Source organism: Acomys minous, assembly GCF_964271855.1.
Source record: "Acomys minous genome assembly, chromosome: 16".
Lineage (NCBI taxonomy): Eukaryota > Metazoa > Chordata > Mammalia > Rodentia > Muridae > Acomys > Acomys minous.
This window is the reverse complement of record NC_140498.1, coordinates 21790250-21934428: the sequence shown is the minus strand read 5'-3', so window position 1 is coordinate 21934428 and position 144179 is coordinate 21790250. Positions and strand designations below refer to the sequence as shown.

Below are 144179 nucleotides of genomic sequence, written 5' to 3'. Positions count from 1 at the left end.
ATTGTCTTTTGCCTTTTATTTTTAAAGGGAAAACCGCTATATTGGCATGATTAATTATTATGTGAAACATACTTTATATTCACTGAACAAAATAATTATCTTACACTATTATAAAAAAGCCCACAGCAAGAGAAACGTCTAAAGGCAATCAAAAGGTTGAGGAAGCTGACTAGCAACTGCCTAGTTTTAAGATGTTTTAACATATTTTGATCATAGAAATATTTTACTTTTCAAATTACAGTATATGTCATAGAAATCTGCACCAAGAAGCTGTTTCTAATGGGGGTAAATTAAGTTTTACTTTGTAAAGAAAAAAACAAGTATATTGGCAACAACAGCTACAAACTCATTTCAAGCTTTTTCTTACCTAGTTTAAAATTTAAAAGGAAAGGAGCTAAGTTCTCAGAGTGTACTATGGCTGGCATGTCACAATCACTGAACTCAGGGATGTATGATGCTCTGCAGAAAAGCTGCTTGACTCGAGTAGAGCGTCCTTCACATCTGTAGAGGACCATCTGTGATCACCAGTCTCTACCAACTAACGTTAGGCCGCCTATAGGCAAAGAGATCACAAATGCTGGGAGGCTATACCAGTCTAGGAGGTTATCTTCTTTTAGCTAGGCTTTCTTTCAAAATAGTCACCTTCTCTAGAACTGAACCTGAGGTTTCTTTTCTTCTTTTCCTGGTAATCCCCAGATGAATAGTATTAAAAGGGACACTGGGAAGTGGCCATAGGGCTTTTAAGCTTTCCTTTGACAGCTTTATTCCAATAGCAGGCATTTCTTTGGGGCTTCTTTCTTTGCACGAGGACCTAGTAAGCCACCCTGAAAAGGAACTGATGAAGGACCAGCAATTCTGACAGGAGCAATTGCAGTTGGTACCTTAGCTTGTGCGTCTTGGTTATGGTTAGGAAGCTTTCTTTATACCCAGGTCAGGTTATAGAGACATTAACTCATGTTTTCTTCTAGTATTTGTTCTTCTAGTATCTGTTGTATTATTTCTAGCTTCTTTATATTTAGAGCTCTGTTTCATTTGGAGTTTGTCCCTTTGTGTAGTATAAAAGATCTAATTTTATCTTTTTTTATTCTCCAGATGGCTTTATATTTGTTACAGTACTATTTTTAAATCTGTCTTTTCCCCAGTAATACCATCCTCATCGTTAATTTCTATGTATAGTTAGAATAATTCGTGGATATGTCTATTTATATGCCAGTAACACATTTAAATTAGAGAAACACATTTTTAATTATAGCATATGTTAATAGCCAGCATGGCTAGTAGTCACTCACAGCTCTTTTTCTTCCCTAGCAACTTATTATTTTAGGAAATTGTTTTTTATGCCTGTAAGAACTTTAACATTTTTCTCTCCTGAGGAAGTTAAGATAGAGGGCCTAAAATTGAAAAGGAAATGGGTGGACAATCTCTGTTGTATGTGGAAATATCTGAGTATAGGTAAGGTATGCTGCTGCTGAAGCTTCTGGAACTACACTATCCCACTTACTATCTCCACATTTTGTGCTGTGGGCTGTTCTACCAAAACTAATACAGGGACCAGGGAACTAGTCTGGGAGACCATTCTTCAGTGACCTTATACTTGGGACTCAGTTTTATATAATATTTTCTCAGCTGAATCAACTTTTGCTTTCCCTATCTACTGGGTGATTCTTCACCTTCTAAATGGTCTCCTAAATTTCTAGCTTTTTCTATTCCTATAGGAAGTCATTATTCCTATGAAAATTATGCTGGGTAGTAAGATTCTTTACATCTGTTTACTCCAAAGCATGCGTCTTACTTTTATTGCCCATTTTTCCCCTCACATAGTAAGATTCACAGAATTTCACAATAATGTCCTGAAATGTTACTCAAGGCAGGAGAGAAAGATCACATTTTTTTTTATCATAAATGGTTCATTTTCTTGAAATAAGTTAGAACAGTTTCTTTTAAGAAGTCATTATGCAGAAAGTGAGTCTATCTGATGGAGCACACCAGTCATGCAAAGTACCTTCATGGGAAAAAGAGCCCTGCCTAGGTGTAAAAGTGCTTTGGGATGTTTATCTTTTTTGAACCGTGTGCTTTTCCCCCTACATTTTAACTCTGATCCAATAGCTTAATTTTAATACAATAATAAATAAAATAAATACTATTAACATTTGCCCTGGCCAAGAGACAAGTACACATCTTACTGCTTTTGTGTGGCTCTCATCCAGTATTCACAATGACACTATTACTTTCATTTTACAGGTGAAGAAACTACTGTACAAAGAAGTTAAATAGCTTTCTCAAAGGTCATATAACTAGGTATTTGAACTTAGTCTGTATTCTAGTCATTTTCTGGTCTATGTGAGAGACTGGTTTCAAGATCTCATAATACCAAAGTCCACCATAGATGCTCAAGTACCTTATTTAAATTGACAGTATTTACATAAGACCTTTATATATCATCCTGTGTACTTAAACCATTTTTCAAATTACTACTAGTGCCTAAAAGCAGTGTGAGTCTTTGTTATATTGTAGTATTTAGAGAATGATGATAAAAATTAAAAAGCCTGTATATGTTCAGCACAAATGTAACTGTTTTTCTGAATCTTTTTGCTCCACAGCTGGCAGAATCTGCAGATGCAGAACCTACAGACATGGAGTGCCAACCACTTTACTCAGTGGCTTGAGGTGTTGTCATTGTTGTTTGACCATCCTTGAGCAAAGGTCTTAGACTGTAGTTCAAGCTGGCTTGGAACATACAGTCACTCTCCTGCCTCAGCCTAGAAAGTGCCACAATAACAAAATTGAGCCAGTGCACGTTGCTGTTTTAGATGTGCTATATGACCAATGTATTCATAAATAAGAGTGAAAGCTTTATTCCTTGGTAGACTGGAACATATTCTAACATATTCTAGCCAAGGACAATGGACACTTTCCAAGGACAATGCTTTCCTTACACAGAGAAGTCCAGAAGGCCAGATAAATTGGCAGTAGCTGCACATTTCTTTCTCATTTCATGGTCATAGTCCTTGTCATCTTATAACTACAGCTACCTGCCTGATCTCTTTCCTAGGGTACTGATTTATCCTCTTTAGTGCTGCCTGCTCTCTCATGATTTATATGTATTTTTTAAAAGAAAAATTAACCTTGCCTTTGTTATTCCAATTTTTTCTGTCACTTGTTTTTCAGAGACTTCATTGTTTTTTTATGAGGTGACATTGAAATGGATTGGTATTGGCTGTGGTTCTTCTGTGCACTAGTCCAACCCATTTTTATCATTCCTTCACGCTAGGTTGTAAATACAGGAATGAAAAAGCTCATTGGATCATTATCAATCTGGGCTGTAGTTTTAACAATAGTTCTGAAGGTGCTGAAATCTTATTCATGTCCTCCATTATAGGCCCAGTACTTAAAATGGTGTTTATGGGGGCAGGAAGGATGACTTAGCAGTCAAAAAGAGCTTGATGCTCTTGCAGAGGACCTGGGTTCAATTTCCAGTGCCCTACAGTGGCTCCCAACTGTGACTAACTCTAGGTAGAGGTGATCTGTCTTCAGAGCTCATTGGGCACCAAGCATGTAGTGGTGCACAGTCCTACATGCAAGCAAAACATTCAGATATTAAAGATTATTATTAAAATGGTACCTGCCACACAACAAGCAAATACCTGTCAACTAGATAAGTTAATAATTATTGTTATTCTCTCAGTTTTTTGTTTTGTTTTTATCTAAACATATCATTTTTGTTTTCTTGGTCTAGTGTCACATTTAAAGACAAGCATGGAGGATGAAGAATCAGCTAAGAAGAATGAAAATCATTCAAATGCAGACTCTCAGTGCCCAGATGTGGAAACTTTTCAAAAAGATCATATGAAGAAGTCTAAGATTGGTGACACTTGTGGTTGGGTAGAGAAGCAATTGAAAAGGCCCGAATGGAAAATAATTAAGGAAGACAAAACTTGCAACAGAGAAAAGATTGACAAATCTAAGGACACAGCAAATATAAAAATAGAACCGGATGAGGAAGCATTTGAGAAAAGTTTCTACCCAAGTGCAAATTCCATGTACCAGACTAGCCCTACAGAAGCAGAAAGTACTGAACAAGGTGAACACATGGAGAACAGTCATGGAAACTTGCACCCTATTCCACAGCAGAGAGCTACTGCTGTTAAGAAATCACATAAGTGTGATGAGTGTGGAAAATCCTTCAGATACAATTCTCGCCTTGTTCAACATAAACTTATGCACACTGGCGAGAAGCGCTATGAGTGTGACGACTGCAGGGGAACGTTCCGTAGCAGCTCCAGCCTTCGCGTCCATAAGCGCATCCACACTGGTGAGAAGCCCTACAAGTGTGACGAGTGTGGGAAAGCCTACATGTCCTACTCCAGCCTCATCAACCACAAAAGCACTCATTCTGGGGAGAAGAACTGCAAATGTGATGAATGTGGAAAATCCTTCAATTACAGTTCTGTTCTGGACCAGCATAAAAGGATCCACACCGGAGAGAAGCCCTATGAATGTGGTGAGTGTGGAAAGGCCTTCAGGAACAGTTCTGGTCTGAGAGTCCACAAAAGGATCCACACAGGGGAGAAGCCCTACGAATGTGACATCTGTGGGAAAACCTTCAGTAATAGCTCTGGCCTGAGGGTCCACAAGCGGATCCATACAGGTGAGAAACCCTATGAGTGTGATGAGTGTGGTAAGGCATTCATTACTTGCAGGACGCTTCTAAATCATAAAAGCATCCACTTTGGCGATAAACCTTATAAATGTGACGAGTGTGAGAAATCTTTTAATTATAGCTCTCTCCTTATTCAACATAAAGTCATCCACACTGGTGAGAAGCCTTATGAATGTGATGAATGTGGGAAGGCCTTTAGGAATAGCTCGGGTCTCATAGTGCATAAAAGGATCCATACGGGAGAGAAACCTTACAAGTGTGATATCTGTGGCAAAGCGTTCAGCTACAGTTCAGGCCTTGCAGTCCATAAAAGCATTCATCCTGGAAAGAAAGCCCATGAATGTAAGGAGTGTGGCAAGTCCTTTAGTTATAACTCACTACTTCTTCAGCATAAGACCATTCACACTGGAGAGAGACCTTATGTATGCGATGTTTGTGGCAAAACGTTCAGAAACAATTCAGGCCTCAAAGTCCATCGGAGGCTCCATACTGGCGAAAAACCATATGAGTGTGATGTATGCGGGAAGGCCTATATCTCACGCTCAAGCCTTAAAAATCACAAAGGAATCCACATGGGGGAGAAGCCCTATAAATGCAGCTATTGTGAGAAATCCTTCAACTACAGCTCTGCCCTTGAGCAGCATAAAAGGATTCATACAAGGGAAAAACCCTTTGGGTGTGATGAGTGTGGAAAAGCCTTCAGAAACAATTCAGGCCTTAAAGTACATAAACGAATTCACACAGGGGAGAGACCTTACAAATGTGAAGAATGTGGAAAAGCCTACATCTCACTCTCAAGCCTTATAAATCATAAAAGTGTACACCCTGGGGAAAAGCCCTTTAAATGTGACGAGTGTGAGAAAGCCTTCATCACATACCGAACCCTTTTAAACCACAAAAAAATTCATCTTGGAGAAAAACCCTTCAAATGCGATGTGTGTGAGAAATCTTTTAACTACACCTCACTTCTTTCTCAACACAAAAGAGTTCATACTAGAGAGAAACCCTTTGAATGTGACAGGTGTGAGAAGGTCTTCAGAAACAACTCAAGCCTTAAAGTTCATAAAAGAATACACACTGGGGAGAAACCTTATGAGTGTGACGTGTGTGGAAAAGCCTACATCTCACACTCAAGCCTTATTAACCATAAAAGTACACATCCTGGCAAGACACCCTATACATGTGATGAATGCGGAAAAGCATTTTTCTCAAGCAGAACTCTTATAAGCCATAAAAGAGTCCATCTTGGGGAAAAACCCTTCAAGTGTGTTGAGTGTGGGAAATCATTTAGCTACAGCTCACTTCTTTCCCAACACAAGAGGATCCACACAGGGGAGAAACCGTATGTATGTGATTGGTGTGGGAAGGCGTTCAGGAACAGCTCAGGCCTCACGGTGCACAAAAGGATCCATACAGGCGAAAAACCCTATGGATGTGATGAATGTGGAAAGGCGTACATTTCACACTCAAGTCTTATCAATCATAAAAGTGTCCATCGTGGGAAGCAGCCCTATAATTGTGAGTGTGGGAAGTCTTTCAATTACAGATCTGTCCTTGACCAACACAAAAGGATCCATACCGGAAAGAAGCCATATCGATGTAATGATTGTGGAAAGATGTTCAATATCAGATCAAATCTTACCAAGCATAAAAGAATCCATACTGGGGAGGAATCTTTAACTATGGCAAATATGGAAAGCCATAGTGGCACATTCCAGAAGATTATCTACTATGAGGGAGGAAATGCTCTGGATGGAACCAGGATGCAGATGCCTATGTGGGAGGCAGATCCTACCAAGTCGCAAAGATATCAAATAGAAGAAAAACTTTATGAATATAAGAATTTTTGAAGTCCTTCATCATGGCTTATAATTTTAATAGTGTAAATGGAAGAATTCTAAGTGATAATGAACAGTTCTTTCTACATGATTCAGTCATAGCAAGGACAGTCCTAGTATCATATTAGTTGAGCCCTTTAGGAATACAAAATACCACTAAATATAAAACTTTCTGATGGAACATTTAAAAAATGTAGACACATTTCTGGATATAAAACATGAAGGTAAAGGACTTCTTTTAGAGATCATATTCACCACTACAAGGATCTTATTTGGATAAATAAGTGAACAAGCATGTAGAAAGTCTGGTATAATTTTGAACTCTATACTTTGGTCAGTGGGAAAAAAGATCCAAGAAAGGCCTCCAACAGGCAGATTCAGGGAGAGAATTGCTTCAGGGAATATCAGTTTATTAGTGGACATGGATTATAGACTTAACAATAATGGTTTGTAGTAGGGAGATGACAACTTCTGAAACAATTCAGATGTTCTAGGAAAAGAAAAGGCATAGTCAAGTCTGTGACATACTTTAAAATGAAGATTAGTTAGAATATACTATTACACTAATTGAAGATAAGACTTTTAGAGTTTCAGATAAACTCCCTTAATAATTGAAATATATGATAAATGAAAACCTGGAAGGTGGCATTCATACAAACTAAATTAGTGGAAAGGATTTCAGTAATGAAACACCTGTAATTTGCACCTTACAGAAAAATTCAGGGAATCCTGTGAATAAAAGTTTCTTCCAAGGAAGGCATTTTATTGTGAGTTAAGTAAGTACCAGGAATTAAGAGGAAACTCATGTTCTAAAACAATGTTTAAGTGTTTGTTTCAGAAAGTGTTGTAAAGATTTCATGTACTACATGTGTATATTGTCTGTTGTAAAATACGACTGTGTTCAGAACTCACTTTGCTATAAAAGCCAGATAGTTATGGTAAGGTAAGGCAAAACTCCAATAAAGAAATGCCTCAAGTGTAAATAGGCTGTGACTTTCTTAAGATGGACTAATGTAGAGAGCCGTTTGTGTGCCCTGTCTTTCGTTTTAAGTTGTACTGGACCTAAGCCAGAAAAGCGTCTGCCTTATCTGTGAAGACTCATCCACCAAGCTATATCTGAGGCTTTACCAAAAGTTAGATGATGCTTAGCTCAGGGGAAAACAGTTGAATTGGATTATATGTCGTTAGAGTGGGTAATGTTGGCATTCCTGCTGGGATGGAAAGATATCCTGGGACTTGGGAGCCCAGGAACCACACAGCGCTGAGGTGGAACAGTGTCCCCATAGAAGAGAGCCCACAGTCAAGGGAGCTCAGGAACCACATGGTGCTGAGAGAAAACCTCAGCTGAGGCATTGCAGCCCAAGAGGCTATCCCTTGCAGTGTAACAGCTCTGCTTTGCCTTTCCTCTTCAGTGTTGGAGCTCCAAGGGAGAGTATCCCTAGCTGAGCAGAGAAGCCTCAGGCCCTTTGCACTTTGCTTCTTGGCTTCCAATTGAGAGAATTACACCAGGCAGCAAATATGAGGGAGAAATCCAGGGATGGCTGCCTTTCCTCCCAGGAGAAAACAACAGGGAACTGAACAGTAAGCAGGCTTTATATAGGATTTTTTATTTATAATAATAATATAATAATAATAATTAATTAATTAGGAGGTAGAGCTTTCCAGGGTGAGGATTGGTGGGTTTCCTGTTCAGGGATTGGTGGAATTTTTCCTCTAGGGTGAATCTGGGCACTCTCCTGCTGGGGCTGGGAATGGCAGAGTTGTTAGGAAATGACCTTCAGGGAAGTCTGGGGGGGGGGGCGCGGGCTCAGGGCCTGGCCAGTTTTCCTGCCTTGAGGGTTTACAGAGTTTACAAAGGGAGTCCACAGCCAAGCTTGAGTAGGTGTGAATGGCCAACAGGTAGGCTGTGTAAAGTGATGGGTCAGCATGCAATTCATCAGGAACAATTTAATACAAAATATTGGTAACTAGCTATAAAGACTAGGTATCTCAACAGTAAAAGATTGTTCTAAGTTGAGCTCCACCCGTATTTGGACAGGTTACCAGTACCCCGTAAAGTCTTGGTTCTGACTTTAAGATCTACAGTGATTACATGAGACAATCTCCAGCCAGACTCATATCCCGTCTCACTTAATAATTGCCATGTCTCCGTCTGGGACTACTAGAGTACTTTGTCTTTTGTCACCAAATCCCCACTAGTAGGTTTTGGCGGATGAGGTGAAGAAAGGGAAAACATTTCTGTATAACTCAATTCTGCAATATAATGCCCATCCTTGTACTGTGTTACTGCATAAAACACTGGTGTATTTGACCTAGTCCATGGATTTAGTTTACTCAGCAAATACTTGCTGAGAATCTGCTAGGTACAATCCAATGTTGCAGGCACTAAGGAAAGGCAGCAGCAGGAATTAGTTAAGAATATGAGCAAAACCACCTTAATACAGTGTGGAGAGACAATTGACCATAGCCAACCAGGAAAACAAGTATGAATATTGGGTTTTTCTGAGGAGTGGGAAATAGAACACCCTGAATAAAAATAGCAGAACAAATATCCAAGAATCCTCCAGAATGGCTGTTTTGTGGTGGGCAGAAAGACCAGATTATCCATTCCAAGTAGCCATTGAGGAAAAGGGTGGCATTTGTTAGAGAAAAACCACTTACGCATATTAGACAATCCTGTTAGCTGAGGTTACCATGTTCCTTAATGGCCAAAGCAGCTGGTGTGTATACTTGTGGCTTGAGTCCCATTGCGCTCACACTCCTGACTTCCCATGTGACTCCAGCTGGATCTAGTTTCAGGGATGACACAGGCTAAGTGAAATGTTGAGGCTGGCCACCTTTCAGAAAAGACTGAGCTTTGTGGTGCTGTGTAGCACGCATGGTATGCAAGGTCTATCAGGGAGGCCACCTCTGTGGCCACTTTTAAAAAGTTTTAATACTTCTTTTTAATTATATGTATGCATGTGGCTGTGTGCTTGTGAGTGCTCATGTTTGAGCAAACTGGGAGCATCAGATGCCACATTACCTCATACGGATGCTGGGGACTGAATTTGGGTCCTCTTTGAAAGCACCTAACAACTGAACCATCTCTCTAGCCTCCTTTTAGATCAACACCCTGATTATCCCAATGTACTGCTACTGCAGCCCCTGTGTATTCAGAGAGAGGATATAAATAGGTTAGTGGCCTCTTGGCTTGGCCTTGAGTATCTGGGGCCAAATAAATGAGACTGAGCTGAATTCAGAGGTGAGTTTATTGTGGCTAAGCCTGCTTGGACTAGTCTATGGATATGAGATTAGTGATCATCCTTGCTTTTTCTAGTTAGTGATACACAAGAAGTGAAATTGTTAACTTATAAGCAAATCAAATACATTTTTTAAAGTTTGCAAGGTTAAGAGAACTGGCAATGTGAAAGTAAGTTGGAGAATGGAAGATCTGAGTCCTTTTATCTAGGAACAGGGTCTAGAGGTTTAACTCTGTGTGTTAATCAAATGTGCATGGAAGATGTCATAGATAAATATTAACCAGATAAAGTTTAAAGCTCAGGGATGAAAAACCTCAATGGAAAAAACTAACAGACATTCAGTTTATGGTACAGGTAGGCTAACATTTGGGTCAATTTCCCACTGAAAATGAAAAATAATTATTTTTAAGGCACACAATACCTTGTCTTTAGTACTTTTGGCTGCTATAACAAATTGTAAACTGAACAATTTAAAAAATAACTTTATCACAATTCTGGAAGCTGACAAGTGTGATAATGGGGCACCCTCAGGTTGTATGTCTGGTTAGAATCCATTTCCTGGGTCATAAAAGGGACCTTACTGCACTGTGTGTAGATCAAGGGGTCTTGAGCCTCTTTTATGGGAGCACCAATATTATACGTGAGTGCTCCACTCTCTTGATTTAATCCCAGCACCCACTTGGGAGGCTCACAACTTTTCATAACTTCAACTTCAGGAGTTTTCAATGCCTCAAGCCATCATGGGTGCATGTGCACACGTGCATACACACACATTAAGAAGTAATACAGATCTTTAAGAAATGAGGTCCTATAAGTAAGATAAAAAGGGAATCCATGCTGTGGACTGCTAATGCTCTCTAGGTAAGAAATTCAGAGCCAGTCACACCATTGTGATGAATGGGAGACCTTTGAAAGGTTGGGTTTTCGAACTGCTTATGGTGAAATAATAGAGTGGTAGGAGAAAAAATATGAAAATATTCCTGATTTTACTGAGGTCTAGGTAACAGCAGCCTGAGGCATGGTCGGCACAGACATAAGAGAACTAGTTCAATTTAATCTCAGGTAACACTTAAACCACATACCCCCCTTTTCTTTTTTCCTTTTGTGGCAAAGTTACTTTAGCCCAGGTTAACCTCAGAATCACAATCCTGCCTCTGCCTTCCAAAGTACGGAGGTTACAGGTGTGTGCCTCTGCACCTAGCTCTCATAAAGCAAAGATAATCAAATATATTGGAAACAATATAAGTGGAACCCAACAACAACAAAAAAACCCATACCTAATAGGCTTGGCATACTGAATCCAATGTGTCTGTAAAAATACTTAAAGATAATTATAATATTTAAACACCTGGCAACAGAACAGGACACATGAGAAAACATTCAACTGAAAGATTCGTGGAGAAGTTGCCTAGAATGTAGCTTCACAATGAGGAAACGTGTGGGGAAGGTCCACTGAGATGTGTTTTGGGGGAAGGTAGACTACATTTAATCATAGTTCAAAAGGAGAAAGGTGGTGTAGGAAAGAGTAAAAGAGGGAAGGGAACTGAGGTTGGAATTTTCTAGAACTGATGAGGTCTATGGCTACAAAGTCCCATGGAATGTAAATTAGGGTAATTTTATTTTCTAAAATCGCATCTAGCCACACAGGAGATGGAAGTATATGGATCTGAGTTCTGCCTCAGAAGCAAATAAAAAGAAAGAATCCTCAGGCAGGCAGATACAGCTGAATCTCATGGTTGCTTGCCTGCGACTGCACTGGGGTAGGAATTCTGGAACATGAACCCACCTTCCTGGAGGTGGTTGCTTCCCCTAGCCAGGTGCCTGCCACTGCCGCCATTGGATTAACCGTGAAGATTAGAGCATGTCTCTGCCTATTGAGGAACTTCCCATTTAGATTCAACATTTCTTTTCAAGCCATGAGTAGTGTTGGTTGTGCTTAGATAGCAGCAAAACCCATGCAAAGAAGCAACAACATGTGATGGCTGAAAGTAGGGTTTCTCCACCAGGAAAGAAGTCTTGGCTGGGTAGTGGTGGCGCACACCTTTAATCCCAGCACTGGGAGGCAGACAGAGGCAAGCATCTCTGAGTGTTTGAGTCTAGCATGGTCTACAAACCAAGTGCCAGGACATGCAGGGCTACACAAAGAAACTATGCTTCAAAAAAATCCAAAAAGTAAGTGAATAAAAATTAAAAGAGACTTTCATTCTCAGATAGTCCAGACCAGGAACTAACTTACTTAGATTGATGTCTACTACTTAGATCTGTCTTTCATCAGGACAATAGTGATTGAACTCAAAGGTTGTAAGGAGATTGGAAAAGTCAGTATAATTGCAGACCCAAGGAGAGTGCCCGAAGTGAGAATAGTGCAAATAAGGATGTATCAAGTGAGCTGGCCGAGTAGTGGTGTTATCCAAGCTATGTGGAAGGAACTCCAGGAAGCTGAGGCAATGAAAGACAAAACTGAAACTTAAGAAAATCCCCCAAGGCCCATGCCATGTATGGAGAAAAATGGAAAGAGAGGGAAGAAGACCAAGATTTTGAATGTTTCCCCAGTGTAATCTGGCTCTTAAATAAGCAATCTATTGTGCTGAGTGAGCAGGTTTTGTCTCTGCTAGAGAGGGGTTCAGCAAGAGCCCCCAGCTTGAGGCAGACTTAGCCTCATGCATGCTTCGTTACCCCTGGCTCTCTCCACCCCCCTGCCGACCTCCCCCCCCCCTTCCAGCTTTTCTTGTAGTTAACTGTGGTGATTTTTTAAAACTTGGTTATTCTCAGCTTTGCTAGAGATTATACAAAATAGAGCCTGTGAGCTCCAAGCCCCTGCCATCTTAACTATGGCTGTTTTTAGTAAGTGTCCATTGAGGTCTAAAAAGGTAGGGGGAGACCCTGGGGTTGTTATGGACTCTGAAGAGGGCAGGCAAAGTTCTTCTGGTATCAAATACAAATTTTGGGCCAATATTCTAGTCGATGCAATGATTATGGATTTGTTTCCTGTCCTGCCTGCAGTGTTCTCATCTGTAAAATGGGGATGGGGAACCCACTAACACCGTTTAGGAATAATGAAAAGGGGGCAGCAAATTTGCTCAGTGAGTGCAGGCACCTGTTGCCAAGCTGACAACTTGTGTTTGATCCATGGGTACCTACTTGGTCAAAAGAAGACTGCTGCCAATTGTCTTTTGACTTCCACATGTGCACACCCCGTCACCCTCATACGCATATGTGGATGCCCTGGAAATAAGACTCAGGTCGTCAGCCTTGGCAGGAAGCACTTTCACACACACACACACACATCTCAGTCCCTTGGTTTGTTTTTGTTGTTTTGAAACAGCTCCCACTATGTATGCTTGGCTGGTTTGGAACTGCTTTATAGATGACACTAGCCACTAACTAGCAATCCTGCCTCTGCTTCCTAAGTGCTGAGGGATTTTAGGTATGTACCACCACTCCCGATGAAGCCTACATTTTCTGTTAAAAATACCATACAGACAGCTGCATCCAGAGCTTCTGTTACACAGCACGGCCTGCTTACTCCCCTGAACTCCAAATCAAAAAGTGTAACCCCCACCCACCTCACTCTCCACTGGTCAAAAGCCTAAGTATGCTGCCCTGATACTGCCATCCTTCTTAATCTTTTTTCCACTTTTGCGCATCCGTTACTAAATTTGCCTGCTTTTTTGGATCCTAACCCGAAAGGCATGGCTAGCTCTCTTCCCCTCCGCTTATCTCCCACCCTTTGTCAGCTGCCAAGACTTTCAGCTTGTCTTTCCTGTTGTTTTTGCTTTCAATTTCTTATAATACTACCTTGGAACTTCAAAACAAATACTATATAGGCATCACTGTTCAATTGAAAGATGTTCTGTCTAATTTCCCAAAGCTGAAAGCCATGAAGAGGAGAGTGAGCATTAATGAAAAGGAAAACAACAGAATCGAGATCAACAAAGCTGGCACTTCAGTGTAGGAAAATTGATAAACTTTTGATGTCACTGAACAAGAAAAGCCAGAAAAATAAGAATAACCTATTAGAAACAAAAAGGAGGAAGTTATAGCAGATATCCCATAAGGGGTTGGGAGTTTATTTTTAGAGTTCCTAACATATGGGTGTCCTAGTTATTGTTATTTCATTGTGTTCAGAAAACAAACTCTGTATGCTGTTCTTTGAAGTGTGCTGAGACTTGCTTTAGGCCCAGCATGCAGTGGCTTTGATGAAGTTTACATCATTGGAAAAGGGCATGTGTTCTGCAGATGCTGGGTGTGGCCACCCACATGAAGTCATCAGGGGTTAACTTTGTAATGTGCCACACATAATTACTGTTAGTAATGAGTGGCAGTTTGTTGAATTACCACTTTACTGTTGATTTGGCTTTACTGAGGCCACATGGATATAGAACTGGCTAATTGAAACTTTATACAGGAAAACTTGATTCTAGTGATGCCTTTTGCCTATGTAGTCTCTTTTCTCTGACATTAATAGACCAACTTCTTTCTGATTATTGCTGTGTGGCTTATCTCTTTCCATCCTTTTACTTTCACCATTTCTGTGTTTTTACATGTTGGATGTGCCATTTGGAAATAGCATGTAGTATTGTTTAATCCAGTCTAATAATTCATTTTAACAGGAACCCTTTCAATGTATAATTGCTTATTGCTTTAGATTTAAAATATATTGACTTTTTAGTTTCATCTGATTTTACTTGTTATTTCCGGTCATCTCTTCAGATTATATCAATATTATTCTATTAAAATTTTACTATAATTCTGTTTTCCCTCTAATATGAAAATTATATCCTCTTAGACGGAATTAAAATCTACAGTTTGAGCTTGGCCCTTGCTACATAGATTAGATTAGCCTCTCTCTAACTTGCTGTTTTCCTACCTTAGCCTTCTGGCTGCTGGGATTACAAGTATTTGACACCACATCCAACTTCAAATGTTCTTGTTAGGAGCACGTTTCTTGAATGGGTCCCATAGATTCTTCTGTCACAGCAAGCCTGTTCATGTATTTGCCTTATATTTTTTTAAAGGTTTCTTTTAAGGCTTGCTCCTCTCTCTTTGGTTTACCTGAGTTTTATTACAACATATCTTCATGTGGACAATTGTTCTAATAATCCTTTCGTGCTTTCTTTGTGCTCCTGCACTTGTGGCTTTAAGTCTCAGTAAACTAGCGCTGAGATATTGGACCTACATCCTTCTCTTTCTTCCTTCCAGAGTGTAAATAAAGGTGTATTTGACCACAGCACTGCACTCTTTGCGACTCTTGGCCTTTTATTCTCATCCATCAGTCCCTCACTTTGCCCCAGGTTTCATTCTGGATCTAACTTGTTTTCCAGACCATTGGTCTCTCTTCAGCTATGTAACCTGGAGGAAGGGGGGGCATTCAGTTATGGATTTTTATGCTTCAGTTGCAGACTTTTTGTTTTTCAAAACAGGGTTTCTCTGTGTAGCCCTGCTGTCCTGGACTCACTTTGTAGACCAGGCTGGCCTCGAACTCACAGCGATGTACCTGCCTCTGCCTCCCGAGTGCTGGGATTAAAGGCGTGCGCCACCACACCAGGAAATCAGTTGCAGATATTTGCTTTCTTTTTATGGTAAACAAGTCTCAAGCTTAGCTTAATTGTCCTTGAAATTAGTATGTCTTTTCCCACTATGTATTTTCTTTTTGTTGTTATTTTAGGAAGATGGCCATCTTGGGTGTCATTCTTAGATGCTGTCCATCTTCTATTGAGACAAGGTCTCTCATGAGCTTGAAATACACCAAATAAGTTAGGCTAGTTGGTCAGCAAGTACTAGGGATCCGCCCGACTTTGCTGGCTTAAAACTGGACTACAAGTACATGCCACCATTCCTGGCTGTTTTGGTTTTGTTTGTTTGCTTATTGGTTTTTTAATGTGGGTTCTGGGAATCAAACTCAGGTTCCCATGCCTGCAAGGTAAGCAGTTTGCCAACTGGGTCATCTTCCCAGCCCCTAACACTTGTTACTTTCCTTTCTCTGATGCTTATTTCCGGGTAGTCACTGATGCAGGTCATTAGATTTTCTCTGTCCAAGTACTTAATAATGGCTCCCCCCTCCCCCTTGTTGGAATCTGGCTACACTCTGGAAGCTTGTGACCTTTATCCTTCCTACAGAGTTCCTTCACAGCTCACAGCCATTCTTGATACTTTATTGCTTTTCAGGAATAAGGAACTTGGCTCAAGACCTTTGTTTTGTTCTAAAGCCAAGATTCTAAAATGAATTCAGCTGGACAAAAATTACCCTTCTCAAAGTCTGGTGTCACTGCCATTCTCCCCATTTTGTTTGTTTGTCTCTTAAATGGCAATTTTAATTTTTACATTTTACAAGATGATATGTGAGATAAAAGAGGTTTACTATCTATTAATAGTTGTGGCATATTAAGGTCATTTAAATTCAGTATCTTAGCCAGGTATAGTGACACACGCCTTTAATCCCAGCACTCAGAAGGCCGGAGAGGGTGGGTCTCTGTGAGTTTAAGGCCAGCCTGGTCTACATTGTCAGTTCCAAGATAGCCAGGGCTACAAAGTGAGACGCTGTATCAAAAAAGAAAAAAGAAAGAAAGAGAATAAAACCAGTATCTTTAATTTCTATTTTCTGAATTATGTGAATAACTTATTGAGAAGTTTTTTCTTAGGTTGTTTTCTGATTATGCCATTAAAACAAACAACCAAACAACCAGCCGAACAGCCAAAACACCCCCAAGTCACGGCATGTCCTACATTCCTGCTTTACCAGGAGGCTGCTGCTTTTAAATAAAAAAATAAAGCTAAACCTGTTATTAAAACAGGAATACTGTAATAGCAACACTAATTTTTCCTTCCTGTAATTTTACCATTTCTCTACTAACACGAACTTTAAAAACTACTTTTACAGAACAAGTTGCATAGTTACGGAGCTCCACTCTCACCTCCTCCCACATCTAGAATCCTGAAAGCTATCTAGGTTTTTTTTGTTCGTTTGTTTGTTTTTTGTTGTTGTTGTTGTTTTTTTCCCCTGGGAACTAGCTAGTATGGCTTGGATATAACTTGAGAGCTGCCGCCGCCGCCATCAAGTTTTCACCTTCATTCCCAACGTGGTGGGTTGAAATGGTGGAAACTTGAAGAGACAGAGTCTAGTCAACAAGCAGTCAGGTTGTAACGGCCATCAGTCACCCCCTGGAAACAGCCTAACACTGCTCTCCTGAAGCTCATAAGCTCTTAAAGTATTAGGTTGTTAGAAAGCCAGTGCCAACCTCACATTCCTAAAGCACTTTATTCCTTCTAGACATGGCTGGATCCCTTTCAGGTTCTCTGCCATTTTGTGATGCCGTTGAATAATCTTCAGTAGGACTCAGGCACAGTACTGTTTAGAACCATTCAGCTGCTAAAATTATGGGCCAAATAAACTTCTGCATTATAATGTACACAGCATCAGGTAGCTTATTGTAGCAACAGAAAAAGGCTAATTCACTAGCTAACCCTGGTCAACTATTGAAAGGGCATGTCCTGAGTTTTTTACTGTCCCCACAAACCTTCCCCTTAACCCGAAGCTGACTGTCCCATCACGGCTGGTGCAGATGAAAGAAACCAGGGTGTGCCCTGGGGTTCATTACTAATTCCAGTGTCTGTTGTCTCACCAGTCAGAGGCACAAGATGCTGGACAAATCCCATGTCTGCCCTTTCCCAGAGTAAGGCCTCAGTGATCGGCAGCCTTATGCCACCCACTTACTATGGGCCTACACAGGGACCCCTAGCTCACCTCTCCCACCTTCCTGACAATACTCCTTCAGCCAGCCCCATAAACTACAATATCATAGGGACATTGGGGATGAGGGGGAAGGGACCACATACTGATTGTACGGTTAGACCCAGCTCTTTGTTGATTAGCCAGGGATTGAAATGGTTGCTCTGGCAGAGAAGAAACAAGATTCAACACACCACAGAGAAACTCTGCTCTGTTGCCTAAGATCCCTACTAGGGCAGGAGCCAATCAGGGCTGGAACATTCCTTTCTTTCTTGTTAAAATACAACCACTTTAAATCAAGTATTATGTAACTTTTGTGCTAACTTAATAATCTGCCCATTTACACTTCTAGGAACTTGTTTTAAAAAAAACACACACACACCGTCTCTTAGTTCCTGAAACAGCCAGAGCATCACTTGGGCAACATGTGGGGGAAGTCAAAGCAGCAGCTTGGCACTGCTCTTAACTGCTACTCAGCACAATGCCTGCAACGGACACTTTCCTCTCCAAACATATGGTTCTAATTTTCTAACAAAAGGATCTTAGCATACATGCCATTACCACATTTGCACTTATATAGTGACTTACTTTCCTGTGGAAAATAAGCCTATATTTTTGCATTCTGTGGACTTCCTAGTAACTAACTCATTGTTAGTTACAGTCAGTGTGGCTGATGTAAGCAGCCTTCTCATTGGGGCCTTCAGTATGCCATAGACCGCTGAGGAAAAGCCAACACTGGTGCTCAGAGAACCTCATGAGATACTTCAACTGTTGCTCTGGACCACCCACCTGTTGTTCACCTGTGAACTGTTACCTGAAGAAGAACAAGATGAAGGCCTGTCTTGTTAAGCCAATGGACTGGCCCACAAAACCATGTTTCCTTTTAGTTTTCCTTTTCAGTTTCTAATAACCCTGGAGGTTATAATCAAGATGTGTTGAATAGAAGAGAGAAGGGGGACACAAATACCATAGTATCTCTTGCAAGAACAAGAAATAAACATTTGGGTACATTTAGGTCACTGAGATTTGAGAATTGTTACTCACACTTGTATGTCCTGCCTTGGCTTATAAAACATCACTGACCTCCACACTAACCAGATTTGGGTTGTTACCCTTCCAAACTATCATCAATGACATTTTTTAGTTTTATAACTTAATTTTAGGCCATAAGTATGAAACTAAGGACTTGAATTTTTGTTTTTCAATTGAGCTTATAGAAATTCACATGCAGGTAGATATGAGACTATATCTCACATGAGATAAGAGATCCTGTGGGCATTTCACCTATTTCTCTTCAGCAACATCTTGTAAAATCAAAGTATACTGTCACATTCAGGAAGCTAAAATTGTTACGGCCCGAAGATCTTATATATTGTTTGTCTAGTTTTTCTAGCATTACTATAGATTTAGTACTATACAAGTATATAACTTACTCATGTCAAGATTTGTGTGTCATTCAAGATACAAAACATTCAAGTATGGTTTTGCCCATTATTACTTTCCAAGGCCAACCATGATCCATGGCATAAGGAAGACCCCCCCCCCCAGTTGCCGGGCATGGTGGTGCATTCCTTTAATCCCAGCACTTGGGAGGCAGAGGCAGGCAGATTGCTGTGAGTTCAAGGCCAGCCTGGTCTACAAGGTGAGTCTAGGACAGCTAAGGCTACACAGAGAAACCCTGTCTCAAAAAAACAAAAGAAGAAGAGGAGGAGGAAGAGGAGGAGAAAGGAGGAGGAAGAGGAGGAGGAGGCAGAGGAGGAGGAGGAGGAGGAGGAGGAGGAGGAAGAAGAAGAAGAAGAAGAAGAAGAAGAAGAAGAAGAAGAAGAAGAAGAAGAAGAAGAAGAAGAAGAAGACCCCCAATGACTAGTTGCTGAATGTGAACCATAGATTAATGATGGTTCTAAGGAACTGTAACTGAAACGCCGACCTCTGGGGGTATGAATAAGATACTTGTAACAGGCCAGAGGTAGGGTTGGCAGGATAGCCACACATCAGTATCTGTCATTCTACCATGTCTTCAGCTGGGATGCAGGGGAAATGCAGATCCTAGACCAGCATCTCATATTCTTTTAGTCAGAACTTAGTTGCAAGGATACGCCAAGCTCAAGGAAAACTAAGGTAGATTTGCCTGCAGTTCTTTCTGTCCTTTCCCTTCACAAGATTCACAAAGATGGAGAGTATTTCCTCACCTCGCTGATGCAGGGCTCTGGCCAACAGAACGTGAGCAGAAGTGACAGTGTGTCAATTTTGAGCTGAGACCAAGAATTTTGTTTCTGCTTGCATTGGCACTGCTGCCATCTTTCATGAGTTAGGTAGCCATTGGGGAAGAGAATGAGAGGTAAATGACACGTCTCTAAATTGGTCTATAACCTGAAGTAAGTGCTGCCTCTGCTGACATGTGGGAAAACTGTCTATTTTCTTTATAAGCCACTAAGCTTTGGGGGCTGCTTGACATGTCTCAGCCTTTGATTGCAAGATTACTTTTAGCATATATGAGAAGAACGAACATTTGTGAACTATAAACACTTTACAGACATGAGAGAAGTTCTTCCCAAAACAAAACAAAAAACAACTCTACATGGAGAAGATCCCTTAGGCGTTCAGAGCACAGGTAGCCAGACTGGTTGCATAAATGTAATATAATATAAATGTTTTCCATGGGTGACTGGGAAAGGATACAGACCGCTCAGTCAAATGTCCAGTGACAAAGCAGGAGCACATTTGCCTGGAGGAATCTTGGGGATCAAAGCCAGGTAAGTGAGGGAAATCTGGGTCAAAACAAAGCATTAGTAAACCAGGTTGGGAAAATTTCCACATTGAGTAAAAATATTACCTAATCCATGTCTGTCACTAAGAGGCCTGCCTGTATCATCAATTGAAATCTACCTATAAAAACTATTTCTTCTGAAGATCTTCGGTGCCTCCAATTTCAGCAAACTGCAGCTTTCTATGGGCAGCAACTCTCTGAATAACTTACTGAGTATTCTGACAACAAGAATTCGGATATGCAGAAATGACACTGATTTTTCTCCCTACCTGGGTAACTGCTAGAGACAGGAAAATTAAAAGACTCTTGAGAGCATAGCAATCTGGGTGTGAGTTTCCATTTTGAGATGCATGAATTAGCCTCTGATCACATATTGCCTGCTAACATGAAACTGGCTGAAGAAAAAGAGATGATTAACACATTTCTTCAAACAGGGATATATTCTAACTTTGACCCAGTTTCCCCTTGGAATTTGTCTTCTTTTGGTTATGAAAAGTTTTAAGCACTTAGGCGTCAACATACTGGAACTATAAATGCCTTCAACCTACACGAAACAAGGACAAAATTTTACAGAATTTTGAATTAGTTTTTCTTCCACAAACACATGGATGTAAAATTTTGAAAATATATAGTAGACACAGCACGATGATTGCTAAAACCCTTCAGTATGAACCACCTAATAACGACAATCTTTTTTAGAATTATATACTACTACCACATCAAAGCAACTTAGCAATTATTCTACTAGTAATCACAGATAATATACAAGTAATTAAAAACTACATTTATGTGCATATGTGCATGGCACTTGTGCCATGGTGCTCCTGCTAAAGGACAACCTAAGGAAGTCAGTTCTTTCTTCCCTCTATATAGGTTTCAAGAATCCAACTTAGGCATGGTGGCAAGCTCCCCTACCTTCTGAGACATCTTACCGGTTTCCCCAAGTCATTTTAAAAAAAAAATTCTAGTTGTCTTCTAGAGATATTAATGGAACTTTCATCTATTATGCAGCCAAGGCCTGAGGATTGAATTTGGAAGTAAATATGAAAAATCTCTCCCACATTTCCTTCTGTATGGCTTTGACTTATGGCACAGACTTGAAGAAGCTGGTTGGCTTCCTTAAACAATGCTATATATTCTTGGCTTATCTATGGCTTTCCAGTGTTATGTTTAAGTAGTATCACCCTTCAGATGAGATCTAAAGGTTTGATTAGGTTTGGGTTTAACAGTTCATAGGCACTATGCAGGGAAGCCAGTAAATTGGAATCTTCCACAAGGGATGCGTAATGATGATTTGGTTGGTAAAGTGTTTCCAAGGAAAAGTGCCTTTGCCTAGAAACAGAGACTGGAACAGATAGTTTATATGCTAATAACATTGTGAGTGGTACAGTCTTATGAAAGCAAGTGGGGAGAAGAAAGGTAGCAGGTTAAAAAAAAAGGGGGGGGGAGGAGACTACAATGAATCCCCACCAAGCTTTCCATGGCATCATAGGCAGCACGGCTTAAGAACAGAAATCTTCCGAGGTCTTATGGCGCAGTCTCATCATTGATGAGTCCATGTAACACATATTAACGCACTGGGACTTCTGAGCTGTTCTCGTTTCTGGAAAACCACTGGGAAAGCCAGGACAACTATGCCTCCTGTGATATTGATCTGCCACTGCAGAGTCCACCCTGGCAGGGCCAATGACCTTTCCACAAGGCCTTTCATGCCAAGAGGTGAGATGGAAGCTGGTAATGCCCATCACGTTTATCCAGGAATCAGGAACATTCCCTTCTCCCGGCCCTCCCTACTGGCCCTTTTCCCTGCACTTTGTAACTTAGTCCCCCTCCTGCCACTGTAATTGTTCTAGTTGGCTTTTTATTGCGGTGATAAACATCACAGTCAAAAGAAACTTGGAGAGGGTTCATTTCGGCTTACAATGGTAGTCTATCATGAAAAGGAACTCTAGTCAGGAACCGAAACAGAAGCTTTGTAGACACACTGCTTACTAACTTGCTCAGCCTGCTTTCTAATACAACGCAGAACCATCTGCTCAGAGGTGGTACCACACTAGTAGGTTCGGTCCTCCCATATCAACCACTAATCAATAAAATGCCCACAGGCTTGTTTACAGACTAACTTGATGGGGAGCATTCTCTCAATTGAGGTTTCTTCTTCCCAGATGCTCCTAGGTTGTATCACATTGACAAACAGACTAACCAACAGAGTTGGAATAATGCAAGTAATGATCAGTTTTGTTTTGGGGGTTGGTTTTTTTTGTTTGTTTGTTTTTTGTTTTTGCTTTTGTCCAGGGTAGATTGTAGTAAGAGTTTTGGTTTTCAATATCTGTAAAGCTGAATTATCAAACCAAGGATCATCCTTTAAGTCTACAGGCAATATAACATATCCAGGGTGTCACAGGAGCATTATAGTAGAATAAGACTGATTAAGAGATGAATCTATGTAGTTTGTCAGAATACATTTAGAACAATTTACACAATAAGATCAACCTATTTTAGTAACAGTTAAATCAGTAGGTTGTCCTGCAAGGACTCCATAAGGATATCCTACACAGGCTCTCAAGGGTACAGGAGTGTTTTTAATCAGTTTAGGTTTTTTTTTTTTTTTTTTAAAGAGTAACATATTAGAAGCAGCAAATAATCTAAATAGCCCAGGGTAAACAGCAGAGGTATTTCTAGTAGAATAAGTGACATTAATGGGCTCAACCCAACCTGATGAGGTCCACCTCTTTATGGGTCCTGTATCTTTAGGCTCATATCCAACATAAAATTCTTTCCTTTGTAACAAATATAATTTACAATCATAATCAGGAGTAACAATGAAGTAATAAAAAAATCACATCTTCAGAACTCATAGGCTTGTGGACAGAAACCTTAGAACCATATCCATAAGGGAGCCATAATGGACTCACGTCAGGTTTAATAAATACCAAGAATACCAAGTTTTATTTCTAGAATACTTTTATAAGCAATTTTTATGATACCATTTTTTATTGAAAAATAAAATCATTCATATTACATCTCAATTGCTATCCCATCCCATGCATCCTCCCATTCCTCCCTCCCTCCCGCTTTCACCCCATTCCCCTTCCCTATGACTGTGACTGAGGGGGACCTCCTCCCCTTGAATATGATGCTAGGGTATCAAGTTTCTTCTTGGTAGTCTGCTACCCTTCCTCCGAGTGTCAACGGGCCTCCCCATTAAGGGGACATGGCCAAACATAGGGAACCAGAGTTCGTGTGAAAGTCAGTCCCCAGTCTCCACTTAACTGTGGAGAATGTCCTGTCCCTTGGCTAGATCTGGATAGGGGTTTGATGATGACTGCACGTATTGCCCTTGGTTGGTGCCAAGGATTGAGCAGAACCCCTGGGCCCAGATTTGCCCATCATAGTGTTCTTCTGGTAGGTTTCTAGGACCCTCTGGATCCATCTATTTCCCTATCCTTATATTTCTCTCACCTTAGGATGCCCTCACCTCTATCCCACTAGGGTAAGGAGATTCCTGAGAGGCTTCATTGTAATTCTCAGGTGTTTGGGGATTGCCTGCAGAGGAAATCATTTGTCCCTATATGGGTGGTTTAGATTTCTCTGTAATTGGTAGAGATGTAGGTGAAATCTTTTGTGAGGGGGAAAGGCTAAGTTTTTTTTTTTTATCTTGTTGAGGGCTGTATTTTTTCTTTTTTCTTTTTTCCACCTTTGAGAGGGGTCTTTTGATGGAAGGGCTTGATGAGTTTGTCTGGGACCCAGATGGGGCATTTTGTATTCCATGGAAAGACACAAGCATATCCTAGTCCCGAGGTGATTAGGACATCTGGCCCTTTTCAGGTGCCAGTTAAAAGATCTTTCCACATCACTAAAGGCACAGCAGTTGGCTGTAAGGGTGCCTAGTGTTTTTATATTGGAGCTAACCCTTTCTCATCAGTACTGAGGTGACTGGTGGTGAATAAAACATGATTTAATAACCGATGAGGAGAATAGTAATGTCCACTGGACTTAAGTCTTTGTAGTTGTATTTTAAGATTTTGATGAGTTCTTTCAATAATTGTCTGTCCCTGGGGATTGTATGGAATCTCTATACTATGTTCTATGTCCCACTGACTACAAAACTTTGAGAAAGCTTGAGAGGTATAGGCAGGAGCATTATCAGTTTTTATTTTTATTTTGGAATGCCCAATGAGGAAAAGCACATCATAAATGTTGTATCACATCTTTTACAGTTTTTCTTGTTTGTGTTGTCACAAGTACAGCATGAGAGAAGATATCTACAGTAACATGCACATAGGCTAATTTTCTAAATTCTGGGATGTGAGTCACATCCATCTGTCATAGAATCTGAGCTCTGAGACCTCTTGGATTTACTCCCATTTTTAGTGGATGGTAAACATTTGGACAGTGTTTACAGTCTTTTACAATCTGCCTGGCTTGTTCTTTAGTAAGGTTAAACATTTTTTTAAGGCCAATGTATTCTGGTGATGTAGTGTATGACTTTTAAAAGCCTGTTCAAGAATATTGGCAATGATTTGTTCGTTTGTTAGTAAATCTGTTATGCCATTCCCTAATGCTAGGGGTCCTGGTAAATTGGTGTGTCCGTAATATGTGCCACATAAAACTTTTTTTTAAGGATAAATTCAACTTTATAACTTAAGTAACAATGATATGATTTTGGAATTTTTAGACACGAGAGCTGTCTCTATGTCCGGAAACAAATGACCCACATATTTTGAGTCTGTATAGAGGTTAAATTCTTCAAGCAGATTTTTAAGAGCAGTGATAAATACAATGATTTTTGTCTGTTGTGTAGAAATTTGTTTTGACCTTTTAATAACAGGAGTTCTGTCTTTTATATACATGGCTGATGCTCCATTAAAAGAACCATCTGTAAAAACTAACAATGCATTTGAAATGGGCTCTGAGGTGATCTTTGAAGGAAAAATACCTTTGTTTCTTTCACAAATTTTAATATAGGATGTTGAGGTACATGATATTTAATTTGTCCCATAAAATAGGCTAATGTAATTTTCCAATCATCTGTATTTTGTAACAAGTGATCCAGTTGTTTTTTATTGTAAGGAATAATATTTTTTTGTACTTTTTACAAATAATTTTTAGATCTTAATCTTTCCTTTATAATCAATTAACTACACATAAAAGGATAAGATGACACCATTTTCACTTGAGTGTGAGGTAGATATAGTCATTCTAATACTCCTTCTTGCCATAAACAGGCAGTGGGAGTGTAAGATGTTTCTAAAATAATAAGAGACCAGGATTTTGAATAATTTGTCTAACTTTAGCATCTTGTATTTTTTGTTCTGTAAGTTCCAATTGTTCTAAAGCCTCTTTTGTGAGTTGTCATTTAGATCTAGGATCAGGGTCTCCTTTTACTGTTTTAAACAAAAGATGTAATTGTCCTGTGGTAATTTTTAAATAAGGCCTAATCATAATTTTTACTTTTCCCTGGAAGTTAAGAGTCAATTACTCTCGGGAGGACTTTAGTTTGAACTCCTTCCTATTATAAGGCCGAAAGTACCTATTAAATCTTGACTCTGAGTGAGAAGAATAATTGAGCACATAAGAAGGAATGTCAGGAAGCAGGTTGCTATCAACACTCCAAGGGAAAGAACACCATGGCCTTTTCCAGGAGACTCTCCCTTTTGGGGTAGTCACCTCAGGTCCGCAGAACAGCATTGTCCCAAGGACTCTACTGGAGGTGGCCTGGCACCGAGCTGCCAGCGAAGCAGCCTCAGGTTACGCATTTACACCATTAGCTTTCCCAGGAGTCACCAAAAGCCTTGGATATCAAAGTGCTCACTGCTTCAATGACAGTAAATTTGGTCATTTTGAAAAGAAACTGTGATACAGCTGCTAAAAAGCCTCAGAGCTAAAAAAAAAAAAAAATTTTTTTTTTTGAGACAGGGTTCTCTTGTGAGGCCTGGCTGTCCTGGACTCACTTTGTAGACCAGGCTGGCCTCACAGAGATCCATCTGCCTTGTCCTCCAGCGTGCTGGGATTACCACTGCACCCAGCTCCAGCGTGTTGACTCTGAGACATAAGGTAGTTTCCACCAGAGAAGTGAACTAGCCATTTCTGGCAGCAGTGAGTTCTTCAAAATAATTTTTAAGCTCCCCAGCACTTGTAGATACTGTGGTAAAGCGTATAATTTGACTAATGAATGCAGGTCCAAAAGGGACATCCAAGGTAACATCTTGCTGTTAGGAAGTAGCTTTGGGGCCCTAGTTCAAGGCTTAGCAGCAAAAAGTACAAGATGTTCCAGACAAGAATAGCCAAGAGTTACCAGGTTAAAGGGAAAAAGTCTCACTAACTTTGGTTCATTGATTATCTTTTTAAAAAGCAACAAGTCTCATTCATGTTAGAGGGGAAAAAGTCATTTCTTGGACTAAAAGGGGAAATGTAGTAGGAATTTTGTGTCTTTAACCCTCTGTTATATTATGGAAACATATTTTTGTTTTAATCCCAAGTGTGAGGCTGCTTCAGATTGTCCACAGCAGCAGACTATTTGCCTCATGTGGGCTTGGAGAGGCGTGTGATCTTTGGTAGCTGCAGGTAGTTTAATTCTGAGGACTCTGGAGAGGGGAATAAATTCCAGAGCCCAGAGAAGAACAGGAGGCTTTGAGGAAAAGGGCCACTGCTCCCAGTTGCTATTGTTGTAGTTTAATGAGAAGTTGGGAGATATCCTTGAAACAGATTGGACTTGCCCCATGGAACCTGATGACCCTAGCCAGAAGAAAGTAGCCGAGGAGAACTCCACCTCCTCTCCCCACTGATCTTCTTTCTCTCCTACCTGGTGTTGGAGTGTTGAAGGGACTGGGGTGAGGGGAGGTAAAGGCATAAGAACCACAAGATCGATTTTAAAAAACACACCAACAGAAGATGTCTAACCCCACAGGCTGTGGCTAGTGGAGTCTTTCAGGGTACACCTACCAGTCTGTAGTTCTATACGTAATTGTGAGAAGCAGCATATTGGGTAACAGTCACATACAGGATTTGGAAGAATCTGACCAAGTCCAAGCTATGGAGCTCTGATGAAGCTGTAGAAATTATCTATCACTTGGTTTCCTCATCTGACAGTCACAGTTGTTTTGTGCCTGGATTTATTTTTGTATTTAATATCTTCCATTTCTCCTAACTTCTCATTTGCTTTTAGAGTTAACATTTTCTTTAACTGAGCTTCTATTTCTTCTAACTTCTTACCAAGACCTGACTTTTCTCTTTCATGTCTTTTATTGTTGAGGTTTACGTTTGACATATTGAATTTTTCATTTTCATTTTTACTTCAGTTTGGGTTTTCTTTAGAGATTTTATCTCTCTCTTACATTATATTTTCCTGACTTGATTTTTTTCACCACTTGATTCAACTCTGTTCTCACAGCTGTCATTAAAACATTTAAGCATATCCTTTTTACAGTCCTTAATATATTCATACTAACTATTTTGAAGTCCTGTGCTTCAGATAAACTGCTTTTCTCAAGGATTACTGCAATAAGGAGGCATATTGTCTTGGCTGTTCATGGCTGTTATTATTTTCGTGATGGGACACAGGCATCTGGAGTTATGTTGTTTGCAGTGTTTCTTGGCATTAATGTCTGGTCTCCTCTTTGTTGGGTCAGTCCTCTGTCCTTGTTGCTGTTGCCCAGTCTGAATCCTTGCTAAGTGTGATGCTGTGGGTCTTCTAGTATACAGTGTTTCTGTGTGTCAGCAAAAGTCATAAATGAATAGAGCTAGGCTAGAAGGAAAGGCTGAAAGGGGCCACAGAAGGCACCAAGAGTCAGAGTCCCCAGAGAAAGAAGAGGATGGGAGGGGCTCCTGCAGCAGAACTAAGTCTAGAAAGACTGAAATGGAGGCCAGGAAGGATAAAAAAGGCCACCTTCCTGGGTCCCAGTCTGTTGTGGCAACTGGTGTCCCCGGTAGAGGGTGTTTCTGCAGGTTGTCAAGTGTTACAAGGGAATGGCGATGAGTCAGAAGGGAGGTCATAAGCGTTGTAGGGATCCAGTGAATTAATGCGTGTAAAGCCAATCAGGCTTGTCTGAAACAGTGCGAATTATGTATTCCTTATATCAGACAAATCTGAGTTTGAAGGCCACTTCAAGATCTAGGAACGAGTGTAAGAAAAAAAGTAGTCCTCTAGGAAGAAATGGTAAAATTACAAATCATAAGGTAAGAGGATACTAGGGAGGCAGAAAAGCAATAGTCCCTTCACCTCTGGAGGAGGTTAGTGGCAGGGCCATTCTTTCAGACATGGTACATAGGGAGGTACACTAGAGACCTTTAAAAGTGTGGTGCACTGGCTAGAAGGCCTTCCAGGGAGTGTTTATTTCAATGACATCTTGGCTAGAGACACAGATGTGCAGTCTCAATATACATGTGTCATGTGATAGTTTAAGTCATGAACACAGAATCACTGCACAGAGCAGTCATATCCATGGACATAAAGCTGCTTGCTTGGGTCTACCAGCAAAGGGAAATGGGGAGTTATTGCTTAGTGGGACAGAATTTTAGTGTTGGAGGATGACCTGAGTTCTGGAAATTGGTTACAAAGAAATATACTACTTCATTTTACTTAAAAAGATTGTAAAACTTAGGCATACTTACCAAAAGAAAAGTGTGTTTGAAGCACTGGGGAACAACAAGAGCTATTATGTTATAAAATCAAGCTAGTAGGAGGAATTTAGAAGCCAGCTATCCTCAATGTCTAAGGTAGCAGACTTTGGAAGATGGAATGATAAGATTGGTCTCTTACTAAAATTAGATCACACCTTGAAACTGGATGATTATATTTGTTAAATAAGTTTTACAGCACAAGAACCGAGCAATATTAATGTATTCTTAATCCACTATGTTAGTCTGGCTTTCTCTTTGCTAAAATCCCTGAGACACTTGCATTTTATGGCTTCCTCTGCTCAGCTGCTCTCTTCTGATGTGTCCTGTACCTCTGACCAAGATTGAATTCCCCTCCTTCCTCTCTCTACCTCCTCCTCCCCTGGCTGGCAGGAAGTCCAGGCCTATTCTCTCCCTGCTCAGCGAGTGGCTGTAAGCTGCTTTATTCAGGCATCAGGGAACAACTGGAGAACAGTGTTTACACAACATTGAAATAGATGAAGGAATTGCAAGGCTGTGAGTTGCCATTGCTTTCTCCAAATTTCAGATGTTTTAGAGAGGCAGAGAGAAGTGATTTGGTCAGGGCATAAGATTCACTGGTCACTGAAATTAGGATCAGAACCAGCTTAGAATTTAAGAAGCACAACTATTCCCATTTGAGTTTGGTTGTGTTTGAAGTAAAGGGTGTGTACTTCTCTCAAACCTGAGGTATTTTCCCTCAAGACTTAGCTGGTGATGAATACTGTCCCAAAGGCTAGTGCTCTACACGCCTCTTCACATTAGCTTTTTTTTTTTCATTTTTAGTTTGTCGTTTTATGAGAATAAATTTCCCCTCTTCATATGACCTAAAATATGCTTAAGGCAAACAACAACGTGTCTATTTCTGATGGTGTTCCTTGATTGGCCAGTCCCCTCTCCTACTTTCTCCCCTTTGTTCTCTTCTACCACACAAGTAGAAACTCAGTATTGGAAAAGTCAGTCTCCTGACTGAAGGCTTCAATTACCCACTGTGTCACTAGAGCAACTCCTATTTGGGCCAATCTAAGGACAGAAATGAGCAAATGAACTTCATACTTTAAACAGGTACAAATATAGCCAGAACTTATACGGATAAAGAAATGTGTTTAAGAAATACTTTGCCTTCTCTATTCTATCAGTCATACTTAAAAGCTCCAAGAAAAGAGGCCAGGTCATAGATAATAGGGAGTAAAGGCTCAAGTCTCTGTTTGCAAGTGGGAAAAGCACTGCAAGTGCTTCCCCCCAAAACTCAGTATACACAGCACCTCAGCACTTCTGATTACTGTCTGTGAACTCCCAAGAACTAAAGATATTTATAAGCGCCAGTTTTAAAAGGGTATCCACACTCATGTTCTATTTGTTTCTTATGAAAACCTCTGGCAAGGGAAAGGATAGGTTTCTGTAGCCTAGCTTGGTGAAAAGGAAACTGAATCTCTTGAACCCACAGAAAAGGATGACAGCATCTGAGCCTGCCAGTAAAATATTTATCAAATTGAACAAATAAATAGATGAGGGGTTTAAGGTACATAGGATGTCAATTCTTAAGAAGTACATAATTTAGGAAGAAATGTCTAAAGTGGAATAAATTAAAATCACAATTCAAGGCTTAGGTAAGTCAGGATAAGACTCAAAAGGGTAAATATATCTTTCATAGAGAAATGAGGCAAGAAAGTACTTTGCTTTCTAAGTGCACTTACATAGCCGTAATCCTATCAAGGAGGGTGAAATTCTCACAATGCTGCCTAATATTCTGATTTTACTCAGATTTTTCATAGCATCTATAAAGTCTCTAACTTTACACCTTAGCTCTTGTGATGTCTAGTTTTATCACATCTTTTGTTTTACATCTGAAGTGTAAATGCTAGCGAAATTAATTTTGTTTTTGAACTACACAGACCATGAAAAAAAGGAAAGGAGGAAATTTAATAATTAGTACTCTGGAAAATTCTATCCTCAATACCTGGAATTGCTGAAAGGTACTGATTTTTAAAAAATGGTGCAATAACTAATGAACACAAAGAGAGAGGTTATGGAAAAGGGAGTCTCAGGAAGAAGAGATGACCAGGAAAGAGGAGGCTGTAAAAAAGTCAAACATGCTATTTGTAAGAACGTTTCTTTCTGAAACACCATACAATAATTATGCTCACTGGTTCAGTAGTGACATGAAGGTTATGGAAGTAATCAACCACTTTCTGATTGGATTTGAGAGCACTCAGCTATAGTCATCTGCTCAAGATCAAGCCAAGATCAGCAAGTATTCCAGCAGTAACTGGACTCAGTCAGGGGCAATTAAATAAACAGAAAGACCACGGAGGTGAGAGAAGGACATGTTGGATGGCACCCAGAAAGCATAAGAGTTGGGGTGGATGTATGATCAAGATACATTGTATACAGGTATGAAATTATCCAAGAATCAATAAAAAGCAGCCAAGTTAGTACATGGAGCCCAGGTGTGAAGGGACACACCTTTAATCCCAGAGGAGACAGGAGGGGCCTCTATGAGTTTGAGGATTTGGTTTTACATAGTGAGCCCCCGGGACAGCCAGAACTACACAGAGACCCTATCTCAAAAAAACAAAACAAAATTACTGCATGGAAATATTTGTGAGCAAACTGTAGGGCCACTTACAAACCCTATAAGCCCTTAGTACACAGACTGGGAAGTTCTAAACACACACCATGCTTTAGCTCTCTTTTTTAAAAAAATTTTAGTAATTTATTCAGATTACAACTCAATTGTTATCTCATCTCTTGTATCCTCTCATTCCTCCCCTCCCCTCAGTCTAAGACCTAGGGGACCTTGTCCCCCACTATATGGTCATAGGCTATCAAGTCGCATCTTGGTAGCCTGCTTATTCTTTCTCTGAGTGCCACCAGGCCTCCCCACCAAGGGGAGGTGGTCATGCTTTAGCTCTTAATGCTTACACCAAGTAAGGGGAGGGACTTTCATCACTCCAAGTATAGTTAAGAGAAAATGAGGTATAGGAAGGTCTAGCAACTTTTCTAAGTATCATTTTGTTTCTGGCAGAACTGGAATAAAATAAAAATCAGAATCCTTAGATTTAAAGAGCATTTATTATTATTATTGGTTTTTTGAGACAGGGTTTCTCTATGTAGCCTTGGCTGTTCTGGACTCCCTTTGTAGATCAGGCTGGCTTCAAACTAAAAGCAATCCATCTGCCTCTGCCTCCCCGAGTGCTGGGATTAAAGGTGTGTGCACCATGCCCAGCTCTAAAGGGTATTATGTATCCAGGAAAAATAACACTGCAATTTGGAACTTTTAAGTCCAGTGCTTCAAATTATTTCTATTTTATGTGAGTGAATGTTTTGTTTGAATGCACAGAAGTGTACTGCATGCATGCCTGGTGGCCCAAAGGCCAGAAAAGGGAACAAGATTCTCTTAGCCTGGAGTCCCAGATGATTTTAAGCCGCTATGTGGATGCAGATCACTGAATTCAGGCCCTCTGTAAGAGTAGCAAGTATTCTTAACTGCTGAGCTCTCTCTCCGGCCTCGGGTAGGTTCCACCAAAACAGGTGGTAATTGATGGAAGCAAGACCGTGCGAGCAAGTGTCATGTATCAGGTCAGTTTCCCCAACTGTTAATATTCAAGTCAGCTCTAATATCTCTGCAACCTCCGTTGCCCCGTCGCTCTAGATCTTATCTGGGTTCTGACCTGTGGATATTCAGTTACTAGCTATAACAGCACAGTGCATGTTCAGTAAACAGTAATCGGGCGCTTTCCATCCTTTTAGGAAGGTCCTACCTCAACCAGAGATGCAGTGGAAAATAGTAATGAATGAAATAAAACTTTTTCTGGCATGCTCAGGAAGCTCAGCTCACTAACAGGTTTGTCAGAACAGGTCTTGTGATTACTGGCTGTTCCGCATAAAGAGTGAGTAAAAGGCCGAGAAGGACCAGTGGCCTCAGAAGCCACTTCAACCAGGCCGTTGCTAGGCGACCTTCTGGCGAGAGGCTAGAGGCGGGGCAGCCTGCGCAGGTTCCGCCTCCACTTCCCGCCCAAATTCCTCCTCTCCCGGCAGTTTGGAGCGTCAAAGCGCGCGACCGGGCGAGAACCGGCTGCGCGTGCGCGCTACTTCACGCGCCGCTCAGAATGACGCACGCTCCCGCTCTAGGCCCCAGTCTCCGCCCCGCCCCCCGGTGTAGCGCTCCCGCCCTGAGCCCCAGGCTACATCTTCAAAGAGGGCTTCGGCAACGCCTCTTCCTCCACCTCGCGAACACTGTAGAACTGGCTCGAGCGTGCGGACCCACCTCCCGTGCTCTCGTGGCTGCGGCGAATGGGCCGGATGTGGGGAGCCAGCGGTTGCTCAGGACCTACTTCCGGAGGACGGGCGGAAGTGGCTGCGGTGCCTGGTGGGAGGGGGGGAAAAAGGAGCGCGAGGGGAGGGCCGGGCCGCAGGGGGTCGAAGGGGGTGGGGCCTGCGTGGGGCTGGGACCTGGCCCTGGCCTGGATCTGGAGCCGGGAGGGCAGAGGCTCCTAGCTAGGACCGGATGGGCGGGGTCCAGGTAAGGAGCCGGTGCACTGAGGAACTGAGTCCTAGGCGTCTCAGAAGGGAGGGTTCTGAGTACAGGGAGGGTCTGGGTGTCGCTGTGGCTTGAGAACGCTGGGCGCCGAGCGCGGGGTTCGGAAGGGAAGGGTGGGAGGAGTTAAGTTCTTGGCGTGTGGGGGTTGCCCTGTGTCCGCCACGCCCCTATAGGAAGAGGGGTCTGTGTGTGTGTGTGTGTGTGTGTGTGTGTGTGTGTGTGTGTGTGTGTGTGTGTGTGTGTGTGTGTGTGTGTGTGTGTGTGTGTGTGTGTGTGTGTGTGTGTGTGTGTGTGTGTGTGTGTGTGTGTGTGTGTGTGTGTGTGTGTGTGTGTGTGTGTGTGTGTGTGTGTGTGTGTGTGTGTGTGTGTGTGTGTGTGTGTGTGTGTGTGTGTGTGTGTGTGTGTGTGTGTACTCACAGGGGGAGGGAGCAAAGGGAGGGCTCCCAAACTGAGAAATTGGGGCTACTGCAGGCAGGACTCAGGCCTCAAATATTCCAGGAGGGGGGTTTCGGGAGTGGCCCTGCGAAGGAGTTTGAAAGAAATTGGGAATTACATCCTGGCACAGTTTTGGCAACGGTGGGGGAGGTGAGGGTTGCAGGGAATGCCTGTGGAAAGGTGCTAGCAGCTAGGTCTGGGGAGGATTTAGTCCAGTTGACAGGAGGTAGGAGATTAAAACACTGACCACCCAGAGACGCTTGAGAGGTAGGATTAGTACGCGGTGTTTTCAGAGAGCGGTGGGCCTGTTTTCTGTCTTTTTTTTTTTTTTTTTTTTTTTTTTTTTTTTAGGAGATAGTTTTTCCATACTAACTACTTGCAGGAACATGTCTGAACTGAAAATAGGTGTGACAACAACACAGCTACACATGCTCAAAATGATGGCGATACAGTATGTGCATAAAGTACCCTATGTACTTTTTATACGAATTGTGAGTAGTTAAGGAAGAGACTTTGTTGATTGAACATGGTAAAGGACTGTAGTAAATATGAAAGTGTTAGAAATCCATTCGGGCATGCATTAGATGATGAGTGTCATAATGTTTAAATGTTCCACAGGTTCACACAGAAATCAGCCTCCTGGGCCATGTCGGGGTTAAAGCCTGTTTCTTCTCCTGAGCTCCAGCAGAGCACACGTGGACTAGTGGAAGATTTCTCTTGCCTGAGCAAGAGAAGGCGCCATACCTTGAATCTGTCTACCACGAGCTTCTGAGTTTCAGAAGCCAGCTGGATGAAGGGATGTAACAGACACCTGGGAGGGACGTTGAAGTCAGCAGTGGGGGGGGAGGGGCCTGGACACACCCCTTCCCCCCCAGACTCCTCCCCATCAGGGGCCACCGGGCCATGGACTTTGGACCTGGACAAGTGGCGAGGAGAAGCTGTACTTTGGTGGATCTGGATCTCAGTTTTGGAAATCGAGGATTAGGGGTGTGGGGGAGGGAGGAGTTGATCTCCAGGGGAGCCACTGAAAGAAGAAAAGAAAGGTAAGGTTTCTATTACTTCCTCTCTTTAGCGGGCCTTGTTGTTACTGTGCAAGGGATGTGAATGGGAGCAGCCTGGGATTGGTGCCATGTCAGAAGGCCTGGCACCTCCTTATGTCCTAATGAGAAAGAGCCCTTATCCTGATGGGACACAGGAAGCTTCTTCCCCTGGGGGCCCGCACTCCTTCAAGAGGCAGGGTTGCTGCTCTCCCGTGCCTCACTGAGGCTACAGTGCATAGCTGCGAAAGGGTTGTGAGTACTTGCAGCTGTGAGATTAGGTAGGCACGGTTAGGTCAAGGAGAGCCTGCAAGGAAAGCAGGCTTCTGAAGGGCTGCTGGATTAGTTACCTTTACAGGCCTTTCCTCCTGAGATAATAGGATTTCAAATCAGCCTGGGCTAAGGCTGAAATGGATGGCTCTGTTAGGAGCAGACTGCTCCGCTTTGGGACTCTAATAACAGAGTAAGAGTTGAAGAGAAGGGAGAGGAAATGGTTAGATAACTTCCCAAATCGCCCCCCTTCTTCTCCAGGTCAGGAAGCTTAGGCCATGAAAGCATATGCAAACAACAGAAACAGAGCTTGGGTTTGGGGAACAGCAACGTTTGTTGTCTAGCTCAGACTTCTGGTCAGTGTGCAACCTGAGAGATGTAAATTCTCTTTGTCCTGTCCTGTTCACACACACTTCAGTCAGGTTGCTACCAGGAACAAATGGGATAACTTTGCATTTTGGAAGTACCCAGGGCCTTGAACATATGAGAAGGCAACACTAACTTTACTTGATTTCTTGCTTACTTGGTTTACTTGATTTCTTCTTAACACATAGAAAAGCTCTGGATGAAAGTTCTGGCTTTTGTTTGTTTGTTTGTTTTTACCGAGGGAACATGCTGGCTAGAACCTTGGCAGACATGTGAATTAAAGGCCTGCCTGGCATTTGCCTCCTCATGTTTTATAAAACTGAAGTCGAGGGATCCTGTCAGATACTGATTTGGCTCTAATGCTCTCTCCATTGAGCTTTGGGAGGAGAGGGAAGTTTTAAGTCTAAAGAGCTAGTGAAAAGACAGAAATCTATTTCTCGGAGTGAAGGCTGGGCCTTTTCTCCTCTGTCATATCCTAGTCTGTTCTTTCAGGTGACAAGTGTTTCCAAACTGACATCTCTTGGGCCTTTGCTTTCCGTTGTTTATAACCCAAGCACATTTGTACTTCCTTGTCTTTGTACCTGCCTGCTCCTTCCTCAAAGGTTTTCTTTAAAGGTCAGTTTACTTACAATACCAAGGCGCCTGCTTTTCCTGGTGATACTAAAGACTGAAAAGGGGATGTGCAGTGTATGAGTTTGAGGCAGCATGTGGTGATCAGGGCTAGCTAGAGGCATTTAGCCTGTCAGCCAATTACAGAGGGTCATCACACTCACTGAAGACAATGACTGTTCTTCTGGTCATAGGAGTTCCTGTCTTTCCTCAGTGGCCTGAAAGCTGGGCAGTCTGGCCCGAGTGTGCTTTCTGTGTCCTGGCTCTGTGTGCTTTCTCTTCTCTGAAGCTTGTCTTGGCCCCTTAGAGGCCAGTCTGCTATGTATGAGTCGCGGTGAGGCTGTCTCCCCTTCCCTTACTCCATTCAACAAACGCACACTTTTGCCATTCTTTGCTTACACATGAGGGTCATGATTCCCTATGGCAGTGCCTCCTGAGCTGCCTGTCGGTCACGCTGTGTTCTTTCCTCATTGTACGGAGGAGTCCCTGCTGGCTGGTGAATGCCTATAGCACCCAAAGTACTGAGGACTTGTGCTGCCCTAATAGGGCTCTTGTCCTTCAACATGTCCGCTCTTACCCTGATTTCCCTCACTTTTTTAAAAAATATTTTTATTGAATGTCTATGATTTACACGTCATGCACCAAAATCTCTCTTCTCCCCTCAGTAAAATAAAACAAACAAACAAATAGTCTTGTCACAGAAGCTGTAGTGTATCACGCAGTATAGCCTTCTGTCCACATATGTTTACTTTCAAATGTTTATTGCTACAAGTCATGGGTCTGGTTGGAGGCCCACGCTATCGTTACGGGATCCTCACTGGGACTGCTGTCGGATATGTCAAGGAGATTCTTAATCTTTGAATCTGCAGGTCTGCTGACCCCCCCTGTGGGCCCCCACCCCCCCACCCCACCCCGTGCTCTTGTCCTCAGGGCAGGGCCTGCTCTCCCGCTCCTGTGTCATCATGGCAGGGCCATGGCAGGGCCGGCTGTTATGGCAGGGCTGGCTCATCCGCTCCCATGTCTTCAGGTCAGGGTCCCTCACTCCTGAAGGAAGAGAGTGGAGGTTATTTTTCTAGTTTGGGGAGGATCTATGGAAGCCCTGAACAGGAAGCGCTCGCCTAAGGGATGTGGCTTATGTTGAAAGCACTTGTGCAGGTGATTGCTGAGTGGCCTTCAGCATCAGACCCAACAAGGACTGTCTGGGTTCTGCTGCAAACTGCCAGGGAGAGAAAGTCAGTGCCGGACAGCCTCCATGGTACGTCATTTCCTCTTTAATGTGGGATAGAGTCTTTCACATGCCAGAGCACTAACTCCCACATCTCCTGCTGACTCTTCTGCCACAGGTTTCTCTCATGCCTTCTCATGGGGTCAGGATTCCACACTCAAGCGTGCCAGACTGTTAGCCAGAACTAGTGATAAATTTAATGACACATTGTGTGGGCATTTTAAACTGAATTTACTTAGACCTTCCGTTAGTCTAAAAGGAGGTGCAGGTGGCTGATGAAGGATTTCAGAGGCATTGCTCAGTGGCCTGTTGCTAATGAGCTTCAGTTTATCACTAGGTGGTTTGGGACACACGTGTTAGGAGGAGTTAAAATAAAGGAAACTAAAATACTAGTTTAACACTTTGGTTTTGCTTCCTCTTACTGTTTCAAGCCAAGATCTGTCCCAAATTCAGGGCATGAATCCTTAACACACTGCAGACACTTTGAGGCATCTGGGCTGTAGTTTATGAGGGGCGATATCCTGGAAGTTTTTGCCTTCTGTTAGTTCTTTTTTGTTTGTTTGTTTTGTTTTGTTGTTAGGGTTCTTCTCCCCTCCCCCCCCCCCCCCCCCATGGTAGTAGAGTGGGCAGGCAAGTGCATTACCTCGTTTACTTCCCTTGTTATCCTGCAACTAGATCGTCCGGTTTTTCCATTTGCACATAATCTGATGCTAGGCTCATCCCCAGTCTAGGCTCCCAGCTCCGTTTCTTCCTTTCCTCCCCAACGGAACCTCTGTAGAGTCCACGGCCTCAGGACTGATATGTTCCTGCTGCTTAGACCAGATGCTGGCTATCGTTCCTGTTTACAGACTCAACCCATCCCAGTTCTGAGCTGCCCCCTTTCATGAGGGGTAGGTAGCCTTCCTGCATTGGGGGACCATCTCGTGAGCCTGGCAATTTAAAGTACTGCAGAGATGGACGCGGTGGGGAGTTACTTCTTCTCCTGACCTGCTTCCTGTCTACTTGCCTTGGAAGGGAAATCCATCTGCATGGCCTGGGCTGCTCAGGCTTCCGTAGCCCCAGAACCCATTAGTATGTGTTTTATCCAGGATAGTGATTTGAGCTCCTTATATTTTGGATATCTATGGACCAGTTTCCCAACTTTCTACACTTCTCAGGAACTTGGTCATTTTTCTTCACACTGTAGCACATTGTGTGTGTGGGCCTTTGTAAGTCCCTTAACTTCTTTTTATGGGAAATAAAAAGAGGACCAAGGTGTAGAAACAGTGGCATTCTCTCGGCACACGCATGGGCTTGGGTTTCCTGCCACAGTCCGCAGCCAGCTAAGCTGGAAATGGTGGGCATTCACATCCCACACCCCCACGCAGTCACTTCACTGCTGTGTCAGCCCTTCCCTCTACTTCAGGGCAGGATTCCAGCTGCTGCTGACAAGTTCCCTCTGTGGCCCCACTGTGTTCCTGTCACATGGGCCCACAGCCGTCTCAGCAGCAGTTCTCAAGGCCATGTGGGTGCCAGGTTTGGGAACTGGGATGCCTAAATCTAAAATCTGGCCAAGACTTAGAACTTAAAAGCTTAAATTTACCCAGAGCTTCAGAATTCTCTGTAGCATGGGGGCTGCTATGCTCTGCAGAGGTGCTGGGAGAGTGTACAGAGAGATCAAGAGAGCAGGCTTGGATGGCTAGTGACTCCTTTACAATTTTGTTTTAACTCCTCGCCAGCCCACAGGACCCTTAAGACACTCGCTACTTTCTGCATAATTGTTACTGTCACATAGGAACAAGTTAGTGGCCAGAATCCCTCAGTCAGAACACATCCCAGAGTCCTGGGTAGCTTGGGCCCTGGAATACTGAAGCTGTAGGTTAGGAGGGTCCAAGGTTAGTGTAACAAGTAATCAAATGGCAGTGTCCTTTGAAAAGTCCCGCTGAGCAGCCTGTGGCTTCAGCCTTAAGTGAAAGATCTGGGTGGTAGGAGCCAAGGCTTATGCAAAGGGTCAGGCAGGGCAGGATGTGGGAAGGAGTGAGGCTGTGATACAGAGGTGAGTGGACAGTGGGGATTCCCTGACATCTCTCTGAATCCAAAAAGGCCCAGCAGTGAGATCTGGCTTGCTCTCAGTAGCCTGTTACACAGACACAGACAGTCTGTGCTCTGGGGCCACTGCTGACGCCTAAGTCAGCACCTGAAGCCTTCTCAGACTGCTTGCGTCGCTGATTGAGCACGCCGTGTTTATTCCCTTGGGTACTGATGAGTCGTCCCTGTCCCTGTCCCTGTCCCTTCCCAGCTCCTTCCAGGTTTCTTTTTCTTAGAACAGAAAGGAATAAATACAGGCATTTCCATGGCCCTCTGCCATTCACTATTAGGGTTGCTACAAAAGCCTGTGGTTGATTCGTTGCCTTCTTAGGGCTTAGGTTCTACCCTGTGCACAGGCCTTACTCTGGTTTCCGCACCTGTAAAGGAAAAAAAGAAAGAAAGAAAGATTTGAAATAGCTGGTTCTCAGCCGCCTTGGGCAGCAGGTGTTTCCTCCTTAGCTTCCTTTCTGATACCCCCTTGTTGCTTGCCCACTCTCACCCCTCCCAATTCATACTCTGCAACCTCCCTGGTTTAGGTATAGGGAGGGAATGGTTCCCAGGTTCTGAGCGTGAAAGTTCTACCTGCCAAGGGAACGCTTCACACAACTAAGTCCCGCACCCCTCGAAGTCGCTGAAGCTCTAGACTCGCTGGGCTGCACAAGGAACGCTCTTGAGCAAAGTCTGTACTAGAGGAGGCTGAGGGTGTGAAGGGGATCGACATCTACATTGAGAATTGAGACCTGGATGAGGAAAGGGTCCCAGACAAACATCTCTCCTACCACTCCTTTCCGAAGTTGGGAGACCTAGGAAAATCCGCCGTTTAGTTCTTGACCGGTGAACGGGAAGTCAGCAAAAGAGGAAGGCCCCCCGGAAGGAGGGGCCAGCGCGGACTCGCCCGTGGCAGGGCGGAGACCAACCGAGGGGCCTGGGGGCTGGGAGAGCGCCGCCCCGCCCTCCCGGGGAAGGGCCACATTGCCGGCAGGCAGGGCCGGGCGGGCGCAGCAGGAAGGTAGACCTGACGGGACGAGACTGCGCCAGCGCTGGCACTCGCTGGTCCCAGGCGAGCCTGGTTCCAGACCGGGAGAGTTGGAAGAATCTGGTGAGCTGGGCCGGGGGACGCCGGCGTTCTGAGCCCTGGGATTTGTCCCAGGAAGGCAAGGAGCCTGGCGGAGGGAGGCCGCGCAGCCAGAGAAGTCGGGTCTGAGTCCCGAGTGTGCCCGAAAGCCGGGGCTGTTGGGGCAGCGAGAGTGGCGGGCCCACCGGGGCCGCGCAGCGCGCAGTCTCCCCCGCGCGGGCAAGTGGGAACTTAGCGCTCAGCCGCAGGATTCCCGGCCTTCAGCTGCTGGAGGGAGGGCGGCTTCTCCCGGAGGGGGCTGTTGTGAAACTCCGCTGCAGGGCACCGCGGGTGCGGGCGGGGGAGATGTGGGGTCGCCCTAGGGAGTGAGGGACTGGAATGGAAAGTGGACTTTCTCCAAGCCTCACCCCAGTGTCCAGGTTTCATAAGTTACTACAGCTTGTTTTTACTCAGCCACAAGGAAATTTTGACTCAATGTTGAAATATGTAAATTGGCAAGAAAACTTTTTTCCTAGCCTCCTTGCTAATGTGTTTGGAAGTGGAGACCTCCAAGAGGTGCAGAGCGCTCCCCCATCCCCCCCCCCCCCATTTTACAAAACGCGGTGCAGAAGGATTGTGGCCCACCCAGTCGGTGTCTGTGGACGAGTGGCCATAGGCTGAAGCTTCGTTTTTGTTAACCTGTGCTACTGTCATGGCTTTCGTGCTTGAGAGCATAGTTAACCAGCCTTATTGTGTGTTCTTTTGAATACTATTTAGACTAGGGGGTTTTTGATCCTGGGGTCTTCCCTTTTCCAGTCACTACTACTCCATCTTCTAGTGTGGAGAGTCCTAGTAACGACGCTATTGCACCCCTGCTTCAGTTTCTCAGGCTCCACGGCATGTGCAACAGGTTAAACACAGCTTCTGCTTAGGGTATTAGGGAATTGCCGTTCTCATACAGACATCCGGGACCTTGGAGATGACCAAAGTCAACTTGCCTTTTACATCAAGTAACTGCTTAAGGGGTTTACCTGGCTTACTGTTGTTGGCTGGCTGCGGGGCCTTCCTGCTTTTTTTTTATATACTAACACTGTGTTGCTCTTTCACCTTTTTCCCCAGACTGAATAACCTGTATTCCTCCTAGGTCTTACTCTCTATACCCTTGAATTATTTAGCATATCTCTTCTGGCTCCTTTCCGGCTCCTCCTTCCTGGAGCCTGGACCATCATACAGAGTGTGACAACAAGGAAGTAGCTCACGTAGTCAGCCATTACCTGTGACGTGTTGCATGTACTCTGAATTTGTTTTAAGCTGTGCTTGTTCTCACAGTGGGCAAAGAAGAACCAGGAGGGGCAGCTCATTAAGGCTCCTTCCATTTCCAAGGCTAGCGGCAACATTTGCTTTCCTGCCCGGAAGTTGGCTATTCGCTGTTTACTTGTTGCTTCAGAAATACCTTTGGCAGAGAGAGGGGCAAGCATAGAATCAAGAGTCTCCGGAGCTAGATGTGCTAGTGCAAGCTTGTCATACAGAACTCGGCAGGCTGAGGCAGGAGGATCATCAGTTGGAGGCAGGCTTTTGATACTTACTCCCTCTTTAAAAAAAAAAAGAAGTGTTAGCGGGATCTGCTCTTAGGCAGATGAAGGCTGTAGGCCCCACAGGGATTGGCAAGACTTGCCCAGAGCCACCTGGCATCTGACTGAACCTTCAGTGTGCTGAGGCTCCGTTCTCACCACCGTGCAAGTGTACGTGGTGGTGTGGGCTAACCTGCTAATTTTCCCACCGGAAAAATGAAAGCCAGGTTTGAGTGTGTGCCTTACAGGCATATCTCAAACGATGATATCAAGAACTGGGGTCAGGGTTGATGGATATTCTATTTTAAAAAGGAAAATACTGCCAACTGTTTTCTCGAATGGCTTGTTCATAAATATCCCACTTCACATGTTGTTACAGTTCAACTTTCTCCTCTTCCCATGTGTGGGGTTTTCCATTTTCATCTAAAAAAAAATATGTGTATACATGTTTTGCCTGCATGTGTGTTTATGCACCACTGTGTGTCTGGTGCTTTCAAAGGCCCGAAGAAGGTGTCAAGAGCCCCTGGAATTGGAGTTACCTGGAGTTGCGAACTGCCATCTGGGTTCTAAGAATTGAACCTGGGTCCTATAGAAGAGCAGCCAGTGCTCTTAACCACTGAGCAAGCCACATTTATTTAAAAATTTTTTTTTTTATCTCAACTATAGTAGGGACCAATAGTTTCCTTGGGAATTGAGTAAAGCAAAAGTGATCCAAGACTGCATGAAGAAAAGGTTTTAACTGTTCTCTTCTCTTTCTTGGAGCACTTCCTTCCCTTTGGAGCCCAGCCACTGTGTCCATAGGAAGCCCGGGCCACACGGAAAGAACACATGATCGTGTCCCAGCCAGCTCTCCACAAATCCAAACCCCCCTCCCCCAACCCCAGTTAACACCAACGACAGACTCAGCATTTGAGTCTTCCTGCTGAAGTCCTGACATAAAGCAGAGGCAGGCCCTTCCCTCAGTGCCCCAGTTTCTCAACTCTTCAGCTATCGATACTGGGCGAGGGAGTAAATGATTGTCACAGTTTAAAGTCAGTAGATTTTGAAGTAATTTGTTACTGCCAAAAAATACAGATAAGAAATGGGTGTGAGTAGAGCAGTCTTCAGTATTGGGCTGGGGACCAGAGTACAGCAGGTGGGAGGGGCACCGGCCCTGCTTCTCGGGTACTCCATTCCGTTTTCTCACTGTTTCAAGCACTGACTGCTGCACTGAATCACTCCTAACCCAGTGGGCTTTCTTGTTACAGTCATGCAGCTGGTTCCCTTTCATACTTAGTGGTTGATTCCGGAAGTCAGCTGGAACATTAGGTGAACACATCCGCCAGAATACCTTCAGTGGCTTGTCTAGCTATGTGGCCTGGGACTTCGTCCTGAACTTCCAACATGTCTCCTGCCTGTGCCTCCTGATCATGAGATTACAGGTGTGCTCCATCGTGCTCAACTGTCTTGTCTTTTAGGAACTGCTTACAGGCATCCACGGTCTCACCTCTTCTGGAGTCACAGGTCTCCTCAGAATCAAAGAGAGGGACTGTGGATGCCCCTCTGGAGGAGAGAATAGCCATCATTCTGAATAAAAAGCTTAGAGGAGAGGAAGGCGCAGTTCTTTGCTTTTGCTGCTGTTTTGATCTTTATTCTCCCTGGTTTAGTTAATACTGCAAATATCCTCCATGTAACCTCTCACACTTTATACCTGAACCAAGCAGGTGGAGAGGACATAGAGCCTCTTTTCCTAAGGAATGAGGTAAGAGTTGAGGAAGGCAGGCTCTCAGAGTCTGCCACACCACAGAGAGAGTGCAGTGGAGGACTCGTCATGGGGCTTGGTTGTATCTGGGATGTTACAGGCCTAAAGGATGGCAATGTTGTTAGGTGAGGTAGCGTAACAACATTTCAGGAGCAGAGACACAACAGTGCACAAAAGTAGTTACTGGGGAAATAAGTAGCTTTCTGAGGCTATTGTGTGGGATCCATGTCATTAAGAGATTACAAAAGGATGAAAATCAGTTGTTGTGAAGCCCATTTCTGTCAGACTAAGAAGTTTTAATTTCCCCCCCGTGGGCAGTAGCACCTTCTGATGGCTTTTAATATTTAACGTGTCCAAGATTACCTTGCTGCTGGAGGTTGTGCCACTGGTAGATCAGGTCAGCTGGAGGCCTACATCAGGGGTTCGAGCTTAAAACAGTATTCATAATAGAGAAAGAATTCAGGGGAAAGCGCTAAGGGTGTGAAATGAGAACTGGCAGTGAGTGGGTAACTATTTGAACCCCTGGCATAACTCTGAAGGTTGTAAGGTGGGCTGTGTTTCTGAGGTTAGACTAGCATGTAGTGGGAGGGAGCTCGCGAGCCCCCACCCCTAGCTGATGCCGCTCCTGTAGGTCGTCCATGTTCCAGTGGATGGCTCCACACCCATGCGTATATGGGCAGCACACATTGGAGTGCAGAGCAAGAGGACAGTGAAGGTGTGTGTGTGTGTGTGTGTGTGTGTGTGTGTGTGTGTGTGTGTGAGAGAGAGAGAGAGAGAGAGAGAGAGAGAGAGAAGAAGGAGGAGGAGGAGGAGAGAGAATGATCAAAATACATTGTATGAAATTCTCAAAACATTGATTGGTGCACTTACTCTGTTTAAAATCTGAACAGTGCACTGCGACCAGCATGTTTATTTCTGTAGCAAAATATAAGTAGACACCCAAGCGGGATGGAGATGATAAATAGCCTCACATTAGCACCCCTGTCCCAGAGGAAAGCGGTCAAGTTAATGAAGTCTCGTCGCTTTCTTTCTCCCATCCTTCTGTTTTAAAGACTTTTCCCTACTTAGTCGCCTGTCTAGAAAGCAGGAGATTGGGGGATACGCTGAGATCCTGGCCATTGGAATTCAGGGTAAGTTTCAGCATTGATTGACTACATTGTGAAGGGCAGTGAAGGAGAGCTAGCAACTGGTACATCTCTTAACTCTCCCAAGAAAGTCGTGTGACCAAGTAGGGTTGTAATGCTGCAGCTGAGGGGAAATGGCCCAAGATTTCTGCTGACAGGGCATTCTGGAGTTGTGGGGGTAGTGGAGGAAGACCAACGGAGGCCTGGGTGGACCGGACTCGGCTCACAGGGCTGCAGAGAGCAAGCAGATCTGGGAGTCAAGGGTTTGGCTAGGATGGGATTCAAGTGCAGAGGCAGGTCAGCGAGAGCGTGGCTTATCTTGTGTCCTGGCCCCTTCCCGGAGCCTGGGAGCAGGTGTGGGAATGAGGGTTCCAGCTGATGCAGTCCATGTTGCCTTATTTTGTTAAGAAATTTTATTTGGAAGTAGTAAAAAGACTTTCCAACATAAAAATGCCCCTTCAGAGTGACATATTATTCATGCTCAGCTGTTACTAGTGTTTTGCTCCATTCACCTTGTGTCACTGTGGTACTTTCTGTTCTGAACTACTTGAGGTCATCTTTCATCAGTGTGTGTTCACAGAGAATTGGGAGGTTCCCTCTTACACAGCTCGGTAGCTATCAGCTATTACGTAGGCTTTAGCCCACTATCTGTGTCCAGCTTTACTTTGTATATGATTAGTGTATTACTTTTTTTTTGTTTTTAGATTTATTTTTTACATTTTGTGTGTATGAGTGTTTTGCCTTCTTGTACGCATGCATTCATGGTATCTTTGAAGGTTAGAAAGTGTCAAATCCCCTGGAACTGGAGTTGGGGATGGTTGTGAGCCACCTTACGTACTGGGATCTGAGCCCTGGTCCTCGCTCGGCAAGAGCAACAGGTGCTCCTAACCACTGGCCGTCTCCCTAGCCCCTCAGTGTCTTCTATAAAAAAGGGTTTATTGTTGTTTTGTTTTGTTTTTCAAGACAGAGTTTCTCTGAGTAGCCTTGGCTGTCCTGGACTCACTTTGTAGACCAGGGATTACAGGTGTGTGCCACCACAGCACCCAGCTGTAAAAAGAATTTTATTGAAGTCTGATTGATTTGAAGCTCACTCTGTAGACAGTGCTGACCTCAAACTCAAAGAGATCTGCCTGCCTGTACAACTTTTTTTTTTACAGATTTATTTATTTATTTATTATACAGTGTTCTGCCTCCATGTACACCTGCACACTAGAAGAGGTCATCTGGGAATTGAACTCAGGACCTTTGGAAGAGCAGGCGGCACTCCTAACCTCTGAGCCATCTCTCCAGCCTGCCTCTACAACTTTTGTTGAGATTTTTTCTTTGATGGTCCAGTATGGTTTAACCAAGAAAAGGAATACTGAAGTGTTTTATGGTTTTCAGAAATTGTCATTTTGTTTCATACAGGTGTTTGAATACTTAAATTTATTTTCAAATATTTTGCTTTTGTGGATGTTGAATAGGATTTTTTATTTCCATTACTTCTAGTTAGTTATTATCTCTGGCTGTGAGTGCTGTTGCATGCTAGCTGTTTTTACTGTTGATTGCTGTTTAACTATTCTAGAAACCCTCAGTATTAGGAAACATCTATTTACTTCAGCCTGCAGTTATTTCATTTAGTTTAACATATAGGCTGATAAATAATGATGAGATTGTGGGCAGCATGTCTTTTAAAAAGTACACTCCTTTAATCCTAACACTTGGGAGGCAGAGGCAGGGGGATCTTTGTCTGTTCAAGGCCAGCCTGGTCTATGAAGCGAGTCCAGGACAGTCAGGGCTACACAGAGAAACAAAACAAAACAAGATCAACAGACTGTCCTACAGACGCATGGCTCCAGCCTTGGTTGGACACTCCTACTAACTATCCTACAGACGCGTGGCTCCAGCCTTGGTTGGATGCTCCCTCTCTAGCTCCCCGCTCATCCTTCCTGGCTCTCCAGCTTCTTCCCCTTCTCTAATAATCCAGATCTCTTCTTCTTTCTTTTCTCTCTCTCTCTTTTTTAAACCTTTTTATTGTTGTTTTGTTTTTCGAGACAGGGTTTCTCTGTGTAGCCATGGCTGTTCTGGAGCTTGCGCTGTAGACCAGGCTTGGATGGAGCTCTTTAATCCCCGAGGGCTGGAATTAAAGGTGTGCATCATCACACTGGCCCTCTCCTACTTTCAAGTTGCTGTTTTGTTGTTGTTCATGACCATAAAGAGAGAAAATGTGGTTTTTGGTTTTTTTTTTCCTCATGTCTGGCTTTTGTATAACACGGTGACCCTCAGTTCCACAGACAGGATTGTGTTCTTTCTGGCCGATAGTGCTCCATTGTATGTCTGTACCACATTTTGTGTTACCCGTTAATCTGCCACCAGTGCCGAAGCTGATCCCATGCCTTGGACATGGTGGGTAGTGCCTCCGTAACTGGGAATGTTGTGGGCAGCCCAGCTTTACTTCTGACACCATTGGATCAAACAAAATAACCCAGACACAGTAAGGCAAACATTTTCTCTTGTTGTTTTTCCTTACTAAGTCAGTTATGATACTGATTTTTAAAGACAGTTTGACTTGAGGAATGGAGGTTAAATGGTCTCACCTCTCACTCCTTCTGAAGTAGACCTGATGAAAGACAGACAATGAAATCTGTCTGGAACAAACCAGGAGGTGGGATTTTTCCTTTTATTTTCTTATTTCTCAGTTCGGTTCCAGTAACATCATTCTCTGCCTCCTTGTCGGTTACATTGCCTTTCTGAAGACTCATTAGCTCGTTCTGAAGTGGTGGAGCATGTCCACCTAATATCCTGCAGGCAACTGTCCTCCTTCCATGCCTCCTCAGTTCCTCGCCTGTGCCCATCCTCTCCCCTCTAGCACGTGGAATTATCTGTACTTGACATAACAGGTGGTTGTCTTTCTCCTTCCTTAGGTACATGGCCTCTTCCTACTCTCAACCTAGAAGAATAAACCCTTTGTGGTGGAATTGAGCCAGGCAAGCCAAAGGCAGCCTTGAGCCCGCCCCTTGCCTGCCCTCCCCTGCGGGGGCCAGAATGCTGAAGAAGCAGTCTGCAGGGCTTGTGCTTTGGGGCGCTATCATCTTTGTGGGCTGGAATGCCCTGCTGCTCCTCTTCTTCTGGACACGCCCAGCACCTGGCAGGCCACCCTCAGACAGCATTCTTGATGACGACCCTGCCAGCCTCACCCGTGAGGTGATCCGCCTGGCTGAGGACGCTGAGGTGGAGTTGGAGCGGCAGCGGGGTCTGCTGCAGCAAATCAGGGAGCATCATGCTTTGTGGAACCAGAAGTGGAGGGTGCCCACTGTGGGGCCTGTGACCCCCTCAGCAGCTGTGATCCCCATCCTGGTCATCGCCTGTGACCGCAGCACTGTCCGCCGCTGCTTGGATAAGTTGTTGCACTATCGGCCTTCAGCTGAGCGTTTCCCCATCATTGTCAGCCAGGACTGTGGACATGAAGAGACAGCTCAGGTCATTGCTTCTTACGGCAGCACAGTCACACACATCCGGCAGCCAGACCTGAGTAACATCGCCGTGCAGCCGGACCACCGCAAGTTCCAGGGTTACTACAAGATCGCCAGGCACTACCGCTGGGCACTGGGCCAGATCTTCAACAAGTTCAAGTTCCCGGCCGCTGTGGTCGTGGAGGATGATCTGGAGGTGGCACCAGACTTCTTTGAGTACTTCCAGGCCACCTATCCACTGCTGAGAACAGACCCCTCCCTGTGGTGTGTGTCTGCCTGGAATGACAACGGCAAGGAGCAGATGGTGGACTCAAGCAAGCCTGAGCTGCTCTATCGAACAGACTTTTTTCCTGGCCTTGGATGGCTGCTATTGGCCGATCTGTGGGCAGAGCTGGAGCCCAAGTGGCCCAAGGCCTTCTGGGATGACTGGATGCGCAGACCTGAGCAGCGGAAGGGACGGGCCTGTATTCGTCCAGAAATTTCGAGAACGATGACCTTTGGCCGCAAGGGCGTGAGCCATGGGCAGTTCTTTGACCAGCATCTTAAGTTCATCAAGCTGAACCAGCAGTTTGTGTCCTTCACCCAGCTGGACTTGTCGTACCTGCAGCGGGAGGCCTATGACCGCGATTTCCTCGCCCGTGTCTATGGTGCCCCCCAGCTACCGGTGGAGAAAGTGAGGACCAATGAGCGGAAGGACCTGGGGGAGGTACGGGTACAGTACACTAGCAGAGACAGCTTCAAGGCCTTTGCCAAGGCCCTGGGTGTCATGGATGACCTCAAGTCTGGTGTCCCCAGGGCTGGCTACCGTGGCATTGTCACTTTCCAGTTTCGCGGCCGACGTGTCTACCTGGCACCCCCACAGACCTGGGATGGCTATGATCCTAGCTGGAATTAGCAGCACCTGCCTTTCCCTGCTGGGTCTCCTTGCCATATGAGCTGAGACAGGCCTGCAGTCCTGGGCTGCGCCATCTGTCAGTGTTTCCCTCTGGGGTCTCTATATCTGCCCCTCACCTCCCCCCAGTGGCGCTCTAGTGCACAAATCATAAGATGAGGGTTATGCTCCTATTGTCAGGGGAGTCAGATCAGAAGTATTACGTGGTATGTTCGGGGGGTATTGAACAAGAAACCACTGTGTGGTATGGGGAGCACTGGGGCCAGGCTCGTAGTGTCCTGAGTTCTCTCCAAGGGTATCTGCAGAGAGCTTGGCAGCTCCAGCTCTCGTGACTAGGCCTGTCGACCCTAACCTGGCTCTCGTCAGGACATGAGCCCACCATCGTACCTCTCACCCAACCCCTTTTCCGCCTCCCCCCAGGGCAGGGCCGGATGATGGAAGGAGGAATGGATTTGTGGCCAAATGAGACGAACCAAAGGGATTTCACTGTCAGTGGCAGCTTGGCTCGCTGGGTTGGCCGGGGCCTCTGCCTCCTGGCTTCTCACTGCTGACCCGCCCAGTCCTCTTCTTTTTCTGCAGCATAGCAGTTTGTGGTTATGAGATGGACTGTGGAAAAGGGAAAGCAAGACAGCTTCCCTAGCTGTCAGGAAGGGGGCAGGAGGCGAGCCTGTGCTTGGCCCCCTCCCGTCTGAGAGTCAGTTCCCTCCACATTCTTTAGGAGGACCCCGTGCCAGCCTGGGGGAAGACGATGGCCTCTGTGCCTCTTTTCCTCTGGGGTTTGGTCTAGAGGCTCCTAACTGAGGGCTTGCTCCTGGTGGCTGGCTCAGAGCAGATACCAGTCACTGAGACCAGAACATAATGGTTCCGATCCAGCTCCTGTCTGCCTTCCTAAGCGTCCCCCACTTCTCCCCAGGCTCAGATGCGGGTGGCAGGTCGGAGAGAGAGAATGTGTGTTTTTGTTTGTTGCCTGACCTTAGTTTCATGGGGAAAAAAAATGGAATCTACAGAATTATTTTCAAAAATAAAGTAAAGGCTGAAAAAAAAGTGTGTGTGTTCTAGGGAAGTGGGTAAAGGTGGCAGGGGTGGGGGCGGCAAAGGGAGGGTAAAGTCTACAGGAAAGAGCTAGACAGGTGAGAGAGCAGGTGGACACCTTGAGGAAAGAAATGTCAAGAGTAAGAGAATGGGTGGGGCTGGGGAGAGGGTAAGGGAGAGTTGAGGGTGGGGCCAGCTAGGATAGCAAGGCTGGCTTGTGGGGAGGGCACCAGGTTGCATGCCTGCTGTCAGCCTCTCAAGCTGGCCACAGGCTCTTTGGCAAGTGGGTCTGAGGGGGATCTGCAAACAAAACAAAACGAGCATCTAGACCTGCTTTATGTCGTATACCCTTTGCCAGCTCAGGCAGCATCTCCTGAGTACCTCAGCAAGCTTAAGACTCCTGATTGTGACCTAAGTGAGAAGACCATTTATACTGACAACCAAAGCATGTCTGCCCCACCCTCAGTGTTCACTGAAACTCTGTGTGTGTGTGTATGTGTGTGTGTGTGTGTTGGTACACACGTGTGCCTTTTTATGCATCTAAAGGTGAACTTTGCCATTCCTGAGTCCTGCACGTGTTACTTACTGACACAGGGTCTCCCACTGGCAGAGAGCTTACCCGTCATGCTAGGCTGCTGGCTAATAAGCCATAGGGATCCCCCAGTCTGTACCTCCCTAATGCTGTCATAGCTGGCTTTAACTCAACTCCTGCTCGCATTCCAGGGGACTTTATTAGCTGAGTTACCTCCCCAGCCTAGGTTTTTTGATAAATTAATCCTTGAAAACTTGGGCTCTGAGTTAACATTAGCATCGAATTCAGATCTTGTCAATAGTGGTAGAGATCACTAGGTAAGCTCTGTCCAGAAGGGAAGAAGTGGGAGTTAGTGGCCTTTGAGGTGGGGGGAGAGGGGTGACTTAAGAATGCACACTATACAGTGGAATTTTGTCTCACTCATCTTAGCCTTTGACATTGTAGCCTTGGTTGTGTCTACCCCGTATTGCTCTTAGATGGATTATTTAATATTAATTTTGATTTTATAAAGGAGATAGTAGTCCACTGTTTGTAGCTACAGACAGAAGGTGTGGAGAGGAGATACATCCTTGACCATTGGTGGGGGTGGAGGTGGGGGTGTTAGTTTGTCAGAACTTCATGTTTTTTTTTAGCACTTAACAGATTTAGCAGTCCCTGGCCAATGCTTTGTTCTGACCACTGCTCGTCTTGCTGCCGTCTCACCAGTGGAGAAACAGGCGCAATAACGTGTACGCGATCAGGCGTGGCTCCTAGGGATGGCTGGGGCAGACCCAGGATTTGAATGGAATGCGTTCTGTAAACAGCTGGGATACTGGAATGGAACAGTCCAGTCTTTAGTGCCTTCTTTGACACCCCCCCCCCCTTTTGGCCCCATGGTGATATTAGACTTCCAGACTTGGCAGTTGGTGGTCTGCCTGGAATGGTGGGCGGGTTTAATGGAGCCCAGGAAATACAAAGCAAGAGGAGGAAGGGCGTGACCTTAGGCCCACTAAAGCTGTACAGATACCGAAAGACACCTGGCTTCTCGCTTTCTCCTTGGAAGGAGAAGTACCTTTTTGGGGTCTCTTCGTATTCTGCTTTTGAAGTATGCCCCCCAAAGAGTCTGCTTGTTCTTGTCAGGGCACCCTTGAGGTTCATGTGTGCACAGGGTGGGGTGGGGGGAGGGGGAGATGCCATGCTGTAGAGCTCTGCTACCTTTCTGCTTAGAGATCCCACGGTCAGGTCGAGGTCACCCCTGCCTCAGAGCTTTGCTGTGGTTGTGCTTTTGGCTCTGATCAGCAGCCTGTGGTCTGTCCCATGCGGTTCCTCCTCACACCCCATTCATGCCTGACTCCCAGGGCATCAGGACCTCCATCTTTGCCTTCCTCCTATGTCTTTACCCTCCTATGTAGGAGCCATTGACACCTCTGTGCAGTGAGTCACCCCAGTGTGGACAAACGGCTGCGCTCTCTGTGGCAAAGCTTCATTCAATAGATTTCTCCATGTGATCCGTGTCGGGTGGATTGCCAGGAGAACAGAAGTGTTCAGGGAAGAGGGCAAGGACTGTGCTTGGTTGAAAACTCCTAAAGAATGTTCTCTCTCCTTCGTTAACGTATTTATTTTACAAAGTCAAAACAGATTACAGTAGCATCTGTACTTCACCTCATTTATTACCGTGGTGCGGCATCCTCCCAGACTTCCTTCCCACACAGTAGGACATTTGTTTATCAACAAATCCATAAAGTCCTGCAAAAACTAAGCTTCCCTAACTTTACATAACTAATACATTTATGTAACATAATGTTACTCTTGTTTCTAAGAAATACGGGTTTTAGACTTTCAGGTGGGTGTGTTGTAGCAGCAACTGGTTCGCCACCCCAGGAGTCCTTCCCGGCGCTTGGCCAATCCTGGACAGTCGCAGGGAGTTTATGTTTGGAAGCAGAGGTTAGAGGCCCTTCCAGGTAAGGATTCAAGTGTTATGTTCTCAGAGAGCAAACCGGGTGGCACAGATTATATGGATGTGCTGGGCCTGCTCTCTGTATGGCTCACTCTGGATCACACGTTGGTCCTGCCAGAACTTTGTCTTATGAGGTCAGGACAGCCGTATCTTCTGGAAGGTTATGAAGATGAATTAATATGCGGAAGCAACATGAAGAGAGTCCTATGGAAATTTGTCTCTCTTGTTTCCCCTTTCCCAGTGTTCACCTTGGCTCCCCCATCCTGAGGCTTCCACCTTCACATCCATCTAAAGGATGCTGAGTGGCGCTCTCAGAGGCTGTGTGGATTGGACCACATGGTACTAAGGTTGCTGTGCTTTGGTCCACTGGCTCCCTTTGCTCACTTGAAGTCTGGCTCTTTCTGCTAAAACTGAGTAACTCAGAACTAGATTTCGCTGTATACAGCAGGAAATTCAGATCCACGTCACCCTCCCCCCCCCATATGTACAATACGTTACAGGTACCAGAACTCAGTGTGGATCCCGCAGTCGCAGGTGATATGGGAAATGGAGTCTCAGCTTGACTATGTGTGTTCAGCTAAGACCCTCAGCACATCCATAGGTGCGGGAGGATGCCTAAAGGGCAGGTAAGTACTCACGAGTATGGAGATACACCTCTTAGAAATGTAACCCCGGCCATGGGGTGAGTGGTGAGACCCTCCACGCCTCCCCAGAGGAAAACAACTAGCACGCACCATGGAAACAGCTGCTCCTATCCTACACAATGTGGCAACAGAGACCAGACTGCATATGTGCAAAGCTAGGTTACTGAAGGTACCTTAGTCCCTGTGTGTCACCATAATAAAAGAGGCACAGGCCAACAATGAAATAGAGGTGTGTTTGGGCTCATGATTTGGAAGGTTCAAGTCCAAGATGGGCCCCTCTTCCTGCCGGGCTGAGTGCTCACATCTCCAGCTAGGACGCAGACAGATGAGATAAGCCTGGGACCTACAACTCGCCTTTGGGGAGCACACCTCTGAGTGACTGTAGACTTTTCACAGGCTCCATCACTTCCCAGTACACCAAGCCCTTTACATATGAGCTTATGAGGGTGTTGGATGTCCAGCTACAAAACAAAAAAACAAAAAAAAAAAAAAAAAAAAAAAAGCTTGTGTGATTTTTTGCTTAGAACAGCATTTCTGAAGCTTCCTAAAGCTGTGACCCTTTAGCACAGTTCCTCACGGTGTGGTAACCCCCAAACATACGATTATTCCAATGCTGCTTCATACTGAATTTTGCTATGGTTATGAATTGTAATATCTGAGATGCAGGGTATCCGACAAAGGGGTTGTGACCCACAGGTTGAGAGCCGCTGCCTTAGAACCTTGGGGTGGAAGCTATGCTGTGAGAAATCTAACTGCCCTGAGATCGCCTCACTAGAGGGTCCAGATGAGATGGCTGGTGGGCAGCATCGTCCGCCGCTTGTTGGAGGTGAGCCATCTTCCGTATGCAGTCCTGCAGAGCCTGTAGAAGCCCCAAGCCTGGACCAACACCTAACTACAACCCGGTGTGAAGCAACGATTTACTCAGCCAAACCCTTCCTCAGTTTTAAACTCATGAGTAGCAAAATTAATGGTTATTTTCAGCTGCTAAGTTGGAAAGAATTTGATAAATTAAAATAGTAACTGGTTGGAGTTCTTGGCTTTTGTGTTCTGTCCTTGAAATGGAGACATCTTTGCAGCTGGAATGGCATGCTTAAGCAAATATTTGGAAGGTAAGAATTTCCAAATATTTACTCATATAATACCCAAGGGTGAGTATGATGTTCGTTCTTTTATTAATGTAGAAATTATCTTTGAATTAATGGATGTGAATACTATTTTATTCATCCAAACTCTTTTCAATTTTATATTTTAAGTATTTGAGATAACAACAAAATAATTTTATGGTTGGGCGTCACCACAACATGAGGATCTGTATTAAAGGGTCACAGCATTAGGAAGGGTGAGAACCACTGCTTCATTGCTTCACCCTCACTTCCCCTCCCCTCAAGGTCTCTTCCTCTTTTTCTCACATCATGATGCCCCGTCTACTTTCAACACACGCATGCGCACACTTAAATCAGCGTTCCACACGAGAGGGAATATGGTGTTTGTCTTTCTGAGTCTGGCTCATTTTGTGTAGCATAACTATCTCCAGCTGTGTTTACTTCACTCTAAGTGTCATGATTTATTTATTTTTTTCTTGCAGCTAAATGAAATCCCATTGTCTGCGCTCACCACATTTTCTTTATGCGTTCATTCCTTCGATGGGCATCTAGCCTGCTTCATCTCTCAGCTATTGTAGATATTGCAGAGACAATATGGATGTGCAAGAATCTCTGAGGTAGGTCGTAGACACGGAATCCTCCAGGCGTAGACCCAGGAGTGACCCAGCTGGGTAATATTTTGATTCTATTTCCAATATTTTGAGGACCCTCGATACTGACCTCTAGGCTGGCTTCAGCGCACACTCCCTCAAGCACTGTGTAAGGGGTCCTCTTCTCCCACTCCTCACCCTCAGCGTTAGTTTTCCTAGTGAGGGCCCTTTGACTGGGGTGAGATAGGGTATCAAGGCACTTTTACTTTGCATTTTTTTGCTGTAGGTGAGAGGACACGTGATGTTTGTCCACTAGAAGAGGGGCTGCCTCTTTTGGGGGCATGGTCCTTGCTAACTGATAAACGTCCTAGTACGGACTCTGAGGGGACACACACACCCACACCACACACGCCCAAATAAGAGGTTTTGATACCGCTTCCCATCATTTGGCTGTTCATCACTCCACTCTGAGATGCTCCTAGAAAGATACGCTTCAGAGAACACTTTGAGGTTCCAGGTCTCCGGATTCCAGCTGTAGCGGTTGGCAGTCACTTTTGCTGAGTTACTGGTTTGCTGTTTAACGGGTCTGCTGAAATCCTGACTGAGTAGAATTGCTCCAAGGACTGAGTCTAAAAAGGTCTACTCTCCCTAGGTTTAAGCATTAAAGAACCCAAATAAAGTAGCTTTGAAAAAGTTTAAAGCCTACATATTTGAACCTTCTTTGGAGTAGTATCTATTCAAATCATCACCCATGTATTGATTGGATGATGATGGGGTGCTAATTTTCATCAATTCTTTATTAATAGATATTTTTATCACGCAAATAATGTTGTTAAGCCATTGTAAAATGTAGAAAATTAGAAAGAAGTGAAACTCATTCATTTCAACTCCTAGATTAAATTTTTTCCTTTCCACAGGCATCTGCATATTTTATTTTATTTTCTGTTTCACTTATCATAATCGACAGTATAGTTAAATTTTAATCTAGGGCCTACCAAACAAACGTGTGATCGAACTTTGGTCTTCATTAGACGAGATTGCCCTCTAGTGGTATTTTGGGAAACCGCACTAGACAGGAATTCTTTGCAAGGTCTCCTATGAGGTTTGGTTGACTTGATTAGACTCATGAGTTTCTGAAATTGCTGAAGATGCTGATGACCCAAATGTCCCGGCCTATCAGCCTATCAACTTTGGCCTCATTGCAAATTAGCAGGTTAAAACATCCACACTTATATGTCCCTATAATTAATACTCTAAAATAGTTGAAAATACTTTCTTTTTCTCACAAAGTTAAGAGCAGTAAAGAAGACCCTAGTCATATCCCTTAGAAGCCATTGTTTGTGGAGACACAGGCAGGAAGCTACACGCTTTCTACAAGCAGCATTCTCAATGCCTTCCCAGGCAGTTCAAACAGCAACCAAACTTCACACACGTTGTTGAGTTGATTTGTCGTGTTCCTCCCTTTGTATACGAGAATAAAAACAATTCTTCCTCTGTGGGTAAATGAATGCAGTTGTAGTTTAGAGCTTTCAAGACTTACTGTGACAAACCTGTCAGGAAGAAGCATGAGGGAATGGTTTGTCTCTGTGCTGAGCACCTGACGAGCCAGCGCGTGGCATGTGAAATAAGACTACTTCTAACTAAAAGTAAAGGTGGCAGCCAATGGAATTTTCTGGCATATGGTGTTGACTAAAAATGCACTGATGCATTTGATGGAGTGTTTTGGGAATTTTATCTATGAGATGGAGTAGATTCTTATCTACCATGTTTATTTATAATTTTCTCACTTCTATGTCTATGGTAAGTGGGTTAATGCTTTAAAGATATGTTTTCTCCAAACACATAGCAACAATGTGTAAATAAAAATGGAGATAGACATATCTTTGGTGTAGTATTTTTTTTAAAGCATCCAGAACAACACACAAGATAATGGCATCTGGGACTTGTGCCCTGTATCCAGGAGACAGTGGACTAACATCTTCAAAAGGCTCAGAAAATTAACCAACTTTCCTCAACGTTACATTTGGTTAAAATTTTATGTATTAGTAAAGATAAATGCATAGAGCAGTTTCACATGCATAAAATCTAGGGGCTTTATCCCCATAGATTCTCAACAAAAGAAACAGGGTTAAAACTGTCAAGAATGTGTGAAGTGCATACATCTTGGCACATTCTCTCAGTGAGTGCATGTGAAACTCCTCGTTATTTGCTTAATGTGGTGAATGAAGCTAACACTTCCAACAGGAATGGGTGAGATGGGAAACAGCTATTTGAATAAATATTGTGCACTAAAGTCCTATAGAGATGATAGTAGTAATGATAATAGTTAGAAATATACATGCTGGGTATCTCTAATCTGAAAATACAAAATCCAATTACTCCAAAACCGAAACCTTTTTAGATACAGCATAGACAGATCTGGAACTCACTGCCTTGAATTCAGGGTCCTCCTGTCTCTGCCTTCCAAATGCTAGGCTTACAGACAGAGGTGTGCCACTATTTCAAAAACATTCTGATTGCCAGTGTGACACCACCAATGGAACATTCCACAACTAACCTCATAGGATGGGTCCTAGTCAAAGCATAGGTACATTAAATGCATATGTTCATAGATTCATCTATACATATATACATATGTATTATGTATATTCTTTCAGTGTTATGTACAGGAATATATGAAATATAAATGAGTTTCATGTTAGTAGGCTTGGGAAGGTCCCATCCCAAGAGAGAGGGAGAGAAGGGAAGGGGGAGAGGGACAGGGCAAAGGAGAGAGAGGAAAAATTCTGAAACATTTGGTTGAAACCTTGTGTTTCCAAGCATTGTGGATAATATTAAGCATTGCTCATGCTTTGGACTATGGTGCTCCACGTCTGGATTTCTCGTGACTTTCTCAGAGCAGTCTGTGCATGGCCACTCAGAAGTTTACTGGGCAAAGGCTCTGCAGAAAAGGAGGGCAATGTATCAGAGTGCCAGCAGGAGGCCAAGCTAGAGAATCTGCTGGGCAAGGTTGGCATCCTAGTGGTGAAGCTTAAAGGACAACTTGGGACTTTTTCTTGAAGATGACCTAACCACCATCTGCTGTCCTCCCAAGATGACCATACCCTTGACCTGGCCCCATGCTGACTGAGCCGTCGACTCCATTTCTGATTTGCTTCTCTGGCCTCTTCAGCACTACACAGCCACACACATCCTGGCAGCTTCCTTACAGCTTGGCAAACAGACAGCAACTGAGGGGTTCCAAAAACGAAGACCCCATCTGTTAAAGAGGGCCCCAGCTGTGGGTCCACCTTTGAACATATGGGTTGTCTGGCTGTCAGTGTCTCTGAAGAGATGCTTTGGTCTCCAGTGGGAATGGCTGCCATCTGGTGCTACCTTTATAGGGGGTCACCTACCTGGTTAGTCTCAGTTTGCACTGGGGAGAACTCCAACTTCAACCTGATTCCCTTCACTAGTTTATCCTATCCTTTGTATTCGTTCTTCCCCAAATCCCACTGTCAACTCAGGGACAGGCTTTCCAATGGAAGGAAGGAGGACACATCTCTGCTGTTGGAAGCACAGGCTACCCCACTGTGGGCCAGGGGGTCAATGTACCTGCTGAATTTTCCTGGAAACAATGTCTGCCTTCAGCCCGCCATCACTCCATAGTGCACAAGTTGATCAAAGTGGAGATTGAAAACCATATTGATGGCCTCCTATCATTCAGATGGCATGTGGCCTCCCCTTAGGAGGGCAAGGAGTGCAGGCAATTCAAGATGGGATAACATTAACCTTTAACCACAGACCCATGGGGTCCCTGGAAGCTTTATTTTACTAGCAGGCTTATGTTGAACTCTAGAGGTCCAGGTACCCAGCAACCCCCACCCTCATCCCCAGATATCAGGAGGTTTTAGGACCTTCAAAGTCTAAGCAGAAACACCCTGTCCCGACCTTTGAGCCACCATTTTTCCTAATAATGAAATGCATGCACATTAGAAAACAACCTGGTAGGGATTTCACCCGTACTCCTAGCACTTTATCACTGTTAATGTTTTTGTATTTCCCTACTTCTCTGCAAAAAGACAGTTATCATGGGAGCTAGAAGATGGCTCAGTGGTTATGAGTATGCACTGATCTTGAAGAAGACCTAGTTCCCAGCACCACACCAGGTAGCTCACAACTGCCTGCACTGTCAGCTCCAGGGATCCAATGTCCCCCTTCTGGTCTCCATGGGCACCTGCAGTTAGTTACAAGCACATACTCACACACAGACGTGGCAGCACATAATCAAAGGGGAAAATTTAAATGGATACAGTTATCGTTACTACATAGTTAATCATATGTGTATTTCTTCTAGTGAGAAAAATCCTTTATGGACAGCACATGCTTTATACAGCAACAAAGACACAGTCAGCAGGGAGGAAGAAGGTAGGAGCTCGGCCAGACAGCTGTCACAGGAACAAGATGAGAACGGTTCACAAGCAGCATTGAGCACTAAGCCATTTCTGCAAACGTAAGTCAGTATCTGATTCAGAGAGAGAAGCCACCGATGAAAAATTTTAAGGTATATATATTGATGGGCTGTGGCAAGCAAGGCACGCGTTTAATCCCGGTCCTCAGGAGGCAGAGGCATGTAGATCTCTTGAGTTCGAGGCCGGCGTGGTCTACAGAGTGAGTTCCAGGACAGCCAGGGCTACACAGAGAAAGACCTGTCTCAAAATACCAATAAACAGACTGGAGAGGTGGCTCAGTGGGTAAAAGCGCTGGCTGTTCTTCCAGAGATCCCGAGTTCAATTCTCAGTAACCACTTGGTGGCTCACAACCATATGTGATGGGATCTGAAGCTCTCTTCTGGTGTGCCTGAAGACAAAGTACTCATATCCATAAAATAAGTGTCTTTTTAAAAACTAATAAATAAATAATATATATTCATATATCAACACTCATATTTCTCAGTTCTTTTTCTCCCTTTTCTCCACAATGAACAAATCAGACAAAAGAAAAGTTCATTTCCTGTTCTATTTACTGTGGGTTTATGAGAGGGGCCTCACCTGGGCCTCACTTCAAGGAGGCTGACTCAGCACTGAGGAGTTAGTGTGGGAATGCTTAGGGACATAGACACGAATATTAAGGAGAGACAGGAAAACACAGCTCAGTGCTGGAACATGGAGGTGGCATACCTTCAAACCCAGCACGGCAGAGGCAGGAAGCTGTCTGTGAGTTTGAAGCCAGACTGATGTACGTAGCAAGGTCCAGGCCATCCCAGGCTACAGAACGAGATCCTGTCTAAAAAACCAAAACAAAAATCCTTTACGCATATCATTTATATATTATGTGCAAGGGCGCCAGTGTCTACAGACACATTTAGACTGTTCACTAAATCCTTAGCAAACGTCTCACTTGCAGAAGCAGATACATGTCAAGCTGTCAGACAGAAGAAAACAGTATTTTGACCCAGCACACACTGGGTCAGTGGCAGGCACCGGTTCCAAGCAAGTTGGCAGGGATGGGCAGCTGATTGCTTGGTGGATGAGCTTCCTATGTCCCAGCATTTCCCTTTGCTGGGGGTGCAGCCAGCCACTCTTCCCTGGGGACCTCAAGTTGCCAATTGACAGATACATGTTTAATTTACTGCTCTCAAAAAAAAAATAATTTACTGCTCTCATGGAGGTGACTTGTTCCCCTGCTATTAGTTTCCAGCCAGGGATTCTGGGAAAAAAGAAGTGGGACGTGCCTTTTTGCTGATCTGAGGCCTCTCCTTGAGATGTTGGGGATATTCTTGTTGGGGAATCCTGGGGAAGAGAGAGAGGAAGGATTGTAGGAGCCACAGGGGTCAAAGACACTGCAAGAAAACCTACAGAATCAACTAATCTGGGCCCATAGAGGCTCACAGAGATTTCTGAGCATGCATGGGACTCACCTAGGCTTTCTGCACATATGTAACAGTTGTGTAGCTTGGTCTTCATGTTGGACACTTAACAGTCAGCTGTCTCTGAGCTCTGTTGACTGCCTTTGGACCCTTTTCCCTGACTGGGCTTCCTTGTCTAGCCTCAATTGGAGAAGATGTCCCTAATCTTACTGTACTTTGATAAGCCAAGGCTGGTTGATATCCATGGAGGCCTCCCCTTTTCTGAAGAAAAATTAAGGAGAAGTGGACCAGAGTGGGGGCTAGGGGCCAAGGTCAGAGGGAAGGACTAGAAGGGGAAGTGGTCAAGATATAAAGTAAATTAATTAATTGAAAACAAACAACCTTACCAAAACTTCTAGTAAATAATTTTATTATAGTGTTATTTAACATGTAAGTTGTATTGCTACACATGTATATTGCTTTATTTAAAAAAATAATGTGTTCACCTCCTTAATTTCTGGTATTTCATAATAAGAAAATTTACCACACACTACTATATACTTAATTCTTACTCACTATGTTGGGAGCTGTTTGCAAAGGCTCTCTGTTCACGTGCATTGCTCTCGTGCTCTCTGCTCCAGCGTAAGAGTCACATGAGTTTCTGAGACTGTGATTAAACATGATGTCCCGCCAAGTGTACACTCAGGGTCTTCAGACTTTAAGAAAATGTACACTGAGGCCTCAAGACTGAGAGTTGATTGTTCCAGCACCCAATGAAGCAGGACATGGGTGCTTGAGATGACATTACTTTCCCCATGTGAATGTTGGCATTATCTCCTGAGAGCGACCTTCTGCTTTGTCTCCCATGCCTGAGATGTGTATAAATAAAGTCAAAGGTCTTGTGGTATTGACTGCAAGCCCTCTTGAGTCTATCCTTTGTTTCTGACTATTTCTTGCTTCGGTTTCTTATTTCTGTTCATCATTTCTTTTTTTCCTATTTACTTTTTATTCATAATCATAAACTTAACTTTGCAACCCAGCTAAATTTGGAGAGGAATGAGGACAATATTGAACCCAAAGAGATTCAGTGAGAGCAGAGATTACAGGGTTCTGCAAGCAGATGGAGTAGGGGTGTTCTCCTGAGCTCCAGAAGGAATGGTCTGGTGGGTAAGATGCCTGCAAGTCAAAAGAATTAGAGTTGTCCACAGTCAGAAATGGTGATCTTCTTGCTGGTCTTGCTGACCCTGGACCTAAAGCGCTCCTTGGCTTCCACAATGCTCATGCTTTCTTTCATCTTCCCAAAGACCACATGTTTGCCATCCAGCCAGTCATTCTTGGCAGTGCAGATAAAAAAAACTAGGGACCATTTGTGTTTGGTCCAGCATTTGCCATGGACAAGATGCCAGGACCTGTATGCTTCAGGATGAAGTTCTCATCCTCAAATTTCTCCCCATAGATGGACCAGCCCCCAGAGCCATTATGGCATGTGAAATCACCACTCTGGCATATGAATCCTGGAATAATTCTGTGAAAAGAAGAACACTTATATCCAAATCCTTTCTCTCCAGTACTCAGAGTATGACAGTTTTCTGCTGTCTTTGGAAACTTGTCTGTAAACATCTGGGAGGAGATGCAGCCCAAGGGCTCGCCATCATCCTTGGATGTCAAAGAACACAATGGGATTGACCATGGCTACAGCAAGTGGTGACAGGGGACAGAGGCATCTGCCCTTTTAGCATTTCTTAATCCTCGCTCCCTGACCTAGGATCTGTTCGATATTGTCAGGGCAGGCCCGGCATCACTAATTGTGTGTTTTTAAAAGCCTGTGGCGAATATTAGGTCCTGGAATAGGCTTTCATCATAGCCCTTGATAGTACTATACACAGGATTTATTTATTTACTGATTTATGCTTGGGCTTGACCTCTGACCTTGCGCATGCTGGCAAGTGCTCTGTATCTGACCTGCCCCTTTACCTATAGACACAAGTTATCATCAGCTTAAACAAAAATCTGAGGATGGAAAAAAACTCCATACAGAAAACATGAAAGTTTTCCAGAAGCAATTCAACTTCTCATATATTTTACAATAACCTGACTGAGGAAACCCTCTCTCTAGAAATCTATGTTGCCCTCCCATTTTCAGGAACATACTGACTGGACTCCATTGTAATAATTACAATGGCTCAAGTTCTGTCTATAAATAGTCTCAGTGAGGCCTTTCCTCCCCGCGGGCAGGCTGAACTGGGTGGTGGCCATATTGGCTGTAGGGTGGTGCATGTTGTCTGGCCTCTGTGCAAGACATTAAGTGGCAGAACTTACGAGGGTGTGAGTGAACACGGGCTGGTGTGGCATGAGCTGACTCTCTTCCACACTTGCTGAGTGACCTTAGAGGCATAAACTCTCTTTAGTGGTCACTGAAACACACTATGAAGTGGAGAGACTGTGCTCGCTTTTATTATCTAACACCCACGCAGCCCTTTTGCTGGCTCTGTGATGGCGGTGGGGTTGAGTAGGGTTACCTAGACTCACATCTAAGCACGGCAGGGATTCTCTCTCTCCCCTGCATCTGCTTGCTACCTTTCATTTCCTCCACTCTCTAGACCAGTGGCCCTCAACTCTCGGGGAAAACCTTTTTAGGGGGTCAAGTGACTCTGGTCACAGGGGTTGCCTAAGACTGTGGTGGGGGTGGGGAAACACAGAAATTCACATTACAATTTATAACAGTTAGCAACATTACCGTTATAAAGTAGCAACGAAAATGGCTTTATGGTTTGGAGGGTCACCACAGCATGAGGAAGTTTACTAAAGGGTCTCAGCATTTTTAGGAAAGGTGAGACCCACTGCAGTCTAAACTCTTTCCTGTACCTGGATGGCAGACAGCACAGATGGCCATGTGACCCTGTCAGCCCTCCCAGGCTAGGTGCTGGCAGGCTCTCTGGCTGAGCTGGATAGGGAAGTATTAGCCTTTGTGAAGGCTAGCCTGGGAGCAAGGTGGTGGAGATGGAAGACTGGACCCGGTGCCTCATTTGTTTTCTTGTCTGGGCTGGGTCTTCAAAGTGTTTTCCGAGGGCTGAGCCAGCCAACACAACACAGGGGAAGAGAAGTGTGTTGTCCAGGTTGACAGATTGGAGCTGTGAATACTTCCTTGGGCAGGTGAGCCTTTCAGAACCTCATCTTCATCACCCACAGATGAAAGACTTTCCTGCTGGGTTGTTGAGGGAGATTAAGTAATGTCTCTAGACTTGCAAGCATATTTCGTGGCAACGAATGTGTGTTCAGTAAGCACTCGGTTCGGTCTGTCTCAGCTTTGTTGCTGTGACAGTTGACCACCTTGATGCTGGGTGGGAAAAGGAAAGGAGAATAGAGTAACTAACTGACAAGAATGGCTGCCATGGGCCTTCTGGCAGAAGGCTTGTAAGGGAGATGGAGTAGTCTTTTGTCCCTTTGCTTAGGAGGATCTCCTGGTCTTGGCTCAGAACTTGTCTGATGGACTTGCAGGATCTGTGATCTTCTTTCCTCCCTCCAAGGAAGGACTGTGAGATGCCTTCTCAGACAGCTCCCAGGGGGCAGACATGGGGGCTGGGACAAGCCAGCCCTCAGAAGGGAAGACAAAGCCTGCCTGGGTGACCAAGGTGTACAAGGTCTGCACCATGGCTCTCAGAGACTCCGAGAACTAAGAGAGTTGCTCCTGGGTCAGCGGAGAGCCACAGAGCTGGGCCTGCATCTGGACTGTAGTCTCCATAAATTTCCTTAGACACGGCTCGCAGAGAGGTCTGTTACAATAAATTGTATCGGTTCGGCCTAGAAAGCCAATAACTGACCCAGAGAGGCTGAAACGTACTTTAAAGCTGCAAACACTATGGCCGGGCAGGATCTAAACTGATTCTAATATACTTGTAAATTAAAACAAACTACTGTAAACCTCATAACATACATATATCCCAAGCACTTGCCAATCTGATCCTTGGGGCGCTTCTCCAACTCATCAACTGTCAACCGTCTTCTTTTTTCTCCTCAACTGTCAATACTTGGCTCCTCCCCCTCTCCAGGAAGTCCAACCCTCCACTTCCTGTCCTTCTGCTCAGCTGATTGGCTAAACAGCACTTTATTGACATTTGTTACATCCACTCAAGACATTGCTCTCTCTATTTTTTTTTCTTGTGTGTGTATATTGTATATTGGTGTAATAATATAAATGTATAGGTAAAAGGGTTGTTTTTTGTATTATTAGACTAAAAAGGGTAATTGTAGAGGAATGTCTTATTGTATTGTATTGTATTGTATTGTAGAGGAATTAATATAATAACTGTCAATAAAGCACCATTTAGCCAATCAGCTGGGCAGAAAGACAGGAAGTGGAAGGTGTGGACTTCCTGGAGAGAGAGAGGAGCCAAGATTTGACGTTTGATGGGGAGAGAAGATGTTGACAGTTGATGGGGAAAGAGGAAGAAGACTCCGAGGACCAGATTGGCAAGTGCTTGGGATATATATATATGTTATGGGGTTTAGAGTAGTTTATTTTAATATACGAGTAGATTAGAATCCGTTTAGATTCCACCCAGCCATAGCGCTTGCAGCTTTAACGTACGTTTCAGACTCTGTGTCAGTTATTAGCCTCCTAGGCCAAAACGATACAATTTACTGTAAGAGAGGTCACCAGGTTCTTGTGTAGCAGTGGTGGCACTGTGTGCCGGGGTTCTGGGCAGCAGAACCTTGGTAGCCATTGGCTTTCGGCTCAGGCTTCTTTAACAAGGTGTTTTGTCTCTTTTTCATCTGGGAGTTGCCCTCATTTCCTGTCCTCATCTGGCTGGAGTCCTTGGAACAGTGTTTGCGCTTCCTGGGCTTTTCCATCATCTGTGCTGATTTCCTTCTGTCACAGGTGCTCTGTTGACTGGTAGGTTGATACAGTGGTTGACAGGAAAGGTCTGGGTGGGAGGTTCTTGATTCCATGCTCAGGTTGAATAGATAAGCCTTCCCTCTTCCAGACTGTGGTCCAGCGAATGGAGCAATGGCTGCTTTTGAGCAGAGGTCCAAGAATGCAAGAGTTGTTTCCCTCACAAGTTTGCATGTCTCTGGTGCTCTTTAGTCTGTGTTGGATCCATGAACAAGCAGGCTCCAATGCCAATGAAGGAAGAGACCTGCTGGCAAGGGGAGAGCAAGCAGGCAAAGACAGTTTTGATGTCTTTCATGCCCTTTATAAAGACTTCCATCGGAGGTGTGGCCCAGACTAGAGGTGTGTGTCCTCAAAGATCTAGATTAAAGGTTTGTTCTGCCCTGAGTGACCCAGAATAGAAGTGGTCCTTTCAACTTCAGATGACTCAATTAAGTAAGCTCCCCCAGAGGTATGGCCCTACACTTTTGGATTTTAGTGAAGTCCAGATGCAGTCAAGTTGGTGACAGCATGCTGCAACATCTCAGATCATGATGAGGCCTTTGTGATATCTTCATATAATGACCCAAGGGAGATTTTAAAAAGCCAGGAACAAAAGCAGAAGGGACCAGGGACTTGTCCTCCACCAGTTCCTCCTCCTCTTTCCACCAAGAGATACCTAAGGCAGAGAGACTCCTTCTAAGATACACAGTCAATCATCATCACATGGACCATCTATGTATATCCTGTCCTAGAGGGCCCTCCCCAGTAGCCATCACTTTCTCATCCCCAAATTGTAGGCAAGGTTTAAAATCTCAGACTTAGCAATGGCAAACAGAAGGTTGCAGATGGTGTTTCAAATACACTTGTATATGATGATCTAAACATGCAGAGGTGACTGTAAGTGTCAAATGTACATGCTTTTTTTTTTTTTTGCAACAGGAATGTAGCATGATGGAATTCTTTCCATTCATAAAGAAGAGTGACTTTGTAAATGTTAAGAATGGTGGAGATGGGGATAGTCATATTAAACAAATTAAGCCAATCTCAGAAAGACAAATATCAACATTTCTTAGTGTGTGAGTCCTTAGTGTCTGTTATGGTCACATTACATCATGTATAAACATGTGAAATGAATGAATTCTGTTGCTTTGCTAAGGAGTTGTGTTGTTAAACTCTTCCTAAATACTGATATTTGTCTCCATAGACTTGTGTAATTCCTACCCTTGTCAGAGAAGGTTCTTTAAAAAATTTATTATTATTATTATTATTATTATTATTATTATTATTATTATTATTATTATTATTTATTCTCATTATATCCTGAATGTGACCCCCTCACTCTTATCTCCCTTTTCCACCTCCCTTCCTTTTCTATTCTATTCCCCTCCCCTAGACCTCTGGCAGGTGGGGTCTTCCTCCCCCACCATATGACCACAGCCTATCAGGTCTCATCTGGATAGCCTGCATCCCCTTCCTCTGTGTTCCAACAGGGCTTCCCTCTAAGGGACATTGATCAAATCGAGGGCGTCAGGGTTCTTGTTAGAGGCAGTCCCTCCTCCCCTCTCCCCATGTGGAGGGGATCTAGGGCTTCTGCTTGCAGTTTTCCTTGGTTCGTGCACCGGTTTGTGCAGGCATCCTTGGGTCCACATCCGCTAATCTTACCATAGAATCCCTGTGAAGCTTCTGACAACTCTCCGCCCCCTCTGCCTTTCTATCTCCCAACTCTTCCACACAATTCACAGATCTTCACCCAGAGTCCACCTGCATGTCCCAGTATCTGTCCTGATTACCCACTGGGTGGAATCTCTCAGAGGATGTCTATGTTGGGCTAATATCCACTTATAAGGGAGTATATACAATGCATGTTTTCTGGGTCTGAGTTACTTCACTCAGGATGATCATTTCTAGTTCCATCCGTTTGTCTGTAAATTTCAAGTTTTTCTTGTTTTTGATAGCTGAGTAGTATTCCATTGTGTAAATGTGCCAGAGTTACTTTATCCATTCTTCAGCTGAGGGACATCTAGGTTGTTTGCAGATTCTGCCTATTATGAATAAGGTTGCTATCAACATAGTTGGGCAAATGTTCTTGTGATGTGGTGGAGCATCTTTTGGGTAGATGTGCAAGAGTGCTTGAGGTAGCACTATCCTAAGTGTTCTGAGAAAGTGACATATTGATCTCTAAAGTAGTTGTATTCTGTTGGTGATGTTTATGTCTGTAGGCTCTGTCTTCTTCCCTAGGTTTTCCATTCCCAGGATTGTCTCAGATTGTATTTTCTTCACTGCTTCTATCTCCATTTTAAGGTCTTGAATCCTTTTATTTATTTCTTTCTCCTGTTTGATTGTAGTGTCCTTTCTTTCACTAATTTCTTTGTGTGATTTGTTCAATTCTTCCATCTCTTTCTTTGTGTATTCCTGTTCTAGTTTGAGGAATTTATTTTCCTCCTTTAAGGCATCCATTGTTTTCATAACTTCAGATTTGAAATCTTTCTCCTGTGTGTTGGATGTGATATTATCTTCAGGGCTTGTTGTGGTGGTGGGACTGTTGGTTTCTAGTGGTATCAAATGGTCCTGGGAGTTGTTGCTTGTGTTCTTACACTGACCTCTTCCCATTGTGATGCCTCTGGTGTTAGCTGGTTTGGTAGTCTCTGGTGGTCAGACAGTTTCGGGATATGTATAGACAGTGGGGCTCTCAGCACTTGGAAGGCAGAGGCAGGCAGATCTTTGATCTTGAGGATAGCCTGCTTTATAGAGTGAGTCCCAGAACAGCCAAGGCTACAAACAAAACAAAACTTATTTATTAAATGTATTTATTTATTGAGTGAGGGCATGTGCATGCTACGGCACATCCATGGAAATTATATGATAACTTATGGAAATTGGTGTTCTCTGGTCATTAGGTTTGGGGGCAAATGCCTATACCCATTGAGCCATCTCCCCAGCTCTTGCTTGTCTTTTTAAAGTTAAGTATTCTAACATTCCATAAAAGAAATGCTCAAGCTGGGAATGTGATTTTGTGTGTGTCTGTGTCTCTTTGTATATAAGTATGTGACCCTCTCTCTCTCTCTGCACCCCTTGTGTGTGTGTGTGTGTGTGTGTGTGTGTCTATTTTTCTATCTTTTTTTTTTCTGGGGAAGATGGAATGAACAGATTCTGTTTCGTTTCTCCCATTGAAAGCAACTATAAGTTGCAGGCAGAAAACATAAACTTTTATTTGAATACCTGAAAATCAATAGATAGATTAGGGGAAAAACAAAACTTAATACTAACAAATTAGCAGTGATTTTTATAATTTCTTTCTTTTGGCATCTCTTGCCTCTGTACAATATGGCTTGAAGCCTAGAAGTAGATGTTGGATACACATGGACTGTTCCAGGAGAAACTTGTAGTTCACCCCAAGGATGAAATTCTGTACACTCTGGGAGAGTATGGGGGACCCCATTTTCTTTTTTTAAATTTTGTTTTTTTCCTTTATTAATTTATTCTTGCTACATCTCAATGGTTATCCCATCCCTTGTATCCTCCCATTCTTCCCTCCCTCCTCTTTTCCCCTTATTCCCCTCCCCTATGACTGTTCCTGAGGGGGATTACCTCCCCCTGTATATGCTCATAGGGTATCAAGTCTCTTCTTGGTAACCTGCTGTCCTTCCTCTGAGTGCCACCAGGTCTCCCCCTCCAGGGGACATGGTCAAAGGTGAGGCACCAGAGTATGTGAGAAAGTAATATCCCACTCTCCACTCTACTGTGGAGAATGTTCTGTCCATTGGCTAGATCTGGGTAGGGGTTTAAGGTTTACCGCCTGTATTGTCCTTGGCTGGTGCCTTAGTTTGAGCGGGACCCCTGGGCCCAAATCTGCCTATCATAATGTTCTACTTGTAGGTTTCTAGGACCCTCTGGATCCATCTACTTTGCCATTCTCCCATGCTTCTCTCATCTAGAGTCCCAATAGAATGTCCTCCCCTCTGTCTCAGTTTCCTGGTAAGTGAAGGCTTTCGTGGGACATGCCCCTTGGGCTAATATGCAGATATAAGTGAGTATATACCATTTGAGTCTTTCTGCTTCTGGGTTAACTCACTCATTATGATCATTTCTAGCTCAATCCATTTATCCACAAATTTCGGGAATTCCTTATTTTTAATAGCTGAATAGTATTCCATAGTGTATATGTACCACAGTTTCTTTATCCATTCTTCTACTGATGGACACTTAGGCTGTTTCCATGTGCTGGCTATTATGAATAAGGCTGCTATGAACATGGTTGAGCAAAGTTTCTTGTTGTGTGCTGGAGCATCTTCTGGGTATATTCCAAGGAGTGGAATAGCTGGGTCTTGAGGAAGCCCTATTCCCATTTTTCTGAGATAGCACCAGATAGATTTCCAAAGTGGTTGTACTAGTTTGCTTTCCCACCAGCAATGAAGGAGTGTTCCTCTCTCCCCACATCCTCGCCAGCATGTGGTGTCGCTTGAATTTTTGATCTTAGCCATTCTGATGGGTGTAAGATGGAATCTCAGAGTTGTTTTGATTTGCATTTCCCTGATGATTAAGGAGGTTGAGCATTTCTTTAAGTATTTCTCAGCCATTTGATATTCTTCTGTTGAGAATTCTCTGTTTAGTTCCAAGCCCTATTTCTCAATTGGGTTATTTGGTTTGATGGTGTTTAATTTCTTGAGTTCTTTATATATTTTAGATATTAGACCTTTGTCAGATGTAGGGTTGGTGAAGATCTTTTCCCAGTTTTCCCAGTTCCCTACTTGGTCATGATGAATGATATCTTTGATTTGTTCTTGTATTCGTTTTGCAAGTATTTTATTTAGTATTTTTGCATCGATGTTCATAAGAGAAATTGGTCTGAAATTCTCTTTCTTTGTTGAGTCTTTGTGAGGTTTAGGTATCAATGAGACTATGGCCTCATAGAATGAATTTGGTAATGTTCCATCCCTTTCTATCTTTTGGCGTAGCTTGAAGAGTATCGGTATTAGCTCGCCTTTGAATGTCTGATAGAATTCTGCACTGAAAACCATCTGGCCCTGGGCTTTTTTTGGTTGGGAGACTATCAATGATTGCTTCAATTTCTGTAGGGGAAATGGGACTATTTAGCTTGTTTATCTGTTCTTCACTCAACTTTGGCAAGTGAAATTGATCAAGAAAATCGTCCATTTCCCTTAGGTTTTCAAATGTTGTGGCATATATGCCTTCAAAGTAGGATCTTATGATTCTTTGTATTTCTTCAGTGTCTGTTGTTATGTCTCCCTTTTCATTTCTGATTTTGTTGATTTCAATACTGTCTCTCTGCCTTTTAGTTAGTTTGGCTAATGGTCTGTCTATCTTGTTGATTTTCTCAAAGAACCAGCTCTTGGTTTTGTTGATTCTTTGGACTGTTTTCTTAGTTTCTAATTTGTTAATTTCACCCCTGAGTTTGATTATTTCCAGATGTCTACTCCTTTTGGGTGTTTCTGCTTCTTTTTTTTCTAGGGCTTCCAGTTGTGTCGCTAAGGTGCTTATGTGCGATGCTTCCAATTTCTTTTTAAAGGCACTTAGTGCTATGAATTTTCTTCTTAACACTGCTTTCAATGTATCCCACAAATTTGGGTATGTTGTTTCTTCATTTTCATTGAATTTCAGAAACTCCTTGATTTCTTTCTTTATTTCTTCCCTGACCCAGGTGTCATTTAGCAGAGAGTTGTTTAGTTTCCACATACGTGTAGGCTTTTTGTTATTTCTGTTGTTGTTGAATTGCAGCCTAAGCCCATGATGATCTGATAGGATACAAGGTATTATTTCAATCCTCTTGTATCTGTTGAGGCTTTCTTTGTGAACTATAATGTGATCAATTTTGGAGAAGGTTCCATGGGGTGCAGAGAAGAAGGTATATTCTTTCTTGTTTGGGTGAAAGGTTCTATAGATATCTGTTAGATCCATGTGACCCATGGCATTGGTTAATGATGTTATTTCTCGGCTTAGTTTCTGTTTCAATGACTTGTCCTTCAGTGAGAGTGGGGTGTTGAAGTCTCCCACTATTATTGTGTGGGGATCGATGTGTGGTTTAAGCCTTTTTAGCAGATCTTTTACAAATGTGGGTGCCCTTGTATTGGGAGCATAGATGTTCAGAATTGTGATGTCATCTTGGTTGACTTTACCTTTGATGAGTATGAAGTGTACATCTTCATCCCTTTTGATTAATTTTGGTTGAAAGTCTATTTTGTTCGATATTAAAATGGCTACACCTGCTTGCTTCTTGTGACCATTTGCTTGGAATATTTTTTCCAACCTTTTATCCTGAGGTAATGCCTATCATCATGGGTGAGATGTGTTTCTTGAATGCAGAAGGATGTTGGATCCTGTTTATGCACCCATTCAGGTAGTCTGTGTCTTTTTATTGGAGAATTGAGACCATTGATGTTGAGAGATATTAATGACCAGTTACTATTAAGAGTCTTAATTTTGATGTTGGTTCCAGTTGAGCATTTGTGTAGTTGTGTTTTTGCCATGGTATAGTTATCTATTTCCTGAGTAGTTTTGGTTGTAGCTTGACCCTTTGGGATGGAGTTTTCCTTCCAGTACCTTCTGTAAAGCTGGATTTGTGGATAGGTACTGTTTGAATTTGGTTTTGTCATGGAATATTTTGTTTTCTCCATCAATGGTTATTGATAGTTTTGCTGGGTAAAGTAGTCTGGCCTGGCATCTGTGGTCTCTTAGGGTTTACAGGATCTCTGTCCAGGCCCTTCTGGCTTTGATGGTCTCTGCTGAGAAGTCGGGTGTAATTCTGATAGGTTTGCCATTAAATGTTATTTGGCCCTTTTCCCTTGCAGCTTTTAATATTTTTCTTTGTTCTGTATGTTTTGTGTTTTGATTATTATGTGACGGGCAGTTTTTCTTTTCTGGTCAATTCTATTTGGTGTTCTGTATGCCTCTTGTATGTTTATAGGCATCTCTTTCTTTAGATTGGGGAAATTTTCTTCTATGATTTTGTTGAGAATAGTTCCTGGGCCTTGGAGTCTGATATCTTCTCTTTCTTCAATGCCTATTATCCTCAGATTTCTTCTTTTCATGGTGTCCTTAATTTCTTGGATGTTTTGTGTCAGGAGTTTTCCAGATTTGGCATTTTCTTTAATGGTTGCCTCAAGATCTGTGATTGTATCTTCTAGACCTGAGATTCGTTCTTCCATCTCTTGGATTCTGTTAGAAAAGCTCAGTACTGTGTCATTCGCCTTCTTCTCTGAGGTCTCACGTTCTCGTTTTTCTTCTGTCTGTGTGTCTATCATTGAATCCATTTTCATCTTCATATCTTGAACAGATTTTTTTATTTCTTTCATCTGATTTTTTGTATATTCCTGAGCTTCTTCCATTGTCGCTTTACAGGTCTTCAGATCTTGAACCGTTTTATTTATTTCTTTCATCTGGTTGTTTACATTTTCCTGAAAATTTTCCAGTTCCACTCTGTGTGCTTCTTTTATGTCTCGCACCTGCTTGGCTGTATCTTCCTGCATCTGATTTCGAATTTTATTTGTTTCCTCCATTATCATCCTCATTACCAAGGATTTGAGGTCATTTTCTTGTGTTTTCGTTGTATTTGAGTTCTCTGGGTTGTTTTCTTTGGGATAGCTGGGAACTGGAGACGCCATGTTGTTTTGGGGTTTTTTGCGTATGCTTTTACACTGTCCTTTAGACATCTTGCCGTCTATGTTTTTGTTGGGTAACTTCCAGAGTTGGGTGGAGGGAGTCTGATGATAGATTCACTTGTTTTTTCACGATTTCCGTAGGCTGGAAGCCCTGATACTTCACTGGTGTGGATGGCAGGAGGTTAGCCCTGTCGTTTTAGGCTCTCACAGCCAGTGATCCTCAGCTCCCCTTTGCTGTGGGTTCTGCAATTCGTTCTGGGTCTCTGAATGAGCATTGGATCAGGCCAAGGTATCCACAGCCTTTTGGGTCCCCTGCCAAGTCCAGCCAGGGATACTTGGCCCGAACCACGGGTCGAGCTCAGCTAGATTCTCAGGGCCTGAACCATCTGCCACAGCAGGAGAACTGTGGCTGCGCTGAGCTGGCACCTTCGGTGGAACTGAGCACTCTGCCCAGCCTGCTTCACCACAGGAGAACTGCGGCTGCATTGAGTTAGTGCCTAGGGTGGAATTGAGCGCTCCGCCGAGCTTGCGTCACAGCAGGAAAACTGCGGCTTCGCTGAGCTCGTGCCTAGGGTGGAAGTGAGCACTTGGCTCAGCCTGTGTCGCAGCAGGGGAGCTGTGGCTGCACTGAGGTAGTGCCTCAGGCAGAATTGCTTGCTGAGCTGAGCCAGTGTCTCCACGGCATAGCTCACTGAGCAAACCTAGGGCTCTGTGGCTGAACTGTCTGCCGAGTCCAGTTTGGGTCTCCAGGCACCACACGACCCAAATCCTGTCCAGGCTTCCCTCTCCCACAGCAACTCCCACCATCCATCACACCAATCGCCTCCACTGGAAGGCTCTGAGCTGCAAACCTCAGCCACCGCCGCTGGTGCCGCTGGTGCCGCTGGTGCCGCTGGTGACACTGCTGTCTCTGCTGCTGCTGCTCTGATCCGAGAAATCTGCGCTCCTCCCATGTGCAGGGGCAAGCAGGTCCTCCGCACCCTGGTCCCTCTGAACCGTGGAGCACTTCTGCTGCCATGGTGTGGGGACCTTGGTGTTCCTGGCTCAGAAATCTGTGCAATCTCCTGAATTGTTCACTGGAGCTTCCAAACACGGTCCACACTGTTCACCGCCATCTTGGATCTCCAGGACCCCATTTTCTTACTCTTTTGTTTTCCCAGGCCTCAAAAAATGTTAAAGGAGAAATTAAGTAATTCCAAAAGAAGACTGAGAAAAAATCACTTGTCATACAACAACAAAAATTCAGAAATTAATTTAACCAAGGAAGTAAATAACCAGTATATGAAAATCTATAAAATGGTGGCCAAATAAATTAAAGCAAATGTAGGTCCCATGGCCATGGATTGGGAAGCTCAATACTGTTAAGATGGCCATGCTATTCCAAAGCACTCTATAGGGTTAATTCCATTTCCACAAAGTGGCAAAAGTTATTTTAGTTGCAAGAAACAAAGACATCTACTCTAAAATTCACATGAAATCTAAAGAACCCCTTAAAAGACAAGCTTTTGATCAAAGAAGTAAATGCTTATTCAGATCAATGATATGCATAATTGAGAACATGCACATTTGATTAGAATTCTATAGAAATAGCACACTGGGTTGGTGGCAAACATAGTAGGCTTATGTGAGACACAGAATATGATATAATTTGGGGATAACAGGACTTGGGTCCAAGTTGGGGATATGTGAGGAATCGTACAATATAAAGTTGTGTGAGTCAAGTGAAAGGGTGTGTTCTAAGGACCCTGAATGGATCAATTTAGACTTGGCAGAGTATGGAGGAATAGAGGAGCTAAGGTTGGGCAGTGTGCAGGGAATTGAAGGAGGTGAGGACAGCAAGAACCAGCCAGTCAGTTATAATTGCCACACTGGGGCCCAGAGGTCTCAAAGGCCACAGTTGATAGATAGTTCTGTTGCCATTGCTATTAAAGAGGTACTGGCAATGTCCAGAGGGGAAAGAGTGGCTTAATAATATACCAGGACCTTCCTAGTCTTTGTTAGGGTAAGGGACCAGAGTGCAGTGGAAGGCACTTCCTTCTTCTTAGCAGTGTGCCCGGGCTCACGAGACCGTTAGGGAAGAGGTTCATATGTATAAGCAAAACTAACCTAGGATTACAAGTAGGCTTCAAGCCCTCCACATCAGGACCAGATGATGTCAGGACCAAAGAGTAACAGGAATCACATGATCTTCCAGGTTGAATTGAGAGAGGTAAGCACAACTGTTTTTTTTTTCCCCTGAACTCAAGGGAATACAGGGTTGGTAAGCCACATGGGTTTTACAGTCCCTTCTAAAACTCAATTTCTGAGATGCCAAGTATTTAAAATGCAAAGCAAATTGAAGAGATCAGATCCAGGGGAGAAGAACCATGGCCAAAACTGTTGAAAGTAAATGAAGAAAAATTTATCAGAGTGGCAGAGGATGTAAGAGTATTCTTAATTTGAGGCAAGGTTCTGTGGTGTAGGAAATCAGTGTTTAAAAAGCAATGTATTCACCCAGACTTTGAATTTCAATTGAGCAGACTGTATGCATTTTATTTTCTGGTTCCCCTCGTTCTTTTTTATTTTTTTCAGGACAGGGTTTCTCTGTGTAGACCTGGTTGTCCTGGTACTCACTCTGTAGACCAGGCTGGCCTCAAACTTGGAGATCTGCCTCCTAAGTGCTGGGACTAAAGGCATGTGCCACCACCATCCAGTTTTATTTTCTGGTCTTACACTAAGAAAGTTGGTGAGTTATTATTATACACTTCATAAAGGAGTCTTGAACATCACCACAAATATTTATAGGAAAGAATAAACGTGGCGTGATCTCTCCAGAGTGGATGTTGCTGTTGGCACAAGAGTCTGACGCTGAAAGAGCACAGGGAATGATTTAGTGTCCACTCAGCTTTGCTTGAGTTCAGGTTTCCAGAGACTGATGGAAGGGTTACATATGCAAGCACAACAGGGGGAAATGGGTTAGTCTTAATATCTTGTTATGCATTTAAATTATCTTTTAATGACACAGTTTGGTTCTAACTCCCTTTATCAAGCACTGAGCATTTAGGCACTGACATATCTGGCACTGCTGATGCTCCTCATTGCAAAGACTGGTGAGTGCCTACCTTCACCTCTCTCTGTGTTTCTCAGTGCCTATGTGTATGTGTGGCCTCCATAAATAGTGAAATATGTTTGTGGGTCTAATAATAAAAGCAGGGCTTCCCAGACACCAGGCAGTTCCTGTACCACCAATCTATCTCCAAGCCAGTAATAAGGTTGTGGGATGAGAGGCCAACTGCTGCATTCTTCATGCTGGCGCAGTAAGTTAATGATGTCATCTTAAAATAAGGAAGACACATCTGAGCCTGACAACTCACTGATGTTTCTGAGCAAAGAAGAGGTTTCTGTGGATGTTGGAGGGAGTCTAAGCTCTAGTCTCATTTGCATGGTATGTGCCTTTTCCATAACCGCTTTCTCTCTATTTCTAAAGCAATTTCCACGGTGCTGGGTTACATACAAATCTCAATGTAATGAGAACAAAATCTACAAGACTGAGAGACCTGGCTAAAGTGTAGGAACAAAAAGACCACAGAGATATGGTTCAAACAAAGATGATGTCTTTCCTAATCCATAGATGTTCTGCCTAAAGTAGAGTAAGAGTAGAAGGCTGGAGGGAAGTGAACTGGATATGAGAACAGATAAGAAACTCATGGTTTAGGAGTATGCAAAGAATCCTGTAAACAGTGTATGAACCCTTACTCTTCATAGGATGCACTGAATTGCCTCCTGGTACTTGTGCAGGTCAAAGGCTATGGGAAGCGACAACACCACTTTGGCAGGAGGCTTCATTTTGGTGGGCTTCTCAGATTGGCCTCAACTAGAACTCATCTTCTTTATTTATATTTTAATTTTCTACTCCCTTACGCTCTTTGGCAACACCGCCATCATTGCTCTCTCCCGAATGGACATTCGACTACACACTCCCATGTATTTCTTCCTCTCACACCTCTCCTTCCTGGACCTCTGCATCACCACCAGCACTGTGCCCCAGCTCCTGATCAACCTTCATGGACTGTACAGGACCATCAGCTATGGTGGGTGTGTGGCTCAGCTGTTTATATCTCTTGCCCTGGGCTCCACAGAGAGTGTGCTCCTGGTGGTGATGGCCTTTGACCGCTATGCAGCTGTGTGTCGCCCACTGCACTACATGACCATCATGCACCCCATTCTCTGCCAGGCATTGACTATCATCTCCTGGATGGGAGGCCTCTTGAACTCTTTGATCCAAACAGGACTCATGATGGCGATGCCCCTCTGTGGCCATCGGCTGAATCACTTCTTCTGCGAGATGCCTGTGTTCCTCAAGTTGGCCTGTGAGGACACGGAGGGAACCGAGGCCAAGATGTTTGTGGCCAGAGCAGTGATTGTTGCTGTGCCAGCCACGCTCATTCTAGGCTCCTATGCACAGATAGCTAGGGCTGTGCAGAAGGTCAAGTCAATGGCTGCACGCAGAAAGGCCACTGGGACTTGTGGGTCCCACCTCCTGGTGGTTTCTCTCTTTTATGGCTCAGCCACTTACACATACTTACAGCCCAAGGACAGCTATTCTGAGAGCAAGGGGAAGTTTGTTGCCCTCTTTTATACTATCGTCACCCCCATGCTCAACCCTCTGATTTATACCCTGAGGAACAAGGATGTGAAGGGGGCTCTGTGGAGGGTGCTAGGGAGAGGCACAGCCACTGGGTAGGAAGGGAAAGGTGATCAATAAAGCGTTCTATATTCTGAGAGTCCAGAGGGTTTTGGTGGAAGAGGAGAAATGGATTTCAAAACACTGAAATTAGCTATGTACATGCATGAAACTGTCAAAGCACACACAAATAGAAAAACAAAAACAAAAACAAAACATGGTCCTGGAATAGCAAGATGGCTCAGCAGGTAGAGGCACTTGCTGCCAAGCCTGTGCATCTGAGTTTGGGGCCTGGATTCCACATGGTGGAAGGAGAAAGTCAAGACCTCTGATCTCCATGTACAAGTATGTGTGTGTGTTTGTGTGTGTGTGTGTGTGTGTGTGTGCAGCGTGTGCGCGCGCAAGAAATAAGTAATAAAAATTAAAACAAAACAGAACATTCCCTAGTGAGCACCCTGCATGTGCATGGGTGTGGAGTATCAGCTTGAGGGGACCTCAATATCACCACCCCACTCTCCCAATGTCTCATGCCCTGTATGACTTCAATCATAACTCAGGGCATTTAAATTTTTGTTTATGGAGATCCAAGATGGTTGCGGCGAACACGCACAGTATCTTATCTGCAGGACAGAGACTGGGGAACCTAGCTGGGAGCTACAGACCGCAAGTTCTGGAGAGCCCTAGGTGAGAGGGGTCCACACAGTGCACAGCACAGGTTGGTCTGGCCTCGAGCCATCCAACTGGCCCATGGAGAACAGGTGCCCAGTCCCCAGAGTCTAGGCCGGTACTCGCCTGCGAGCTGCAGCTGTGCTCTGTATATAACTCAGTATCTGGGACTGAACTGTCAGTGGTGAAGCACCAGAGTCTGGAGCTGCTGGCCTAGGGAAAACTCAGGAAAACATGTGGATCAGACCTCAGACCACCCGTCCAATCCACGGAGGGACCCAGGGCCCCCACAGGGACCCAGGAGGCTGTGGACGTTCTCCAGCTACAGTTCTATACCCCAACCTTGGACTACTGATCTAAGGTGAAACGGTCTAACAGATCTGGTAGAAATCTAGCCAGCCACCCCAGTGGACTGTTCCTAACACATGGGCAGAACTGAACTGGCCTGAGGGGTTCTAGTGGAAGCCTAGCCAGCTGCCACAGCCCAGCAGGGGCTCCCTCGCTCTTGGGAGAGGCTGAACCAGCCTGAGTGGATCCAGCAGAAACCTAGCTAGCTTCCCCAACCCAGGCAGCTGTTCCCACAAGCTCAGGCAGAGCCTAGCTAGCTTCCAACCCAGGAAGCTGTTCCCACAAGCTCAGACAGAGCCTAGACAGCTGCCACAACCCAGCAGGAGTTCCCACTCGCTCAGAGGGGACTGAACTGGTCTGAACAGATAGGGCCAGAAATAAATCCATACATATATGGACACTTGATTTTTGACAAAAAGCTAAATATATTCAATGGAAAAAGGATAGCATCTTCAACAAATGGTGCTGGTCTAACTGGATGTCTATGTAGAAAGATGAAAGTACATGCACAAAACTCAAGTTCAAGTGGATTAAAAATCTCAATATAAAACCAGACACACTAAATCTGTTAGAAGAAAAAATGGGGGAGAGCCTGGAACTCATTGGCGCAGGAGACAACTTCCTGAACAGAACACCAACAGCCTGGTCTCTAAGGTAAACAATTAATAAATGGGACCTCATGAGGCTGAGAAGCTTCTATAAGGCAGAAGATACTGTCAACAGAACAAAACAACAGCCTACAGACAACACCAACCCTACATCTGACAAAAGTCTAATATCCAAAATACATAAAGAGCTCAAAAATTAAACACCAACAAACCACATAACCTGATTAAGAAATGGAGCTTAGAACTAAAGAGAGAATTCTCAACAGAGGAATAGCGAATGGCTGAGAAACACTTAAAGAAATGCTCAACATCCTTAGTCATCAGAGAAATGCAAATCAAAATGGTTCTTAGATTCCATCTTAAACCCATCAGAATAGCTAAGATCAAAAACTCAAGTGACAGCACATGCTGGCAAGGATGTGGAGAAAGGGGAGCACTCCTCCATTGCTGGTGGTAGTGCAAATTTTTGCAACCACTTTGGAAACCAATCTGGTGCTTTCTCAGAAAACTGGGAACAGGGCTACCTTAAAACCCTGCTATTCTACTCCTTGGAATATACCTAAAAGATGTCCCACCACACAACAAGGATATTTGCTCAACCATGTTCATAGCAGCCTTACTCATAATAGCCAGAATGTAGAAACAGCCTAGATGCCCCTCAGTCAAAGAATGGGTAAAGAAATGGTGGTACATTTACACTGTGGAATACTACTACTCAGCTATTAAAAACAAGGAAATCCTAAAATTTGCAGGCAGATGGATGGAACTAGAAATGATCATCCTGAGTGAGTTAACCCACACCCAGAAAGATACACATGGTGTATACTCACTTATAATTGGACACAAGCCCAACAGAGATGTTCCCTGAAAGTCTTCACTTAGCAGGAGATTGGGATAGATACTGGGATTTCCTATTGGGACTCTAGGTGAAAAGGGTAAGGAATAATAGGGAAATAGAAGGATCCAGAGGGTCCTAGAAACCTACAAGAAGACCATTAAGGCTGGCAGATCTGGACCTAAGGGGGTCTGCTCAAATTATTGTACCAACCAAGGACAATGCATGCAGTAAACCTAGAACCACTATCCAGATCTAGCCAATGGACAGCACATTCTACACAGTTGTGTGGAGAGTGGGCACTAAATCTGACATGAACTCTAGTGCCCCATATTTGACCACTTCCCCTTGGTGGGGAGACCTGGTGGCACTCAGAGGAAGAGTAAGCAGGCTACCAGGATGAGACCTGATAGGCTGTGATCATATTGTGGGGGAGGAGTCCCCTTTCAGTCACAGACATAGGGGAGGGGACTAGGATGAAAGAGGGAGGGAGAGGTTAATGGGAAGATACAAGTGAGGAGATAACAATTGAGATGTAATCTGAATAAATTTCTTAAATTAAAAAATTTACTTATTTATTCATTTTACATCCCAATCCCTCCTCTCCTTCAAGTTGTACCTTCTCTCTGTCTTCCCCCTCCACCCTCTCCTATTCCTCGGGAATGGGGAGCCACTGCTTTTCACCCACCCCAGCTCATCAAGTGGCATCAGGACTGAGCCCGGCAATTGGTCAAAAGCAGGCAACAGAGTCCATATCAGAGTCTTTCCCAGTGGATCCACATTGAAGCCTGAGCTGTCCATTGGCTACATCTGTGTGGGGAGCCTAGATCCAGTCCATGCATGGTCCTCCGTTGGTGCTTCAGTCTCAGCTGGCCCCTCTGGGCTCTTGTTCATTCAATTGCTGACTTCCCTACCCTATTATCTGGTTTCAATCTGGACATTGTATTGTGATGTTTATTCTAAGTATCTCCTGTCTCAAGTTTGTGTAAACATGTCACCATTTGTTCTCTGTATTGCCAATAAAAGACAACTAGACAATACTGAGCAAGACAGAGAACCGGGTGGGACATCCTGGTTGAGTAAGGGGAGGAGAAAAAGAAGGTGGATAGATGCACATGAAAAAGACCAGGAAGTACCAGGAGGAATGAGCCAGACCTTGGACATGAGTAAAAAGCAACCATAATGTGGGAAATCTGAACTGGAGGAAACTATACTAACTTGGAGGCTTAGGATGGAGTAATTATTGTGCAGCATTGTGCTCTAGGTTAATTAAATAGATTCTAGTCTCTTTGTGTAGTTATTTTGGTATATGAGTTGGTTAAAGAGTAACTATTGATTTATTAAAATAACAACTTAACATTAAATATCAATAATCATTGAACAAATGGTGCCCAACAAATTTCATACTATCTATACCCTTACTATTCAGTTTTAAACATTAAAATGTTCCAGATGGAAACTTCAAACTAACACTCTCCAGGACCAAAGTTACTATATCCAGGGGAGGAGAGAAAGTTTCAACTACAGCTGAGGCCTAATCTAATTTTCTGAGGCATGAAAGGACAGCTGCCCTCCAGAGCCCTTAGCTATGAGAAACTTGCCACAAGCAAGTAAGACAGAACACAGCCAGAGACCCAAGAAACCAAGCCAAGGGCTAACAGGGAGCCAGGCACTTTGCTCTGGCCTGCCCAGGAAGTTTTCAGAAGAGTCAAAGACTAACTGCTAGAAAAACCTCTACTATGCAGTTTCTTAGCTCCTTAACATTCTCAGAACTCGATAGCTTGGGACTGAAAAACAAACTTTTGTCAGAAAATAACAATGCTAAAAGAAAAATTGGGAGGCCCTTTAAATTGACAAAAGCTTACCTGAAAAAAAAAAGCAAGTTTGTTATACCCAAACTATGGGCTCTTCTAAGTTAGACAGTTGCTTAATCAATTGGTAGAGGAGTTGGGATCTGGTAAAATAATTCTAAGTTCTGGTGGGAGGTGAAACCACTCTTCTCTGGGAGCAGAAAAACAAAAGTGTGGTCAGACACAGCATAGCATCAGTGGCACAGACCAGACACAGAGGGGATTACTGTTTAATAATCACACCTTTATGCTAAGCACAACTTTTAAGTAAATAAAATATGCAGGATGGGAGAGACATTAAAGCAGATTTCTTGGAGCTTGGCTGATACTCTTTTCTATGGTTTTAAGACAGAAGTAAAGGACAAATTAAAAATTATGACTGTGGTTACATCCATAATCCTTGTTTTAATTTTAATAATTAGATTAGCCTTTTGTGTCTTTTCAAAGGCAAAGGCTTTAGAAAAGATACTGGAACAACACATAGAACAACACAAAGAACAACTGGACAATATAAACAAAAAAATAAAGGTTGAAAACAGGATGTAAAACAAGAAATTCTAAAACTCATAGAACGGGATGAGCAACAAGGAGATAGGACAAAGGCTTTAGAAAAGGTACTGGAACAAAACAGAGAGCAACTAGATCAATATACTTTAGTCCTAGAACTCGGAAGGCAGAGGCAGGCAGATCACTGTGAGTTTGAGGCTAGCCTGGTCTATAAAAATGAGTCTAGGGCAGCCAAGGCTACACAGAGACACCCTGTGTAAAAAAAAAAAAAACCAAACAAGCAAGCAAAAAAAAAAAAACCCTGAAAATTATAACCACAAAAGGTATAAATCAGAAGGAACCAATTAAAGACTTTAATGGTTTTCAAAAATTGCTAGGAGATATTAACTGGCTATGGCCTACAGTTGGTTTAGCTACTCAAGAGCTAAGTAATTTATTTCAAACTTTACAAGGGGATAAGGGCTTAAATAGTTCAAGAAAGTGATCAGCTGAAGCTGAAAATGAATTGGCTCTGGTAGGCATATATAGACTGCCTTGATCCAAAAAGTGGCCTGTATTTTATTTATGTTGCCTTCTACTCATTCTCTCACAGGAATTCTTATGCAGTGGGAAGATTATATACTAGAACGGACATTTGTGGGCACACAAACAATGTGAAAAACAACAAAAACCTGTATAGAAAAGGTTTCTGAATAGATCCTAAAAGGAAAAACGAGACTTCGTCAATTAGCTGGAATAGACCCAGAGGAAATTGTGGTACCTTTTACTAATGCTGAGGTTGCCTCATTATGGGCAGACAATGAGCACTGGCAAGGAGCTTGCATGGATTTCTCAGAGAAATCAACAACAGATACCACACACACACACACACACACACACACACACACACACACACACACACACACATGACTTCAGTTTATAAAAATAACTAGTTGGATTCTTCCTCGTATAATAAAGAGAACTTCAATTTCTTGTGCTTTTACATTTTATACTGATGCCAATAAATTAAAAAAGGGCAGGTTATAAAGTAAAAAAAATATATAAGTAAGGTATGTAAGAATCTTTATGAATCAGTTCAAAAATCAGAATTATATGCAATTCTGATGGTGTAATCAGATTTTCCACAATCTCTTAATAGAATAACTGACTCTCAATATGCAGAAATAGTTGTTCTGCATATAAAAACTGCTGGTCTAACTCAGGATGATTCTGACTTAACTTCACCATTTATTCAATTACTAGCCACCAGAAACATGAATCATCCACTGTATACAACGCATATCAGATCTCATATGGGTCTACCAGGCCCTCTAGCACAAGGCAATGATGAAATTTATCAACTATCGATAAAAGTATGCTAGAGGCTTCAGAGCTTCATAAAAAAACAAACAAACACCATGTTAACAGCAAAGGTTAAAAAAAAAGGATTTTCTATCACTTAGCAACAAAGCAATGAAATTATGAGAAGATATCCGACTTCATCTTTATATAACCAAACCCCATTACCTGAAGGAAGTAACTTTAGAGGTAGCCAAAGCAATGAAATTTGGCAAATGGATATGCTTTATTTTAGAGTTAGGTAAACTGAAATATGTGCACTATACTATAGACACATATTCAGGATTTCAATGGGCAACAGCCTTAATCTAAATAAGCTGATTATTTTATTATGCACTTATTAGAAGTTATGGCAATTATGTGTATATCTATACAAATTAAGAATGATATTGACACAGCATATTTATCTAATAAAATGAAGTGTTTACTTTAATCTATTTTAATATAAAACATATCACAGGTATACCACACAATCGTACAGAACAAGGAGTCATTGAAAGATCCAATGTACTTTAACAAACAGAAAGGAGTATCAAAGACCCCCAGAGATAGATTACATAATGTTATTGACTATAAATTTCTTAAAAGCAAAGGAACAGCAAACAACAGCTGCAGAGAGACATTGCATTATAGAAAAATATACTGAGTTGGATCAGCCTGTCTATTTCAGCCTGTCCCAACCTCAGAATGGAGAACAGGAAATGCGTTATGCTGGGAGGGGGTTTTTCATATGTTCATACAGGGGAAGAGAATTTATGGGTTCCACCAAAACTGATAAAAAAAATCAGATATGACAGAGGAATGCCCCCCCCCCGAAGATCTTGGACACACAAAAGAAAAAATAAATCAAGAAGACCAAACAGAACAGGGAACATAAATTGCCTTCACATGAGAACAACTCCAAAACTGATTGAGGCATAAAAGTGTCTCCAGCCAGAACTGCAACTTACATGACCAATAAATCCTAGGTTACTATATCATCAGAAATTACCATCCTTTCCCTTAAATGCATAGTTAAATTGGTTTTCAGTTTGATTTGCAATCAATGTGACTTTTGAAAAAAAATTCTTCCGCTCATACAAAGAGCAGAAAAAAAAACCCTTAATTGGTCTGTGAATCCTGCACATATCATACCTTTACAATTTTAGGACTTTAAAATACATGGTAGAAACGATATGTCTATAAAAAATAGATCTAGACACTGATGACACTGTATCAAATTTGACAAGATTCATCCTCCAGGATGCTGAGACACTACTACTATGTACAGTAGAATCAGGGTCAGAGCTATACAAAACATCAGATTGTCAACCAAGAAAATGTTTAGTTGGACAAATAACCCGTGTGCCTGAGAACAAACTTAGGTGAGAAATCCATGGGAAGAAGACATTTGGATTATGGTGAACTTGGTTGTAAGACCTGGAATATGGTCTGGTGGAAAGACTGATTAGATTTGGGTCAAAGTCAAGAAAGCATGAGGAATATAATAATATAGATTTACATAAGCCATATAGAAAGGTGTGTTTTGAGGACCTGAATGGGTCACTTTGGATTGGGCAGTGTATGGGGGATAGAAAGAACTGAGGAGAGCAGATTGGGAACAAGTCAGCTAATTGTAACTGGCTCAGGGGACCCCAGAGGTCTCCAAGGCCACACTTGAGTAAACAATGTTTCCCCTTCTGTTAAGGAGGCCCAGGCAATGTCCCAAGGGCAGGCAAGGTACAGTCTGCCTTAAGGTCAGGCTGGATGGTATACCAGCAACTTAGTTACAGTGGTGAGCGAGAGAATAGTACTGGGTATTTCTTCCACCTTAATTGTGGGCCTCAGCAGGTTAGCCTACTGCAGGAGGTGGCCTCCAGTAGGCAGGATATCTATAGGACCATAGCTGTGACTCAGCCTCTTTACCACAGATTCAATTGGGACCAAAGAGAAACAGGCCTTCCTCAAACACTTCTAGATGACACCAGTGTGGGATGGGTTCCGCACTATCTAGAGAGCAGCTGGACTGAGGGAAGTAAACACAATTGTTTTCTTTCCTAGGATGGTGGTGAGTACAAACTGTGTGGGATACTCTGGATTCATAGTCCCTTCTAAATCCCACTTTTTTCTGATGCCTAGGATCTAAGATGCAAAGCTACATATAGATACCAGACCCAGGATACAGAAACCTGAACTATGGTCAGAGCTGATGAAAATAAACAAAAAAAACCTCTTATTAGAGTAGCCGAGGAAGGGAGAGGATTCTTATTATGAGACAGCGTTCTGTGTGGGGACACAGATTTTAAAATATAATTCATTCATTCATTCAGATTTGATTTGTAGTTAAGGTGACTAGACTTATTTTATTTTCTAGTCTTATACTACAAAATGTTGGTGTTGTGTTATTATTAAATATTTCATAAATGAGTCTTGAACATCACCCTAAATTCATATGTGATAGAGTGAAGATGGTGTGATTTCTCTAGAGTGGGAATTGGTGTTGGCACAAGAGTCTGACTGAGTGCATTCGCACAGGCTGACACAGAATGAGCACAAGGATGATTTGGTACCCACCTAGCTTTGGTTGAGTTCAGGTCTGCAGACTGATGAGAGGGTTATATTGTTATATGTAGCAGAGAAAGAGAACTGAGTTCAAATTGAAAGATGGATGCTTTAGTAATGAAGGCGGTTAGTAAGGGATCTGCTGAGCCTCCTCCTGTCCTCAGACAAAGGATTTAGTGGGGTTTGTTGGTGTTTTGGGGTGTTTGTTTGTTTGTTTGTTTCCTCAAAGGTAGCTTCACTTCAGTCAGACAATATCATTAACTCAGTGAATTGATTGAAGTGTGTGTGTCTATCATTTCTGATGTCAAGTGCTTTGGTACTGACATTGTAGATCAGTGGTAGAAAGTCTGCTGAGCATATGGGAAGCCTTTTTATTGATTGCCAGCACTGAAAACTAGTTTATTATTTGTGGAAGCCATGGCCAGACACACGTTCACACATCCAGTCACGCACACAGGGAGATGAGCACAGGCTCTCAGTGACTCAGTCAAGACCACCCGCAGTACCAAACATGCAAATGTCAAGTTTCTTTGTGGTACTTAAAGTGAAGTGCTGTAGGGCTTCTATTTTAAAAGACAATTTAAAAGTAGAAAAATGTGTACTTTAAGATAGCTATTTTTTTTTTATTTCTCAAGTTTTTCTGGAAATTTAGCCACTCTTTGATCTTTGTCATGTTTCAGGCATTGGTCCCCATTCTGTTCTGAGAAGAAGAACAAAGAAAGGTCATTATCTTTTCTATGTGATAGATAGTTAATCTTGAATATAAGCCATCAGACTTATTTTGAAGCATCCTGGTTTCATATTTAAATGTACAGTGAAAGCACCCATTTCTAATATAGGATGGCTTTAGGTGACTAGTTGTTGTCACAGTCCTTTGATTAGCACAGAAACATTGGATAGCAACCTCTTTTTTAAAAAATAGGAAAATGCAGAAGGCTTCTCTGTATACCTTTGATGGCGGCTCAGGGGTCACCAGTTTTGTCAGCCTGACATAATTATTTTCCTTCTGTTGGAATGAGAGTTGGTGTATTCTTAAGGAAACGATCAACTTCCAACTCACTGGAGGATCATGGGCCACAGTAAAGTTTACATAGCACACGTGTTCCCTTCAGTGCATGGAGGACTGTCCTTTGGAAGGAGCCTTGTGTTATGGTATGTGATCTCGTCATAAGAACCTTCTCTCCCTCTCAGTGTGTGCTAGAACTATTTATGTGACGCCTAATGCTGCCCATTTGCTCACTCGTTTTGTCTAGATTCAAGCCTACTTGTGGACTCACACTCACCTACTTGTGGGCTTCTGAGAGGTAGGATTGACTGTGTGGAATTTGCCAGAAGCCCAATGCTGAGCACCTATGAAGAGTAATGTTCAACTCTTCCAGAGAGGAGAAGGACTCAAAGGTAATTAGTTGAGCTGAGATCTTTTTTGATCAGTAGAAGTGAATGTGAGAAACTTCCATGTAGAAGGCCAGAAAAGAGTGCAGAAACACTGTGAGGCATTAGTGATATGGCACCAATGCAGTGGCTGGTTCTGAAGCTGCAGGAGTGTGTCAAGTGCAGGCAGGGTAAGTCACCTGTTAGGAAGATGATATTTAGTTCTGAAGACCATCCCATTTTCAGCTGGATCTCAGGGATTCGGAAGTAGAAGAAATACTCAAAAAACAAAGCATTTCAATTGGTTGTCCAACACCAAATGGTCATCCGTGTTAATGGATATTTATTCATACAAAAGAGGCATACAAGTAGCGTTATACAGGCCAAGCAAAGACGTGAAAGGATAGGTGGATCTGCGGTAGGGAGATTTGAAAAGGTGTTGAACAGTTGGTTAAGGAAAACCAACCATCAACTGAACAACTAGCTAGAGGAACCAGTTGTTGAGGAGAGGATGAGGAACAGAGGAAAAAGAAATACTCGGAGGCTCAGGCACATGTGGTGCAACCTAAAGGCCTTAAAGCACAGGAGAACTTTTCTATCTGTCTCTGTCTAGCTTTCTGTCTGTCTTTACTACTAATGCTTTGCTCCTTGCTCACTTACTAGCTTGCTGTCTGTCTATCTATCTATCTATCTATCTATCTATCTATCTATCTATTGATCTACCTACCTACCTACCATCTGTTTCCTTGATTGATCGTTATTGTTACTCATCTTTCTATTGTTTGCACTTGCCCATCTTTCTAATTTTCTTCTTGCTGTTACCCATCTACCTATCTCTCTTGACGTTCCCTGTCTCACTCTCGCTTACTCTTTCTTGTCTGTTACGAGCTTGCTCCCATTCTCCTAGGGCCAACCCCAGTATTTTATTAAAATGAAGCTCAATACTTTTCATTACAGATTACATCATGAATTTTTCCCATCTTTACAATCACCAGGGCAATCAAAAAATCAACAGAGTAACAAGAAAATACAAAACGTTCTGCAACTTACAACAAAGCATACAACAGAAAAATCAGTTGATTTCCAAGCAATGGGCAGCATAACCTGACCGTTACTTCTTAAACAATGCTCAGGAAATTTTAATTATAAATTTCCCCAGGCTAGAGCCAATAATTTCAAAAGATGGTCATAGCAACATAGCTTGAGCTAAATGTTATCTAAAGAAAAAATGACCTACTTCCAGTCCCAGACCAACAGGTATGCTATCCAAGCCTAGCCTAACTGCCAAGGGATTATCTACTGTAAAATATTCGTAAAGCATGACATTCCAAGCCCGCCTTCTATTGCTCTCAAAGCAGATTCTAAGGAAATGTTTCTACAGGTAACAGTATCTAGCCAGGTACTGTTCTATCCAGGTCTGAACTTTCTTTCATGCAGTTTCTGCTTGGGTGCTCACAGTCAGAGCAAAAAAAACCTCTATCATTGTCTCAAGCCTTTGGCCAGATGCCCTCTTTCAACATTCTCTGTGGGAAAAATTTTCCCTGTATGAATTTCCTTAGGGATGATAAATAAAGAGAGAAAAAACAGTTTTAGGAGAAATAGCAGATTTCTAAACATTGCACCTGGACCATACATGATACCTCGGGGCAGTGGTGATCAGTCGGAGATCTTTGGAACTTTGCCAAGCAAAGCCTCAACAGCTGTCCTAGATGTCTGGAGATCGTTTTGGACTGTTGGAGGTCTGTGGAACCTTGTCAAGCAAAGCCTCTACAACTTATCCTCACGCCTGTGACAGGAATGGGGAAAACGTCTAGAGACTATCGTAGAGGGCCTCCCTTCTCGGCCGCCGTATTCCTCTCCACATCCCTAAGAAAGAGGGCTACCTCCACATCTCACTTTCTAAATATGGCTGAGATCGATTCAGATTACGGGGCTTTTCTGTGGCGCTCTGAAAGCTGGGCCTGGCGCCTGCAGACTGGGGTGGCTCTCAGGTGCTCTCATGTGGGAGTCCTTCTTCTTCTGCACCCTAAAATTACAACTGCAGATATGTTACTCACCGTGACACCCTGGAAGCTCTAGAACGGTGGTACAGAGAAAACTTTAAGTCAGAGATTAAGTTGAATGGGACAGTCCGTGTGTGAAGGCGCAGTGCCTGGGAGGCTGTTACAGCAAGGGGTTGTCTCTGTTGAGAGTGTCAAAGCCTGTCTTTAAAGAAGTGTTTCTTAGCACAGTTGCTGTTCAAACCTACATCATTCTTGTGTGCATCGTGGTGCCGGTACGGTCTCTTGTGTGGTGCAGGCTGCTGTCTGCTGCTATCTTCTGCTGTCTGCTGCAGCCTGTTCCTGTCTCCCACAACCTGATGTTGCCTCCCACTGCTGCTCACTAATGCCAGAAGGCAATGATTCTCTAGGTATGAGGCTCTAGGGCCACTGGGGGTTAAACCCAGAGCACTAAGCTTCACATAACAGAATCCATAGCCATAGGTTGGATTCTTCCTCCCCCTTTTAATTGAAAATAGATTTCCACTCACATAATATACCCTGGTTATGATTTTCCCTCTCCCTACTCCTTCCAGCTCCTCCTCACTCCCCCCTTATATCCTGATACACCCCCATTCTGACTCTTATTAGAAAACAAACAGGCGCCTTGCATGGTGGCGCACACCTTTAATCCCAGCACTCAGGAGGCAGAGGCAGGTGGATTGCTGTGAGTTCAAGGCCATCCTGGTCCTCAAAAGGAGTGCAGGACAGCCAGGGCTACACAGAGACACCCTGTCTAGAAAAACCTAAAAGAAGAAGAAGAAGAAGAAGAAGAAGGAGGAGGAGGAGGAGGAGGAGGAGGAGGAGAAGGGGGAGGAGGAGGAGGAAGAAGAGGAGGAGGAGGAGAAAGAAAGAAAAGAAAACAAACAAGATATCAGGAATAAGAATTGGAGAAGAATAGAATACAATACGATAAAGCAAAAACTAACCCATCAAAATAGGACAAAAAATAAATAAAATGGGAGTGAGAGGATACAAAGGATGGGAAAACAATTGAGTTGTAATCTAAGTTAATTAATTAAATAATAAAATAAAAACAAAAAGGAAAACAGTCAAAGAAAAGGCACAAGGAATAAATATAGACACAGAGAGCCACCCCTTAGAGCACTCAGGAATCGCATAAAAACAATACTGTAAGCCATAATATATGTACAAATGACCTGGATGGTAAAATGATAGAAAAACATGTATTCTTAAAATAAAATAAAAATAAGATTTAAAATGCCCTGGCAAGACTTTATGAGACAAGGAACCTCCAAGGTTGCCATTGACTTTGTTTTCCATTGGCATCTACTGCTGGGCGTGCAGTAAGTTAAGAGTGGTTTGTTTCCCCTGTGAGACTCTCTTGGAGAAAACTATGTTTTCGATTATAGATTGTTATCAATTAAAGACGGCTTCTGGGTTGTCCTTATTTCTACCCTAGAAGCTGTAAAATTGGGTTCTAAAGCCTGGAGTCTCTAGTTTTTAGAGTGTGGGGCTATAAGCTTCTGGGTCTGCCAGTTTAGCCCCTGGCTCTTTGAGGGTATTGTCAGCCTTAGGTAGAGCATCAGACTGACTGGCAGCAAGTGTTGAAAATTAAGTTTTGAAGCCTTTGCTTCAAATTTATCCAAACGTTTTATTCATTAAAATGATCATCACTGATGGAAGGCTGCTATGAACACAATTGAGCAAAAGTCCATATTGTGTGAGGTAGCATCTTTCAGTTATGTTCAGGAGAGATATAGTTGGGTTTTGAGGTACCACTATTCCTAATTATTTGAGAAAACACCAAATTGATTTCCAAGGTGGCTGTACAAATTAGCACTCTCATGAGCAATGAAGGAGTGTTCCCCTTTCTCCACATCCTAGCCAGCATGTGCTGTCACTTGAGTTTTGATCTTAGCAATTCTGATGGGTGTAAGATGGGATCTCAGAGTTGTTTTGGTTTGCATTTCCCTGATGACTAGGGACATTGAGCATTGCTTTAAGTGTTTCTCAGCCATTTACTATTCCTCTAATCTCTTTTTCTAAGGACTAGGTAAAGATGGAGGGGGACAAGGAAGGGAGAGTGGGACGAAGAGGTGACAATGAAGGGGACCACAATTGGGATGTAAAGTGAACAAAGTAAAAAAAAATTTAAAAGGGAGACCTTGCTGCTATTCCAGAGGGCCTGGGTTCAATTCCTATCAGCCACCTGGTGGGTTATAATCATCTATAATTCTGGTACTAGGGGACTCAATGCTCTCTTCTGGACTCTGTGCACACCAGGCATATACAGGGTGGCATAGAAATGAATGCAGACAAAACACCCATACACACAAAATGAGAAAATAAAACTAAAATAAAATACATTGTTTATTCATATATGCCATGATAGAAAAACCACTGTTAGAAGTATATAGTAGGAGTGAATAAAAACCCTGTGCTGCTAAGGGAGGAACAGTGTCAATGTCCTGAGACATTCATGTATATCAGACATGATGCAGGCTTAAAAATGCATTCGTCCATTCATTCATTCAATCAGTCAGTCAGTCAATAATATTGTTTGATAGTTATGCAGCCTCATGTGCAACAGTTAACTGTTAGTTATGAAGGAAGAACAGAGTTATCAGTGAAAACAAACAAACTTTTGTAATATACATGATGCATTGTTTCCTGTAACCACAACCAACATTACTGGGAGCTATTTATTTATTTATTCATTCATTCATTCATTTGTTTGTTTGTTTTACAGGTGCCTATGCTGAGACTCACAGAAACATATATTTCAGAGTAGAAGCCACAGCTGGTCCATGATAGAGTTGAACTGTGGGGACATGACACAGACCTTAAGGCTTTGAGTTCAGCGTTGACCCATGGATGATAATATTCTATTTTGGTAAAGTGCAAAAATGGAGCTAGTTAAGCATGGAAAACTGTTTCATACTAGTCATAGGCTAGACATTGAAATATGTTTCTGTTCTCTCTCTCTCTCTCTCTCTCTCTCTCTCTCTCTCTCTCTCTCTCTGGTATGCTTTTGTATAATCCTATTTATACTTTTATAAGGAGAGAAACAGTTTATGCCTATCATACTTCCATTGTCTATCAGTGTGTTAAAGTTCATCTGCAGGCTTAGAGGAAATTAATTTTCATGAGCTAAAATTCGTAAAATCTCATGTTTAACTGAAGAAAGTTTATTCAATAGCCAAAGTGTATCTTGAAATAAAAAAAAAAGCATTCATCCCTCACCCTCAGTAACATAAAGGGCGGTAACAATGGTTCTTTATTATTTAATATTTCCTTCATAACCACTAATACCTATTTTTATATTTGGCCTGTCCTGTACTATAGAGGCGCTCCCAGCAGGACAGAGACATGTAGCATGAATGTCATCAAATGACCAGGAGGAGCTAGAGGGAAATAGTTTACAGAGAGTTTGGACAACAGGAGAAAAAAGCTTTTCTGTGGAGTTGAGTTATGGACAATTTTACTTGAAGAAGCAGAGTTGGAGGAATTCTTCCTACTCATCACAAGGAGCACATCTCTTGCTGCTTTTTCCCCAAGGAAATGAAACTGCTTCTCAGAGTTCTGTGCCAGATGGCAGCTACTGTGAGTGGGCCTCTAGGATGGGTGCACTGACAACGTCCATGGTGCAGAAGGAAGCAGATGAGGGACCAGAGGTGAAAATTGTGATCACCATCCATTTGAACCTGGATTCAAATATGAAATGAGCTAACAAATAGGCCAAAAAAAAAAAAAAAGGAACAAAGTCTAACAACATAGAGCACTCGCGGTGAGTACGTACCTTAGATTTTCAAAGCACTACTTTACTTTTGAACAAGAAGCATCAGACCAACAAGGCCGAAGGGCCAGTCTCTCTTAGAACAAATTGCTGAGCTATATTCAAACAAAGATAACATCATTCCTAATCCTCAGATATTCAGTCTATAGAAGACAAACATAAGAGTGAAAGACTGGATGAAGTAGAATTGAATAATAAAGTAGATGATTTAGGATTACTTGAAGAATGCTGTGAAAAATGTCTTAATCCAGTTTTGTCATAGGATGGTCTGAATTGCCTCCTGGTACTTGTGCAGGTCAAAGGCTATGGGAAGCGACAACACCAGTTTGGCAGCAGACTTCGTTTTGGTGGGCTTCTCAGACTGGCCTCAACTAGAACTCATCTTCTTTATTTATATTTTGATTTTCTACTCCCTAACTCTCTTTGGCAACACCGCCATCATTGCTCTCTCCCGAATGGACGTTCGTTTACACACTCCCATGTACTTCTTCCTCTCACACCTCTCCTTCCTGGACCTGTGCTACACCACCAGCACTGTGCCCCAGCTCCTGATCAACCTTCATGGACTTGACAGGACCATCAGCTATGGTGGGTGTGTGGCCCAGCTGTTCATATCCCTTGCTCTGGGCTCCACAGAGAGTGTGCTCCTGGTGGTCATGGCCTTTGACCGCTATGCAGCTGTGTGCCGCCCGCTGCACTACACGACCATCATGCACCCCATTCTCTGCCAGGCATTGACTATCATCTCCTGGATGGGAGGCCTCTTGAACTCTTTGATCCAAACAGGACTCATGATGGCGATGCCCCTCTGTGGCCATCGGCTGAATCACTTCTTCTGCGAGATGCCTGTGTTCCTCAAGTTGGCCTGTGAGGACACGGAGGGAACCGAGGCCAAGATGTTTGTGGCCAGAGTAGTGATTGTTGCTGTGCCAGCCACGCTCATTCTAGGCTCCTATGTACAGATTGCTAGGGCTGTGCTGAAGGTCAAGTCGGTGGCTGCACGCAGAAAGGCCACTGGGACTTGTGGGTCCCATCTCTTGGTGGTTTCTCTCTTTTATGGCTCAGCCACCTATGCATACTTACAGCCCAAGGACAGCTATTCTGAGAGCAAGGGGAAGTTTGTTGCCCTCTTTTATACTATCGTCACCCCCATGCTCAACCCTCTGATTTATACCCTGAGGAACAAGGATGTGAAGGGGGCTCTGTGGAAGGTGCTAGGGAGAGGCACAGCCACTGGGTAGGAAGGGAAAGGTGATCAATAAAGCATTCTATATTCTGAGAGTCCAGAGGTTTTCAGTCAGAGAGGGGAATTTGGCTTTAAACAACTGCAATTAACTATGTACATGCATGAAACTGTGAAAACACACACAAATAGAAAAACAAAAACAGAAACAAAACATGGTCCTGGAATGGCAAGATGGCTCAGCAGGTAAAGGCACTTGCTGCCAAGCCTGTGCATCTGAGTTTGGGGCCTGGATCCACATGGTGGAAGGAGAAAGTCAAGACCTCTGACCTCTGTGCATGTGTGTGCGTGTGTGTTTCTGTGTGTGTGTGTGTGTGTGTGTGTGTGTGTGTGTGTGTGTGTGAGAGAGAGAGAGAGAGAGAGAGAGAGAGAGAGAGAGAGAGAGAGAGAGAGAGAACAGAAATTAAAATAACATAAAACATTCCCAGCAGGCATTGGGGCTTTACACTTGTTTGGAAGTTGGAGTGGGGATCGTCTCTCCAGGCTACTATCTGTCATCACTGCTCATCAAGGATAGAAGAAGATTCAGATACACCTTTCCACAGCAGTATAGAAGTGGGGTATTGTCAGCTCTTGAGGAAATGGCTGGGTACATGGCATGGAACAGTAGGAATCGGCTTGCTTTTTTGCATGGAAGTCTGAGTGTCAAAGGATGTTGAATTCTGAATTTCAGCACTCAGAGTCAGATGCCAATGTTGAACCATACAGTGGACACGTGACCCAAGGCACAGGGCTGGAGTTCACTCTGATTTCCTTCCCCTTTTGTATATTCATGTTTTATCATCATGAGTTGGCACTACTTTTCTTATATTTTTATTTTAAGGATTTCCTTCATTAACAAAAAAATACAGTTCTCATCTCAAAAAGTGTTTTGTGACTTTTCCTGAGCAGATGTGAACAAACATCTATTGACCTAAGATAGAGCAAGTCAAAGAGTAATTCCACTCAACTGTACCTTAGTAAACCAGGGACTTACTTACAGGAGTGTGAATGACTCAAAGGCAACTGCATTACCAAGAGTCCACCCCAGTACAAGTGATGACTCAGGAAAGCTGCAGTCCTGTGTATGGGACAGGCTACCCACTGGGGCAGTCCTGAGTCTCTCTGTACAACTTGATGGCATCTCAGCCTGACAGAGTTTCTTCTCCAAAGCAGTTGTGTCTATTTGTGTAAAGAGTGGGAAGGCCCTTGTGAATCTCGTTAGTTTCAGGAACTTCTTGAGACTTATGAGTTTCGTTTACTTTCTGACCCCTAAGAAACCTCTCTCTACCTTCAAAGATGGAATGTTTCAATGCACAGAAATATCTACAAAAGCATCTATTGATGCTTGCATTCTCCCTGAATTCTTTTCTCTAGTGGTCATTGAACCTTGAAGGGGATGATGTGGCTGTGTGATAGTTTTCTCCATCTATGACTTAGTATTGGGTCACCATGCCACAGTAATTGCCACTTTGTTTCAGAAGCTTTGGCATTTGTGAATCTGCTTTTTACTTCTTGTTTCAAAAGAGAAGTCTTTATGAAATACTGAAGCTAACAGTGGCAATGGATTATATAGTTGCAAACACACATGCAAAAATGCACGCACTCAAACACAGATACATAGACACACACACACACTGGCTTTTAGAAGGTAATTTGGTAATCACTTTAAAATAATTAAATAATAGCAGTACCTTCTCCACTAGAACTTCTGGCCTCCTCTTTCTGACTTATAGTACCATTGGAGGTCGCTGATGTGGAATGGACCTCAAATTCATCTGAATTGCTGGTCACCCACGACAGTTATGCAACCATTGCACCAGGGAGCACAGCTTGCCTGACATATTGGTAATGTAGCACAAGGAGGGCGTATCTGGGTAGAGCTGTTCATAACAACAGTTATCGTTATCCTGAAGTCAAAATGGTGCCTTCTACATTGCAAAAGGCAACTCACAAGGAGAGGAAAACCAGTTTATGTCTAGCATTATTTTTTCATGTCTGACAGCTGAAGTCTTTGGTGTCTTCAGCAATAAAGACTTACCATCTAGTTCCAGAATCCATCAACAACATCAGCAATAGTATCACAGTATATGGGGCCTGAAGGTCCTTCACTGGCCAACAACTCACAGAGAAGTAGCCACTTCTTCTTATTGGAATTTTTACCCAACAACCTTAAGGCTTCTGAGAGTACCTGGATTTCTTTTTTATTTTATTTTATTTTTTTTAGACAAGGTTTCTCTGTGTAGCCCTGGATACAGGCTAACACTGTGGCTACTAAATTCCATTGACTCCTAAAAGGGCTCTAGACTTGGCAAATGATCTGTAACCACTGTTTCATTTACTCTACATGCTCTGAGGTTATCTGTCCACCTTAGGATGCTCTTAACTTTCTCCTGTGAACTATGGTCAGGGTTTAAATTCTTCCAGAACCTCACTAGCACAGCACGGCGGTGTCCATCAACTTATCACCTAAGCATTCCAGTAATTAAAAAAATGATACTTTTAACTTTGTTGTAGACAAAACCAGTGCATAAAATAAGAACTACTAATGTGTACAGTAGACTCTGTGTCACAGCAATACAAAACATCAGACTGTCAACCAAGAAAGTGTTTAGTTGGACAAAAAACCCACATGCATGAGAACAAACTTAGGTGAGAACTCCATGGAAAGAGGATATTTGAGTTATGGTAAACTTGGTTATGTGATGTAAGACCTGCAATATGGTCTGGTGGAAAGACTGATTAGATTTGGGTCAAAGTTGCAGAAGTATGAGGAATATAATAATATGCAGTCATACAAGCCATATGTAAAGGTGTGTTTTGAGGACCTGAATGGGTCACTTTGGATTGGGCAGTGTATGGGGGATAGAAAGAGCTGAGGATAGCAGATTGGGAACAAGTCAGTTAATTGTAACTGGCTCAGGGGACCCCAGAGGTCTCCAAGGCCACACTTGAGTAAACAATGTTTCCCCTTCTGTTAAGGAGGCCCAGGCAATGTCCCAAGGGCGGGCAAGGTACAGTCTGCCTTAAGGTCAGGCTGGATGGTATACCAGCCCCTGTCTAGGGCAACTTAGTCACAGTGGTGAGTGAGAGAACAGTACTGGGTATTTCTTCCACCTTAATTGTGGGCCTCAGCAGGTTAGCCTGCTGCGGGAGGTGGCCTCCAGTAAGCAGGATATCTATAGGACCATAGCTGTGACTCAGCCTCTTTACCACAGATTCAATTGGGACCAAAGAGAAACAGGCCTTCCTCAAACACTTCTAGATGACACCAGTGTGGGATGGGTTCCGCACTATCTAGAGAGCAGCTGGACTGAGGGAAGTAAACACAATTGTTTTCTTTCCTAGGATGGTGGTGAGTACAAGCTGTGTGGGATACTCTGGATTCATAGTCCCTTCTAAATCCCACTTTCTCTGATGCCCAGGATCTAAGATGCAAAGCTAAATATAGATAACAGACCCAGGATACAGAAACCGGAACTATGGTCAGAGATGATGAAAATAAATAAAGAACCTCTTATTAGAGTAGCCAAGGAAGGGAGAGGATTCTTACTTGGGGACAGTGTTCTGTGTGGGGACACAGAGTTTTAAATATAATTCATTTATTCATTAAGATTTGAATTGTAATTAAGGTGACTAGGCTAATTTTATTTTCTAGTCTTATACTGCAAAATGTTAGTGTTGAGTTGTTATTCAATATTTCATAAAGGAGTCTTGAACATGACCCGAAATCCATATGGGATAGAGCGAGTGTGGTGTGATTTCTCTAGAGTGGTCATTGGCATTGGTGTTGGCACAAGAGTCTGACTGAATGTGGATGCACAGGCTGACAATGAATAAGCTTTGATTGAGTCAGGTCTCCAGAGACTGAGGAGAGGGTGATGTACTTGGATTTAGCAGAGAAAGAGAACTGAGTTCAAATTGAAAGATGGATGCTTTAGTAATGAGGGCGGTTAGTAAGGGATCTGCTGAGCCTCCTCCTGTCCTCAGACATAGGATTTAGTGGGTGTTGCTGATGTTTTGTTTTTGTTTGTTTGTTTTTTAAAGGTAGCTCCACCACAGTCAGACAATATCATTAACTCAGTGAATTGGTTGAAGGGTGTGTGTCTCTCATTTCTGATGTCAAGTGCTTTAGTAGTGACATTGTAGATCAGTGGTAGAAAGCCTGATGAGCGTGTGGGGAGCCTTTTGATTGATTCCCAGCACTGCACACTAGTTTATTATTTGTGGAAGCCATGGCCAGACACACGTTTACACATTCAGCCACGCACACAGGGAGATGAGCACAGGCTCTTGGTGACTCAGTCAAGACCACCCGCAGCATCAAACATGCGAATGTCAAGTTTCTATGTGGTACTTAAAGTGAAGTGCTGTAGGGTTCATATTTTAAAAGAAAATTTAAAAGTAGAAAAATGCGTACTTTAAGATAGCTATTTTTTTTATTTCTCAAGTTTTTTTTTTTTTTATTTTAGCCACTGTTTGATCTTTGTCACGTTTCAGCCTTGGTTCCCATTCTGCCCTGTGCAGAAGAGAAAAGAATAGTTCCCATTTTTCCTATATGAGGGATATTTAAACTTGTATAGATGTAATCACACCTATTTTGAAGCATCCTGGTTTTAAAATCTAAAATATACGGTGAAAGCACAATTTCTCATGCAGGAGGCTTTTGATTCCTATTTGGTATCATAGTCATTTGATCATCACAGAAGTGTTGGATAATATACTTTTTTTAAAAAAATATGAAAATGCAGAGAGATACTCTGCACAGCTTAGATGGCTGCTCATGGGTCACCATGAACCAGTTTTTTTTCAGCCTGACATAATTTTTTTCCTGTAATGGAGGGAGATTTAGGAAATTCTTTTTTAAAACATATTTTATTAATTTATTCATATTACATCTCAATGGTTATCCCATCCCTTGTATCCTCCCATTCCTCCCTCCCTCCAGGAAATTCTTAAGGAAATGATCAATTTGGAACTCATACCTTCACTGGAGGATCATGGGACACAGTCAAGTTTATGTAGCACAGGTTCCCTTCAGTGCATGGAGGATTGTCCTTTGGAAGAAGCCTTGTATTGTGGTGTGTGATCCCTACCATGAGAACGTTCTCTCCCTTGGCAGTGTGTGCTAGAACTATTTATGTGATGCCTAATGCTGCCCATTTCCTCACTCGATTTGTCTAGATTCAAGCCTACTTGTGGGCTCACACTCCTGGCTTGTGAGAGGTAGGACTGACTGTGTGGAATTTACCAGAAGCCCAATGCTGAGTACCTATGAGGAGTAATGTCCAACTCTTCCAGAGAGGGGAAGGACTCAAAGAGAATTAGTTGAGCTGATATCTTCGTTTGATCAGTAGAGGTGGATGTGGGGAACTTCCATGTAGAAGGCCAGGGACAGGTGAATAAACACCGTGAGGCATTAGTGATATGGCACCAATGCAGTGGCTGGTTCTGAAACTGTAGGAGTGTGTCAAGTGCAGGCAGAGTAAGTCACCTGTGATGAAGACAGGGTGTCCTCTATATCAGTCTTATGAGAGGGTTAGGAAGATCTTGGATATTTAGGTCTGAAGATCATCCTGAGGAACTTGAAAGTAGAAGGAATCCTCAAAAAAAAAAAAAAAAAGGCATTCTAACATGTTGTCTAACACCAAAGGGTCATCCCTGCTGATGGATATTTGTTCATACAACAAGTAACATTATATCAACCTATCAGGTTATATTTAGGGTTATGTATGTACATAAATATATACATATGCATACAACATCAATGAGTGAAAAATGAGGCCCTGAGTTTGAAAGAGAGCAAGGACCGGTAGATGGAAGGCTTTGGAGGAAGAAAAGGGAAGGCAGACATGTTGTAAGTATGTTACCATCCCACAAATAAAAGAAATAATAAAAACCAAATGCTCATAAGTGGGCAGGATAGCCCTGAGATTTTGATTAGACAAAGGCAGGTTTGATTAGGCTAATACAGTAGTCATGGGAACAACGTCCTGGCAATACAGTACAGGGCCTCCCTTCTTGCCCACTGTGTTCTTCTCCACATCCCTAAGAAAGAGGGCTACCTCCACATCTCACTCCCTAAATACAGCTGAGATTGATTCAGATTACAGGGCTTTTCTAGGAAGCTCTGAAAACCGGTGTCTGCAGACAGGGGGGGGGGGGAGGGCTCTCCAGTGCTCTCACGTGGGAGTCCTTCTGTACCCTAAAATTACAACTGCAGATGTTACAACAACACTCTGGAAGCTCTAGGATGGTGGCGCAGGGAAATAATTAAGTCAGAGATTAAGTTGAACGGGACAGTCCGTGTGTGAAGGCGCAGTGCCTGGGAGGCTCTTACAGCAAGGGGTTGTCTCTGGCGAGAGCGTCAAAGCCTGTCTGCTAACGAGTGTTTCGCAGCACAGTTGCTGTTCAAACCCACATCACTCTTGTTTGCTGCGCGCGATACAGTCACACTCTTTACTCACAGAAACTAGGAGTCAGCGGCACCAACCCAAATGTTTGCAGCGACGCCGTGCTCCGCTGAGGAAAAAATCACTCCTGATGGGAAACTGCTACCTCATACAACTTGACGTGTAAACTGTCACTGTTGGAGCATAGTTAGGTCGTGTTAGGTCAGCTGTGCAGCTGATGCTCTCTGAAACAAGCACATGAGAGCAGAAGTCATTTTAGAGTAGGAATATGGTTGTGTAAGTTAACGCACAATGTTTTGCATTAATTCTCTCTGTCTCTCTGTGTTGTCTCTGCGTCTCTCTGTCTTTGTCTCTCTCTCTCTCTCTCTCTCTCTCTCTCTCTCTCTCTCTCTCTCTCTCTCTCTCTCTCTCTCCCTCCCTCCATATTTTGGTACAATTTGGGGAAACTGTACAATTTTATAACTATTTTATGCTGTTAGGCCTCTATAAAATCCTATTTATCTTGCACTTTGCATCCTGTCGCCTCCCATTGTCACCTGAAACTACATTTTCAGCAGCCATATTTCATTCTCTAACGTATTGTATGTTTTTTTTTTTTTTACCTTGTGTGTGCCAGTGAGGTTATCCAACATTTGTCTCTGGTTCTGGCTGCTTATTTCTCCTACACAGTGTCACTCAGTTTCCCTCATTATGTTGTGAGTGGTGCTTTCTGCTGTTATCATTCCTCAGCTGGGTTTTGTGAAGGGGGTTTGCTAGGTGCAGTCTTATCGTTCTTGAGGGAATATGGTTCTCCCAGCACCACTTACGTGAGAGTCTACTTTATAGTCCTGTGTTCTCCCTGTGTCCTTAGGAAATAGCAGTTGACTGTGTGTATTTAGATTCATGTCTGACCTCTCTCTTCCATTCCAGTGGTTTCTGTGTTGTTTATTTTTAAAATTATTTTTATTATGTTTCTTTTTTAACATATTACACATGACAATCATGAGTTATATGAACCTTACATTCATAATAATTTGGCTATTTGTATTTGTCAAGCTTGAAGTAGACATCTTTCCTACCTTGTTTGGTCTAAATTTCTGAATGAAAATCAATATGTATCATATCTCATCTCTAGTAACTTAAATCATCTGTCTTGATCTAAAAAGTTCTTAGCCCCTCACCAACTAAAGTTGATTGTAAGACTAAACTATCTGGTCTTCAACCCCATCAGAGACTTGAGAAGAAATAAAACTTAATTACCAGAGTGAACCGGAACTGCAGGTTAGCAGCTTCCAAAATGAGAAAAGAGTGTTGGATGACTGTTCTTTATTGTCTTAAAATGACTGTTGCTTTGTAATGTACTTGGAGTTGTGACATATCCTACTTTGTTTTTTTCCCTTAGAGTTAGTTTAGCTATTTGGGGTTGTCATCTGCATTCTTGTGAACCAGTTGAAGGTTTTGTATCTTTGGTGTCTTCCATTACACAGTTGCCCAGCTGTGACTAAGATAGATAGAGTGAGCCAGCTGACTCCATGTCTGTTTGTCCAAGAGTAGAATACTGTTCATGTTAAAATAAGCCCTTATTGTAAACATGCTTAAAACCTTTTCCTTTTTGAAATTCCTATTTTATGAGATTTTCATATATGAGTAATGTTTTTACACCATTTCTACCTCTCCTTCTCTTCCAGTTTCTTCCATTCCCCACTTCCTCTCAACTTTATGGCCTTTAATTATTATTGTTTTACACACACACACACACACACACACACACACACACACACACACATCCATCTCTCTCTCTCTCTCTCTCTCTCTCTCTCTCTCTCTCTCTCTCTCTTTCCTGGGTTTATTCAGTTTTCCTTTTATATATGGGTTAGACAGACATTTTCATGTTTTATTTTGTTTTAAATAAGCAGCTGTTGGATGCTGATGAATTTTAAATCCCTGATAGAGAGCTGTTAGGCCCTCTCCTGGTCCCTAGCTTCCGTGCGCAGAAGACTTCCAGCCAGGCTGCCTCTCAGTGGCATTCAGTCTGACTTCTCTCAGGGCCGCTCAGCTGTTTTGAACACACCACAGATGCTTTGAGGAAGCTATGCTACCAATCCCTCTGCCTAGTCCAGCTACAGTTCTCTTTAGATTTTTGTCATCACAAGCCTTGGAAAAAATCTAGCAATCACTTTCCCTCAGGGTAAAAGGAAGAACTTCTCTTTGTCGCCCAGAAGAAGGTCAGGTGCTACCTGCTGCTGATTTGTGCTCCGTACTGCAGCCTATTGTCCTCTGCTGCAGCCTGCTGCTGTCTGTGCAGCCTGCTGCTGTCTGTGCAGCCTGATTGTGTCTGCTTCCACCTCCCACTGCTGCTCACTAATGCCAGAAGCCAAGGCTTCCATAGGTATGAGTTGCTGGGGCCGCTGGTGGTTAAAGCCCAGAGCACTAAGCTTCCAATCACAGAATCAAGAGCCATAAGTTGGATTCTTTCCTCCCCTCCCCTTTTAGTTAAAAGTAGGTTTTATCTTACATAATATATCCTGGTTATGATTCCCCCCCCGCCCCCGCCAGCCACTCTTCCCACTCCTCCCATCCCGATCCACCCCCAATCTGTCTCTTATTAGAAAAAAAAAACAGGCTTCCCAGGAATAAGAATAGAATAGAATAAGATAAAGCAAAAGCTAACACATCAGAATAAGGCAAAAACAAATAAGCAGAAGGAAAAGAGACACAGAGACCCACTTGTTTGCACACTCAGGAATCCCATAAAAACACTAAGCTGGGAGCAATAGTATATGCGCAAATGGCCTGTATGGCAAAATGATTTTTTAAATTTTGTTTATAAAATATTTAAGTAAATGCCTTGGCAAGACTTTATGAGGCAAGGAACCTCTAAGGATGCTGTTGAGTTTCTTCTCCACTGGCATCTACTGCTAGACGTGCAGCCTACCCTTAAGAGCGGTTTGTTTACCCCAGAGAATCTTTGGAAGAAAACTATATTTTCCTTTGCAGGTTGTTATCAATTGAAGATGGCTTCTGGGTTGTCCTTATTTCTACCCAAGAAGCTATAAAATTGACTTCTAAAGCCTGGAGTCTCTAGTGTTTAGGGTGTGGGGCTATAAGCTTCTGGATCTGCCTGTTTAGCCCCTGGCTCCTTGTCAGCCCTGGGTACAGCATTTAGCTGTTGAAAATTAAGTATTGAAACCTTTGATTCAAATTTATCCAAACGTTTTATTTATTAAAATGATCATCACTGATGTAAGGCTCTGGGTTTTATCCTAATGAAATGTCTTGGATCATTGTTCATTTGTTAATCATATTAATATTATAGTGCAAACCTTTGCTGATTAAAAATGTATTAATTGTGGACTGAAGAGATGGCTTAACGGTTAATAGCACCTGTTTCTTTTCCAGAGGACTTGGGTTCAATTCCCAGGCCCTACCTGGTGGGTCACAGTCATCTGTAATTCTGGTCCTAGGAGATTCAATGCTCTCGTCTGGACTCTGGGTGCACCAAGCATGTACGGGGTGCACAAATGAAGATGCGAACAGAATACCCATATACACAAAATAAAAAAATATATATATTATTTGTTTATATATGCCATAATAGAAAAATCACTGTTAGAAGTATACAGTAGGAGTTAATAAAAACCCTGTGCTACAAAGTGAGGAACAGTGCAGATGCCCTGAGACATTCATGTATATCAGACATGGTCCAGGGTTAAAAATTCATTCATTCATTCATTCATTCATTTCTTCAATCAGTCAGTCAGTCAATAATATTGCTTGATGGTTATTTTCCAGCTACTTCAGTGAGAGTTGGACATACAACGCCAAGTGAATTATGCTCCCTCATTTACATGACTTACCTGGTAGTTATGAAGGCAGAACAGTGTTAACAACGAAAACAAAAAAAAAAAAAACCTTTTGTAATATACATGATGCATTATTTCCTGTAACCACAACCAACATTGTTTGGGGCAATTTATTTATTTATTTATTTATTTATTTTATAGGTCCCTATGCTGAAACTCACAGAAGGATAACTTTCAGAGTAGAAGGCACAGCTGGTCCATGATAGAGTTGATCTGTGGGGACATGATACAGACTTAAAGGCTTTGAGTTCAGCGTTGACCCGTGGATGATAATATTCCACTTTGTTAAACTTGACAAAACGGAGCTAGTTAGGCATGCAATAATGTCTTATACTCATCATAAGCTAGATTTTGGAATCCTGTTTCTGTTTTTCTCTCTCTTTGGTATGCTTTTGTATAATCCTATTTATATTTTTGTAAGAAGCATCCACCTCTCAAGGAGAGACACAGTATATGCTATCATACTTTCATTGTTTATCAGTGTGTTAGATAGTAGCTAATCTGCAGGCTTAGAGGAAAATTAATTTTCATGAGCTCTAAATAGGTAAGAGCTCATGTTGAACTGAATAAATTTATTCAATAGCCAGAGTGTACCTTGAATGAAAGTAGCATCCATTTGTCACCTTCAATATCATAAAGGCTGGTGACAAATATTTCTTCAATGTCCATTACTTCTGTGAGTAACACTAATGTTAATTTTTATATTTAGCCTGTCCTGTACTACAGAGGTGCTCCCAGCAGTTCTGTGACAGATGGCGGCTACTGTGAGTGGGCTTCTAGGATGGGTGCACTGACAACATCCATGGTGCAGAAGGAGGCAGATGAGGGACCAGAGGTCAAAATTGTGATCGCCATCTGGCTGAGCCTGGATTCAAATGTGGACCGAGCTAACATACAGGCCAAAAGACGGAACACAGTCTGACAACACAGAGCACTCGAGGTGTGTATGTAGATCACAGATTTTTCAAGGCACCGCTTTACTTTTGAACAAAAACATCGACCCACAAGGCTGAAAAGCCAAAAAAAAAAAAAATGTCTTGGAACAAACAGCTGAGCTTTATACAAACAAAGATGACATCATTCTTAATCCTGAGATGTTCGGTTTCTAGAAGAGAAAAGTAAGAATGAATGACTAGTTGTAATAGAATTAAACCATAAAATAGATGGTTTACGATTACTTGACGAAAACTGTGAACAATGTCTTAATGCGGTCTCTTCATCAGACACACTGAGTTGTCTTCTGGTACTTGTGCAAGCCAAAGGCTATGGGAAGCTTCAACACCAGTTTGGGTAAAGGCTTTATTTTGGTGGGCTTCTCAGACTGGCCTCAACTAGAACTTATCCTTTTTGTCTACATCTTGATTTTCTACTCCTTAACTCTCTTTGGCAACACCACCATCATTGTTCTGTCACGCCTGGACCTACGATTACACACTCCCATGTATTTCTTCCTCTCCCATCTCTCCTTCTTAGACCTCTGTTACACCACCAGCACTGTGCCCCAGCTTCTAATCAATATTGAAGGACATGACCATACCATCACATATGGAAGGTGTGTGGCCCAGCTCTTCAGTGTTCTTGCCCTGGGCTCCACGGAGAGTGTGCTTCTGGTGGTGATGGCCTTTGACCGCTACGCTGCTGTGTGCCGTCCACTCCTCTACACAACCATTATGCATCCTGTTCTGTGCCAGGTGTTGGCCATCTCATCGTGGGGAGCAGGCCTCGTGAACTCCCTGATTCAGACAGGCCTCATGATGGCCATGCCTCTCTGTGGCCATCGGCTGAATCACTTCTTCTGTGAGATGCCTGTGTTCCTCAAGTTGGCCTGCAGGAACGCAGCCAGAACAGAGGCCAAGATGTTTGTGGCCAGAGCCATAATCTTGGTCTTCCCTGCGACGCTGATTCTAGGATCCTATGCACACATTGTCCGGGCTGTGTTGAAAGTCAAGTCAATATCTGGCCGCAAAAAAGCTTTTGGGACTTGTGGGTCCCACCTCCTGGTGGTTTCTATGTTTTATGGCTCAACCATCTACACATACTTGCAACCAAATGACAGTTACTCTGAGAACAAGGGAAAATTCATTGCCCTTTTTTATACTATCGTCACCCCCATGCTGAACCCTCTGATCTATACCCTGAGGAACAAGGATGTCAAGGGGGCTCTGTGGAAGGTGCTAGGGAGAGGTACAGATTCAAGGTAGTAAAAACAATCTTTCTGCCATGGCTCCAGGATAATTGAGCCCTTTGGTCTCTAGAGCACAATCCTTATAGGCTTGTGGAGAAGAACAGTTTTCTTGGAAAAGAAAAGGGAATGAAAAAAAAAAGATAACATGGGGTAAAATGATCAAAATTTAGTATCCACATTTATGAAGTTGTCAAAAATAATAACTATATCTTCAGTAGGCACCAGTGAGAAGTTGTAAGTGAGGAGCTCCTATGGTGCACTTTAGGTCACTATATGGCCATTGCTCAGCAATGGGTAAGTGCTGATTGTAGCACAGTTTTCAAAAACAAACAAACAAACAACACAGATTAAGAAGTCTGCACTGCAAGTTGTGGAGAGTGGGGCTAAGAGTGAGAGAATTAATTCTGAATGACTCTCTGCAAAGTCAGATCCTAACACACATACTGCCACATGACCCAAGGCAGAGGACATAAGTTTACTGCGTTTTGTTTTGTTTTGTTTTGTTCTAATTTTTGGTGATCCTGTAAGAGTCTTGCTGTAGCAGAGTCCGCTTCAATGGCTTCTTACAGTGCTTACTTGTTCATGATACTTGGAGAAAATGATCAGACCATAAGCAGAGCTGTCTTGTAGACTATGTGACATTCAGACATGGGTTCATTTACTTAAATGCAGAAATTCCAATGCCTGCCTCTAGTGGCGCACCTCCTCCCATGAGGCCACACCTCCTAATCCTTCCCAAAAAAAGTTTCATCAGCTGGAGAGCATGTGTTCAAATACGAGTACGTACCTATGGGAGTCATTCTCACTCAGGCCACCACAGCTTCCCACTGACGTCCTGGGACGTTGCTATCACATGTACTTGATCTTACACCTTGCTGGGACCCTGAAGGCTCAAAGCATCCAGGTTACTATTTACTTTTCAGTAAAATACGCATGATACCAACTACTTTATCAGCACTTGATGTGTAGGTGTATGCAATAAATTTTAAGTCTCATTTCCTGTTCTTGTTACGTAGAAAATAAAGTAGCCTGGAATGTCTTTACACGCGCAAAAGAGGGGGAGAGCGTGATTAGACTGTGTTATATATTTGTTTGGGATTGTCAGTGGTTAAGTTTAATAAACAAGCTCCATCAATAGGATATCTATTTCGGTATTGAAGATCTCCACCTCCTCTGTCCTAGGATTTGACTCTGAAAAAAACTACTAGAGAAACTCTTTCACATAACCACTGGGGCTGTGTACCCGACACATTATCTTAAAGGGGCAATGTCATATAACCACTGGGGCTGTGTACCTGACACATTATCTTAAAGGGGCAATGTAAGAGAGGAGTCAGTGACTTCTTTCTCAAAGCATTCTGGCTAAGCTGTAGAATTCTGATGTTATGAAATTCTATCTAGCAATTAAGAAGCGAACTGTCTCAGGAGACAGCCGCTTTTTGCTTACTGCTCATTTCTTCTATTTTATCTGTATTGGTGTATATTTTTGGGAATGAGTGGGAAAGATTTTAATGCTCAGAACAGAAGGTATCTCTTTTTAATCATGGCTTGCCCTACTTACTAATTTCTTAGTCACAGACAATTTAGAGCATGGGCCTGTGCCTAAGAATATAAAATGTTGGTAGTATTTCCTGTAGAGATAGGAAATATCTTAATTTTCTTTCTATTTCTTCCTTCCTTCCTTCCTTCCTTTCTGAGACAAGGTCTCTCTATGTAGGACCTCACACTCACAGAGATCCTCCTGCCTCATCCTCCCACATGCTCAGCCTTACTCTGATTGGAATTTCTATTGTGATACTTGCTCATCTTGAGCAAGGAAACAGTTAGCAGATGTAATACAGAAAAGTATGTTTGATTTAATGTAATCATTGATGATTACACTCTGTGAGCAGTTTTTGGTTGTGAGCCTACGCTTTAATAGCTGAGCCATCTCTCCAGCCCAATCTATAAGCATTTTTTGTGTTAAAAATTTTCATACAAGTTTTGATCCTATTCTTTTCATGCATCTGGGTAGCATTGGTTGTGCTAGACCCCATTTTTTTGTACACCAGGCTGGCCTCAAACTCACAGAGATCTGTCTCCCTCTACCTCCTCAAATGCTGGAATTACAAGCATGTGCAACCACTCCCAGCTGAGTTACTTATTTATTTATATTTCATATACATTGGTGTTTTGTCTGCATGTTTGTCTTTCTGAGAGTGTTGGACCCCATGAGCTTGAGTTACAGTTGTGAGCTACCATATCAGTGCTTGGAATTGAACCCAGGTCCTCTGCAAGAGCAGTTCGTGCTCTTAGTGCCTGAGCAATCACCTCAGCTCCCTCACCACCTTATTACTCATCTAATTTTGTGTTTTTTTCTCTCTGTAAACAAAGCAAAACAAAACCCCCAAATCAGATCAACCAATTAATCAAAAAAAGACCAAAAAATGCTACAATAAGGCAAAACAAAAAGTGTGTAGACACACACACACACACACACACACACACACACACACACTAAAGCACTCCATGGAGTCTGTTTTATGTTGGCAAACTACTCCTGGGCATAGGATCAAACTGATTTTCCCTTTCTCCTGGGGCATCAATTGCAAATAGCATCTTGGTTAAGTGTGGGACTTAGGACTGATACGCATATGAACTCACATAGACTGTGACGGCATGGTCAAGACCTACATAGGCTCAAATCAATCAAGCTCCCAGCACTGAGAAGGAGGGGTAGCCACAGAATTCCACCTCCACCCAAGAAGCTATGAGCACTTTTTGATCAGCTCTTCTCACTAGCTTTCAATCCAAGTATGAAAATAACCAAAGGTAATACAGTATTTTTTTCCTTGTGGAAGGCAAAGGAAGTATACTTTACTGCTATTCAGTAGTAATTGTGCACTGGTGGGAGTGTATCTCACAGTATGACACTGTGCCCTAGGACCTCAGCCAGCTTCCCAGACAGAGGGCCTAGGTCCAATTTACCTGTGAAAGAGCATTCCTCAAAAGGCACTGAGTGAGTTTCCCTCAGGTGACCTGAGAGACTTCCAGAATACTCCTGAGAAGGGTGCAGTCAGATAGAGATTTCTCTGGTGACTTGCACAAATGAGATTCTTACCTTAGAGCCTTCCACAGACTGTTCTTGAAGGCCATCACTCAAATGGAGCTATTGTGCCCCTCAAAATACTGCCAAGCCCTCACATGTGTTGAGTGGAGAACAAACATCCCTTGGGCAAATCTGAAAGACTATCACACCTCATCAGTTTCTATTGTCTTAATGCTCTTCACTGTATTTGTCATCCAGCTCACACGTATGTCCCCCGGACGCAAAGCAGACCTGATGAAACACTGTAACCACAAAGATTTAATTGGGTTCTTTTTCTGTTGACCATCTACTTCCTGGCATACAGCCTGCCCTTAAGAGTGGTCTGTTTCCCTTAAAGAAATGCTCAACGCCATTAGTCATCAGAGAAATGCAAATCAAAATGACTCTGAGATTCCATCTTACACCCATCAGAATGGCTAACATCAAAATTCAAGTGACACTACATGCTGATGAGGATGTGGAGACAGAAGAACATGCCTCCATTGCTGGTGGGAATGCAAACTTGTACAACCACTTTGGAAATCTATCTGGTGCTTTCTCAGAAAACTGGGAATAGGGCTTCCTCAAGACCAAGCTATTCCACTCCTTGGATTATACCCAGAAAATGCTCCAGCACACAACAAAGACATATGCTCAACAATGTTCATAGCAGCCTTATTCATAATAGCCAGAACCTAGAAACAGCTGAAATGTCCCTCAGTAGAAGGATAAGGAAACTGTGGTACATTTACATTGTGGAATACTTACTACTCAGCCATTAAAAACAAGGAAATCCCAAAATTTGTGGACAAATGGGTGAAACTAGAAATGATCATACTGAGTGAGTTAACCCAGAAGCAGAAAGACTCACGTGGTATATACTCACTTATAATTGGGCACTAACCCAAAAGGCATGTCCCACCAAAGTCTTCACTTACCAGGAGATTGGGATAGATGTGAGGACATCCTACTGAGACTCTAGGTAAGAGAAATATAGGAGATGTGGAAATAGAAGGACCCAGAAGGTCCTAGAAACCTACAGGAAGAATATCATGATGGGTGGATCTAGGCCCAGGGGGCGTCTTCTCAAACTACTGCACCAACCAAGGACAATACAAGCAGTAAACATCAAAACCCTACTCTGATCTAGCCAATGGACAGGACATTCTCCACAGTTATGTAGAGAGCAGGGACTGACTCTGACATGAACTCTGGTGCCCCATATTTGACCACTTCCCCTTGGTGGGGAGGCCTGAATGCACTCAAAGAAACTGTTGGGCATGTTGGCCCTAGGCACGCTGCCACAGCCTCTGTAAGGTCATATGTGTGTGATCATGTAGCTATGGAGGACCTTGTTTCCTTAGTGCCTTCTATTCTCTCTGGCTCTTACACGATTTCTGCCTCCTCTTCAGCAGGGCTCCCTAAGTCCTTAGGGGAGGGATTTGATGGAGACATCCTGTTCAGTGCGGGGTTACACATAAGTTTAAGCAGATGTACCAGCTGTAGAAAGAATGTGACTTCACATATCTTACTTATGTTGTCAGTCTGTCTGTGGGTGCAGAGAATCATGGCTTAACAAACTTTTCTTACAGGTGCTGGAGAAGGTTTTAGAGTTGGCCTTGGAGGTACAGCTTTTTTAACCCACTTTTCTACTGGTCATCATTTTTGGTGAACAATTGTGACATACTTCATCTCATCACTGTTGGTGTGATATTTTTTCATGATGAGGACTTTGTTCTTTACTGGGTGAATCTAAGCCTAAATGTCATGAGTTTTGTCTTCAAAATATAGTGTAAAATGAACTAATAACCAACTAGGAACCAAACTATGGCTTTATCTAGTGTTTTAGGAAAATGCTTACATGAAAACAACCTCCCTTCGGTATCACTGTGTTGACTTGGCTCTCCTAAAACCTATAGTATTGCATTATCACATTAACAGTTTTCTAGATTAAAACAGTGCAGGATGTTAAGATGTTTCCAAAGTGTTCATGAGGGGAACCTATCTATGTGTTCTTGTGGGGAAAAACATCATGAAAATCTTCACTGAATCCCTGGCCTTTGCACTATGACAAGTTGTTTCCTGTACTTCTAACACTCTTAGGTTAACTTACCCTTCACCTCAGTGATCAGTTTAGGAACCATTTAGAAGGATCATTCTGTGTCAGCACATAGGCAGGATGTGCTGCCTACTCCTGTTGAAAGACACTGAGTGCTGGAGAAAGCACACCAAAATCACAGTCAGACAGTCACAGCTGCTGAATACTTTCAGTAGGCAAATGCCGTACTAGCCAACTGTGAATAATGGTCCAGTTAACTTCAATAACCATGAAGGCTAAACTAACAAGGGTAATATGAGGTATATTAGGAGTTTGGTTACTAAATTAGGAGTACAAGAGAAGGAGGTGATCAAGGTTACAAGCTAGCATTAGATTAATTTTGAAAAATACTAAAGTGTGAGGAGAAAGTTAGGACACTGCTCATATCCATAGGATTTAGAGGTTGTGAAAGCTATGGAAAGTTATGGTTGTAAATTATAAAGGGGAGGAGATAAGAAGGATACAAAAATGAAAGAGTTTATGGTGAGAGGGAATGTATAAGGATTATGCATGAGAACACAATAGTAATGAGTGCCATTGACACTGTGAAGAAACTTACAGAACAGTCCTAAGCATACACGAGAATTTCAAAAACAAAAGAAAAATGATTGTGATATATAAAAAACTATCTATATATGAGATTAAAATAGTCAATAAAAGATAAAAAAAACTAAACATGCCAAAGCTAAATACAACATGTAAACAAACAACAAAGGGCTAGGCATTAAAAGTACATTATATTACAAATATCTCATCAGCCATTATTTCATCCTGATAAATTCTAATTCTTTAAACTGCTATTAAAATTTAAACTCACAAGACTCATTAACTAAAATATGTACATGATTTTTATACATAAATTATACTACATGAAGCTGAGTTTTTAAAAACAGCACATCCTCAATATTTGAGAAGCCACTATGCTTGTGGCAGATGAGTTTCCTTGTGGTACTCAATGTAAGAGTGAAGGCAAATACACTAATGCACAAAGGACAGCTTATAATACAAGAGTTGAAAACTACCATATTTTTCAGACTACGAGATGCACCTGACCATAAGACACACCCAGTTTTTAGAGCAATAAAACAAGAAAAAACAGTAAAAACAACAATCAGACCAAAAGTGGCACCCTGATTTCTCCCCCACATTTGTGGGGGGAGTGCATCTTATGGTATGAAAAATATGGTACATAAGGCCGTGGTCTCCTTCAGTGAGACATCAAAGCACGCTGCATGGCAACATTTGTATACAGATCCAGAGAAGTTCTGTGAGTTGGACAAGGACTTCAAATTTTGCTTTAAAGTCTGATATGTTGTCCTTGATTCTCTAGTCTTTCTCTTCTGTCCTCTTCTTAAGGATTCAGGATAGGAAACAGGGGAGAAATGTGTTTGCTTGCTATCTGATGTGTGCTCAATTACCGGGACCCACATGTTAGAAGGAGAGAACCCACTCCTACGAACTGTCCTTTTTTTTTTTAATCTCAGGATTGAACATCAGAAGGCCTACAGGATGGAGGCTGAGATGGATAAAAAGAGAGGTGGTTCAGTGGACATGTAGATAGTATGCTCATTTTAGGGAAGGCAATGGCTGTTCAGCTCCCACTGATTTCAGTGAGGCAATTTGGGTCTAGGATTTCCTGATCTTTGGAGTTTGTGTATTTAGGATACTGAATAATAATGTTATTTTTGAGCAGTTATATGGGGAATAGGAAAAACCAAGACCTGTGATTCAGATCTTGGAGAGCCCTTTGGTTAATTTTAATTGCCTCATTGGGGCCTACAGGTCTCTAGGGGCTTAACTCATAAAAACAACTGTCCGTTTTGTGAATTTTAAAGGGGCAATGCCCCCAGGACAGAATCGAAGAGCTCCAGGTTAGGAGCACTAGCTGCATCAGTGGTAAATCAGCTTCGGGCTCTGACTTGTTATGCTGAATGAGGAAGTGCAGTGGAGGTGGTGGTTCCTTGCCCTGAGTTATGAATCTCAGCAACCTCCACCGAAGAAACCACGTACTATCACAACAATGACACTGTCCTCTCTTGGACAGTAATTCTCACTCAAGCTCAGATGAGGGAAGGTCCAAAGTAGCAAGTGGCTTTCCCTGGCTGTTAGATGATAGCACTGTCGTGTGGGGCTCGCCTCACCTTCGATGCCAATAGAATCAGTAAAGGTAAGTGCAGTAGTTCTCTCTTGTGGAGTTGTGGGTGAGCAATGACTCAGAGGCATCTCAGCTCCCACAGATAAAAACAGAGCACCATAGGCATTACATGGTTCTGTTGTGTCAATGGTTTAAGTGTAGAAACATGGAACTCATGCAAGAAGATATTTTAACACTAATCGAGTCTTTGTTTCTCTGTCCTCCCACTAAAGTATACACAGCAGGTTGCACAATATAATTTTCACAACTTTTCAGTTACATAAAATTAAGGAGCTCACTAAACATCTTGGTTTTCTCATTAACCGTAAAGATTGGCTTATTAGAAAATTTAGCTTCTGTGATGCCAAGGCAGTAACATGCAAAATAAGGTGCATACATCATAAATAAGAGGGAAAGAGTAACAGAAAAGACAGAGTTGTTGATGGTACATCAAGAAAAATGTCTTGGTGTAGACGAGAAGGGAGATATGAGGAGAGACAGCTCTGCATGAAGACTCAGTGTTAGCCTGATTTTAGTGATGGAGCCTATAAAAAAACTACATTCTTCCAGAACTGGGCAGATCCTACTTTGATAGGTTTCCAAATAGTAACAAGAAAATGACTGAAACACTGGGCCAAGGAATAACTGTTACATCAGTAGAAATAGTGAACTCATGGCCATAAAGGAGCAAAAGGCTAACAGGTGGTGATGAGTGGAGACAGGACGCCATCACTTCAGCACTAGCTTAAGATTTCCTGCCAGAGTCAAGGAGCTGATGACACAAGCGGCTGAAGAAATGACTTTCAGGGTTCTCTCCAAGTGTGAAAAGAGGCTCTTATTAGATTTATGTCTTACATATGGTAAGACTCAGCAGTCAGTGGGCACTGCTCGCCTGTGCTGGGACTTTAGTGGATACATCCTCAGGCCATCTAGTTTTCTCATACATGGACTTTAGGTTTTCAAGTTGAGTCTTAACTATCTCACCCTTCAAGATTTGAAGCTAAGTTCATGTTTTACTTTTTGATATTATCTTAAACCACTACTTTGTTAAGATTTCAAAGCTTTGATTCACTTATAAACATATTAATATTAATCACAGCAATATTCATGAACAGCATCATTTATAAACTATAGAAGAGGAATGGTTTAAACATCAAAATCTTTTTCCACTAAGTCGGACACAGTGGATGTCTATTCCCTTTGTGCCACACTGGAAACAAACATTTCTATGACATGTATGTGGTCTCATGGAGGAGAATGTATTCATTAATTCATTTAACAATATTGTTGAGGTCTTTTCATTCTCTAGACACTGTGCTTGGAGAACAGACTCCAGCAGTTAACGAAGCAGACCCTAATGCATGCTCAAGATTAGTGGTGGACAGGCAAAGACTACAAGACCCAGAAAGACAAGAGCTTCATGGTCTTTCTTATGTAGAAGGTAAAGATGCCAAACTGAATGTAGCACGTTGCTCACTAGAGTATGGAAAGATGGGTAGATAACATGGGTAAGAGGAGGCTGGGTTTCATGAGTGTACATTCTGTGCATGTATCGAATTATCTCACAGGCCCCAGTTATATTTATAGTTTATACATGTCAATAAAATGAAGTAATAGAAATATATAATAAAATATTTCAAAAACTTCATGTAGCATATTCTTAATAGCCTGTAGAATATATGATATCATTTAATCTGTTTAAATTCTTCTTTTATTTTATTTCATGATAGAAAAACTGAGACTCAAAGAAGAGAATGAAGTGAACTTATCTGAACACTTGCCCCAGCTGGTCAGGGGTAGAGTTGATCCCCAGGGACCTGGTAAGGATAAGCCATATCATTCTAAGGTGATGGCCATGCAAAGGCCAACTTTGACACTATACAACTGTAAGTATGTACATAAAAGCCCATAACAGTGACATTTTATATCATCACAAAGACCTAATAAATGTGTGTGTTATGGTAAGAAATAGGTCCGGTGTATTAATTTGTCTATGTATGAATTCATACTTCATTGTATCATTCACGCTTCCCTATCTTTTCCACAACAGTATCAAAGATGGTGCCTAAATGGCTTCTTGTATCACTGGCTCATTCTTTGACTCAATAGGCTTCTAGTTCTGCAGACTTAACAGGAGAAAAAGGACTTGACAGATGTTCAGAGCCACCAAGGAAATGGACCAATGGGGACAAAACTGTGACCCTAGCCTGGTTTGTCCCGGGTCCTAATCCACACAAAGCGCTCTGCCAAAGAGGAGCCAAAGAGACTGATAGGAACTAATGGTGCTACATTTGACTCTTTATACTTTTCAAACAAACTGATTTTTACCTGTTCCTGACTTAGATCTTAACATCAATGTGGGGGGGTGGGTAGGAAAGACTCTAGACAGTGAGGCATCGACGAGATTGTGGGAACTGTATGAAGTTCCAGACACATAGGGAGCAGTGTAATAAGTCAAACAAAAAACAGCACTACCAGTTCCATGCTTTCCAGTATGAAGAGGAAAAGAGTAAGAATCAAAGACTGAACAAAACTGAACCAGCAAAGTAGAGAAGAAAAGAGGTGATTGTGGAGTATTTCAGAGTTATTTGGAACAATGCTCTATTCTGTGTTCACCATAACAGACGTTCAGTTGTTTTCTGTTGTTTAAGCACGTGAAAGGCTATGGGAAGCTTCAACACCAGCTTTAGGCAGGATTTCATCTTGGTGGGTTTCTCTGATTTTCCTCAGCTGGAACTCATGCTCTCTGCCTTCATTTCTGTATTCTACTCCCTGACTCTCTTTGGCAACTCTACCATCATTATCCTTTCCCAACTGGATGCTCGACTCCAAACACCAATGTATTTCTTCCTCTGCCATCTCTCCTTCCTGGACCTCTGCTACACCACCAGCACTGTGCCACAGCTTCTTATTAACCTCCAAGGATATGACAGGACCATCAGCTATGGTGGGTGTGTGGCCCAGCTCTTCCTTTTCCTTGCTCTGGGCTCCACAGAGTGTTTGCTCTTGGTGGTGATGGCCTTTGACCGCTATGCTGCTGTGTGCCGTCCACTGCACTACACGACCATCATGCACCCGTCCTCTGCCTCTCACTGGCTATTGCTTCCTGGATAGGAGGGTTCATGAACTCTCTGATTCAAACAAGCCTCATGATGACGATGCCTCTCTGTGGACACCAAGTGAACCACTTCTTCTGTGAGATGCCTATTCTCCTGAAGTTGGCCTGTCAGGACACAGAAGGAACAGAGGCCAAAATGTTTGTGGCCCGAATTGTAATCTTGATATTTCCTGTAACACTAATTCTGGGCTCCTATGCAAATATTGCTCAGGCAGTGCTGAAGACCAAGTCAATGGCAGGGTGCAAAAAGGCTCTGAGGACTTGTGGGTCCCACCTTGTGGTGGTTTCTATGTTTTATGGCGCAGCCATCTACACATACTTACAACCCAAGGACAGTTATTCTGAGAACAAAGGGAAGTTTGTTTCCCTTTTTTATACTATCGTCACCCCTATGCTCAACCCTCTGATCTATACCCTGAGGAACAAGGACGTGAAGGGAGCTCTGTGGAAAGTGCTAGGGAGAGGCACAGACTCCAGATAGAATAGCAAAGGACCAGTATGATTTGGTATAACAGTTCCTGCACTATAGACCCATCTTGTCCTAGCAAAGCAATTGGCTAAAACAAAAATAAGCTTCAACAGACCCCATGGGGTTGGTGCTTCCTATTTTTCAGTTAGAAGTGAGGATCTTTTGAAATGCTTTGTAGTGCAGTGTCTATAACCCATACACCATAGGGAGTGAGGACAGATTTGTATCATGGTGTTTGGAAAATGGGTATTGTCTCCTCTTGTAGAAAGTGGAGACAGTTTCTAGGCAACCTTGAACACAGAGAAGCATTTTTCTGATGGTAGTGCCTTCCAGATTCCTAGCACAGTGCCATGGTGAATGCCTTTTGACACAAGGTCAAGACTTCCTTCGATGCCTATGCTCTAAGGCCTTCCACCTTGCCTATGTCCCTTCACATCTCAGGACCTCTTTTTAAAGTCTACTGAAGTGGATTCCCTTCTATGATATTTGGAGAACATAAGGAAATAATGATTAATGGTGTATCCTGGACCATGCAGAAGCCAGCTATGAATATTGATTTTCTACTTGAGGGAGCATGCAAAGAAATATTAGGGAGGCATTCTGCAGGGGCTTGTGGTTGGGGAGGGGCATCACTGTTTCCTCAGCTGCACAATACACCTCATAAATGTTGCTGAGTGTAAAAAAGATGATAATGAAAGAGAGGAGACTGGAGAAACTGGAGTGGAAATTAAACATCAGCTTAAGTAGTATACGTCACTGCTTTGTCTGGCTGATTCCTTCCAAAGTTCTAGATTCTTCTGAATTACCTATTCTTGGGTCAGAGGTCAAATAGCAGGTGCCTTTATAGAACTGTCTATTCTGTGGTAGCCATGCTCATTTCTAGAACTTTTAATATAATGCAAGCCCCATGCTAATAGAACATCCAGGGTTGTTACATTTAATTATATCTATGTGGAATACAGGCTAATTTCTCCCTCGTATTAGTTATACTGATCAAGAGACCAAAGGCCAGATAATTAATTTGTATAATTATTTTTTCAGGTTGCCCAGATACCAAACAGAAATTCATCATTTTAATATGCCTATTTTGTTCTAAATCTTATACAGCTACCTGGTACCTAAGATTCTATGTTTTATATTTACTAGCTTGGGGAGCTAGCCATTATGCACAAATAAATGTGGTTTTCTCTGTATCTTGTTCATCAAATCTAAATAATTTAAGCATCAGTACAACATAATGGAAAAAATTGTTTATTTGGACATGGAATAGAATTGGATAAAATTGTTTTGTAGTAATTATGTCTCCATAATTAGCTTAAAGAGAACATAGAAATTCAATTCTATTCATGGAAACATTTCATATTCAATAAATCTGAAAATGCCACTGGTGTATTTGGTCACACAGTCATCCCTGGTTTTCAAAACTCCTGTCTTATGAGAAGGAAATTGAATTTCCATGGTACCTTACATCCCTCAGGATCTTTTAATCCAGGACAGTAGCTAATTGGTCATCAGAGAGCATGGATCCCCAAGCTACTCCAAGATCAGTTAGTGATTCCTAGGTCTTTCTACTGTGATAGAGGTAGTTAGTGGTGACATTTTGCACACAGTAGAATATTAACATACTCTTTGCCACTTTTCCAGTTTTATCTTATACTTAGTTTGTTAGTTTTTTAAAATAAAATGAATTGCATATATTTCTATCTAGTTGATAAAAGGATGTTAGGGGTTCCATAGAGAAAGAAAGGTCACCAGCATCTAAAGCAGATTAACTCATCTGACCCCATATAAGATGCTTTTAATCTCTTTTTGTAATAGAGAAGATCTACTCACTAACAATCACATATTGAACACAAGTATCTCACACAATACGGTTTCATTAACTACATCACTATTTTGTATCAGGACATGTAGACTTGTCCCTCTTAGATATCTAAAGTTCTGTACCCTTTGGTGCACATCTCCCTGTTTCTTCTCAATTCACTGTACAATATTGGTTCTGTTGTATTCTCCCTGTACTTTATTGTTGTGTGGACTTTCCCCGGGAAGCCTATTCATCCGCATTAGGAAAGCAGTGATGAACTAAAGAAGTAATTCCATCCAAGTCCAACTTAGTGAATCAGTGATTTTGTTGGAGTGAGTTACAGAAGCTTGAGTGACTCAAAGGGAACTGCATCATGGGAGAGTTCACTCACAAATGGATGTCACCTCATGAACACTGTGCTATTGGAACCCACGTGCAATGTGTAGGTAGATATACTGTTGAAACTATCTCCTCTTCCTGAGAAATTATTGTTTCTATAATCTTGAAGGAGGTGTCCTGTGTCCTGTAAGCTTTATGGCTTCTGAATCCTGAGAGTTTCCTGTATGTTTTATAAACCTGGTGAGCTTCCCCTCTTCCTCCTGCTGAGAAAACAACTACACAGCATTAACTTAAAAATTTCTATGAATAAGCAAGGCAATATTTTTCTTTCTACTTTACTTAACTCCTCATACAGTAACATACAACAAGATCCTTTTCTAAGACTCAATCGTGTTTCCTTCCAAACACACACATCACAGACTCTTTATACATTAGACCATTGGTGGGCATTAGGGTTTTATGTTGACTATGATGAATGAAAGCACAGAATGTGTGATAGCAGACATCTTGAAAAGGTAGTGGTTTCATTTGTTTTTTTTATCAACCCAGAAGAAAGATCTCTAGATTTTCTAGTAGTTATATTGTATTTTTGTGTTTGTATATGTTTTAAATTAAAATAATTCTTTTAAAATACACTTGTTTCTTATTAATTTATTCAGATTACATCTCAATTGTTATCCCCTTGCTTGTCTCCTCCAAATCCTCCCTCCCTCCCTCTTTCACCCTATCCCCTCCCCTAGGTCTGTGAAGAAGGGGACCTCCTCCCTCACACATGGTCACAGCCTCTCAAGTCTCATTGTTGTAGCCTTCTTATTCTTTCTCTGAGTGCTATCAGGCCTCCCCATCAAGTGGAAGTGGTCAAATATGGGGCACCAGACTTTATGTCAGAGCCAATCCCTGCTCTCCACACAACTGTGGATAATGATCTGTCCCTTAACCAGATCTGAGTAGGTGTTCAATATTTACTGCATGCATTGTCCTTGGTTGGTGCAGTACTTTGAGCAGACCCCCTTGGGTTCAGATCTGCCCATCATGATGTTCTTCTTATAGGTTTCTAGGACCCTCAGGATCCTTCTATTTCCCCATTCTCCCATGCTTCTCTCACCTAGAGTCCCAATAGGAGGTCCCCACATCTATTCCAAATCTTGGTAAGTGGAGACTTTCATGGGACATCCCTGTTGGGCTAGTGTCCAATTTTAAGTGAGTATATACCATGTGAGTCTTTCTGAGTCTGGGTTAACTCACTCAGTATGATCATTTTTTATTTCCATCCACTTGCCCACAAACTGCAGGATTTCTTTGTTTTTAATAGCTGGGTAGTATTCCATAGTGTAAGTGTACCACAGATCAGTTCTCAACTTCATATGGAAAAACAAAAAACTCAGAATAGCTAAAACAATCCTGTACAATAAAAGATCCTCTGAAAGAATCTTCATACCTGATCTCAAGCTGTGCTATAGAGCAATGGTAAGTAAAACAGCATGGTACTGGCATAGCAATAGGATGATTGATCAATGGAATTGAATCAAAAACCAAGAAATAAATCCACACACATTGGACACTTGATTTTTAACAAAGAAGCCAAATCTATTCAATGGAAAAAGGATAGCATCTTCAACAAATGGTGCTGGTCTATCAGAATGTCTACATGTAGAAAAATGCAAGTAGACCCATATTTGTCACCATGCACAAAACTCAAGTCCAAATGGATTAAAGACCACACATAAAACCAGAGACACTAAATCTATTAGAAGAAAAAGTAGGGAAGAGCCTGGAACACATTGGCATAGGAGACAACTTCCTGAACAGAACTCCAACAGCCCAGGCCTTAAGGTCAACAATTAATTAATGGGACTTCATGAGGCTGAGAAGTTTCTGTAAGGCAGAAGAAATTTGTCAAGAGAACAAAGCGACAGCCTACAGACTGTTAAAACATCTTCACCAACCCTACATCTGACAAAGGTCTAGTTTCCAAAATATATAAAGAGCTCAAAAAATACCCTCTCATTCACAGTCATAGGGGAGGGGAGTAAGGGAGAAATTGGAAGGAGAGAGGAATGGGAGGATACAAGAGATAGGATAATAATTTAGATATAATATGAATAAATTAATAAAAATATTTTCAAAAAGAAATTAAACACTAACAATCTAAATAACCCAATTAAGAAATGGGGCTCAGAATTAAACAGAGAATTCTCAACAGAGGACTATCGAATGTCTGAGAAACACTTAAAGAAATGCTGGACGGGGAGACATGCTGGCACTCAGAGGAAGGACAGCAGGTTACCAAGAAGAGACTTGATACCCTATGAGCATATACAGGGGGAGGTAATCCCCCTCAGGAACAGTCATAGGGGAGGGGAATAAGGGGAAAATGGGAGGGAGGGAAGAATGGGAGGATACAAGGGATGGGATAACCATTGAGATGTAACAAGAATAAATTAATAAAGGAGAAAAAAAAGAAATGCTCAATGTTCTTAGTCATCAGAGAAATGCAAATCAAAAGGACTCCAAGATTCCATCTTACACTCATCAGAATGGTCAAGATAAAAAACTCAAGTGACAACATATGCTGCAGAGGATGTGGAGAAAAGGGAAGACTCCTTCCATTGCTGGTTGGAATGCAAGCTTGCACAACCACTTTGGAAATCAAACTGGCACTTTCTCAGAAGACTGGGAGACCCAGCATTTCCACTCCTTGGAATGTACCCAGAAGATGCTCCAGCACACAACAAGAACATTTGCTCATCCATGTTCATAGCAGTCTTATTCATAATAGCCAGAACATGGAAACAGCCTAAGTGTCCCTCAGTAGAAGAATGGATAAAGAAACTGTGGTACATTTACACTATGGAATACTACTCAGTTATTCTTTTCTCCAGAACAATCACTAGTGAGTTATTTGTCTAAGGTATAGCATTTATTGCTATAAACAGTCCTCAACAATTCAACACATTCTTAACTGTTTCCCAGAGATTCTAGTAAATTGTATTCTTGTTTTTACTTGATTCTAGGAATTTAAAAAATTTCCCCTGAATTCTTCAATGAGCCACTTTTCCTACAAATATGTATTGTTCAATCTCTAATTATTTGCATAGTCTCTATTGTTGTTTTCTAATTTTATTCTAATGTGATCCTATAAAATATAATTATTTTACTTTTTTTTGTATTTGCTCAGGCTTGCTTGTGGCCCATAATGGCATCTATCTTTATTTGTTTGTTTGTTTGTTTGTTTAATTTTATGTGTATGGGTGTTTTGCTTGTCTATATGTCTGTGTACCATGTATCTACAGGGTTAGGATTAGGGTACAGTACCTATGGAGGCCAGAAAAGGACATCAGATACCCTGGGGGGGAGACTGGAGTTACAGAAGATTGTGCTCTTCCTAATGGGTACTAGGAATTGACTTTGGGTCCTTTGGAAGAGTGGAAAGTGATCTAAACTACTGCACCATCTCTCTAGCCTCTATTTGGGAACCTATTTTACAGACAATTCTTTGACCTCTAAGAAAAATGTGACTTCTATATCTGTTGGACAGAGTGTTCTGTTAGATATAGTACATCCAACTGATCCAAGTCATAGTTTAGCTCTGAAGCTTCTTTGTTGATTTTTGGTTTAGAAGATGTATTGAAAGGAGAGAGTAGGGCTTTGGGGTCTTCCATTTTTACTTTATCTGGACCAATCTGGTCTATCAGATTAATGAGACTGGTGACTCAGACATTCAGTATATAAATATTACAACTGCTAAATCCTCCACAACAATTGTTCTCTTTATTAATACATAGTGATCACCTTGGTGCTTGTGAATAGTTTTAAGTCTATGCTATCATATATAAGCATGGCTATCTGAGCTTGTTGTTTTGTTGTACTTAATTAGTATGTTGGTTGCCATCCTTTGACTCAGCATGTTGTTGCCAGTAAGTTCTATAGAGATAACAGGGCCCTCCGACCATTGCACCCACTTTTCTATCTTCTTAATGCCTTAAGTGGCTGTTCTTACCTCATTCATAGGCTTATTTGAATGCTTGATGGAATCATTGATTCTTTTATAAAGTAAGACTCTGGAACATTTTGCTGGAATTTCAGTTACCCTGTTATCTTTAGTTTCTCCTACTGAAGATTTGTGAGCTCATCAGTATGTTGCAATGGCTTTTATCTCATATCTTTTGTGTTTCTTTGTTGTGTTTGGTTATCTGTTGGGATAAATATCTTCCTGTTTATTCTACTCCCCCCCCCTTCCCCACGGTCTGTATGTCTTTTGTTTTACATTTATACTGCTCAGTTTTCTTCACTTGGCTTTATGTTCCCCATTACTACTTAGGGGGAAGCCAACTGCTGTAGCAGATTTGACAACAATCCTATGTTGGCTTGCATTGAAAAACAGCATGTATTTCACATGTGTTTCTAAAACAATGCCACGGAGTCCTGTTTTCAGGAAATGTGCTTTTACAGTTTTTTTTTAAAAGCATCAATACTGAAATAATAAAAGGAGGAAAGAAAGAAAGAGGTAAGTGTGATTGCTCAGTTAAAGTATCGGATAGAGGCATGAGAAATAACAGAAGAAGAATTGTATAGTAGACTCAGAGGAATAAAGGGAAACCAGAACAGCTACTCAGGTGAGATGCAGAGTAAAATATAAAATAGAACGAACAATAAAAATAAGAAGTATATATAAAAATATAAGAAGTTAAAATAAAAATGTATGAGTTACTTTCCCTGGTGTTGTAATAAAACACCCTGGCAAAATGGACTTAAAGGAGGAAAGTTTTATTTTAGGTCAAGTTTGAGGGTATAATCCATCATGATGATAAGAGCATGAGGTGGTTGGTGACACTGCATCCACAGTCAAGGACCAGGAAATAATAAATACCAGCAGTCAGTTCCCTTCAATCCCACAACACTTGAGGTCAGTGCTAAGATTGAGTTGTTTTGTGACAGGGTCTGACACACCATATGAGGTTTAGGTGCTATTTTTCTTTCATAAGTAAGTAAAAATTTAAAAATAAAGTCCTTTCTCACTCTTATAAATATTCTCACAACTGTACATGGTATTTGTGCCATTTACATTTATTGTACAATAAGATTCAGTAAAGCAACAATAGTTCAGCTATTTTGAATCCATTTCTTCATAGCTTTATGCTCTCTGGATGAAAAGAAAGATCACTGAACTTATCTAATGATTCTAATGATCTCCTTAGGCCTGTCTCTGCTTAGACTGTAAGCATCCTTGGAGTCAAAGACTGAATTTTCCACTGAATAGATGGTGCTATTGAATTAATGTCAGTCTCCCATCACACACCTCAAATGTACTACCATTAATCCTCAAGCTGAGGAACATTATACATTTCACTAACATTATTTTGCTGTGGGGGAAACTGAGGCTGACACCTGCCAAGAAAACTGAGCACTGAAAAGCTTGTAGTGGGAGATGTAATTTCCTCAGTGGTTAAGTGGTTAGAGATCAATGTTAAATGTTGGTTTTATTCTCACACTGTGTAAAACAGCTTGATGATTCAATAAATATCTCTGGAATACGTTGACAAAATATAATTTTTATTTATAGAGATTAAAATGAGATTAAACATCAAGCATTGTATGTGATCTAAATATAAATCATCAACTCTGAATTTGAGACCAGCCTGGTCTACAAAGTGAGCCCAGGCCATCCAAGATGACACAGAGAAACTCTGTGAGAAATCAAGCAGATCATAGATGCAATTACAGATTTCTGTTCTGAAGATTTTGACTCTATCAGCTTGCCTTGGTTAGAGTATAAGGAACTGAGAGAACTAAGAACTGCAAGATAGAGCTTGGGGAGCCCATCAGTTGGTTATAATCACCACACTGGAAACTCAGAAGTCTCCACTGCCACACTTAAAAAAATAATTCTTACATAGGAACCCATTGATTCATTATAATTGCCATATTGGGGCTCAGAGATCTCCAAAGCCACACTTGATAAACACTTTTTTTCCTGTGGAACCTCTCAGTAGATTATAATTGCTACAACAGGGCCCAGATGTCTCCAGAGCCACTCTTTGTAAATAATAATTGTATGCTGCTATTATGGAGGCAGTGGCAACATCCCCAGGGAATGTATGATGCACTGAATCTTAGGATCACAAGGTGGCTTGACTCTGTACCAGCTCCTTCCTGTTCTTAGGTCAAGTGCAGGGTGGACAAGGAGGAGGATGCTACCCTCTAAGTCATGACTCATAGCAACCTCTCTGCGGGGATAAAAGGTATGTGACCATGATTTTGTAAGGCCCTTACCCAAGGCCTCTTCCCACAAAGACAATACAAAGAAAGATATGTCTTCCTTGAACATCTCTAGTTATAACCACACCCAGTATGGGTCTTCTATTAGCTTTAAAGCCAACAGAATCAAGGGTGATAGCACAGTAGTTGCCTTTCCCAGTGCTATGGGTAAATGCTAACTGAACAGGCTACTTAATCTTCAAAGCTAAAAACTAGAAAATCAATATTCTGTTATGAAATTGGCATTGGGTTATACTCCTGTTAGTTACTTCATTGAGGCATTGAAAAGGAAAGATTTACACAATGGTTTACTACTGACATTCTTTCTCTCACCCACACGTCTGCTCACCTACCTAACCATGCACAGCACACCTAAAACATTCTCACTTGCATCTCTTTTTCTACAACTGCACCAAGTCAGGAGAAGGACTATCCCTTAATAAAGCATGAATGTTGGTTTAGAATAATCTTAAGTCCCTTCTTAAATTCAACTCCTGAATAGCCAGGGCACTGATATGCAAAGTAAACTGTAGACATCTGTGCTAGAAGACAAAGAATAGAGGTGCGGTTGCCTCTACAATAAATCGAGGGAGACTTGTAGGAAGGGTTTGCATCAGAAGTAAACCCAGCCTAGATCATGTTAATGTTCCATGTGCAGCATCAGGGGAAAACAGGTACCTTGTTAAGTAATTCAGACTTTGGATGCCCACTGAAGTGAATCAGTCCAAACTTTGCTTATCTCGTTTTACATTAAAAATGTGAATTTGGCTGTTTACGAATCTTGGAAAAAGCACTCAAAGCTTATGGGATTGGGAGCTGGGCAGTGACTGGTACCATATTAAATGCAGAGTGAGTCTGTAGAAAAGGTAGAAATAGAAAATAATAAAAGGATGCTTTGGGGCCTGGGAGGCTTGCTGGGGAGTTAATCTCCCAAACACTGAGAGAGCTACACATGTAGGCTTAGTGAAATGAAGTGAAATTAGATTCAAATTTTAAGGCACATAGTCCACCAGTGACTGCGACTAAAAGGAACCTACAGTTATCCCTGGCTTTGCTCAAGTGAGATACAATTTTCTTTCTTGGATGTTGTTCTGCTATAGCCCGGTGATGTCAGTAAATTAATGACATGATACGGGAAATGTAATATTAAGTGTTATTGTACAAATTTGAACATGCTTTCTGATGAAGAGATTTAGTACATGGGGAGATCATGCATGGGCAGATGTGCACACAACTAAGAACCAGACGCAGAGCTGAGCACAGGTGATATCATACATATCAAACGGGCACACACCAAAATGTTTTCTGTTTTATGTTTTTTTACATCCATCATCCCTGAATTTCACCTTCCATACTCTGAAAGAGCAGAGGAATGTCGCTTACTCTCCAGACAGTCTGCCTTCGAAGGGCTTTATTTTCATTTCACTCTCACTCCAAACCAAGCCGCAACCTGTCTTCATAAATTCCATCGGTCGCTTGTGACACGTTTAGCCTTTTTGAGAACTAAGCAATTGGGATGTATTTTCCATGTGAGAGACTGTCAAGCAGGAATGCAAGGCGCTGTGCTTCTCTTGGAGCATGTTCTGTAGCCCGAAATAATCAGTTTCTCGTTCAGGATGCACCCAGGCACCGGACTTGATCAAGCCATTTTTTAAGCTTTTAAAAGCAGGTCTACAGCCATGCACATTCATAATCCTTAACACCCCATGTAGGCCATTAAGAACCAGTTGTGCCTGCCCCGCATCACTTCATTTTTTATTGTTTGTTTTATGTATTTGAGTGTTCTACCGGCATGTACGCCTGCATGCCAGAAAAAGGGCATCAGATCCCAGTGTAGATGGTTGTGAGCCACCATGTGGTTGCTGGGAACTGAACTCAGGACCTCTGGGAGAGCAGAGAGTGCTCTTAACCACTGAACCATCTCTCCAGATGAGAGTTTGGGAGCCTTATGAAAGGAAACAGAAATTACCAAACCGTCATTTTCTCTTGAGGAATATGGATCTCACTAGTGCTTACATACCCTGATCATTTTCCTAAGAAGGTTTGTGTTCACCTGTGTACACTCTTGTGAGGGCTTTCCCACACCTCACACATACATGTACCAGGTCCCCACAGGAAGCTCTGTGTTGCCTCATCCCTAATCCACTGTGACTGGAGTCAGAGCCTACCTGGGGTGTAACATGTTAAGTCTGAGAATAATGTGTGGGGCCTCTTAGAGGCTCATTCTCTGGGCTCACATGTAGAACATCAATTGTCCTTAAAGATGGAAAGAGCTCCCGGGAGAATTTCCTTTGAGAATTTCCAGATGTGGATGTGATGGGGCGAGATTCAGCAAGTGCTCTGTGAGATGAATGGAAGAAAGCTCTCTGAGAGATGAGGGAGACCCTATAGCTACACCCAACGGTGTATACATTACAGACTCCAGGACAGTGCCTGGAGGAGAAGGTAAGCTGTGCTAAACACAGAGCCACTGACATCCGTGATGGCATAGCGTTAATGCGACCCTTCAGGTGGGTATAGATGTTTGGTTATGTAGAGTGGCCTGTTGTCAGCGGAGTTTATGTAAGGGTTTATGAAGCAGCATACATCCCTTAAAAAAAAAAGATGGCTGCCTAAAAGCATTCAAGTAAGGAACCAGGCGCGTGCCAAACGAAAGTCAATGTGGTAGAATAGGAATGAAAGAAAATTTGGCTTTGGATGCTACATCGGACTGAGGCTCTGTCTTCGAACCCCAGATCACATGGGAGGAAAAGATCAGTTCCCAAGGAGGAAGGACTACTTCCACACCACGCATTCCTAACAAGACAGAAGTGGCTGCACGTTTCTATGCCTTTCTAAGGATCTGTTAATGCACTTGCGAATTAGGGCGTGCTGCCAGCCTCTGGACTGTACTCAGAACTATCATTATACCAGGCCCTAAAACTGAAAACCTGAATAACATAAATCAGTTCGCTGATGTGATTTTTAGTCAGGGAGAACACAGACATTACAGTGTTTTCCAGAATAGGGGGCATGGGACTGAGTGAAAATTAATTAAGTGCCTTAGCACGAAAATGATGTAGACGCTGGATAGCAGAGTAAAGGAAGTCCCCATCAGTAGAACTGGGAAGCAAGAGATGAGGTGATTAAAGTACAGAAATGCTGCGAATGGGGAAATGAGGCAGTGGTTTCGTTAAGTAAGTTCATGGTTTGAGGTTCTGTAGAGAGGAGCTATAAAAGTAATAGAGTTTTTGAACAGCTTCTTTCTGGCTCCTTTAACTTGAGACTCTGACTTCGACCTTGACCACTGAACCTGATAGGGTCTCAAGGTAAAGGAGCCAGGGAAGAAGCTGTGTTGGAGCTGAGCACCAGCCTGCGAAAATCAGTTGTCTGCCACAGCTGGGTTCTCTTTAGAAGCGTTCCTACTTTGTGTGCTACGGTCTGATGCTGGTCACGTTTTTATGTGGCTTGTGGACTGGACAGGTTCTCATTTGCTCCGATATCTCAGTTCGTGTCCCCAGGAAGTGGCTACTGCCAAAGTCAAGACTCCTGAGTGCATTGGAGTGTGGGAGAAACATCCACAGCACTGAGGTAAGCGCCTGAGAGAGGAGAACAGAGGAGACTGGACACTTTGCGTACCAGTCAGTGTTGCTGCTTTCATGTCCTCCTCAGCACTTAGCAAGTAGCACATAAGACACTCCCAAAGCGAGCAGGCCACTGCTAACAGACTCCACAGTCATGCCCACATGATAAGGACTGCTCCTTTCCACAGTGACGAAGCCACTGACCACTGCACCTGCCCAACCCAAACTTGCTGGTCGAATATTCTTGATGTTTTTGTGTCCGGCTCTCTTCCTCTCTCCATGACTGCCTGTTGTCACTGTCTTCCACTCGGACAATGGTGAGGCTCTCTGGCTTCCTTGCTTTTAGGTCTCAAAGCAGCTTAACCTCACATAGGCGCCTTCTCGAGACGGCGCTAGGTTAAAGCACTCTGAGATACCCATCCAATTTGCTTTCCAGTGTTAGCTTGCTACCAGAAAGTAGTTACTGTCACACCAACTCTCTCAGCGCATTTACAGCTTGCGGGGACTACAGGGTTGTCCTCTAGCTAAAGCCAAGAGTGTGTTTTCCCAGGGGCTGACTAGCTGGCTTTCCACATGTGGCTTCAGCCTTCTCTACCTCCCCCTGGCTACTAGGTAGGGCTGAGGCAATGGGATGCTCTGTACTTTTCACTGTGTGGCTTTTCTGGTTTTCGACTTATTAGTTTCCCCGTTGTTTTTACATGGTTCCTGGTGCTTTCCCACTGTCTCTTCTTGGGAATCAAGCCAGGTCTTCAATATCCTGACCCTTCAGATTCACGGTCATATAGAAAGTTTACAGATCTCTATCTTATTTCAGAAGTCATCTTTTTCTCCTTATTAAATAAGTAACTATCAATACTCCAGTGTGGTTGTGGTGCCCTCTATTCCACATTTGTCCAATGCAATGATGAAAGTAAAGTTGGTCACTGGCATTGCCATCTTCATCCGATGAGCATCCTTGTGCTGTCCAGCTTTGAGAGGGAATACAGCATAACCCTTGCATCGTAACTAACACTTAGAGTGCATTTACTTAATGCCTAGTCTCTACTGAAAACTTGGTTTAAAACTGAAAACCGACACTGTAGCAGACTATTGAAGCAATGTTCACAAAAGTTAAACAAAGTTAACTGTGTATCTGTTTAACTGTGATGATGAAGAAAATGAAGACAAGCGTATAATGAACAGTTACCATGAATCAAGTGTTTAAAAAAAAAAGTAAAGTTGGTTTTTCCTCTTCAATACCATCTTATTGACAGTAAGAGCTACTTATTGGCCTATGCATTCACTTTTCGTTTTATTCAGATCCTTTTGAGTTATGATTACAGAGTTTTCCATGTTCTTGAGTGTTCATTCTTTTTTTTTTTAAATCATCAATGTATCTGAATGTTATTATAAGCAGCAATAAAAGTACGGATCGTGTCTGGGTAAAATCCTTGTATGACTAAACTATATGTAGGACAGATGTATTACTTATTTCCCGCCTCATAGAAAACAAACATTTCTGGGCCACTTGCATATACCAGGCTTAGAGCCAAGGTATGTAATAGATGTATTAATTGATTTAACAATATTTGTTGGGAGCCTTTCCTGCCTTGGGAAAGGCACTGGGCCATGAAAATGCAGCATTGAATAAATTAAGCAGATCCAATTGTACAGTATTTGCAAAATAGTGGCATAGACAGAGGATGTTGAAAGCATATGTAATATGTTTTTGCCATTTAAGGATGTATCAGAGAAATTAATCTCTATCAAAATCTTGTGACCAACATTTTTGTTGATAAGTGATCTGAGCCTCTTGGAACAAAAAATAGGTAAGCAGGAAAAGCAACTCGCAGGTGTCCAACTGAGGAGTTTGTTATATATGTATGCCTAAGGTGGCCATTCAAATCCATCTTAGGTGTGCTGGCTAAGCTACCTAATGCTTTGTCTTTATCATTCAAGTGTGGAACCTGAATACCTTCCTGGAAACGTTGGCTCAGCACTGAAGCATTGATGACCTTCCACTACAGCAGCTTTAATACAGAGGGGAACATGCCAGCACCCCCAAACTGTTCCCAGTGAACGCAAGTGAGACTTCCATTTTCTTGTCTTGGTTTCTGATTAACTTTCTGATCTCTTATTTTGATTTTTACCACAGAACTATCAACACTGAAAGCAACTTTTATGTATTTCCCAAGGCTACAATTTACTAACAACATGCATTTATAGTTTAGTCCCCTGAGTTCTTAGAGGACATAGATTTTTAAGAGATTGATATTCAGAGTCACAATTTGCATTTTGACATCTACTGCAAGCCATGATTGAAAAGAGTATTAACTTGGCAGCTGCTTATAAACCATAAAGAGGAATATTAATATTTTAAAGCTCACTGTGTCCTCTGTCACCCAGGATCTCACAGATCAGAGAGAGAAAGGCACAGGCACACAAAGACTCTTTACGCATGACAAGCACCAGAGCAGAAACATATGGTGAGACTAGTCTATAAAAGAGACAGCAACTGCTCCTGGGAAGGCCAGACACTGATTTCCTAGTTGGAGTGGGTTTTTTTTTTAATGAAATATATTTTGGAAATAGTGATTTGCAATAAGAAATCTGTTGCAAGACAATCTCCCCAAATGGATTCTGAGTTTTTCTCCATTCTTTGCAACAGATGCTGCCGATGGCGGGAGGCTTCCAGGGCTGGCACACGGGCAGCACTGGGAATGGATGGAAGTAGAGGAGTGTCTGGAGGGTGAACTTCTGATGTGAGCCTTGTTGGTCCTCAGGCCGAATCTGCATATGTAATATTCCACCTTGCAGACAGAGAAGAGGAGCACTCCAAACAGCAAAAAAAAAAAAAAAAAAAAAAAAAAAAAGTGGAACACTAATGCTACATTTTTACAGTCTGCTTCACCTCTTTATTTGTGGGGAGGAGGTGACAGAGGTTCAATCTAGACAACTGCACATGTGCCATAAATGCTCCGTTAGTCAGCCACACCCAAAGGCCCGCATTAGACCCTAAAGGCAGCCTCCATGTTGGTGCATTTGGATGCTAACCTCGTGCTGTGAGGGAGGTGGTTGGATACAGGGGCTCTACCGTTAGACAAGGAAAGCCTAGTCGCTGCTGCCAAAAAGAATCCTCCTGAAGGCTTGAGTGATAAGAATAAAACCGAAGACCATTTATAAGAAGTAGGACCAGAGTTCAAACAAAAATCCACTCGCTCCCAGCCTAGTGATTTCCTATCTAAAGAGGAAAAGAGAAAGAATGCTGAAAAAGTGGAGATGGGTAATAAAATTGAGACTTTGATGCGTGTTCTGGAGTGTTTGGGGGAATCATGGGGATAATGTTTCAACACCCACTGTCCATGGGAGCTTCTGCAGGAAGGTCTACTTCTCTGCTCAAGTGAAAGGCGATGGGAGCCTCCAATACCAGCTTATGGGAAGGCTTCCTATTGGTAGGCTTCTCCGATTTTCCTCAGCTGGAAGTGTTCCTCTTTGTTTTTATTCTAGTCTTTTATCTGCTAACTCTCTTCGGCAACACCACCATCATCGCCCTCTCGCGGCTGGACGTCAGGCTGCACACACCCATGTACTTTTTCCTTTCCCATCTTTCTTTCCTGGACCTGTGCTACACCACAAGCACCGTACCGCAGCTTCTTATTAACCTCTGCGGATTCGACAGGACCATCAGCTATGGGGGGTGCGTGGCTCAGCTCCTCATTTTCCTCGCCTTGGTCTCCACAGAGTGTCTGCTCCTGGGGGTCATGGCGTTTGACCGCTACGCTGCCGTGTGCCGTCCCCTGCACTACACCACCATTATGCACCCTCAGCTGTGTCAGGCATTGGCCATCTCCTCCTGGGTGTCTGGCCTTGTGAACTCTGTCATTCAGACGGGACTTGTTATGGCCATGCCCCTCTGTAGCCATCGGCTGAACCACTTCTTCTGCGAGATGCCCATATTCCTGAAGTTGGCTTGTGAGGACACTAATGGAACTGAGGCCAAGATGTTTGTGGCTCGAACAATAATCTTGATCTTCCCTGCAGCACTGATTCTGGGCTCCTATGGACATATTGCCAGGGCAATTCTGAGAATCAAGTCAATGGCTGGGCGCAGAAAGGCCTTTGGGACATGCGGGTCTCACCTCATTGTAGTTTCTCTGTTTTATGGATCGGGCATATATACGTACCTCCAACCCATCCACAGATACTCAGAGAACGAGGGGAAGTTCGTTGCTGTTTTTTACACTATACTCACCCCCATTCTCAACCCCTTAATATACACTCTGAGGAACAAGGATGTAAAAGGGGCTCTGTGGAAGGTACTAGGGAAAAGTACAGACTTAGTGTAAGAGGGGGAAGCAGGACAAGTACGATTTCCTGTGATGTCACTCATAACTTTTGAGAGTCACTGGTGAGTAGCAAACAGACTTCTGGGTTCCAGAACCATTCCTCTGGCAATTTGGAAATGGATTGTCTCTTGCAGTGATTTCTAGGTTAGCATATAAGGTTCTCGTGCAAGAAAGGAAAGGCTGACCCGTACAGCTCCTTTCCACAAGAGTCTTAGGAAGGGCTTGCAATTAAACTGTAAGTGGAAAGTAGAGCTAGGTCCTAGACATTTCAGAGAGTGAAGGAAGATTTAATTAAATATGACATCATCTTATCCAAAATCATTGATTCTCAGTGTGATGTCATGGAGATGACCCTTTGCTCAAATGCATAGGACATGAATTCACCATTGGCTTCCCAAATAATTGTTATGCTAGCTATGTTCCTGTACATATTATATTTTGTATCTATATTTCTTGGTAGTAGATACCCTCTTACCTTCCAGCGGCTAATATTATTTGGAGAGATAAGGAAGCCATGGCCAGCGGTAGAGTTGTAGATATGAAAGGCAGTGCCATTAGGACAGTTATAACCAAAGAAGCATCAGAGCCTCGTCAGCTGCACCAGGAAACCAAGCCAGGAGGCTCGGTGACAAGAAAAGAGTTTCACACAAGAAGAAATAGAATAGAAAAGACATGAGTATCAATAGAACAGCCCATGGAGGAGAGGTATACAAAAGAAGAAAGAAGAAAGCAAAACCAGAAGGTTCCTGAAATAGGCAGATACGAGAAATTCAAAAAGACAATGGATTCTTGGCATTCTACCATTAACAATTTATTTCACATTTATGTGTCTGTCTGTCTGTCTGTCTGTCTGTCTGTCTGTCTGTCATCTATGCACATACGCACTTATGTGTAAGAGCACTGAAGCATGCATGTGGAGATCGGAGAAGAATTTGCAGGCGTCAGTTCTCTCCTTGCACTGTGTAGAGCCCTGGCCGTCTCACTGGCTCTTTTCCGTGTGTTTAAAGGATGATTTTCTGTCGAAGTATGTATGACCTTCTCCATAAGTATCTAAGTTCACTCTCAGTCACTATGTTGATTCAAAGAATAAATATGAAAAGGCAGATCTGAAAGCTTTAAGAAGATTATGTAGGAGAATACTTTATATGGTCTCTTGGAGATAATTTATGTTTTTCAATTTAAAAAAACCGTAAAACAAGAATCCATAAGAAGAGAAGAGTCCCTAATACTTTTGTAGTTATTTGACTGAGTATAGTACACTAATTAGTAAAAGTGAGACTAAAGAGAGAAATCCCATATACATTTGAATACATTTTATGTACATTTGGATATTCATAAAACAGTAAAATCCTAAGAAAATCACTAAATTAAATTGCCTTTATGTTTTTAAACAAAGAATAAATAATAAATAAAGGAATGATAAGACAAGTGCATCTGTCAAGTAGGTTAGGCCTATCTCTAAGAGGCATATTAGGGTTGGGTCCAAACCTTGTGTAAGATCATCTTTGCTTCAAATGCTTTGTTTATTTTGATGATTAAAGTCTTATCTCTTACTATGTTGAGTAGGGTTAGCATCCTTGTTAGGGAAGTGATGTCTACCATTCACAAAGGATCTCTTGTTTTGTTTTGTCTCAGGAAAAGGCACCCTAAATGCCCCTTTCTGAACTTTTATTTTCTCTAATGGTTTCAGATTGAAATAATCAAGATTCCTTCCTAGTCAACGTTCTTTGGCAGAGCTCGGGTTCAACTCTTTCAATATGTGTGGAGCCTATGGCAATAGTGCAATAGACAGACGTCTGTGGTAATTAGGTCTGGGCAGCTGGAATATCTATAACCTAGAGCATATCTCATTTCTTTGTATTGCCAACTTTCAAAATCTTCTCTACTTGCTATTTTGAAGGAGACAAATGTTGTAAGCCATAGCTAAGTTTCCAAGGAGGGAGAAGTCGTTATTTCCCCCACGCAGCAGAACCCTAGGCCTATAAACCATCTCTCTCCTTTCTCCCAGAGATAGAGTTTATTGTCATGGTTGTCACTCTGCAGGGTCAAAACACAAAGAATGGGTTAGGATTAGAGACATGAGTGAGTACTCGCTCTCTCTGTCTGCCGCCCCCCTCCCCATTCATAAATAAAGTAACAAGCATCAGATGAAGATGTGCACAATCGGCAGACAATAGTGGTGCATGCATTTAATCCCACCACAATGTGCACAAGCAATGTGCTAAACTCTCTCAGAAAAGTGCAAGCACCTTATTACGATTGGGGGAAAAATTGAGCATGTAATTAAAGAAGAAAATGAAATTGAAAATAAACCGTGCAAAAAAGATGTTCCTATCTCTATATAATTAATGAAATGTAAATTAGCAATACAGTGAGCTAGTTTCATATTATCTCCTTAGCAAGCACTTAAGAGTATATTTTTTGGTTGTCCCGGGCATCAAACTTTTAAAATGTCATATGTTAGAGCTGAGATACAATCTCACTCCTTAAAGTGCTTTTTAAGATAAGTAGACACATTCAAGACATTTATTCATTTATTGTTTATTTTACATTCAAGCAATTTAGAATATATTTTTTAAAATTGCCTAAGATCTCATTTACAGCCTCTTAATATTTTTGTTAACTTTTCATCGCTTTTCTATGCACTCATTCACACCTATACATACATCTATTTTTTATTGTTTACTTCTTATCAATCATTGTATAAGTTATTTTTAATTTGTTTTGATTTGGGCTAACATTAATTTTACATGTTAATTTGGTTCAGTATGATTTTCAACACATAAATATAAAGGAACTTGTAAGATCCTGCCTCTATTGTCACCTCCCTCCATTATTAGTCAACTCTAGTGACCACTAATTCCCATTCAGGCTAGTGGTTCTAGCATCTACATATGAGAGATTCTCTGGTGCTTGTCTTTCTAGGTCTGGCTGACCTAATATAGTACCGTTCAATTCATCAATTATGCTCAAATGACAAAGTTTTATTCTTCTTTATGGCTAGATAACATTAAATTATGCATATGGTGAACATTTTCTTATCCATCCATTCATTGATTGTCATGCAGAGTGGTTCTTCATCTTGACTACTGTGACTAGTGTCACAACAAACATAGTAAGCACGTATCTCTTTGGAGTGCTGATTCCGTTCCTTTGGATAAACGCCCATATGTGGGACTCCTGGATGGCGTGATAGATCTGCTATAACTCCAGTCTGTAGAAGAGCAGCACACTGTTCTGCATAATGTCTGAACCAAACTGCATCCCTACCAACTGTCAGCTTTCCCTTTTCGCTGTGTCCTCCCCAGTATTTAATATGTTTTGCTTGTGTTGGTAATGGCCATTAAAACTAGCCTAAGATGGTATCTCTTTGTAGTTTTGATTCAAAATTTCCTAGAACATAATGAAAACAAACGTATTAAAACATATTTCTTCACCTAATGTATATCTAGCACTTCAAAATGTTTTCATCATGTCCCAAAAGAAAGCCTGAAGTAATAGATATTCACCTCAGCGAACAGACTAAAAACAACTGAACTGTAGATTTTAATTTATTTATTATACATGACATCACTAAATGGCCATGTTGCCAAGCTTCCTTATATTTAAAAATATCGTGTGTGTGTGTGTGTGTGTGTGTGTGTGTGTGTGTGTGTGTGTATGTGTGTGTGTGTGTGTGTGTAACAGAGAGAGAGACGGGGAGGGGGGAGATTTGTAGCAGCCAGAACACTGCATCAAATTCTCTGGAGTTGGAGTTCACATAGTTGTCATCAACCCAACATGGGTAGTAGGACAGAAGTGCAGTTCTCTTCAAGAACAGCAAGTGCTCTCAATTGCTAAAAGGGATCAGGATGAAAGTATGGGTTATTTTACTTCCAACCTTGGGGGTGATTATTTCATAGGACATGTGAATTTCACTAGACTGTGATTAGACTATCCTTGCAGCTGAAGGTCATTAGAGATAATATTTTATGCACTTTTCAAGCGAAAAGACACTGAATAAATTTTATTATTAGAGTAACGCTAACTCCCCCTGGAAAAAAAGTGTCAGCTAAATACAAAAGTTACTTCCCATATTTTGCCATGAACTCATAAACAGTATAGGTAAGCCACATTAAATCGTTTACTTATGGGAAATCTGAGGCATACACATGTCAAGAAGATGTTCTATGGCTGAGATTTTGCAAATTTTGCAGTAATAGATCATTTTTCCTGCACTATATTATGATTCCTTAAGCAGATAGAGATAATTTTTATTTTAAAATTTTCCTAGTTATGTACAACAGTGCTAAAATGTATTTTAACTTCTAAATGCATCCTAAAGTAATTATAGAATGCATTGGCAATACATATATATTTATCTTTGTCGTGAATAAAAATAAATATTCATATGTCAAACATTGTAACAGAAATGTAAAACATAAAAAAAAATTTATCAAGGAAATAAATATGTAGCTGGAGTGATAATTCATATAAATAGAATACGTGACTGCTATATGAAGAGCCCAGGGTAGAAAAAGACTGAAGTTGAGGGGAGACGCCTACAGTCGCTTCCAAGTGACTCATGGAATTTATTCTGATGGGTCAGGGGCCGATAGGACCATTGTCAAAGTAGGGGACCCATGAAGAATCTCGATGGCAGAGTCACATGAGTAAGAAGAGGTGTGCTGAAGGTGCCAAATCCAGCCGTGCATGAGGAACACAGGGAATTGTGAACTACAAAGTGGATCACAGAAAGCCCATCATTTGAGCGTAATTGCCACATCAGGGCCCACAGGTCTCCAAGGCTACACCTGACAAACAATTCCTTCCTTGGGCGATATCCTCAGGGAACCTGTGGTGCACTAAAACCCTTAGCACCATGGGTGAATAGGTAATACACCAGATTCTTCCAATTCTCAGCTAACCAACCAAAGACAGCATGGAGTGCACTGCAAGGATGCCGTGGGTGTCAGCAACTTCTTTTCTCATGCAGAACTATGAGAAATGGTGATTGCCGGGACAGGAGCCTGGACCCGAGACCCCTGCTTCAGCAAAGAATCCAGGACCACAGAGGAGCATGCACACCTTGAGCATCTCTATGTGCAAACAGCCCCAAGTGGGTCTCATATCACCTTTGAGGCCAATAGAGTTCAAGTTGTTAATGTGATGGTTTCCTTTCCTTGTAATTGGATGAGTATTGACCAGGTGAGTTACTATTACTGCACACATGATAATTAGGATATAAATATCCCATTACACAAGCAAGACTGGGCTCCACTCTGATGGTTAACCGGCTTCAGGACATTGAAATTGTATTGTTTGGCTGATAGTCTTTCCTTCTCCATCAACTGTCTACTTACTCCACTAGACACACCATGCCTACATGTTCTCATTTGCATGCCTTCATCTCCAACTGCACACAGATAAAGGAAGGAGAATTTTTCCTAATATAAAGAAGAAATGTTTATTTAAAATAATTTAAAGATCTTTTCTAACATTCAACTCTTAAAAAGTTCAAGGCTCTAATATACAAAGTAAATTGTACATATCAGAACCAGGAGAAGAATAGTGGTGTGACCAGTTGACAATATGTTAAGGAAGATTTGTTGTAAAAAAATAGATGGGGATGGGGAATGTACTCTAAATGAAACAATACTATGTATGGCTGAGATAATTTATTAATTTAGTCTAATACTCTATCTCGGTGAGCTGGTATTACTCTAGAACAATGGTTTTTCAACCTATGGGTCATGATCCTTTTGGGGTTAAACGGCCCTTTCACAGTTGTCACTTAAGACTATTGGAAAATGCAGATACTTGCATTACAATTCAAAACAGTAGAAAAATCATGCTTATCAAGTAACAACAAAGATAACTATGGCTGGGGATCTCTACAAAATGAGGAGCTGTATTAAAGGGTTGTAGCATTAGGAAGATTGAGAACCACTGCTCTAGAAGTTGTGGTATTTTGAGTGTTTAAGAGCCTTGAAGATCACTGTAAAAACCTGTGGTACAGAATGGGCTGCTGTGTGGTTTCTAGTGTGAATGAAATATGGTCCAGATCAAAGAACGACAGTTTGCAGATGAACACACAGATGATAAAGGGAAATCTGTAAAAAAGGGTGTTTTGGTGGTAAGTTTTAATAGTGAGTTAACTTCCAAAAAAATTAATGAGAAAGCTACACATACAGGCACAAAAGAAAGATGTAAATTAAATTCAAATTATAGAATGTATACTCTAATACTGAAGATAACTAACAGATAATTTCTGAAACTTCTACTCAGATATAAAATAATTCTTTTGCCTGAATGTTATTCTAATAGCTATGCATTAAATCAGTGGGCAAATGAAAGATGTAGTACTGTGTGGTTTGATGAGGTAAATAAACATGGTTTTCATCAGTGAAGTCATTATTTATAGAGATCACAAGCAAACACATAGCCATGCACACAAAAACACAGCCTTGACTACAGGTAACCACTGACATTTGCATCGCAGAAAACCAAGTATGCAAGTATCAAAATGTCTTTTATTTGACAGAAAAAAAATAAGAATAGGGATGGAATTTTAAAAATAATTTTATGTTGTTTTAGAAAAACATTGGGGATAGGTGAAATGCTCCAAACCGTTACAGCCAACCATTTTTTTAAAATGTGAAAATATCATTCGGCTTAGATCAGCTTGTGGTCTCTGAGTGAGGAGACAGATCTAAAGGTAGAAGAAGCCGCCCGTTAGAGATAGCTCCATTTCCATTGATTCATTTTCAAGTTTACTCCTGACTGACCCATAGTCTCTCCTCTTTTAAACTTCTGCAGTTTGTCTGAGTTTTGGCTTATTGGAAAGAAGAAAGCAAACTGGGCACCTTTGCCACGTGGCAAAGCTTTAAGCACGAGCAAAAGTTATCATGGTTGTCCTTTTAAATTTTTTGTTCTGTTTTTAATTTGTTCACTTTATGTCCCAGTTGTAGCCCCCTTCCTCATCTCGGTCTCCTCTGGGGTTCCCCCTCCCTCCTTCACCCTCCTCCTCCTGCCTCCCCTGGTCCTCAAAAAGAGAGAGCTCTCTTCCCTTCCCATCTGACCGCAGCCTATCAAGTCTCATCTGGACTGTCTGCACCCTCTTCCTCTGTGACCTCAGGGACGTGACGAATGAGTGGGCACCAGAGTCCATGTCAGAGGTAGCCCCTACTCTGACATGGACTCTGTCTAACTGTGACATTGTAAAAGGGATAGATAGATAACTCATAAGCGGTGACACCAGGGATGAAAAGCTGAATCATAAGGATTAAGTTGTATGCTCTTATCATAATTTCACTCTCTTTTGGAGATAAAGGATTTGGATAGCAAGAAAGTGAAGATTTTCAAATTGTCTTCTGTGTTGAGAAATATAGATGTTGGCTATCTTCATATTTTATGATCATTGTGCTCAGTATGTGGAGGACTGTCAACTGAAGGCCTGTGTCCACTCCTCACCCTCATACACTGGACTCCTGTGGGAAAGCTTAGTGATCCCCAATACCTTGGCCAGTGTGGCCAGGCCAAAGCCCAACTGGAATATGAAACACAGACTAGATACAATAAGCCAGAGTTCGGTCATTGATTTCACATGTGAATCAACTTTCACAAGTGCTCTTGACAGATGAGAAAGATCTCCAGGAAGATTTATTTTCACAATTTCCTGATGTGGACATAATGAGGCAGAGCACCTCACCAAAGTTAGTAAATGAGTTAGAGAAAGCCTCTGTGAGGGATTAGAGAGGTATCGTAATCATAAATTTTCTCCTGAGTGACAGACATGTGGGCAGCCCAAGAACAATGGACAATGTGAACTCAGACTCACTGACACAATCACTTTCAGGAGAGCCAGCATGGGTGTTGTGGTTTTGTAGCTCAGCCCATTCTCTACCTGATCCTGGATTCTTGAGTACGCATTCTCCAAAGAAGGATTCACAAGGTGGCACACGGGGGTCATTGTCTTGACTGGCCAGGAGAAAATGGATATGATGGAAGAGGCACACAGAGAGACTTGACCTTAAGATGATGTTGGTGCTTATACAATAGATTGTAGATTTTTAAAAAGACAAAATTCCCAAGAAAGAGGGGACAACTCTGTCTTCCTGTGCCCAACTGAGACCAAACTTTCCGCTGACCTTAGTGCCTTAGTACACTCTAGTTGGTAGAGGTGAGTCAGGTGAGCCCCTACAGGTGCAGGAACCTACTGGACACACTGTGTGCCAATCGTCATTCCAGACACTAACACTGTAAAGCAGAATATGTCAATTTATGAATCTTACTTTAGGAATAAAGTTACTACTTCAGAATTGGATGCATGAAACAAATAATGAATGAATGAATGAATGATATTAGCAAGAAAATTGTTCACATGATAAATCAAGTAGTTAAACACAGAAATCCCTGTAAGGATGAAAGTAGAGGTTGAAGATGGGGAAATAAAGATACAAACAAGTGTGGATGACTAGGTGACTATGAGGCTGCATGAGGAAAGGTCTTGTTCTGAGTGTCTGTACAGGAACACATCAACCAAATGATATAAGACTCTGGGAGGAATTATGCTTTGGATTCCCATAAAAATCTAAGGTGGTCAAGGATCTGCATCATTTTTATCTCTTCTCAGACACCTCTGGCAAATTTCATCACTCAAATTAGCACTTTTGGCTTAGGATGAGTTTTTGGTCATTATACCCTTGTGTTGTCATAATTTTCTTCTTTAAAAATAAAGGAAGAATGGGGCTCCTAAGATGAGTCAGTGAGAAAAGTGAGAGACCTTATCTCAAAAAATAAATGGAGAGTGACTGACATCAACATCTGACCTCCAATATCATGCACAGACACAGACACAGACACACACAGAGACAGAGGGGGGTGTATTCACATGCACACAGACTCACGCTCAGAGGCATGCCAAGTTTTCAGTTGTTCTCTTGCTTTCTATGTTTGTATAGGCTATGTTTTGAAGCTAATTTAAGTTTGTCTGTTTCTTGTTCTCTAGTGTGTTACAGTAACCACTTACTGTTCATGACTCCTTGTTTCATTATGTTGAAATAACTTTTAAATTGACTTCAACATTTTTCTTATAATCATTATACTTAGCTTTTGTTATGTTGCAAATATTTCAAGCATTTTTTAGAAACTGCACTAACAGAAGCATAAAGCAGGAACACTGGCAGCCTTTGTGCTACTAAATGACAAACAACACATATGAGATAATACTTTCCTGCTGCTCAGAACTCATTTTTGAGTTTTTTTTCTGCCCACTAAGCATGTTGTTTGAACATGGAATGCATTTACTAATCTGTTCATTTGGTTTCTGATGAAAGATCTTTCTTTCTCAGGCACTGAATTTGACACGGTGGAACATGCTAAATAAATTAAATATATCTTACATGACCCTAAAAGAGGAGCAC

General features: G+C 42.5%; 6 protein-coding genes, 1 long non-coding RNA gene and 2 pseudogenes across 14 annotated transcripts in view; 8 read left to right on the top strand and 1 right to left on the bottom strand.

Moving 5' to 3' along the window:
- ZFP62 (ZFP62 zinc finger protein) overlaps positions 1 to 7481 on the top strand; it is a 14322-nt gene extending 6841 nt beyond the window's left edge. Inside the window, exon 2 of the mRNA XM_084763017.1 lies at positions 3737 to 7481. Within this exon, the coding sequence (XP_084619143.1) occupies positions 3757 to 6510 (2754 nt within the window). The 5' untranslated portion in view covers positions 3737 to 3756 and the 3' untranslated portion in view covers positions 6511 to 7481. The remainder of the gene's footprint in view (positions 1 to 3736) is intronic.
- Positions 7482 to 32994: 25513 nt separating this feature from the next.
- MGAT1 (alpha-1,3-mannosyl-glycoprotein 2-beta-N-acetylglucosaminyltransferase) lies at positions 32995 to 50303 on the top strand. 6 transcript variants are annotated; one of them, XM_084763021.1, is made up of 4 exons: positions 33285 to 33398; positions 34470 to 34894; positions 43298 to 43471; positions 47819 to 50303. In XM_084763021.1, exon 4 carries the CDS (start codon positions 47940 to 47942, stop codon positions 49260 to 49262), a length of 1323 nt encoding a protein of 440 aa, XP_084619147.1. In that variant the 5' UTR covers positions 33285 to 33398; positions 34470 to 34894; positions 43298 to 43471; positions 47819 to 47939; the 3' UTR covers positions 49263 to 50303. The 6 variants fall into 6 exon arrangements, with proteins under 6 accessions (XP_084619149.1, XP_084619147.1, XP_084619146.1 ...); XM_084763023.1 differs by lacking the exons at positions 33285 to 33398; positions 43298 to 43471 and adding an exon at positions 32995 to 33245; XM_084763020.1 differs by lacking the exon at positions 43298 to 43471.
- A 4492-nt stretch (positions 50304 to 54795) lies between these two features.
- Positions 54796 to 92990, top strand: LOC311586831. The gene is made up of 3 exons (XR_014775674.1): positions 54796 to 55123; positions 59433 to 59588; positions 92892 to 92990. It is a non-coding gene; the product is annotated as an uncharacterized lncRNA (long non-coding RNA).
- On the bottom strand, positions 62015 to 62613 carry LOC311586830 (peptidyl-prolyl cis-trans isomerase A-like; annotated as a pseudogene). Its single transcript has one exon. The product of its transcript is annotated as a peptidyl-prolyl cis-trans isomerase A-like (transcript).
- Positions 77200 to 78135, top strand: LOC311586826 (olfactory receptor 2Y1B-like; the record flags this gene model as incomplete). The annotated part of the gene is made up of 1 exon (XM_084763044.1): positions 77200 to 78135. One exon carries the CDS (start codon positions 77200 to 77202, stop codon positions 78133 to 78135), a length of 936 nt encoding a protein of 311 aa, XP_084619170.1.
- A 1253-nt stretch (positions 92991 to 94243) lies between the features above and the next one.
- On the top strand, positions 94244 to 95179 carry LOC311586825 (olfactory receptor 2Y1B; the record flags this gene model as incomplete). The annotated part of the gene is made up of 1 exon (XM_084763043.1): positions 94244 to 95179. One exon carries the CDS (start codon positions 94244 to 94246, stop codon positions 95177 to 95179), a length of 936 nt encoding a protein of 311 aa, XP_084619169.1.
- Positions 95180 to 106680: 11501 nt separating this feature from the next.
- Positions 106681 to 107616, top strand: LOC311586822 (olfactory receptor 2Y1B-like; the record flags this gene model as incomplete). The annotated part of the gene is made up of 1 exon (XM_084763040.1): positions 106681 to 107616. The coding sequence occupies one exon, from the start codon at positions 106681 to 106683 to the stop codon at positions 107614 to 107616; it is 936 nt and encodes a 311-aa protein (XP_084619166.1).
- A 9947-nt stretch (positions 107617 to 117563) lies between these two features.
- LOC311586820 (olfactory receptor 2Y1B-like) lies at positions 117564 to 118498 on the top strand (annotated as a pseudogene). Its single transcript has one exon. The product of its transcript is annotated as an olfactory receptor 2Y1B-like (transcript).
- A 15341-nt stretch (positions 118499 to 133839) lies between these two features.
- On the top strand, positions 133840 to 134775 carry LOC311586823 (olfactory receptor 2Y1-like; the record flags this gene model as incomplete). Its single annotated transcript, XM_084763041.1, has 1 exon — positions 133840 to 134775. One exon carries the CDS (start codon positions 133840 to 133842, stop codon positions 134773 to 134775), a length of 936 nt encoding a protein of 311 aa, XP_084619167.1.
- Positions 134776 to 144179: the final 9404 nt, after the last annotated feature.

What these genes read in the sequence shown, in the direction of transcription:
- MGAT1 (XM_084763023.1), top strand. Translation starts at nt 47,940, where the DNA reads ATGCTGAAGAAGCAGTCTGCAGGGCTTGTGCTTTGGGGCGCTATCATC.